The sequence below is a fragment of the Fistularia commersonii genome, chromosome 32 (assembly GCF_037954325.1).
Source record: "Fistularia commersonii isolate RoL2024-O1a breed Wild chromosome 32, RoL_Fcom_v1.0, whole genome shotgun sequence".
NCBI lineage: Eukaryota > Metazoa > Chordata > Actinopteri > Syngnathiformes > Fistulariidae > Fistularia > Fistularia commersonii.
The window spans coordinates 9,125,852-9,268,063 of NC_141315.1; the positions used below are offsets into that span (position 1 = coordinate 9,125,852).

The following is a 142,212-nucleotide window of genomic DNA, read 5'->3' on the forward strand; positions in this document are numbered from 1 at the left end:
TGTTTTTCACGGGGGTTACGTTCCAAAAAGAACCCGCCATAGGCAAAATCTGTGAAGTAGAAACCTTTATTTTTTTTTATAATTATTATACAATTAAATACTCTATTATACATCGCTGCTGTCGTCCTTATGTTTTTTTTCTTCCTTCTTTACGGAACGAACGGAAGATTCATTAATTCCGTAATGCCGACCTGCAGCCGCATAGCTTTTACCTTCCCTTAGCATGTCCAGAAGTTTAACTAGCATCTTCCGCGTTTTGTCAACATTATGGGTTTTAGAGAAACTCGAAATTGCAAGAGAATTTGCACGTACGTCATGTAAATTCGTCAAGCTGTTTCACGTACGTGTACATATTAAACTGCAACGTTATTGACGCACAGGTAGAGAAGAAGCGGAGTGCCTTTTTAGCCAATCAGCATGCAGAACACAACGCACGATGCAAATCCGTGAAGTAGCGAAACCGTGAAAAGTAAACCGCGTTATAGCGAGGGATCACTGTATATATTCAACTTAAAGTAAAAAAAAAATGTTTCTGCATAAATATCTCATGTTGCAATGTGGACACATGTAGTTTATACACAAGTGCGGCCTGTTTTTTTACACACTTATTTATAAAGTTGTGTTTAGCCAGTGCAGCTTACATTTAGGTGTGCTCAAGTACTGAAAAAGCCCCCCAAGAAAACACAACAATGAATAATGTGAACAACACGGAGTAGCACGCACGACTGCCGCTACGCTACAACGCCACCACGTGAAAAGCGTTGCGTTTGTCTGTTTGTGTGTCCGTGCAGCGCGGCTTGTTCGCTTAACTCCGCTCGTATGCCGGTTTGTTAAAAAGCTGTTAGTTTAGTCCTCGTTTGAGGACGTTCATTCATTCATCGGTGATCTTCACTGCGGTTGCAGTGGACCGAGAAACCTCCTCGTCGTCCTCTTATGAGGACATTTTTACATTTTTTGTCATTACCGTCACCCGGTAATTAAAAGATCGGTAATAAAGCGGAGGTCAGATCCAGGACGGGCGCGAAGAATATCCAAATTTCCGAATGAAAAGAGCGGCCTCTGCTCGTTTGTTGCGATTTTTAATGATGGCGGGGAAAGTTTTTCGCCGAGAGCCGACTCAGCGTTCGCGCCGACGCCACGCATTCATCACCCCGCCGTTCTCCTCCCCTCGCGCATTCATCTGCCGCCAAATAAGCATCCCGCGGTACGACCGGCGTCTCCGGGGCGACACTTCCTGCCGGCGGCGGCGGCCCCCGGGAGTCGACATATTGCGTTTTTGCTGAGGCAGCTTGGCTCGCCGCGCCACGCTTTCTCAGGAACAGGATGAGGCTCCGGAGTCCCAGCGGAGCCCGAGGGGCCAAGGCTCCGGCGGCGGCGGCGGCGCTCGGACGCCGGTGAATGCGACTCCACCGTATCCATGGCAACAACGGCATGCAATGGGTGATGTCATGGTTGAGGGCGTGAGGGCGTGAGGGGGGGGGGGGTTAAACACCCAAAAACATCCATCTGTGTAAACCTCCTCCATGTTTACCTTCTCTCCACTTCGGCCTCTTATGTTTATTATATTCCTGTTTTCTTCTCTTTATCTCCTCATCTCCTTCCTGTGCGTCTGCTCTTGGTGATTTATTCACTTATGTAAGCCGACGTCACGAATCGCTCGACATTTTCCCCTCGGAAGAGGAAGGCCGTCATCCCCCGCGGCGGCGGCGAATCGGAGAACGCCATCGGCCCCCCCGAACCAGGAAGTGAGAAGATAGTGAAACGCATTCGGAGGAAGAGAGAGGAGGCGTAGATGTTGTATTGATGTGAGGCAGATCCTGGATCAGGATGCTGAGGGACTGGCTGCATGCCTGCTGGAAACACCCAGACGCTTCCTCCTCACACTGAGAGGCACGTCATTGTACGTGCGTGAGAGCGTGCATGTGTGTGTGTGTGTGTGTGTGTGTGTGTGTGTGAGTGCATGCATGTGTGCAACTATTGAACTGCATCATCACAGTTAATCACCCCATCGTCAATCATGTTGGACCACAACGGTTAACACACTAGCTTTCTCTCTCTCTCTCTCTCTCTCGCACACACACACACACACACACACACACACACACACACACACACACACTGGTCCTTCTGTGTTTTTTGCATCCCCTCAGCAAACGCATTAATTAACTGAAAATCTCCAAAGAAACTGCATCATTGCACTCCATTCTATAGGCCTTTTTAAGACACACACACACACACACACACTTGAATATTCATTTTTGCAAACCAGTGCACTTATACAATATCATAACACTTGTACACTCAGTGTTTCAGTACAAAGAAGTGCAAAGGCCACAGTTTACCTCTGACTAACTCTATAGTTTGTATATGTTTATATTGTAGTATGTATAATATAATGTATTATATATATATATATATATATATATATATATATACACAGTTTACATTGTATTTCTATCAGTTGCTAGGACAAGACATGTAAATATTCGTGGGAAAGAAGGGAAAAAAACATTGCATCATCTGCATAGAATTCCATTTTCTTTTTTTCTTTTCCTTTTTTTGGAGGAAAAAAAGAATTTATAATGCGGATACATTTTTGCGTCCCACCTGTGACATCCTGGACGCGCTCAACCGTCACACACTACGATGCGACCGGCAGGCGTTTTTGATTTTCAAAACCGCTGAGAAAAAAAACACCCATTTTCTGCTCACATGAGCAGAACTCCATTCAGAAAACCGGCGTTTTAAACGCGCCGGCTTGCCGACCCGCCGAAACCGCCTTCAAGCCATGGACGCTTTCCTTCATAGGAATCCGCTCGACCGCGTCGTCCACTCAGCATCATTTCGACCCGTTTATGGAACTCTGAAATGGCTGATATGTACTAAGAAAACACAGTATTTTCCTTGAAATTATTTCTTAACATGTTAGTAGCAGGAGTTGTATCATGTACAGAATGGGCTAACAGCGAGAGGCTAACTCTTACCATAGGCTTCTGCTAGCGGCATGCTAGCCGGAGTTTCTAGCTCCTCAAACCATCGGAGAAGCGAAGGGGATTCATCTTCTCCTATTTTTTTGAGAACTATTTTCCTCTGCGTTTTCTCAAGAGCAGGAACGCAAACAATCTCGGGCAGCGACACGGTCGCCTCTTGACCTGTTGCCATGGCAGCATGCCGAGGTATCATTGCCGAGGTCGTTTGCATGGGCTCTGCAGAGTAAGGTCAGGATACCCGTCCTCAAGTGGCGCTACCCTGTTGAGGGTGTGTGTGTGTGTGTGTGTGTGTGTGTTTGTGTGTTTGTCTGCATGGAAAACACATGCTGAGTGCGTAGAGGCTTGGATTAGGATGAGCTATCAACGTCTAATGGAGAGTTCACTTCCAATTAACCTTTATAATGTGGCGGCGGGTTATCATTGCGCATGGATTAGCTTAAACACACACACACACACACACACACACACGCAGAGGCGATGCAGAGCGACAGATAGATCAGGGTTGGTTCTCCGGAGGCGGCCCAGATGAAAGTGTAATGCGGGAGTGTAATTTCAGATCGCCGTCGCGGTTGAGTCATCATGGCCGCCGTCGGCGCTAAGCTAACGAATCTGGGAAGACGACTTGGGATCACGCCAACTCTTACTTCCTGGAAGAAACCACTTTATTCATCAGATGAAAATTCTGGAGTGGAATCGGGTGAAGAAAATTAATGTAGAATATCCTTAAACGATCGGCTAACGTGTGAAAACAAGCTAACTTAGCAACCGTAGCAGGGTAGGACTGGATACCCTGCAGATGAAGAAATTAGAAATAATTCTAAATACTTCATGTTAACAGTCAACCCCGGTTTCTCCGTCTGATTCGAATTCCGCCCATCCCGAATATCTCGGAGGAAACGAAGCCGACGTCCCAGAAGGGTCGAGGGTTTTCGCAGATTCCCTCGGAGGCGTCTTTTTTCGCTGGGATTTATTCGCCGCCGCCGCCGCGGAGGGATGTGAAGCGCGCGACGGCGTGTGATGTGGTTTGATACGCGAAGGGACACTCGGCTCGCGGTGCTATTTGTGGCTCGTGTATCCGGTTGCCTAGGAGACAGCCGGCAGAGCGCCAGCGGGAGGCCAGAGTTGACCTCCGACGGGCAGACGGGAAAATACAGGAACCCAAACAGGCAGACGACGGAGACGGAGAGCGAGCAGAGGAATCTCTGCTCTTTCTCCTCACCTTCGTTCAAACCAGGATGCAAAGCGCTGCTTTTATAATATAATTTTGATCAGTTGATGTCAATGCTTAGGGTCGTTAAGGTTTTTTTTTCCAGCCTCTGGAGAAATTCTGGCTTAGCTTTAGACACATGTTACTTTCTGGTGATTTACTGGTGATTTTTGGTTTTTGGGGGATTTTTATTTTTTTTTGTTTTTTTTTCGGAGATGTTGATTTATTTTATTTACTGCTGATTTATTCTGGATTTTTTTTGGATTGGTGAATTTGTTTGGAATTGATTGATGGTTTCTTTTGGATAATTTGATACTTTTAGGATTTATTTATGCTTTTTTTTAATTTTTTTAAAATTTATTTATTGCTCATTTTTTCGATTCATTCATGAATTTTCAGCTTTGAGTCCCTAATTTACCTTGTTTATTATATCTTGATTATTTAAAGCTTATATCAAGTTAAACAAGAAAAATTGAGATTTTTCTTATAATCTGTCTGATTTGTGGCCGTTTTTTTTTTCTTTTTACCTAAATTGATGCAGTATGAAAACATAGAAACAAAAATGAGCAAATCACTCCCTAAATTAAAAAAAAAAAAAAACAGACCATGATCCGTCTGTCCAACAAGACGTACTTATTTTACTATATTATGTTTGCTATATTTGGGCGGGCCTGACCAGGCTCATCCGTCTCCATGGCGACCAGACACTGACATCCAACTTAGAGACGATAAAGGCGGATTCACCGTCCGCATACAAGTGTCCGAGCCCCGCAAACGTCCCGGTCACGTGACGTCCACGCCGTTCTTTGAAATCCTTTGGACTTGATGATTTTGACTAAAAAAACAAACAAAAAAATCCCTAACAAGCGCCTTTCTTTTTAGCCTGTTAGCGGTTAGCGGGCAACAGAAATGGCGGTTTGTCCTCGAAGCGACTCGCAGTAGCGGCACCCCTTCGGTGTTGTTAGCTTATTGCGAGGAAACCGGGGCTTTTTCGGGACAAACGCTCGCCGTCACGACCCCCCCCCCCGACACACACACACACACACACACACACACTCCCCCTTGGGGTCGGAGCAGGGTTCGCCTCCCGACAGCTCGGAGGGAAAGTCGGAGAGACAGCGGAGGAAACCAGAGGCGGCGTCACGTCCCAAATAATCAGAGGCCCGCTCCTTCACGTCTATATTTGTCTCCGAGGAGCCGGGGCCGGCTGATGGAAAAGTCCTTTTTCTACCGCACAGTGTCAACATCCCCCCCCCCGTTCTTGTCACATGGTACCTCCCAGGAAAAGCCAGTAATCAATGGAGAACACTTTGTCGTCACGTGTATCCGCGGAAAACAACACTAAGTCTCCAAATGGGACGATACAGGCAGCAGCACTTTCTAAATTTGGACGACAGATTATTATTTTATGTTTAATTTTTTTTTTAATTAATCAATTTAAATGTGTACATGTCCTCCTTTCAGTAAAGGTGGGTTGCTCAAGGCTAGCTGTCGCTAAGATGCTAATCTTGACTTTTCCATCCCTTAAATTGAACGGTCACGTGCGTGTGTGTGTGTGTGTGTGTGTGTGTGTGTGTGTGTGTGTGTGTGTGTGTGTGTGTGTGTTTGTGTGTGTGTGTTTTCAGTGATAAGACGGCATGTCTGCTGCCTCTATTTGAATAAGAAACAAATAGCAGCTTGTTGTTAATCATCCCTCGCCTCATCCCTCGGTTTGTTTGTTTGTTTTTATTGACACTTTTATCTGCGGGTTTTTGTTTACACACCTTGGGTTGTTAAAAGCACGCTATTTTTTAAATGTGTTGTCATTAAATAGGAAGTTGTGGTGAAATTCAAACTGAAAGATAAGCTCCTCATTGCAGCCGAAATATACATACAGTATAAGTAAATGACCATTGAAGTTCATTACATTGAATAAACAGATAATCTATTTAATGAAGAAACTGCACTAATTATTATTTTTTTAATTAAAACAAACCCCTGGGTGGGAAACATGTTAAATATTAAACAATTACATTTGTTATAACAGACATGAATAGACAAATACTGAAGTGAATTAATCTTTTAAATCAGTGCTCTGAAACACTGATTTCAAAGTAAACACATCATTGTCAATACAAACAACCTCAGGGAGAAATATGTAAATATACAGGTAGAAATGTATGTATGGATATGTATTTATATGTTTAAAGAATATTAGATCACTAAACAAATTGAATAAATTTGAAAACACATAATAGGGATCATTCAAACATGGTAAACACCATAAATAGAAAATGAATAGATAAAAATGGAAACTTGATTTGTTATCCGTTGAAGCGACAGATGAAATATTTCGAAACAAAGAAATAATGAAAGACATTCAGTAATTGTGATTAAACGGTGTCGTCGTGATAAGAAACTGAGGAAGAGGAAAAAAAAGGAGAAAACGCTTGTGCTTTTTCTACGTTCTGCTGCCCTCTAGTGGCCAGAAATGGAACTGCAGCACCGTCCTAAAACCCCGGTTAATTAATAAAAAAATTGAAATAAAAATGTAATTTTATACCATTTCATTTTATTTTTTTCATTTCATCATGAGGTGGAATTTGATAATATGGCTGTAACCATGGAAACCTTAAAAAAACAACCGGTTCTTTTCAGACATGAATATTGTGCCACATTTTAGTTCAGCATAAATTTAGGAACGATCTTGTTGTATTTCGTCTTATTTCTTTATTATATTATCAATAGAGGATTGAAAATTAGGTAAAAATTCCTTGAGGAAATTCTAAATGAGGTACCTCTCAAAGTTCACAGGGGGGTTAAATTGTTAAGAACACACACACACACACTCACTCACACGGACATACACACACACACACACACACACACACACACACATACATATGTTGACGCCATATGACCACTAGAGGGCGCCAAACACCACAGTAACAGAGCCAGCTTCGAAACACTTCTGGAAGGAGCATGAATGAAATGACCTGTTCTTTTCAATGTGCACAGCTGTGTGTGTGTGTGTGTATGCGTGTGTGTGTGTGTGTGTATTCAACACACGCTTGAGTAACAAATAACTTCAATCTGTTGATCGGTTCCAGTACAAAGACAAATATGTCATTCATTTAATACAGTTAGCACACTTGAAATATAAATTGAGTTTTTTTTTTAATAAACAAAAATATGTTTCTAGTAAATAAAAAATAAAATAAAATAAAACAACAAATCACTTCAATCCGTAGATAGTTGGTTCATGTGACAGGATAAATTTGTAATAATTAAAAAGATTTAGCACAATTGAAATTCAAATGTAGAATACTTTTAAAATAAATAAAAGTAAATTTCCAATAAATTGAAAAAAAATTAAAAGAACAAATCACTTCGATCTGTAGATCAGTTTATGTGCAAGGATACATTTTTAATAATTTAATACATTTAGAACAATTGAAAATTTAAATGTAGAATTTTTTTAAGTAAATGAAAAGACATTTCTAGTAAATTTTAAAAAATGACAACAAATCACTTGAATCTGTAGATGGTTGGTTCTTGTGCAAGGATAAATTTGTAATTTATTGAATACTTTTAGCACAATAAAAAAAAATGTAGAAAAAAAGTTGAAAAATAAATAAAACTAAATTATTAGTAAATTAAAAAAAATGATTACAACAAATTACATCAATCTGTAGATGGTCGGTTCAAGTACAAAGATAAATGTGTAATAAATGTATTTAATACATTAGTGCAATTAAACTATAAATCTAGAAAAAAAATTAAAAATAAATTGAAGTAATTTCTAGTAAATTAAAAAAAAATGATTACAGCAAATCACTTCTGTGTGTAGATGGTTGGTTCGAGTCCAAGGATAAATTTGTAATTTTTTTTAATCCATTTAGCAAAATTGTAATTTAAATTTAGAAAAAAAATAGATAAATAAAATCAGATTTTGAATAAATTTAAAAAAGTGATTGTTTCCCAGAAGTTTGAAGATGTTAACAAGATGTTCAAAAGCACTTAGAAGAGACATAAAGACATTAAGAAGAGAATTGGAGACATTTTCTGAAAAAAGATACAAAAAAAAACATAAAAAATGAAAGAATAAATACATCTATGAACAACAACATCAACAACAGCAAAATAATAATAAAATGAAATATATATAATAAATTATGAGCCAATAAAAAGCTCAAAATATTTACAATAAATTCTGCCAAGCAATTCCTGAATATTTGAAATGTGTTACAGAAACAAGAGCTTCCATTACCAGAAAATGACGACAATGAGAAAACAGTAAGAAAGATATTAAACACACACACACACACACTCTCTCGCCAGTCTTCCGGAGGAGGAGGAGGGTCAGGAGCGAGTCAGCGCCTCCGACCCGGACATCTTTCCTTTTGTCCGTCCGGCTGCTGATCCGGTCGGACTCGGCCCGAGATAATGGAGGTTTAATCCGCTCCTTCCCGTCGGGACTCCTTTCAGAGGAAGGAGCCGTCGTGTCGTTCTAGAATTTAAAGTTATACTTTTCTTTTGTGCAAACTCAAGTTACAAATAAGTCAAAGAAATTTCTTTTTTTTTTTTTTAAAACTCGACTAATATGGAAAAGCTATGAGAAGGACGTTATTCGATACTTCCTGAAAAGAATAAATAAAAAAAAAAGGAAATCTAAAAATGATATGAAAATTGGCAAAAAGTTGATGATTTGATAGATAAATAAATACATTTAATAATAAATGAACTTTAATTTAGAAAAAAATAATCAAATACTTTTAACTCTAATTGTACTGAAAAAAGTTGTCAGCAAGATATTCACCCGATAACCAAATAAACAAACAAAACAACAAATTATAAAATAAAATAAATTGAAATAAATTAGAACTAAATTTAAATACTAAAAATACTATAATAAAAAAATACTATAATAATAAAAATACTAAAATTCTAAATAATAAAATGACTAAAAAATACTATAATAATATTTTGAAAATACTTTTCAAAATACTAACAAAAAATTAAAGTAAAAGAAAGAAATGCACGGGAAATAGGCGAGAAATTAGTTCGAAAAATTTTGTCTGTTTTTTTAGGTGACATTTCGATTATCAATCCAAAAGAAAAAACAACATTTATATGAAAATAGCAGATTATGACGCTGCAACTCCCACGAGACCTACAAACAAAACAAACTCTGACGTCGCGGCTGTTTATTACTTGATTAAAACCGTTTTATAATCAATCGTTTCCATCAAACACTGGCCCGTAACTAAAGGTAAAAGCTGTGTCAGTAACAAGCCCTCTGATTGGCCCGCTTTGTTATCTCACTTCCTGGTTCAAAACTGGGATCGACCAATGGCGCTGCTCCGAAGCCGTCAGGTGAATTTTTAATTATTTTTTTTATTATTTTTAATATTCAAAGGCTGCAGAGCCTCGGTGTGAGCGCGCACACACACACACACACTCACACACACACACACACACACACACACACACACACACACACACTAACTGTTTTCTAGTGGTCCAATAGCTTTTTGATTTTCTGTTTGATGCTTGAGGCGATTCAAAAAGACCCCCCTTTTTTCTTATTAAATTTAAGCCTGTAGGCATTTCTTCCTTGAAAGTAATTAATTACTTCTAACTCCTCCTCCTTTTCTACCCCAAGGTTACGTTGGGTTTAATCAGTATGTTAATAATTGATTGGATTTCCTCGGCTCACCTTTAAAGGTGCCCTCTGTAAGATTTGGTCAGCTGATAAATTCCCAGAAGGAAGCGTCTATTTTCCAGTTTTCTGGGGAAAAAAAGGAAAAAAATGTACTTCCTGTCTGAACAGGAAGTACAAATAACACTAATGCTGGCTGTGTAATGCAATAGTTGTTTTTGGCCATTTTTATGCAGTTTTTTTTTTTTAAGTTCCAATTTTTTTAATGGTCTGCTTGTTTTATTAGTTAATTTCTACATTTGACAAATTTTAAAATCCAGCTTGTTTGTTATTTTCCTGTTATTTATGGCGGCCGGGTGTAATTACATTAGCAAACAAAGCTGAATTTCTTGGAGTTATTGCATTTTTTCTCATTAACCGCCTCCCCCTCAACTGGTACCACACTTTTTTTAAACTTGTTAGCAGTTTTACCCGATAATTTCAACATTTTGCTGATTTTTGAGTCCAGTTTCCATGCTAATCTCCTGGTGGCTGATGGGGGTGTAATTACATGTTTATCACACGCTGATTACATGTCAATAACATGTTTATTACACACTTATTAGCAAGCAAATCAGGATTTCTTGGTTTTATTGCTATTTTTTCCTTGTCAGTTCCTACATTAACTGCCTCTTCCTTAGCTGTTACCAATTTCTTTTTTTTTTAGCAGTTTTACCCGATAATTTTCTACATTTTGCAGATTTTTGTGTCCAGTGTGTATGCGAATCTGCAAATCTCATGGTGGCTGATGGGAGGTGTAATTACATGATAATCACGTGCTTATAACATGATTATAGCATGTTTATCACACACTTTGTTCGCAAACAAATCAGAATTTCTTGGTTTTATCACTATTTTTTTCCCTGTCACTTCCTTTTCTTTTCATGACCAGGAACTGTCATGGCCGGTCACGTCCTACATTAACCGCCTCCTCCTTAACTGTCACCATTTTTGTTTTTTTTACTCATTAGAAGTCAGATTGATAATTTCAACATTTTTTTGGTGGGGTGTAATTACATCTTTATGACATGTTCGTTACACATTTATAACATGCTTATTACACATTTATCAGCAAACAAAGCTTAATTTCTTGGCTTTGTCACCATTTTTTTTTTCACTCAATACCCTTTTTTCATGATCACGAACCGTCCCGGTCTTTCACTTCCTGCATGAACCGCCTCCCCCTTAACTGGTACCAATTTTTTTATTTGTTACCAGACAATTTCTACATTTTGCTGATTTTTAAGTACGGTGTGTATGCTAATCTGCTTATCTACTAATTGCTATGTGACTGATGGAGGTGGGGCTGTAATTACATCTTTGACATGTTTAGTACACATTTATAACATGCCTATTACACATTTATAAAGCGCTTATTACACATTTGTAGCATGATTATTACACATTTATTAGTAAACAAAGCCTAATTTCTTGACTTTATCACCATTTTTTTTCCCAGACAATCCCTTTTTTTGCTCTCATGAACCGTCACGGTCTTTCACTTCCTGTATTTACCCGCCTCCTCCACCCTTCCCCCCCCCCGGCGTCCCAGCTGCTCCTCCACCCCCTCCACCTCCTCACCCTCCTTTCTTTTTTTTTTTTCCCCCCACCCTCTTATGTGTCCCGGCGAGACGTCACGGCCGGTGCGCGTACGCGTGCACGTAGAGGGACGGCTCGGGGCTCCGGGAAAGCAGTCGGGGGAGGGCGGCTGCACCGGCGTCCTCACCCCGCACAAGGAGCGCTCTGAGCGGGCTGGAAGCTGCAGCCTGACCCCCCCTGAGCCTGGAGCTCAGACACAACCAGCGGCTCACCTGACCGCGTCGCTTTTTTCCGTGCGTGTGTGTGAGAAGTGTGTGTGTGTGTGTGTGTGTGTTTTGCCATTACTTAATTGGCTTTTTTTTTTTTTTTTTTTGTGGAGGGGGGTTGTGGGTGGCTCTGCATCTCGGGTGTGTTCACCGAGAACAAAAGGTCTTCAGAAACACGGAGAGGAAACTCCTCCACGCACCTGCGAGGACTCCCTCCCTCCTTCCTTCCTTCCTTCCTTCCATCCTTCCTTCCATCCTTCCTTCCTTCCTTCCTTCCTTCCCTTCCTCCACTCCGTCCTCTCCTCGCACCAAAAGCGAGAAGAAGAAGTCGACCTGGAGGAGAAGAAGAAGAAGAGGAGGTGACTTTGAGGGACATCCATCTTCAGGGGTCCACCTGTGAGGATTTAACAAGAGCGGAGGAGGCGGAGGGGTGAGGAAGCATGGCGCACGCCGCCTCGCAGCTGAAGAAGAAGGCGGACGAGAACCTCAACGCCGAGGAGGACAAGGAGAAGGAGAAGAAGAAGGGGAGGAAGCGGTCGCGGGAAGTCAAGAAGAAGGTAGAGGCAGCTGAGATGATAGAGGAGGAGGGGGTTCATGTCCTCTTTTGTCGTGATGCAGCTCCACACACACACACACACACACACACACACACACACACACACACATATATGCATGCATGGGGGGGTCCCACTGGGAGTACTGGTGGTGATGGAGAGGGAGGAGAGAAAGACACTGGCAGGGAAGAAAAGAGAATTAGCTTTGGAGGACAGAGGGGTATTTTGGGTAGCAGTGTTGCTATTAATATGGAGAGTGTGTGTGTGTGTGTGTGTGTGTGTGTGTGTGTGTGTGTGTGTGTGTGTACCCGATGATAAGCAAGAAATTATGTAAAGCTTGGGTTAAAAGAAAAGAGAAAATGTATTCCCCAAATTCATTTGTTATTAGTGTGTGTGTGTGTGTGTGTGTGTGTGTGTGCGTGTGTGTGTGTGTGTGTCCATCCTCTCAACTTTCCATGCTTGAAAACATTCTCTCATGGCATAATTTCATCCCATTGGTGACGTGTGTGTGTGTGTGTGTGTGTGCGCGCGCGCATGCTTTTTTTGCACAGTGTGCAAAAGGTGTGTGGGTGTGTATGTCTGTCTGTCTGTCTATGCGTGTGTGCAGGTGTGTGTGTGTGTGCGCATCCACTCCTTTTCTGCACAGTGTGCAATAGGTGTGTGTCTGTCTCTCTGTCTGCGTGTGTGTGTTTGTGTGTGTGTGTGTGGAGGCTGCTTGCCGGAACCGCGTCACACAGTCACACCCTGCGGTTGGGTGTGTGTTGCGTTGACGTGAGTTGAGTGTTACTGGTATGTGTGTGTGTGTGTGTTTGTGTTGACACAGCACAAGGACATAGTTATGTCTTGATCACTGAAACACACGCACACACACACACACACACACACACACACACACACACACCCTTGCGCTGATCAATAGACCTGTCATGTGATCAATTATCGGGACGCGCTAAAATGCCGACGTGCAACTTTTCCGAAGCATCAGTTTGTCGAAGTGAGATTGTGCTGCTTTCACGTGCACGTCAGGGATGCTGGGCGTGTGTGTGTGTGCACGTGTGTGCACATGCATGTACGTGCACGTGTGTCTCCAGCCCGAGGCCATCATTAGCGCGAGGTTAGCCACCTGTCACTGGGAGTCAATGCAGGCGACCCCATTAGCTTCAAGGTCAAACTTGTAGTTTTTTTACTAAGTAACTTGTAGTTCTTGGTGGGAAAAAAAATAAATGAGAAATAAAATTCAATAAAGATGCAACAGTTGGAAATTTTTACCAAAAATGTAAACATTTTTTTCCCAAAAAAATCAATTTCTTAAAAGTCGCCGATAAACTCATCTTGAATCTCAGCAAAGAAGTTACACAAACTAATTATTAATATTGATTAAAAACATTATTTTATTGCCTCAGAAGTCAGCGAAGGCTCATGAATCCTGGCAAAACACAACTCAAAGAAAAACAACCACCATAAAACCCGGAGTTAAGAAAACATTCTCCTGCAAGCATGTAATAAGATGTTAGTGAGCGTGTAATAACACATTTCTCAGCCGTAATAACATGTTTATAAGCGCGTAACATGCTTGTAAGCGTGTAATAACATGTTTACAAGCAGAGAATGACAACGCGCCTCCTGCAAGAAGGAAAAACTGTTGCATCATAGAGAACGGAGGTGCGACCTTGGGAGACAAGATTTATCGGAGTTTTATTGATTAATGGCGTTATGGTGGTTAAGTGTGTGTGTGTGTGTGTGTGTGTGAGTGCATGTAGTGTACAGGAAGTGACCAAAACTGTGAAATAAACTAAAATAAAAAATAATGCTGAAATAAAAAGCAGTTTATTATGCACACAAAAAATAGAAATTGCATAAAAATAAGAATAATTAATAATATTGAGACATTACTTTGAAATGACTTTAAATTCTAATGAAAAAACAGTAAAATAAAAATTTAAAAATTAGAATAATTATTATATTATTACATTATATTTTAATATTAAACAATATTATTACAATTATAAATGAAAAATAATATAAAATTAATAAATTAAAGATGTTAACATTTACGGGGGAAAGCAGTGAGAAAGTAAAAGAATTTAAGGAAAAAAATCTGAAAAATTCCACAAGATCATTTTGCAAGATGCTTTTCTAGGTTTTTAAAAAAAAAATTTCAGCTGACGGAGAAGTCAGAACGTCATTTTCTTCAGGTCACATGACCCCACGCTTGCTTTTAATTTTGTTTATTTATTCTATTTTATTTTTGTATTTTTTTTTTTCAAAATCCAGATTTAAAACACAAAAAAAACATCAAACACGTTTAATTATGACTCTTAAATTCCGATAACTTTATTTTTTCGGCTTGATCTCCTTTCAGTTGTACGATCAGAAGCATATTGATTCAGTCGCATGTGTGTGTGTGTGTGTGTGTGTGTGTGTGTGTGTGTGTGTTGTGTGTCGGTCGTTTCGGGAAGCTGGAAAACAGAAACTGTGTATTAGATGCTCCGGTGAAAGCCAAGCTTCCAGAAGCTTCTGTGAAAAAGCCATTAGGGCTCCAAATAAACAAACACTATCAGGTTACTGAACACGCATATGTGTGTGTGTGTGTGTGTGTGTGTGTGTGTATGTGTGTGTGTGTGTGCTTCTCCCATTGCTGTCTCCATTTAAAGACGAAACACTTTATTTTTCCTTTCCGTTTGTCTTCCTGCAGATTTTCAGTGCATTTGATTGAGATTTGAGATTAAGTCCGGATTATTGCGGTGTTTTTCAGTTTTCCATAAACTCGGTGCGTCTCGGACAAATCTCGTGCAATTTTTTAAAAATGTTGTGGAAAAAATGTACCAAAGCAAAAGAAAAACAAAAAAACAACTTTTTTTTCAAATGATTTATTCAATAATTAATTTATTCGGTTAATAATTATCATTATTTTTCTTAGCTGTCATTCCATTTATTTTTGTTCATTTTTTTCTTCATTTCTTGTTCTATTTATTTATTGCTACTTAGTTTGTTTTATTTATATGTGCTACTTTATTTTAATTTTATTTTTTAATTATTAATTTAGTTTTTTAAATTGGTCTTATTCATTTATTCATCTATTCAGACAGTTATTTTATATTTTTTAATCATCATTACTGTTTTTTATTATTATTATTACCTCACTTGGCTGTCCTATTTATTTTTATTTATTCATTTTATCCATTTATTGTTACTTCTTTTTTTATTTCCCTTATATCATTTTATTTCATTCACTTATTTGTTTGTTTATTAATTTAATATCATTAATAGTAATGCAAATTGGGATGTTTTTATTCACAAATGTAATTTTAACAATAAAAATCAATATATTTTGAAATTCATTTTCATAACCTTCCTGCTTTTAATTCTGTTTAATTTATTCTATTTTTAAGGAATTTAAAGGAAATTCCCCTGTTTTTTGTGTCAAAAATAATGTTAAAAATCCTGATTTAAATCACAAAAAGACTCTTAAATGTTACATTTTTTTTTTTTTTTTAAATAAAATGAAAATAAAAGCAGGCAGAGCGCAGAGGAAGACAGTTAGGAGCAGGGAGGGGAGGCCGCCATGAATTATAGAAAGAATTCATCCCAGCGGGAGCAGAGGGATGGAGGGAAGCGAGGACGCAAGAAGTGCTGAGTTTGATGCAGTGAGGAGGTAAAAATACGCTATAAAGAAAATAAATGTATATTACACACACACACACACACACACACACACGTGCGTCTCGTGCATTTCCTCCTTTTAGCTGTTTGTTAGTCGTCTTTTTCGTCTGTAAACTTTAACAAGGCGGAGTCACCATTTTTTTATTTTTTTATTCAATTTTTAAACTTCTTGATTATTTAAACCAGCTTATTTTTTTAGAGCAGGAACCAGTTTTATGCATGAAAATTTTTCCCGGGTTTCAAATGATAAATACATTTGTCAGTTCATGGTATTTAATAATTGAAGAATTTTATAATTAATATCAAATTATGCATATTTTCTTTTCGTTTGCCTCCTGAAAAAACTTTTGTTTACAGTTGTTTTTTTTTTTGTTTTTTTTTTAAGGTAGCGGATGTGTGAAATGGCATAAAAAAAACCCAACTAATTTAAGAATATAATATTATATTATCATTTTTGATACTGTACTTGTTGCGCTGCTGTGACAAAAAGAATCGGGGATCAATAAAGCATAAAGTAAGTAATTTGTAGATTTTCTTTGCGGACGATCAGGCGTTGATTTAAACTATGATTTGTTATATTTAAAAAAAATAAAATAAAATACTGGGGATGGAAATTTTCTGCTGACCGAAGCGTCCGTCCGTCTGCTGGCGGCGGGCGGGGGGTGGAACCTCCAGCCGGGAGTCACGACAACAACTCTGTGTGTGTGTGTGTGTGTGCACGCGTGTGTGTGTGTGTGTGTGTGTGTGTGTTGCCTTCACTGCCTTGTAATCACAGCGTGCAGGAGACGTTTGAAGGTGAATAGACGGGTGGGGTCCCGTCCGTCCCGCTGAGGGCGCACGTCGCCGTGCACTTTTACTACACAGCCTCCACTCAGCCCGCTGTTTACTACTCAGTACTCGGGTTACTGCGCTCGCCGTGTACTTCAGTGCCAAGCGTACTGTGTATTTTCAGTACCAATCACCTGAAGTTACACCGCAGAGGTCGGTAGTTGTGTACAAATCTCACGACGTGCACTATCTGTGTTCACTCCACTTTACTAATATCATTAGCACTTCCTGATTCCACGCATTTACTGCATTTTATTCAAATAGAATAGAACAGAATAGAACTTAATTCATCCCGAAGGAAATTCAGTCAGGCCTCCCTCTTGCAGAAATTATTTATTATTTTAATTTTATTTTTTTCACTATTTTATTATTTAAATTTTTATTGTTTTATTTTTATTTTTTTTTAATTTTATTATTATTTTATCATTATTATTATTATTATTATACCATTACTGTGCATGGTACTATGCTCACCACAGCTAACTACCGTAATTTCCAGACTATATATTAGCCGCAGCGGCTAACCGCTATCTTGGGCTTCTCCTGCGCTCTAAAACCGTCAAAGTCGTTTTCTTCGGTGTCGGAGTTGAACGGAGTCAGAACTCCCCGGTCATTTCATCGGTCCGATGTGACGAGGATAAATGTTTTAGCGGCGTTAAGCTTGTTAGCACCCCCCCCAAAATAATCCATATATTAGCCGCATTGTTGTTTACACAAAAAAAGTCACGGCTTATCGACCAGAAATTACGGTACGAAATGTAATTTCTATGACTACTCCGTTTACCAGTTTACTACCGTTCACATCTGTCTACTCTGCTCATTATGGTTGACTGCATTTCCCTGCACTTTACCATATTCATCGCTCTATCAGGCGCAATTAAAATCCTTCAATTTTCTAAAAAAAAAATCCCATGTATGAATTCTTGTTGCGTTTACTGACCTCCGCCCGTCTTTATGATGTACACTGCGCTCAAACCTGTCAAAAACAGTACTCAGTCCGCTTACCTCCACCTCTTTTTGTAACACCAACATAATATTACTATATATTTGTGTGTATGCAGCTTATATGGCAGATTTTCTAGTGCTTTGTTTACGGCTATTAATTGCATCTCACTACTGCTCTCTATTATGTTCACTACTGCAGTTTAGTTCTGTATTTTGCGGACCGTAAGGTATATATTACGGTATATAACGTAAGGTATATAAAGCCAAACTTGCCATCATCTACTGTGTGACAGATGCCATTTTTGGGGGTCCTCATACACACAAATGTACATTAATATTCTGTTGGTATCACAAAAAGAGGCGCAGGTTAGCGTACTACGCGCTGTTCTCTGATTGGTTGTCGACGATAGCGGACACTTGAAGTTAGTGTGAGGCTTGAACAACATTTTTTTTAGCTGATTTTTGAAAAAATATAAGGATTTTAATCGCACCTTATAAAGCGAAAAACACTGTAATGTGTTTGCTACTGTTACAACAGTTTAATGTAGTTCAACTTGCTTTTCACCAGAGTTTACGCCAAGCTACTTTCCTGCAAGTCGCCATTCCACCGCTCTTTTCCACACTTGTAGTGAGGTCAGGTGTGAGATAAGGGACACCCAGGTGTGTGTGTGTGTGTGTGTGTGTCGAGATGGTGACGACGGAGGATGGGACGGTGTGTGTGTGCTCAGGGATCTGAGCGCGAGGTTAGCGCCGGCAGGAAATAAGATGCTGACGATGTTTGGCGAATCTTTAGAGCGCCATTGATTTACGGGGAAGCTCCGTAATTGCTTTCGGACCGGCGGCGCCCCACGCAGACGTTCCTGCTGATCCCAGAACCCACAGCGGCCAACAAACGCCTCTGGCAGGCTAGCAGTATCAGCCTGAGCTGTCAAAATGTCAGACAAGCAGTTTTCCCGGTTGTTTATAACCATGTTATTACACTGTAATAGGCCTCGTAGATACTGTCAATGTGTTTCTGCATGTAGTGTGTGTGTGTGTGTGTGTGTGTGTGTGTTGACGCGGAGCAGTGCCTCGCTGCAGTGATAGCGTTGTGGTCTTTCGGAGCGGATGTTAATTTATTCATAGCGGCTGCTGTTCCTTCTGTCAAGAGGAGATTAACCAATCGGAGGAGGCGCAGCCCCCTCCATCTTTGTTTGTTTGTTTTGGATGTTAGCGATGTGTGTTTTGTTTTTTTAAAAGATGTGGTTCGCTGTCGTGCTGCACTCACACACACACACACACACACACACACACACACACACATACAGTAACGTCATCTGCTGACATCCCGCTTGAGGGGAAAGCTGCAGCCAATCACGAGGAGCCGTTAACAACCATCTAAAATGACTTATGGAAAGAAAAAACATTATTATTATTAGAATTTAGAAAAAAAAAAAAACACTTCCTGGAAGAGTCTGATGGTGCTTTAAAAAAAATTTAAAAATTGACCAAATGGCTGTCAGGATAAAGGGTGGATTATAATATGCTGTCAATTTGAAAAAAATAAAGATAAAAATGAAGGAAAGAGCGGAGAAGAGCTGCAGTGTTTTTATCCGCCTCCATCTTTACCTCATGTGCTGTGAGGGTACTAGGACTGCAGTAGCCAGGCGACCAATCAGATCGCAGCACTCAGCAGCCAGTCAGAGGCAGGACAACACACACACACACACACACACACACACATATGCAGCTTTTTTTATTTCATTCTCTCCCCATTCTTTCCCTTTTGCTTAGATCATGCATAATCAATTAATTTCCCCGCTGCCGACGAACTACAAATTACCTGTGAAAGAACTACAAATGGCCAAAAACTTAATGAGGTAAAGAAAAAAACAATGTAATCGTCAGATTTTAAAGTTTAGAAAGCCTGTCCTGAAGTGACTCTGCAGAAAATCCGAACACTAAGTCTAAAATACTTAAAAAAAAATATATACATGATATATAATATATTTAGTATATTATATATATTTAATAATTATAATAATAATTTATGTTTAGAATATTCTAGTACTATACGATATAAAATATGGGTGAGTATGCGGGTAACGCTCAATGTTTGGTGCACCGGCGCGTCATTGTGAATTATGGAGCTTCGGTTGCCATAGCAACCCCCCGCTGCCACCCCATAAAAACCCCTCCCGTTACAGATGTCATAGAACACTTGAAGGCGCATCGTTGAGCCGCCGTGTCAGTTTGAGACGGGGGGATGTTTTTGCAATCTGACGCGAGACGTATTGTCACACAAGCACATATATACAGAATACATAGGATGATGTGCAAATATTTTCAATACTTTTTTATTTAGTAATATTTGAAAGCAGACATATCTACGCTATGATGTGTTCTGTGATTTATTTGTATCTAAAAAAAACAACAACAAAAAAAAACGCTAAATGTCAGTGCTTTTTTTAATTAAAAAATTATTATCGTTTAAAAAATATTCTATTTATTTATTTGTTATTTATTATTTAAAAAATGACAATAAAGAAAAATCATCATTAATAGCAGGAAATGTCAAAAATAAAATCTGAAATAAATAAATAAAAGTTAGAGAGTAATATTCAGCTGAATATAATTTAAAATAATATGACTATAATTCAGTATAATATAATGATAATAATTGTAAGCAATATAATATAATATGATATAATATTCAATATAAATTGAATATAATTGAATATAATAGAATTCAGCTGAAAATTTACAATGAAGAAAAATCATCATTAATAGCAGGAAATGTCAAAAATAAAATCTGAAATAAATAATTAAAAGTTAGAGTAAAATGTTAATGCAGCTGAACCAGCTGAATCAACCACATTAGTTAGAGAAAATGAAATTAATCTACACACTGAGTCTTGATAATCACAGATAAAACAATAATTATACGTCTGATAATATTGATAAGTGAGTAGAGCTTCAATTCAGTTAAAAACAGCAATGTATTGGCAAGTAAGTCCCTTTTGAATTACGGATAAATTACATAAAATTGGCAAATTAAAAAAAAAAAAAAAAAAAAAGTTTACAGGGTAAACAAACATGGCAGACAAACGTCTGGTTATCGCTGTTGCTAGCGCTGTCAGCTAACTAGCCACCAACATCCAGGAAGGAGAAACCCTGTGGTGCCTTCAATTGCAATTCTGAGATGGAGAGGAAGGAAAACATGGTATTGTAGTATATCACACAGTACCATGTTGTACTGCACCTCAAAGTACAACATCATTTCATACCAGGTAGTATCTGAATCGTAGCATGCATGTACTGTCTTTCCCTAGTGTACTATGCTGCACCATATCATATTGTACCATACAGTGTATTATCGTACCTTATTGTACCTTTTCATACTATGTTGTTCCATACCATGTACTGCCTTACATTAGCACCCTCTACTAGACTATCTGGCCTTGTAGTACCAAAGTCTACTTCACCATGTATTGTATTGAACCTTATTGCCTTGCTGTACTGCCCCTTAAAGTACCATATCATTCCATACCACAAAGCATACATGTACTGTCTCACCTTTATGTAGTATATTGTACCATACCATGCACCATCTTACCTTATCATACAATAGTGTACCATACAGTGTACTACCTTTCCTTAGCACCCTCTACTAGACCAAATACTATTTTGCCTTGTAGTACCAAATCCTACTTTGCCATATATTGTACTGAACCTTATTGCCTTGCTGTACTGCCCCTTAAAGTACCATATCGTTCCATACCACGAACCATACATGTACTGTCTCACCTTTATGTAGTATATTGTACCATACCATGCACTATCTTACCTTATCATACAATAGTGTACCATACCGTGTACTACCTTTCCTTTGCACCCTCTACTAGACCAAATACTATTTTGCCTTGTAGTACCAAATTCTTCTTTACCATATATTGTATTGAACCTTATTGCCTTATTGTACCGCACCTTAAAGTAACATATTTTACCGTTCCATGAAGTATCTTACCTTGTAGTGCTACATGCCATATTATCTTGCCTTCCCATTATATCAAAACTTACTACCTTATTGTACTCCACCTTATCATTATACATGTGGTACCTGATCATATTGTATTGTACTGTAACTTATAGTACCGCAGCTCACCCTGCATTCATTATCTACCAAATAGTACTGCAGTATATCGTATCGTATCATACCGTACTACACCACATCTTATCATACCATGTCTAATCTTACTGTGGGTTGTGATAGTGTACTGTACCTCGCAGTTCATTTTGCAGTACAGCAACATCATGATACCATGTCAATCGAAATAATAATATGGTATTGTTGTATATTCGATCCTGTCATAGCACCTGGTCCCCCACCCAAGGGAGTACCAACACCTGAGCAGGTACTTCTGTTATTGAGTAACAACAGGTTTAATACATGATCCCAATGCAGTCCTGCACAAGATGTTGACTCAAGAATTAAAAGTAATGGGAAACATCAGCTTTAGGTGATACTCAGAAGGAGTCCTTCTAATCCGTCTGCATCATGGTAACAGCTAATCAGATTACCGCCGTTACCTTGTTGTCCCAAGGAGAAGTACTCGTGTACAAGTGCTCTAAATATGGACGTGATGCGTAGATTAAATGCTAGGCGCTAGCACGGGAGTCCGAGCCCTTTAACTTGATTACCGACCATTCAATGACATCACCCGTTCCAGACCAGGCGCCGACCCAACCGTTAAGTTTTTATCAGCTAATCGGCTAATCCCCCTGCGAGGGTCCGGCCTCCCCTGCCAGCAGGTCGCCGTGACGCGAGCTATCCCACCGACCGACCGACCGTAGAACGTTTCCAGAAGCCGCGCGGCCCCTGAAATACCCAGCGACTTTATTTTTGTTTTGTTTTAAATCCGGCTAATCTGCCCGCTGGGCTCTAGGCCACGGCGCCGCGTTTACGCGCTTGACTTAGCTAGCGGCTTTCGCAGAGGTGGCGCCGGCGCAGGGCCTCCTCCCGCGCACCATGGCTCGGCGTTGGCGCGCCCACGGACGTGTTTTCGCGCGTGGAGGTCAGTCTGAAATCCCCGTTGAGCAACTTCTGGCGCCGGAGGCTCCCTTGTTTAGCGTCACGCCAGTAGCCCGTGCCTCCGGGGGCAAGAGATGGTGGATGAAGATATGGTGAGTCAAAGAAAACAACTAAAACAAGCAGATTATTTTGCCAGACGGATGATTTTTATCGCCGCATGCGGGTGCTCGCAGAGATCAATCACCTGATCGGTATCAGGATGCTGATTTTGATCAATTTCATTTATCATTCCGTTTGACAGGTGGGAGATATATTGAACTTTGCTTATATAAATTCAATACTTTATTTTATTTTATTTTATTCAATTTAGTTGTATTTTATTCAATTTTAGTCTTTTTTTTTTTCTAATTTTGTTTTATTTCTAGTTTGACTTCCTGTCCAAATGGCGTCTACATCCTCCTTCTGCTAATTTATTAAATCTTCATCCTCTCTGTAGCAAACTGAGTAACTTTTAATCAGTTAGCTCTAGACACACACACACACACACACACACACACACATATACACTCCAAGCAGTGCGTTGGCCTCCGATCCCGTATTGCTCCAGTGAGAGTTTGTTCGAGATTAACACCGGAACTCTTATGCACCTCCTCCCCGCACACACACACACACACACACACACACACACACACACACACACACACACACACACACACACACACCCTCTCTGCACTGGACTTTCTCACTGCAAGCCAGGTATTTTTAGCTGTGACATAATGCCCCTATCTACCTCTCTCTCTCTCTCCCTCACACACACACACACACACACACACACACACACACACACTGAGGCTCCCACCCTCCCTCTATCTCCCTTGCCCCCCCGCCCCCTCCCCTAGCGACCAGTGCTACAGTGCTAGCCGCTGCCACAGTAATTGAGTGCTCAGGTTTCACACTTTGCAGGCTGAGCAACATGGCCGTGGAGGAGGCAGCAGACTCTCTGGCTGTAAGTGTCTTACTCTCCCCGCTGATCCTGAACACAGTGTGTGTGTTTCTGTGTGTGTGTGTGTGTGTGTGTGTGGCGGGGGGTGATAGTTTGTTGAATGTCATGTTCGAGTGCTGCCTGGGTTTTCGGAGATGTTGCTGGATGAGTCCGGCTGGGGGGTCGTTGATGGGACACATCTGCTGTCGTTTCCAGTCCTGACTCTGTGTGTGTGTGTGTGTGTGTGTGTGTGTGTGTGTGTGTGTGTGTGTGTGTGTGTGAACATGTTTTACCCCGGGTAAACATGCGGTGGGTTCGGTGGCGTGTCGCGGAGGGATGTGAAGGAAACACCTGACCTTGGAGGTTGACGCGAGCCCCGTCCTCCTCGAGGACGACGGCATCAGGAAAACAATCAACAAATACGAGCGATCAGAAATGATGCAGGCGTTCACCAAAAAACACGCCAGGACGTTGACGTTATATTCCTGAGCTCAAATCCGGACGTCACCAGGTCACACACACCGACCTCAAAGTCGCAGTGCCGGTGATCAATATCCGTATCGTCAGCCGATACCCGATCGGCCCGTGTTTTGGTTTTGGCACGACGCTGGAGACCATCATTTAGCCTGTTCTGTATCCTTAGCCACGCTAGTCGTGCGTCAAGGTGCGGCCAATCAGATTGGATATTGGTATCGGGATTAGTCCGATATCGCCGTCATTGGTTGACAAGATGTGACACGGATCTATATTCCAGATAGTTTTTTTTTTCTCTCTTTTTTTTTTTTAGCGTTAGCAGGTAGCACGAATTCTAGGGTGAATGCTACCAGGAGGTCAGGATTTGTGAAGTCCGAACATTTAACCACAACGCCGATTTGCGTTATTTTCCTGAAGACCTCCCGATTGGTCAAATCCCCGGCGAAACAATTTTCACCACAACGCTTTAACGCCAAAACCAAGATGGCGGCGCACCATTAAACCTAGCGCCATGTCGGATGAGTCGCAGGTACTCTTGGCCGTTTTCCGGGAGCGAAGCCCCGATGTTGTCATGCGGGACCCGAACCGGGAAGCCGGTTCGAGTTCGGGTCCCGCATGTTTACACAGCCTTTAGCTTTTAGCAGTTAGCGGTTAGCACTTAGCACCTCCTCCAATTGCTGTTGACCTGCTGCCTGGATACTACACATTAGCTTATATCAGGATGTATTTGTTGTAATTTGGTCATGACGACCAGCAGGGGGCACGTCTCTTGTGTGTGTGTGTGTGTGTGTGTGTGTGTGTGTGTGTGTGTGTGCACGTGTACGCGTGTACGCAAGGGGGCGGCGTTGAAAGAGTGTGGCTGCAGCATTCTTTGCATATCTCCGGTGGATAAATAAAGATGCTGTAAGTTAGCAGTGTGACCCTCACGTGCACACACACACACACACACACACAGTGACACGAATGCACACACACACACACACACACACACGCAGTCTCTCCTTACGGAGACATCAGTTGGTGCGCACTTCGCCTGGTCACGTGGCAACAAGTGCATTGTAAATCTCAAGGTCCAAAAAAAAAGTCACAAACAGACACACAAACAAAGTAAGAAAACACACAAACAAAGTAAGAAAACACACAAACAAACAGAAACTTGGTGAAAATACCTTAGCTTGTGTTCACCGCAGGCCCGTCAGCATCCAGCGCCTTGATTTTTCATTTGTACCGTCATAGAAGAGTTTTTTTCAGTATAAGGCATGGTGATACTTTCACTTTATTTTCAAAGTTTTAATTCAACACGCAACCATTCAGCCTCTCATTCACACGCCTGCAATTCTGGGTTTCCAACGAAGTTCCTGCATGTTTTTGTTCTGTGGGAGAAACCTGAAGGAACCCCGCGTATCATGCCACCCTTTATTTACATTAATAACCGTTATATTTTGCATTCCCTCCGATGATATGAAGCGATTTTCCAACTGGGACAGCAATAAAATAAATAATAATTATAAATAAATTTAAAAAAAGCAAACAAGCAAGGTTTTGTTTGTTTTTCCAACCGTGTCAGGATGTATGAAGTTATACACCATAATCTTATACATATAACAAAAAACAAACATGGCTTTTTGGTCATCTAATTATATTTTGTCAAAATAAATAAATGTTTTCTGATTTTTAATTTCATTTTCTGTTAGCTCTCAGCATATACATATGTATATAAAATAAGTGCATAATTCTTCTTCTTCTTTCGGCTTTTCCCGTCAGGTGTCGCCACAGCGAGTCAACTTTCTCCATCTAACCCTATTCTCTGTATCTTCCTCTCTCACTCCAGCTACCTTCATATCCTCTCTCACTACGTCCATAAATCTTCTCTTTGGTCTTCCTCGAGACCTCCTGCCTGGCAGCTCCAATTCCAGCATCCGTCTACCAATATATTCTCTATCTCTTCTCTGTACATGACCGAACCATCTCAGTCTGGCTTCTCTGACCTTCTCTCCAAAACATCTAACATGTGCTGTTCCTCTGATAGACTCATTCCTGATCCTATCCATCCTGGTCACTCCCAAAGAGAACCTCAACATCTTCATCTCTGCAACCTCTAGTTCTGCCTGCTGTCTTTTGGTCATTGGAACAGTTTCTAATCCAAACATCATCGCTGGTCTCACCACTGTCTTGTACACCTTTCCTTTTATTCTGGCCGATAGTCTTCTATCTCTTGGTACCCCTGACACTTTTCTCCACCCATTCCAACCTGCTTGGACCCGTCTCTTCACCTCTTTTCCGCACTCTCCATTGCTCTGGACTGTTGACCCTAAGTACCTGAAATCCTCCAGCTTCTTGATCTCCACTCCCTGTAGCCTCACCGTTCCACCCGAGTTCCTCTCATTCACACACATATATTCTGTCTTGCTGCGACTAACTTTCATTCCTCTCCTTTCCAGAGCATACCTCCACCTCTCTAGATTTTCCTCTACCTGTTGTCTGCTCTCACTACAGATCACAATGTCATCCGCAAACATCATGGTCCATGGGGATTCCTGTCTAACCTCATCTGTCAGCCTATCCATCACCATTGCGAACAAGAAGGGGCTCAGAGCTGATCCCTGATGGAGTCCCACCTCCACCTTGAACTTCTCTGTTACCCCTACAGCACACCGTACCAGTGTCTCACAGCTAGCATACATGTCCTGCACCAGTCTAACATACTTCTCTGCCACTCCAGACTTCCTCATACAATACCAGAGCTCCTCTCTTGGCACCCTGTCATATGCTTTTTCTAGGTCTACAAAAACGCAATGTAACTCCCTCTGGCCTTCTCTGTACTTTTCTATTAGCATTCTCAACGCAAATACTGCATCTGTAGTACTCTTCCTAGGCATGAAGCCATACTGCTGTTCACAGATGCTGACCTCTGCTCTCAGTCTAGTTTCCACTACTCTTTCCCATAACTTCATTGTAGGGCTCATCAACTTTATCCCTCTGTAGTTGCCACAATTCTGCACATCCCCTTTATTCTTAAAAATAGGCACCATCACACTTTGTCTCCATTCTTCAGGCATCTTCTCACTCTCTAAGATCCTGTTGAATAATCTAGTCAGGAAATCTACCGCTGCCTCTCCTAGGCACTTCCACACCGCCACAGGTATATCATCAGGACCAACTGCTTTTCCACTCTTCATCCTCTTCAATGCCTTCCTCACTTCACTTTTACTAATTTTTGCTACTTTGTGGTCTACAATAATCACCTCTTCTACCCTTGCCTCTCTTTCATTTTCCACATTCATCAGCTCTTCAAAGTACTCTTTCCACCTTCCCATCACTCTTCTAGCATCTGTCAATACATTTCCCTCTCTGTCCTTTATCACCCGGACCTGTTGTACATCCTTTCCATCTTTATCTCTCTGTTTCGCCAACCTGTATAGATCATTCTCACCCTCCTTACTATCCAACCGAGCATACAAGTCATCATAAGCCCTTTGTTTTGTCTTTGCTACCTCTATCTTTACCTTTCGCCGCACCTCCCTGAACTCCTGTCTGTTCTCTTCAGTCCTCTCAGTATCCCACTTCTTTTTCGCTAAGCGCTTTCTCTGTATACACTCCTGCACTTCCTCATTCCACCACCAAGTCTCCTTATCTACTTTCCTTCCAGATGACACACCAAGTACTCTCCTACCTGTCTCCCTGATAACACTAGCTGTAGTTGTCCAGTCATCTGGGAGCTCACCCTGACCACCCTGACCCTTTCTCAACTCCTCCCTGAAAACCATACAACACTCCTCCCTTTTCAGCTTCCACCATTTTGTCCTCTGCTCTGCCTTTGTCCTCTTCATCTTCCTTGTCACCAGAGTCATCCTACAAACCACCATCCTATGCTGTCTGGCTACACTCTCACCTACAACTACTTTGCAGTCACTGATCTCTTTCAAGTTACCTCGTCTATACAAGATGTAGTCTACCTGCGTGCTCCTACCTCCGCTCTTATAAGTTACCCTATGTTCCTGTTTTTTCTGGAAAAAGGTGTTCACTACAGCCATTTCCATCCTTTTTGCAAAATCTACCACCATCTGTCCCTCGGCATTCCTATCCTGGATACCAAATCTGCCCATCACTTCTTCATCCCCTCTATTGCCTTCACCGACATGTCCATTGAAGTCTGCACCAATGACCACTCTCTCATTTCTGGGAATATTCTGCATCACTTCATCTAACTCATTCCAGAACTTCTCCTTCTCTTCAGATTCACATCCCACCTGCGGGGCTTAGCCACTAACAACATTGAGCATCACACCTTCGATTTCCAGTTTCAGACTCATAAGTCTATCTGACATTCTTTTCACCTCTAGGACGTTCCTAACAAACTCCTCCTTCAAGATAACTCCAACTCCATTTCTCTTCTTGTCAGTACCATAATAGTACAACTTAAAGCTGCTCCTAAGCTTCTAGCCTTACTACCTTTCCACCTGGTCTCCTGGACACACAGTATATCCACCTTCCTTCTCTGCATCATGTCCACCAACTCTCTACCTTTTCCTGTCATAGTCCCAACATTCAAAGTTCCTACTCTCAGTCCCAGACTCTTTCCTTTCCTCCTCTCTCTCTGCTTCCGAACACGCACTCCTCCTCTTCTTCTTGTTCTTGTTCTTCCACCCACAGTAGCCCAATTTCCATTAGTACCCTGTAGGTCATCAGTACCAATGGCGGTCGTTGTTAACCCGGTCCGCGACCGATCCGGTATGGTATAGTTTTGGTTGACTCGCATATTTGGTTTTGGCAAAAGTTTTACGCCGGATGCCCTTCCTGACGCAACCCTCTGCATTTATCCGGGCTTGGGACCGGCACAGGGAGGCACTGCTCCGTGTCCACCCAAGGCAGGCCTGGAGAGACATGGGCCAGTGCCGCCCTGAGGCATAAAATAAGTGCATAATAATGAAATATATAAGGGCATAAAAAATCAAGAAAACCCATTCCAATTAGCTAGGAAGCTAGGAAAATTTTAACACATAGCTATTTCTATTACTAGTCATTTTTAATTATTAATTGAAAAAGTAAACAAAATATTCAAATCGCGACCAAAGTCTTTGCCCATTTATTAATATCAAATATTGTTCCACTCGTCTTTTGACGTGTGTGTGTGTGTGTGTGTGTGTGTGTGTGTGTGCATCAGCGAGTGTATGCTGACGCTGACATCTGGCTGTGTTTGTGTATGTGCGATGCTGAACCGAGATAAGGTCCATTCACCGAGAGGGAAATGAGCTCAGCGTTCAGCGTGAGCCAATAATCTTTCCACAATAACACACGCCGCGGTGCGCTGAGCACACACACACACACACACACACACATAGATACACACTAAAAAACAAGCCCTCAAACTGCAAAACATCTAAAAAGCCAGTCACTGTCTAAATGTGTGGGCTTTTTAGGGCGGTCATGGACGAATGTTCACTTCGGCGGACGATTCACAGCAGACGGATTTGAGCTAATTGAAAAAAACCTCTGGCGTGATTGTCGGCGTTCTCGTGACAGCCATGTTTACGTGGCACCAATGTTGGTGGGGGGTTTCAGCAGGCGTCAAAATATCAACAAAGAATGGCATTGCGGTCTGAGTCTGATCCGAGAGTTAAGAGGCCGAATCCTCGACCCTACGACTCATCCCATGTTTATGACGTGTGATTTTAACGCTTTTCAAATGACTGGCTGCCAAACAGGAAGTTGGGGCGGAGCAGAGTACAAACCTATCAACTTCATTATGAGCAGTGTCCTAACTGATTCGTTCAAGTATGCTGATTCGTTGTATTTGAACTATTCGGTCATGAAGTTTACTTTTACATTTTATGTGTGATTTTTTTTCAAACCTAAGTGAAAAGGGTCAGTGAGTAAGTTACTTCGTTAACCTTTGAGCCATCTCATGAAAAATGGCTTGAAAATAGCAGAGGTATCACCTCCCTTTCAGGAAACCCTGGCAGTATCTCTGACTACTTTGCAAAGTTTTCCGAGGATCAGGTCTGAATGAATGAATGGATGGATGAACAAACAAACGAATCAGCAACTGTCAACAAGTCCAATTCCAGCAATCAGAACGGCCAACGGACAAACCGCTATCCAACTATTGCAATGTATGAAAACATACGTGCTGCGTTGAGGGGATAAAAGCGGTCCTTGAACGCATCATTGAATCGCATTGTGTCGACTCACGGTGGAGTGGTTTAGCATGACGAAGCTTGAGTTTATTACATGTGATTTAAGGTGAACTAGCACACACACACACACACACTATAAATCTCGTCTTTACTCCCAACGCTGGCTTGTCACAACCAAGTTTCACCCAAATATCAGCATCAACTGTCATTGGTGGTCCCTTAGGTTTTTTTTAGGGGGGAAGCTGGAACCCACCCACACACACACACACACACACACACACACACACACACAGAGGGGATTCTTCTGTGTGTGTCCCAGTTCTCTCCCGAACCGGCCTGCGGCCCATTCAGCGGGAAGCGAAAGTACTTTCCAGTGTGTTCTGTGAGAAACAGCCCTCGGCAGCGTCAGATACAGTAAATCCTGCGTTTGTGGGCGTGGGCCTGCCGCCTCTCCGCCATGTTTACTCTCTCGCTCGCGGGATGTGGATTTGAAGGCGGTCCGCTGCCCTCACACTGCGTTCGTTCCAAACGTTATTGCGGCGCCCTTGCAGAATGTCGGTTCTTAAAACGAAAACTCCTCCCCCCCCTAAAAAAAAAAATGTTTTCTGTGATACCTACAGGTCCCCGGGGATCTTCTCCACATATCTTTCTTTGCAGGGGTGCTTCAACAGGCCGGCTCAAGGCCTCTGGGGTATTTTGATAAGAATTAGGCTCTGGCATGTGTAAACAAAGGGGTTTTGAAGGTTTAGCTGTTAGCATGATAGCGCAGACGCACTTAGAACTTACGGAAGGGCATTGTCAGGGTAGTTAGCGTAGCGAGACGAGAAACTCACCGCATTGACGTCTTGTCCTGTGTCAAGACGAAGCACTTAGAGGGTTTAGCTATTAGCATAATAGGGACGTCCACTTAGAACTTACTGCAGGACGTCATCAGCGAGTTAGTGAAGCAAGACAACAAACTCACCACGTTGAGAAGCTTCAGCTGTTAGCATGATAGCATACAGGTTTCGCAAACTCACTGCCGGCTGTCATCAGGCTAGTTAATTTAGTAAGACAACAAAGTCATCGTGTTAACCTCTTGCTGTGTCATACGAAAGATTTAGAAAGTTAAGCAATTAACATGATAGCATATAGGTTCTGCAAGCTTAATGTGGGATGTCATCAGGCTAGTTAGCTTAGCGAGATGACAAACTCATTCTGTTGTTGTCTTGTCCTGTGTCAAGACGAAGCATTTAGAGGGTTTAGCTATTAGCATAATAGCGCACATCCACTTAGAACTTACTGCAGGACGTCATCAGCTAGTTAGTGAAGCGAGACAACAAACTCACCATGTTGATGTCTGGTTGTGTGCCAAGATGAAGCATCGAGAAGGTTCAGCTGTTAGCATGATAGCATACAGGTTCTGCAAACTTACTGCCGGCTGTCATCGGGCTAGTTAATTTAGTAAGACGTCAAAGTCACTGTGTTAACCTCTTGCTGTGTCATTATGAAGCATTTAGAGAGTTAAGCAATGAGCATGATAGCATATAGGTTCCGCAAACTTAGTGTGTGATGTCATCGGGCTAGTTAGCTTAGCGAGATGACAAACTCATCCCATTGATGTCTTGTACTGTGTCAAGACGTTGCATTTTGAAGGTTTAGCCGTTAGCACGATACTGCAAAGGTACCGCAAACTTACTGCAGGATGTCATCAAGCTACTTAGCGTAGCATCACGCAAAGATGTCAAGATGAAGCACTCATAAGGTTTTGCTGTTAGCATGATAGCACAAAGGCACCTAAAATTTAGTGTACAACGTCATCGGGCTAGCAAGACAACAAACTCACCGCACTCCCATCTTACATCCGCAGACGGATGTAAACGCCTGTTACCTGCGAGCAGCTCGGGCCGGGAACTTGGAGAAGGCCTTGGACTACCTGAAGAACGGGGTGGACATCAACATCTGCAACCAGGTGCGTCTTTCAGACCCAAAAGAAGGGGACATTTGTGTTGCCATGGTGACCCCGAATTTAACCCTTTGACATGTTGTCTTTACTGCCCCGTGCACAGAATGGCCTGAACGCGCTCCATCTTGCTTCCAAGGAGGGCCACGTGGAGGTGGTGGCTGAGCTCGTCAAGCAGGGCGCCAATGTGGACGCGGCCACCAAGGTGAGCATCACATGCACGTACTCGTGAATGCACGAGTTTTGTCGCGTCAGCCCCTTCCCCCATGTGGCGCTTCTCAGGCGGCACGGAAAACAGAGATAAATAGTGGTGCGTTCGCTGACACGACTGATAAACTGAAACTTTGCCCCTCATGCTTGCCCTGCGCCACATAAATGTGTCATGGGCGTGTCATTGGCGCCCTGCCGCCGCCGCCCTCTGCTGAACCCTAATCTCCTGGTGGTCATAAATATGTCCATCAAAATGCCCTTGTCTCGAATGGCTCAGAGCAAGGCCTCCCTGAGACGGCTGCAAGGTTCACGTCTGCCTGTAGGGGGCGCCGACGAGACGTCGACGTCATAACTGGTGGTGTTGTGATCATTGAATCACAACAACTTGTGGTTTTATCTGCTGTAGTTTTAAGATCTGAGTTTAGGTTCAGGGTAATGGTCGCCATCTAAAGCTAAAGCCAATGCTAAAGCCAGAGTTAAACTCAAAGCCAAAGCTCAGGCTATAGCTAAGGCTAAAGTTAAAGCAACAGCTAAAGCCAAAGTTCAAAATAAAGCCAAAGCCAAAGCTCAAGCTAAAGCTATCGCTGAAGCTAAAGCTAAAGCCAAAGCTCAAGCTATGGCTGAAGTCAAAGCTAACGCCAAAGTTCAATCTTAAGGCAAAGCCCAAGCTAAAGCAGAACCTAGAGCTAAAGGCACAGCTAAAGCTAAAGGCAGAGCTAAAGCCAAAGGTAAAGCTAAAGGTACAGCTAAAGCGCCAATCTAAGGTGAAAGCTAAAGCTAAACCTTCTTGTTTGGAATGAGGGTCGTTGTGTATACAAAGGGGTAGTCTGTGTGTGCGCGCATGTGTGTGTGTGTGTGTGTGTGAGAGTGTGTAATGGTCGGGGGAGGGCTGCGTATGACAACCTAGCAACAGGTGCTGGCGGTGATGGCCGACAAGCACGCGACAGGTGCGCATAGTACTTAGTTCCCTTGAATTTTTATTTCGGTCCGTCACGTCTTGGGAGACGAAACCAGAAGATGAGTTCCAGCCTATAAATACCACGACAACATCCAGGAGCGGAAAAAAAGATAAACACCGCGTGCTAACATTAACCGTTAGCGTGGCTCGATTTAATTGGGATTCAATTGTGTACGTTTTTTCGATCGGCCGCTTCCTCCTGCTTCTTAGCCTAGCCTAGCATAACACATCCCCATCTTCCTGTCACAGAAAGGAAACACGGCGCTGCACATCGCCTCCCTGGCCGGGCAGACGGAGGTGGTGAAGGAGCTCGTCACCCACGGCGCCAACGTCAACGCACAATCGCAGGTACGCCACTCCTAAAATCCCACCTTGCATCCCCAAAGTACTAAAGCCACCACGCACGTGTGTGTGTGTGTGTGTGTGTGTGTGTGTGCTGCGTCAGCATCTCCGCATCGCCGCCTGACCCATATTCAACGGCGAGTGCACCCTCTACTCCGGTTGCCACGGCAACTGCGATGATGTCAACGCCTCAGCCTTGGCAGCATCTGCAGGGGAAAGGAGAGAGTGTGAGATGCTCGACGCCGGCATGGAACACACACCGTCTCGAGCCTGGTCTAGATCCTTCCGGACTAGTCCAAATATATTTTTTAGTATTTGTTTGTACTATAAAAATATATAAAGTACATGTAAACATACTGTATGTATGTACAGTATACATAGTGTGTGTTCATTCTCAGGTGTTGACATGCTAATGTGAGGACTTTGTGTTTGCTAAAAGGTTTGGAAGTTACACTTGAACACCTCATGAACGCAGGATTGTCTTTTGCTATTATGGGATGGACGCCGCCGGCACTTTAGCGTCATTTTAGCGCGGGTGGGTCAATCCGGGTGAATCGATCGGATACAAAACAGGTTTATTTTTCGATATATTCAGGGGGATTGAAGGTCGCAATGAGTAAGAGAAGAGGACGAAAGGCTAACACGCACACACACACACACACACACACACACACACTATCTCGGGTGTTATCGGGTGTGTGGTATGCGCCGAGGCGACGGGACGTCCTTGCGTGGATAACAACGTCCCCGCCGACTTTGAGTGCACGACGTATCCCATAATGCACACCTTTCGACGCCAAGGCCGTGTTTTGTTTTTGTTGCGAAAGTCGCTCAATAATCCCGGTTTCTAATCTGGATTACCTCCCCCTTCCTTCCAGAATGGCTTCACGCCGCTGTACATGGCGGCGCAGGAGAACCACCTGGACGTGGTGCAGTTCCTGCTGGACAACGGCTCCAGCCAGAGCATCGCTACCGAGGTAAACGCTCGCTTGCAAATCGTCAAAAAGAGATTCCTCTTCCTCGCCTTCGCCCCCTTCATCCCCTTCATCCCCCCGCCAGTCGGCTCTCCACCGCCCCCGCCGAACCCCCCCCCCCCCCTCGCCGCTCCTGCAGCGGGAGACGGGAGTGAATTATTCATGGCGGTGGAAATATATATGTGTATTTGAAGGATCCCTGCTCGCTCAATAATTCATATTTAGCCATTTTGTTGTGGAACAGGGTCGAAACGCTATATGATGATCTATCGTCGCTCTTTCATTGTATTTGTAATTTGTAGTATCTCGGATATGGTTGCGTCGTTTTCACGCGGAACGAGAGCTACAGAGGCCATGACGGTTAGCCGCCATCGCCGCCGCCGCCGCCGCCATCGCCCTATCTTAAGGGCGTCGGAGTGTGTTTTCCTGAATCTGTAATGAGGCGGACGAAGCGGCAGGGTGGAGCTGCGGGAATTTATTCCGGAGTGTGTCTGCGGGTGTGTCTTGCAGACAGATCTGATAATGTGTGTGTTTTTGTGTGTGTGTGTGGAGGGGGCTGCTTTGAAGTGCGGAATTTAGTATTTATCTGGGCGGTTGCCATGGAAACACACGCGCGTTTGCGTTGTTTTTCGGAGAACGTAGTTTCCTCGCTTATTAGCACATAGCACTTCCTGTTAGCATCGCTGAGTAGCTTCATCAGTTAGCGCTGCGGCCCCACAGTGTGTGTGTGTGTGTGTGTGTGTGTGTGTGTGTGTGGAGGGGGCTGCATTAAAGTGCTCCATACAGTTTTTAAATGGGTGGTCGCCATGGAAACACACCCACGTGTGCGTCTTTTTCGGAGAATGTAGTTTTACTTTTCGTCCCAACCGAAGGAGTGTGTGTCTACGCGCTCCTCGCTCATTAACCCATAGCACTTCCTGTTAGCATCGCCAAATAGCTTAATCAGTTAGCGCTGTCCCCTCACAGTGTGCGTCTGTGTGTGTGTGTGTGTGTGTGTGTGTGTGTGGAGATGACTGCGCCTATGTTTGGGTTTTTTTTGGAAAATGCGGTTCTACAGCACTTCTTGTTAGCATCACTGAGTAGCTTCATCAGTTAGCGCTGTCGCCTCACAGTGTGTATGTGTGTGTGTGTGTGTGTGTGTGTGTGTGTGTGTGGAGGGGGCTGCGTTAAAGTGCGCCATACAGTTTTTAAATGGGCGGTCACCGTGGAAACGCACTGGCGTTTGGGTTGTTTTCTGAGAACCCGGCTCTACTTTTCGTCCCGACCGGAGGAGTGTGTATTCACGCGTTCCTCCCTCATTAACCCATTGCACTTCCTGTTAGCATTGCCGAGTAGCTTGATCAGTTAGCACTGCTGACACACACAGTGTGTGTGTGTGTCTGTGTGTGGAGGGGGCTGCGTTAACCTGCACTATTCAGTTTTTAACTGGCCAGTCGTCGTGGAAATATACCCATGTTTGCGTTGTTTTTGGAAAATGCGGTTCTACAGCACATCCTGTTAGCATTGCCGGGTAGCTTCATCAGTTAGCGTGATTGGCAGCCGGTTTGTCCGGGTTTAGCCCCGCCCCTCACCTGGGATTGGCTCCAGATCCGGTGTGCAGGAGAATAAACGACAAATAAATCGGGTTCTCCAGCTCCCAGCGGTCCCGGAACCGCGTTCCCGAAACTGCTCCCGAGGGCTAAACCGAGCCCTCTGATTGGTCCCGGCGGTACGGACCGCCTCGGATGGCGACGGCTTAATCGACGTAGCGGCGGGTGGGTGACGGCGCCTCTCTGTGGCCCCCACAGGACGGCTTCACCCCGCTGGCGGTGGCGCTGCAGCAGGGCCACGAGCAGGTGGTGTCGCTCCTCCTGGAGAACGACACCAAGGGGAAGGTCCGCCTCCCGGCGCTGCACATCGCCGCCCGGAAGGACGACACCAAGGCCGCCGCCCTCCTGCTCCAGAGCGACCACAACGCCGACGTGGAGTCCAAGGTACGCCGCCCCGCCGCTGTCGGACAGGAAGTGACCCGGACGTCATTTCAACCCGCCTTTTTTCCAAAAAAAAAAAAAAGAACAAAAAACTTCTGTCACGTTTTATTCATTTTGTTTTTAATTCATTTATTCTTAATTGTTTACGAAAGGAGATGCAACAGGTAAAATGAGTAAAAATAAAGATCGACCGGTTCAAAGAGGAATGAGAGCCGCTCAAAAGCACCAAAAATTAGGTTTTAAAAAAAAAAAAAGAAAAAAATAACAAAAAAAATCCTCCAAATGCGCAGAAAATGTGATCAGAAAATTGCAAAATAAATTCGATCGACGTATAAAACCAAGACAGTCATGTTTATATAATTCACTATTAAAATCAAGCTAAGTTTAGTCATTACGGCTCCTTAATTTGCCTAAACGAAGGCAAAAAAATACGAATATGATTATTTCTGGTTCCAGCCTAGTGCAGCAGAGTAACACTCCTTCTTTATCCTATGACGAAGATGATGAGGAGGAGCCGGGAGGAACCTCGCTGAGCTCCGTTGGGCTGCTTTTATTTATTTTTGTCATTTCTTGTGGCCACATCGTCCCGTGCACGTCGTGCAGCTTGGAGCCGCCATGGTCTGTTGTTTACCTGTGGTGCACTAACCACCCCATTCTCTTCCTCCTCCTCCTCCTCTTCCTCCCTCTGTTTGTTCCTTTTTCTTACCCTCCCCCCCTTTTCTTTTTCTAGATGATGGTGAATAGAACAACAGAGGTATAGCTTCTTCTTTTTCTTCTTCTTCTTCTACTGCTTCCTCTCCTCCTTATTTTCCTTCTCCTTCTTCCTCCTCCTCTTCTTCGTCCTCTTTTCCTCATCGCCACCCCTGCAAAGCCTTCTGTTTGCTAGCATGAACGCCAATATGCTGGCATGAATGCTTTTGCTCCCTCACCTGTTATTCTATTTTATTTCTTCATTTTTTTGTGTATTTTATTTTTGATTTGTATTTAGCCTTAATTCATTTTCACTTTCTATTTATTTTTCTTCATCTCATTTCATTTTTTACTTTATATCTTGTATTTCTTATATATTTTAATTTAACCTTAATTCACTTTTTTTTTCTTTTTATTTTCATCTTTTTTCATTTTTGTTTTTATACTAATTTCACTTTATTTTATTTCATCATATCTTATTTTATTTTATTTTACTTTGCTTTATTTAATTTTACTTTATTTTTATTTTATTTCATACATTTTTTTGTATTTTGTTCTATGTTTATTTTATTTATTTTGTTATCAGGCCTGCTTCATATTCCAGCATCGCTTTGTGTCTTTGTGTGTGCGTCTGCTATTCTTTTTATTTAAAGAGGAATAAAACAAGAAAGAAAGTAAATTAGAGATTATTTCAAGTTTTGAAAATCATTTGAGGAATTAGCTGGAAAGAAAAAAGAAATGAAAGAAAACGAAGACAGGGAAGAAATTACAATAAGCAGATGTTAGCCTTGCGATAGCTAGCATCGGCTAGCGGCGATCAATAGTCGGATGTTTTGATCATTTCCAGCGTCCGAGTTGAAACTGTTGCATCTGTCTTTGTCGATCACTTCTCATTCCTGGATTTATTTTTGATTTCCATGCATTTGCAGCTTCACGCACCGATCCGACGTGACCATGTTAGCTGCGTCTTGTGTCCCAATTCGACAACCCACGAACGACCGTTTTCCCTAAAAGTTAGCAGAATTAGCTCAGCGGCTAACGCGATGCTAGTTTCGTTCCTCTTCCCTCACCCTGTTCCGCCCCCGGCTCCCGTGCACTTCCTCCCTCCTTCAAAACAAAAGCGCGAGGGTGACGTCTGGCTTGGAACGAGCATGTTTTTGCATTCCCACAAGCTACTTTTGCATCGAGCTACGGCGGCTAAACCCGCTTCTCCTTCTAACCGCCTCGTCTTTCCTCTTCCTCCCAACCGCCTCCCCGTCCACCAGAGCGGCTTCACCCCCCTCCACATCGCCGCTCACTACGGCAACATCAACGTGGCCACGCTGCTGCTGAACAGAGGGGCGGCCGTCGACTTCAAGGCCAGGGTAGGGCCGTCTCACACACACACACACACACACACACACACATATTGACGTGAGTGGGTGGGGCGACTGTATCTAAAAAGATCCAGTAAGTCGGTAAAAATAAAGAGGCGGCGCTGCGTGCTGGAGCTGCGTCTCGCCACTAGGGGGCGATATTTAGTCGCCAGAAGCGCGAGTCGACCAATCACAGAGGAGCGTTTTGTGGTTTTTTTTTTGTTTTTTGTTTTGTCTATGTGCAGAATGACATCACGCCGCTGCACGTGGCGTCCAAACGCGGGAACAGCAACATGGTGCGGCTGCTGGTGGAGCGCGGCGCCAAGATCGATGCCCGGACCAAGGTACATGCACACACACACACACACACACACACACACACACACACACACCATTGCAGAAAGTGTTTGTCCACAATTCCAGCCATGTGGCGTTCAGGTGCAATGGGAAAACAGGATATTCCTTTTTTTGTAGTTTATTTGTTAAAAAAAAAATGTCTGTATGAACGGATCAAACAAATGGATATTTTTTATCCATTTTTTTTAAATAAAATGCTCATAACTGTTTTGCTGTTAAAGTACAGGAAGTATTTTCCTGCTGTCAATCATTATATTTTTATTTACAGATATACATAACTCAAACTCCTGGAGAAAATTCTAGTGTAATGTAACTATTAGGTTTTTTTAGAACACCAGAAATAATAGTGAAGACACTTTGTCGTTCTTGATGGAGCAATTGTGGTAAAGATATTGCAAACCATACACATTTATTTTGACTTTGCTCCAAACCAAGTTTATTTTGGAAGGAGGTTTTTGACGCCCTCAAAGCACACAAAGCCGTACGACTGCATTATTTGGAGTAACCCTTATAAAAAGCGTTTAGTCCACGTCAGGGGTCCTTGCCGATGGAGGCAGCTCTCCTGTGGACTCTACGGTGGTGGATGCTCTGCAGAGATGGCAGTGGGGTTCTGGTGAGCTTCTCTTGTACCATATCGCGATGTAGCTTGTTAAAGGCAGCTGGGACCAGAGAAGTTGCTGAGGATCTTAGGCTACATGCCAAACCTCCTCAGCCTCCTCAGGAAGGCCGGTCGCCTTTGAGCCCTCCTGACCGTCTGCGTGGTGTTGAGGGACCAGGTGAGGTGCTTGCTTCGACCTTGGAGGAACAGTGGCTGATAACATCTCCTCTCCTTCCTCATGTCCACTACCATCTCCTTGGTCTTGTCCTTGTTGAGGGCAAAGTTGTTGTCCTCACATCACCTCTCCAGACCGGCCACCTCCGCCGGGGATGCGTCCAATCACTGCGATGTTGTCTGCAAACTTCAGGATGACGTTGTCCTCACGGGAGGCAACACAGTCTTGGGTGAAGAAGGAGAGGTCACATCCCTTAGGACTCGTCCCTTAGGACTCATCCCTGAGGAGTGCCCGGGTTCATCATGATGCTGGCTGAGATCCTGCAACCTGTCCTGACAGACTGGGGTCTACCAGGCAAGAAGTCCAGAGGGTGTGGTCCAGGCCATGGGTGGACATTTTGGTTTTGAGTTATTGGGTTACAACCGTGTTGAATGCGGAGTTGTAGTCCACAAAGAGCATCCAGATGTAGGAGTCTTCCTGTCCTAGGTGGGAGAGGGAGACTACTTCCTGTCCTAGGTGGGTGAGGGAGTAGTGGAGGGTGGCAGCTATGGTGTACTGAGGTGCAGGCCAAGGGTGGACAACTTGTGTGTGAGTTTTTGGGGTATGACTATGTTGAATGTAGAGTTGTAGTCCACAAAAGGCATCCAGATGTAGGAGTCTTCATGTCCTAGGTGGGTGAGGGAGACTACTTCCTGTCCTCGGTGGGTGAGGGAGTAGAGGAGGGTGGTACCAATGGTGGGCTGAGTTGGACCCGGCAAATTCAGTATGCGAATTTCAGGGGTTCCAGGCTTTCCGGGATGTTGTTCTGAATGCGGGCCAGAACCGCTCTCTGGAAGCGCTTTATGATGATCAGATGAATGCGACTGGCCTGCAGCCATTCTGGCAGGTGGTTGGGCTCCTCTTGGGGAGCCGGACGATGATTGTGACGAAAACAGAAAGGACGAAAGATACGTCCTAAACACTCTGCTCACATTAAAAGCTGGAACGATCAGGTGGATAAAACCGGACCTCCTTATATAAAACACAAAAAATATGGGTCATTTACCAGATGGAACCTAATACAATAAGGTCAAAGAGTTCTGGACTGGCATCCTTTTTGATGACCTATGTGTTTTTTTTTTTTTGTTTTAATAATGATATGTTCCTGTCTATTAGAAAAACTGAATAAAAATAGAGTTTTGAAAAAAAAAATCATCTGGTTGATGTTGACAGGACGGCCTGACGCCGCTGCACTGCGGAGCCCGGAGCGGACACGAGCAGGTGGTGGAGATGCTCCTGAACCGAGGGGCCCCCATCCTGTCTAAGACCAAGGTGGCACACACACACACACACACACACACACACTAGCATCCAACCGGCATGAAACCACCAGATTCATAGGCGCTTTTTTTTCACTGGTCCAGAAAACGAACACAAAACCGGCGACACATGATTTTCACACAAAAAAAACCCAACATAATAATAAACAAATAATAAAATAAATAAAATAAAAAAAATAGATAAAAATAATAAGCAAATATTTTCCGCTTTTGCTTTTAAGAGACATTTTTCCCAGATTCATAGGCGCTTTTTTTTTTACCGGTGCAGAAATTGAACCGGGCATCAACGTCAGAAAACCGGCGACACATGATTTTCACCCAAAAAAAACCAAAACATAATAATAAACAAATAATAAAATAAGAATGATAAAAAATAGATAAAAATAATAAGCAAATATTTTCCGCTTTTGCTGTTTAGAGACATTTTTCCCAGATTCATAGGCGCTTTTTTTTTTACCGGTGCAGAAAACGAACCGCGCATCAACGTCACAAAACCGGCGAAACATGATTTTCACACAAAAAAAAAAAACAACATAATAATAAACAAATAATAAAATAAATACAATAAAAAAAAATAGATAAAAATAATAAGCAAATATTTTCCGCTTTTGCTTTTTTAGAGACATTTTTCCCAGATTCATAGGCGCTTTTTTTTTACCGGTGCAGAAAACGAACCGCGCATCAACGTCACAAAACCGGCAACACATGATTTTCACCCCAAAAAAAAAAAAAACATAATAATAAACAAATAATAAAATAAATAAAATAAATAAAATAAAAAAAAATAGATAAAAATAATAAGCAAATATTTTCTGCTTTTGCTTTTTAGAGACATTTTTCCCAGATTCATAGGCGCTTTTTTTTTTACCGGTGCAGAAAATGAACCGGGCATCAACGTCAGAAAACCGGCGACACATGATTTTCACACAAAAAAAACATAATAATAAACAAATAATAAAATAAGAACAATAAAAAATAGATAAAAATAATAAGCAAATATTTTCCGCTTTTACTGTTAAGAGACATTTTTCCCAGATTCATAGGCGCTTTTTTTTTACCGGTGCAGAAAACGAACGTCACAAAACCGGCGAAACATGATTTTCACCCAAAAAACAAAACAAAACATAATAATAAACAAATACTAAAATAAAGAAATAAAATAAAAAAAAAAAATAGATAATATAGCAAATATTTTCCGCTTTTGCTCTTTAGAGACATTTCTCCCAATTTTTCATATTTTTCAGAAGAAAAACCCATCAAATTCTGATTTTTCCCACTTTTCCCCTCGAACTTTTCGTCGCTTTTTGGTTCGAAACGATCGAACTCGCCCGATCCCGTCCGACGGGCTTCTTCACCGAAAGCGACGTTTCCATAGTAACCGCCTCCCCCCCCTCTCACGGCGGCGCAGAACGGCCTGTCGCCGCTGCACATGGCGACGCAGGGCGACCACCTGAACTGCGTGCAGCTGCTGCTGCATCACGACGTGCCGGTGGACGACGTCACCAACGACTACCTGACGGCGCTGCACGTGGCGGCGCACTGCGGACACTATAAGGTCGCCAAGGTCATCGTGGACAAGAAGGCGAACCCCAACGCCAAGGCGCTGGTGAGGATGTAACACACACACACACACACACACACACACACACACACACACACACACACAGGGAACAGGAAGTAACCAGGAGTTCAGCGGCTGCTCTGAAACCTGTTGGCTGTCACTCTTTTTTATCCCTCTTTCTTTCTTTCCTTTCCTCCATCGTTCTCTCTTTCTCCTCTCACTCTTTCACTCTTTCACTCTCATTTTCTCATCCCACCTTTTCTCTCTTTCCTCTATCTCTCTTTTTCCATCATTCTCTCTCTCTTGCACATCCCTCTCTCCGTCTCTGTATTTCCTCCATCTCTCCATCATCACTTCCTCTCTTTTCCCTCTTTCTCTCTCTCTCTCTCTCTTTCCTTCATCTCTCCTCCCCCCTTCTTTTCCTCTCATCCATCACTTCATCTCTCTTCTCATTCTTTCTCCTCTCTTCCTCTCACACTCCGCTCTCTCTTCCCTTTCTCTCTCCATCTTTCTCTCTCTCTCTCTCTTTCCTCCATCTCTCCACCATCACTTCCTCTTTTCTCTCTCTCTCTTTTTTTTCTCATCCTTTTCTCATCTCACCCTCTCTCTCTCTCTTTCCTCCATCTCTCCATCATCACTCTCCTCTCTCTTTTCCCTCTTTCTCTCTCTCTTTTTTCTCATCCTTTCTCATCTAACCCTCTCTCTCTCCTCCATCTCTTCCTCTCTTTTCCTTTTCCCTTCCTCCCTCTCTCTCTCTCCACCTTTCTCTCTCTCTTCCCTCTCTTTTTTCTCACTCTTTCTCCTCTCTCTCCCCTCCACCTCTCCATTTCTCTCTCTCTCTTTCCTTCATCTCTCCTCCCCTCTCTCTTTTCCTCTCATCCATCACTTCATCTCTCTCTCTTTTCATTCTTTCTCATCTCTCCCTCTCTCTCTTTCCTCCATCTCTCCCCTTCTCTCTCTCTCTTTTCCTCTCATCCATCTCTCCCTCTCCTCCTCTCACTCCTCTCTCTTTTCCCTCTTTCTCTCTCTCTCTTTTTTTCTCATCCTTTCTCATCTCACCCTCTCTCTCTCTCCCCTTCTCTTTCTCCTTCTCTTTACTTCATCTCTCCACCATCACTTCCTCTCTTTTCCTCTCATCCATCTCTCCATCTCTCTCCTCCATCTCTCCCTCTTTCTTCCTCCCAAAGAAACAATCTCTTTCCTCCTCCTTTCTTTTTATTCTTTTCTTCATAATGACGCAGACCGGAAGTAGCGTGAAGCAGCGTGGCTGCCGGAGGGGGAAGAACGGAGGGATGAGGAGGGAAGGGAAGGATGAAGGGATGAAGGGATGAAGGGATGAAGGGATGAAGGAGGGGCGGCGAAAGAGAAGAGGAAAGAGAAGTTTCCTTTTTGACTCCCGGCCAGTCTTTCCATGCAGCCTGGCGGAAAACGCCGTCCCTTTCCGAACGCCGCTCCAAACGGGTCTCCGCTTTCTCCTCCTCCTCTTTGTTACAACCGTGTGTGTGTGTGTGTGTGTGTGTGTGTGTGTGTGTGTGTGTGTGTGTGTGTGTGTGTGTGTGTTCTCGCTCCAGAACGGCTTCACGCCGCTGCACATCGCCTGCAAGAAGAACCGGGTGAAGGTGATGGAGCTGCTTCTGAAGCACGGAGCCTCCATACAGGCCGTCACCGAGGTGTGTGTGTGTGTGTGTGTGTGTGTGTGTGTGTGTGTGTGTGTGTGTGTGTGTGTGTGTGTGTGTGCGCCCTCACGTTAATCTGCATAAAATGACATAAATCGTCCAAAATAAAATGCTACGTTTGAAACAAGGTCACATTCGAAACATTCAAAAAATGAAGCTTAAAACTTTATTGATAATGAATAAATTTATACATAAATAATCAAATAAAATCTGAATGAAAGGATTTGAAGGGGGAAAGCTGCTTATTTAAAAACAAACACAGAAACAAATGCACAAATATTAAATACAGAAGTGTATAGATGGGGAAAAAAAAATTGACAGTAAAAATAAATAAATACATAGAAATAATAAGTAGATGAATGAATATATTCTGAATTAAATGGCCAATGGGGAAAATTTACAAAAAAAATGAAATGCTAAGTTTAAAAAGAATGTCACGTTCAAAACAGAAAAGTCGAGGCTCAAAACTATTGATAATAAATCAATGGATAAAAAAAATGAATAATGAAATAAAATCTGAATAAAATAACAAATGCACAAATGTTTAATAAAGAAGTGTATTAATAGAAAAAATAAATGATTAAATGGAAATGATGCAAAAAATAAAAAAACCTGACATAAAGTTAGGAAATCCCCCCCCCCTAAAAAAATTGAAAGTGCATAGAAGAAAGGTGATAAAATTAAAAAACAGAAAAATGTAAATTTAATTTAAAAAAAAAAGTAAAACATTGATATAGAAAGTTACATTTAACACTTTTTTTTTACATTTCACAGACATTGTGCAAAATCTGCCCCCAAACAGTGACAAGAGAAGACGCACATAAATACATTTTCAAAAATAGAATTAATTGTTCATTTAGTTTGTCTCATCATGTGTGTGTTTTTGTACCCCCACATTAATCTGCGTAAAATTACATCAATTTGCCAAAATAACATGAGTTAAAAGGTCATATCTAAATAATTTGAAAAATACGTAAAAATTAATAAATGCATGCGTAATAAGTAAAAAAATATATATTCTGAATGAAATGACCGAGGCGGAAAGCTACTTATTTAAAAACAAGCAGATAAATAAAGAAATGCCCAAAAAAGTAATAAATGTAGACAAAAAACTGATGAAAGTTAAAAAATGTAGATAATAAATAAGATAAGTCATTCTTAGAAATGCCACAGAAATTGTGTAAAATACAGAAACCAGAAAACCAATATGAATACAAAATTTCAAAATAAAAGTCATCTGTGTGTCGCTTTCTCGGACGTCTAATAGCCTGTGTGTGTGTGTGTGTGTGTGTGTGTGTGTTTATACCCCCACATTACTCTGTGTAAAATGACATCAATGTAACAAAATAAAATGCTGAGCTACAATGTCATATTTAAATAATAATAAAAAATGTTCAATAATCAACAATTATTGACAGTAAAATAAATAAATACATAAATATGTAAATGAATAAATATATTCTGAATGAAATGACTTGAGGGGAAAAGCTACTGATTTAAAATCAAAGCAAGTAAAGAAATGCTCAAAAAAGTAATAAATACATAATTAAATAAAAAGATAAATAAGAACACCCACAGCCAAAAGATAAATCCTTCTTAAAAATGCCAAAAAAAAAAAATGCGGAAAAATCCAGAAACTAGAAAAGACCACCAGAAATCCCAGAAGTAAAAAAAAAAAATCAAAATAAAAGTGGCGTTTCCTCCGACGTCTAACAGCCCGTATGTGTGTGTGTGTGTGTGTGTGTGTTTATACCCCCACATTACTCTGTGTAAAATGACATCAATGTACCAAAATAAAATGCTGAGCCGCAATGTCATATTTGAATAATAATAAAAAAAATGTTCAATAATCAACAATTATTGACAGCAAAATAACTGAAATCAAAGCAAATAAAGAAATGCTCAAAAAAGATCAAAAATGCTCATAATTAAAATAGATAAAAGAAAAAGTTACAGATAATAAATAAGATAAATAGGAACACCCACAGCCCAAAGATAAATCTTTATAAAAATGCCCCAAAAAAAATGGTGTAAAATTCAGAAACTAGAAAAGACCACCAGAAATACAAAAAAAATTCAAAATAAAAGTGGCGTTTCCTCCGACGTCTAACAGCCCGTATGTATGTGTGTGTGTGTGTGTGTGTGTGTGTGTATGTTTTTACCCCTACATTACTCTGTGTAAAATGACATCAATGTACCAAAATAAAATGCTGAGCCGCAACGTCATATTTGAATAATAATAAAAAAAATGTTCAATAATCAGCCCGTGTGTGTGTGTGTGTGTGTGTGTGTGTGTCTCCCTGCAGTCCGGTCTGACTCCCATCCACGTCGCCGCCTTCATGGGACACGAGAACATCGTCCATCAGCTCATCAACCACGGAGCTTCGCCCAACACCAGCAACGTGGTGCGTCCTCTCGCCTTTTTCTCTCTTTCAAACTCCGTCACCCGGCGTGGACGAGCGGCGGCGGCGGCGGCGGCGGCGGCGGCGGAAAAAAGCGGCGGACTCGACCCGGAGAAGCGAGGGAACGCCGACATATTGCTTCCATATGGAGGAGTGGAAGGAAGGAGGTGAAGAAGAAGGAGGAGGAGGAGGAGGAGGAGCGGAGGCTTCCACCCCGGAGTAATGGGTCGCCCACGTCTGTGGGCAGGTTTCCGTAGAAACGGAAAATTATGGGACGTCATTATGGTGAGCTGGGTGTGGAAGACAAGGGGGTCCCCCCGCCCCCCCTCTTTTTCTCCCTCTCTCTTTTTCCCTCCCTCTTTTTCCCCTTCTCCTTTTTCACTCCTCATCCTTGGCTTGAATCGAAGGGCGCGACGTCGGCGAGCTTCGTCGTCTCCGTAAGAGGAACCTTTTATTTGGGTGATATCTCATCGTGTGTGTGTGTGTGTGTGTGTGTGTGTGTGTGTGTGTGTGTGTCGCAGAGAGGGGAGACGGCGCTCCACATGGCGGCGAGGGCAGGTCAGTCCGGCGTGGTCCGCTACCTGGTCCAGAACGGGGCGCGGGTGGACGCCAAGGCCAAGGTACGACAAAACACACACACACACTCACACACATGCACACACACACATGTGCGGGCGGGAAAAAAAAAAATCACATAATTGAAACCAGACTGACTGGACCCTGTATGTGTGTGTGTGTGTGTGTGTGTCTCTGTTGTTGTCGTTACGGAGATAAAGACACATTCCTGCTGCTTTCAATTTGAGGCTTTTCCTTTTTTTTTTTTTTTTTTTTTTTTTTTTTCCGTCTCTGTCGGCCCCGGGAAAGGAAAAACTCAGGTCTGAAATTATGGTCTGGAGATGAACGACTGCCGGAAAAAAAAAAAAAAAAAAATAGAAAAGCTTAAAGAATCAGGAAAAACAAATCCCGACTTTTCCATCTGACGCGTTATAAATACACTTGGAATAAATCTGAATCTTAAAAAATGAGGACGTAAAAAAAAAAAAAAAATGACGGTTGCCATGGAAACGCACCGCTCTGAAAACAGTTTTAAAACCGAATCCCCCTCCTCCCCCCGGCTGCACCGATTGGACGAAAAGTTTCCGTTCGTGGAAAAGCGGCTTAAACGTGGTCGCGCCTCGATGGCGTCCCCTAGAGGCGCGGGGCGGTACTGCAGCGCACCGACTGACGCTTCCTCCCGCAGGACGACCAGACGCCGCTGCACATCTCCAGCCGCCTCGGCAAGCAGGACATCGTCCACGAGCTGCTCGCCAACGGCGCCTGTCCGGACGCCACCACCAGCTCCGGCTACACGCCGCTGCACCTGGCGGCCAGGGAGGGGCACCGGGACGTGGCGGCGGCGCTGCTGGACCAAGGAGCCAACCTGGACGTCACCACCAAGGTAGGCGTACGATTATTATTTCACGCTTATTGTTATGGTCGTGACAGGGGTGTGTTTGCGTCGGATGGTCTTTTCCAGAAGGGCTTCACGCCGCTGCACGTGGCGGCAAAGTACGGCAAGCTGGAGGTGGCTAACCTGCTGCTGCAGAGGAACGCGCCGCCGGACGCCGCCGGGAAGGTACCGCAATCGGCGGCGGTTTTTCCATGCATGAGCAAAACTTTTCTGGATACCGTTGTATCACTCGCTAACACCCTGTGTGTGTGTGTGTGTGTGTGTAGAGTGGACTAACTCCACTGCATGTAGCGGCGCACTACGATAACCAGAAGGTGGCGCTGCTGCTGCTCAAGCAGGGCGCCTCTCCGCACGCCGCCGCCAAGGTGAGAAGGCGTTAGGGGCGGAGTCGGCAGCACGGTAGCTTAGCTTAGCATAAGAAATGGCTAGTCGGGAGGGGAAATACTCCAATATTTGATTGAAATACCTGAATCCATAATGATCTGTGGCACCCAGATCAGAATACTTCTTTAGTACTTTCGTACTTCTTGGTCAGTATTTGTACTTGTAGTATTTATTAGTATTTGTATTTGTACTAAAAGTACCCGCAGGTACACGGCTGGTCAGCCGGTCGTGTCGACGTTTTCCTCTTCTCAACTATTTTCTTTGCTTACGAAGTGTAATAACTTAACTGAACTCCATATTAATCATTAATCGTGTATGAAATTAATCCTGCCCAGTTAATCCATACACGATTAATGAACTAATTCATGAACGATCAATTGTGACTCCCAGAATGGTTACACGCCGCTGCACATCGCCGCCAAGAAGAACCAGATGGAGATAACCACCACGCTGCTGGAGTACGGCGCCGCCACGGGCGCCGTGACGCGGCAGGGCATCACGCCGCTGCACCTCGCCGCCCAGGAGGGCAACGTGGACATCGTGACGCTGCTGCTGGCGAGGGACGCTCCCGTCAACATGGGCAACAAGGTGTGTCGTGTTAGCGTGTTAGCGTGTTAGCGTGTTAGCGTGTTAGCTGCCACGTCCAATCAAATCGGCCGGTCCGATCCAATATGGCTGCCGGCGAGGATCAAATTAATCTGATTAATCGCTATTAATCTGTTCATTCCCCCTGGTTTAAATAAGAAAAAATGTACTTTAAAAATAAACAATAATGTATTAAATGTGAGTAACTGAAGCGATTTGATTAGATGTATTTCTCTCCGCCGCAACTAAAAACAGTATAATTCGTCTATAGAATTATTCTGTGCGCGTCTCTGCCAACATCGTATCCTTAAAAAGAAAGAAATATAGATCAACTTGCAACAAAGAATAACTTTGCTAACACAAAACCGGAGACGCCAACATTCGGTACGTTTGAAGCCGAGCGTTACATTCGCTTCGTCGTATTTCCTCGTCTTAAATTGTATTTCCTCGTTCCTCTTTCGGGTGACATTCGTTTGTCTCATTATCTCCGTCTCTCGCCGCCTTTCTTATCATTCTTGATAAATATTTTTCTATGGCGTGTCTTGAAGGTTTGCTCTCCGCACTTTATATTTCCTGCTCTTTGCTTTGTGTGCGAACGCTCGGTGCAAAACACCATGTAGCATTAGCGCTACACATTAGCTCTAATGTAGCTAATCCTACATTAGAGTTAATGTGTAGCATTAGCACTACACATTAGCTCTAATGTAGCTAATGGTACACCGTTAGCATGTTCCCGCTGGCATCACAACCACGATTTGACAATCATTGGCTGAACTTAACTTACTGGCCGCACACTTAATGCTACATTGTGTTGCTAAATGACACACTTTGCTACCCTTTACGGCTAAATTTACTTTAGCGCCGGAGTTTTTAAAACCATCAAACCATCAACACTGCGGCTTAAAAAAACGATGCGGCTAATTTAGGGATTTTTTTCCAATTCCGACACCGAAGACGACGACTTTTACGTTTTTTTTTAGCGTGCAGGAGGAAGAAAAAGATAGCGATCAGCTGGAATAGGACAACTTTTCATGGTGTTGACAGGCACTGTTCAGAAATTAAACCATTTCCCGGACGTATTTGTGGATGTTACCGGTGTGTTTAATTTAATTAAAAGTTTAAAATATGTTGAAATGACGGTATCACCATTCACGGTTGCACTAAAAAAAAAAATAATTATCAGGAGCCACAGTTTGGGTTCGAACCGTTGCTCAGGTTAGATAATGGAAATTAGCAGTTAGTCCATATCTTCATATGTAAACATATATTATATGGTATTTAAATCAGGCGATGTAAGATCTTTCAGAGGCTCCCAGTTTCGAGGGCTCGTTTGCATTAAAAAACCTACATATTTAAATGTTTATGCAATTTTCCAAAAACATTTTAATGTCATTCCTGGATGAGTGACCTCCATTTTTTTTTGTTTTTCCTCTTCCTCAGTCCAACCTGACGCCGCTCCATCTGGCCGCCCAGGAGGATCGAGTCAACGTGGCCGAGGTTCTGGTCAATCACGGCGCCGACATCGACCCCGAGACCAAGGTTAGTAGATTAAAAAATATATATGTAAAAACAAAAATGGTAGAAAAGAGGGGGCGTTTATTTTTGTGAATGGGTTTGTGTGCCGCCAGCTGGGTTACACCCCCATCCACGTGGCCTGTCACTATGGCAACGTGAAGATGGTGAACTTCCTGCTGAAGAACCAGGCGAAGGTCAACGCGAAGACCAGGGTAATAATTCTACACACCAGTCATATGTGTGTGTGTGTGTGTGTGTGTGTGTGTGCCTCCTGCTGACTCTGCAGGATGTTTCTAATGTGTGTGTGTGTGTGTGTGTGTGTGTGTGTTGCAGAACGGCTACACCCCCCTCCACCAGGCCGCCCAGCAGGGACACACACACATCATAAACTTGCTGTTGCACCAAGGAGCGTCGCCCAATGAACTCACCGCTGTCAGTGTACACACACACACACACACACACACACACACACACACACACACACATGACCGCGACCTTTGTGTCTTGTAATCTGCTTTCAGTTACATGAGGGAATACATGTCAGCGTAGCATTTAGCACTGGGAGGTTTGGAATTAAAAGCACATGCTAGCAGGCTCTCTCTCTCTCACACACACACACACACACACACACACACACACACACACTAACTGCTTGACATGAATGAAGCTGTGAAGAGCAGCGTTTCTTTTTATTTTGTTCACGTGCAGACGTCTGGTGCCGTTAAGCTATTCCATTTGCCTATTCTACCTTGCAGCCATTAGCCGTTAGCCATTAGCATCTTTTTTTAACTTTCACTTTTCATTTGCGCACTTAGCATATACATTTTTGAAACTCCGATCTAGTTTTCTGTCTTCTACTCATCTGACTTTTGGGGGAAAACAACTCATTCCATACCCTGCTGTGTATCACCACTTTTTTTTTTTGTTTTTTTCCCGGCTCCAGAACGGGAACAGCGCTCTCTCCATTGCCAGGAGGCTAGGCTACATCTCCGTGGTCGACACGCTAAAGGTGGTCACCGAGGAGACGGCTGTGGCTCAGGTGGGTACAGGTTTAGGTTACCAATGGAAAGAACGCATTAACCAGAACCCGACCAGTGTCGAGTTTGAGCTCTTCAAAATCGGCGCCAATCCAAAGCCTGCCGGACTTCCGGTTGGTCAGTTAGGTTTAGGGTTAGCGCGGGAGTTGGGGTGAGGGTTAGCATTAGGGTTCTGATCGATGTGGTCCATGTTCCATTGGTACCAAAACCAAGTTTCTGCTCCATTGTTTAGAAGATTAACAAATAGTTTGGAAAGATTGATCATTAGGGTTTCGGTTCGGTAAGTCGGTTATAACCATCGTCACCAATGTAGCAACCCTCAAGTTGTTCATCTCACCGTTTGAGATAGAGATGTGGAAATTAGGCCTACCCACATTGTCTTGGGTGGGCTTTCCAACGGTACCACTCCCAAGCTTGCTCGACTTAACATCGGCGAGTTAGGTTTAGTGTTAGGGTTAAGGTTGGGGTTGGGGTTAGGGCTCCGGTAAATGTGGGGAACCCGGGGAACCTGGAGTGAACCCACCAACACATGGAGAACATAGAGACTCCACACCGAAAGCCCCCCAGTGGGACTCCAACAAGGGATCTTCTTGCTGCGAGGCAGAAATGCTAACCGCTAACTGGTCATTTTTGCATCATCCGGAATCATCTGATGAAAATGTTGAAATTATGGATATAAATGGACGCAGAAGGCGCAAGTTCAAAGGTCTCCACAAAACAGGGAAACACCTGGAGATCTTGGTTAAGCTTAAAATCCGTCCAGAAATGGCCAGAAGATGCACCCTTTGCCCTTTAGCTGCGTCTACCAACGCCGATGCAACACTTTTAGATCGTCTTCAGTTTTCATATTCATTGGTGGTCCTCTGGTCCAGGTCATTGTCAAACGTTGTTCCTGGTGACACCTGCTAAGATAAGATAAACGTTATCGATCCTCATTGGGGAATTCCTTTGCTAACAGCAGCGTCTTAAAGAAGAAATGCTATTCAGTCGCTTTCCCCCCCAAAAAAATCAACAAAACTCAAAGTATAGGTTTTTGACGAAGCTACATGGACGTCCTCACACCTGCTGGACTCTCAGAAGATCCACAAGCTCAGCTTTGTTTGCTTCCAGGAACAGCGGGACTTCAACTGTAGTGACTCTGCTGTTTGAAAGTGTTAGCTGCTTAGCCCAGGCTAAAGCTAACGTGAGTGGCTATTAGTGACAGTAGCAAGCTAGTCAGCTAAGCTAAAGTCACCAGGGTCTGGATGGGCGGCTTTCGATGGCAAAGTTGGAAATGTTAGATATGCTAACGCTAACGATAGAGATATGCTAATGTTTAATGAAATCTAGCTGGTGTAAGCTAAGTTAAGCACGCATCTTCTCTCTGTCCTCCTGCTTCCAGCAGCCGCTGACGGAGAAGCACAAGATGAACGTCCCGGAGACCATGAACGAGGTGCTGGACATGTCCGACGACGAAGGTAAGGATCCCGGCGCCGGCGGCGTCTTCAGCCTGTGAGCGGGGAGCGACTTCCACGCGTTTCTTTCTTTTCTTCAACCACGGCTGTTGTCACGGAGACGTGGTGGCGCCATTTTTCAAATGTCATCCGCCGCCTCCGTCCCCATCATGATTTCAACGTTTGATCGGGATTGTAGAGTCAAACGTGGCGCGAGCGGACGGTGAAAGAGGGGACGAAGAACTACGACCCCACCGACCCCCGGCGAACCCGGGGTTCCATCCCAGACGGATTCTTTTGAAAACTTTGCAAAGTATTGTCGTGGACGGGTGGGATTTTTAAGAGACGCTAGCAGGGGGAGATGCTAGCTGATGGTTGCGGGGTAACTGGGTGTTGCTAGCGGAGCTGAGGATTGTGGGTAATGTAGTTCTTCTCAACTGGAACCTCTTGTTCTAGCTCAAAGTCGGGAGTTTAATATCCGGGAATTATTTAATTCCTTCTCGTTTTTATTATTTTTATTATCATCATCGTATTATTATTATTTTTATCATTATTATTATTTTATAATAATAATATTTTTTAATTTAATTTATTTGTTAATTTTATTCCCCCCCCCCCCGCTAACCCTCTCCTCCGTCCTGATCACAGTCTGTAAAGCCAATGTTCCCGAATTGATCACAGAAGACTATTTGTCTGATGTTGACGAAGGTATTTTCTCTCTTTTTTTTTTTTCCCTTTTCTTTGACTCATTCCTTCTCTTCCTCCGTCCATCCGTCCGTCGCTCACAGCTTCCGTCCCCGTCCGCTAACCCCTTCGCATTAGCGTGGATTTGAAAGCCTTTCCTGTTTCCTCACCTCACCGATAATTACACGGAGTCCCGAAAAGGCGATCGGCTGCCCGAGCGGCGGTTATTGTCTCGTCACGACAACATATCATCCCGTTCCCGGCAGGGGAGTATCTTGTGCGCACGAGATAATAACTTCACCCGGCATTTGAGCCCTTACGACCGTGTTACCGATACGAAAGATGATCATCTCGGGTTGTTAAATTGTGGGAACGAGATAAAAACAAAGCGGGATTAAGACGATCCAGGACCGAAAGGGACTCCCTGTAATTCTGCTATTGCATGTGCGAACCTAATTTTCAATTCTTTTATTACTATATTGTTTTTTTTTTTTTTTTAAAAAAACATCTCCCGGCGATAGATTAGCCGCCTCGCGCTCTGCTAGCGTCCTACCGCGGGAATTTTATATCTCTTTCTCGGTTGCCACGGCAACCGTTCGAGTAAGGCGACGCGGGCTGCTTGCTATTCAGCACGCACGCACACACACACAAGCACAAACGCGCGCACACACTCGACGCTTTGTCTTCGGTGGCTGGTCGGTGACGCTTCCATTGTGTTTGCACACACAGCCGGGGGCAAAGCTAGCATAGGGGTGCCATCGGGGGGGAGGAGGGGGTCGTCTGCTCGTCTTCAACCAAGCCGAGAGACGAGAAAGAAAGAAAAAAGACGCGCCAGGTTTGTTTTGTTTTCCGCTCGCCGCCATTTTTTTTCCACGGTGACGTCCCGTGGGGGGTATCTTTTCGCTTCCGTGACGTCAAACCCCCCCTTCGCAAAACTCGGTTTATTCAATACCAACCAGCTGCGCTCTATGTGTGTGTGTGTGTGTGCGCGCAAGTGTGTGTGTGTGTGTGCAACAGGAAGTTGAAGTGTGTGATGGTGCCCGTTAGGCTCCGCCCATTTTTTTCCTGACAATATATATATTTTTTTTTCATGGCTTTTCCTTCTGGGATGAGCCTACAAAGCTTAAAATAAACTGAAATTATTTTCAATTAAATTTAATTAATGGTTAAATCTTTTTCATTTCTGTCAGCCCTGTTTTCTGATGTAATAATCTACTTCTTATCACTTCCTGTAATCAGTAAAAATAATGTAACACGGAAAGTACCGTGAGCGAGGAAGTGGGTTCAATGACCTGTGGAAAATATAATTACACATAATAATTATTAAAAAAAAAACGTGCAGTTTTGCACCATATTAATAGTAGCAGTAACAAGACAGTGACGGGGAAAGTTTCGGATTCATTTGTTCTTATTTAGATATTAAAAGCAAGCAGTTCGAACGAAGGCGGGTGACCGTGCGTCCGATTTACGATTTTTTTTAAAGGACACTGAATGTAACACTCAAAGAAAAGCAGGAGCTCCTCCGCGCCGTCGCGTTCAATGTTTGCGCTTCGGTGTGTGTGTGTGTGTTTGTGCGTTTGCGTGTTTGTCACGGGCTCTTCCAAACCCGATCGGCGCGACGTGAAAGACAATTAGAAAAAAAAAAAATTTAAATGAGTGAATTTCTGCTTTGTCCAAACAGAGATGGATTGTGGGAATATCTGCGTCAACTATTCCTGTAAGTCCCAAACGCCTCACTTCGACTAACTCGAATAACCAGCTTGAGGTGGCGCCGCTAAACCGACTGAACTAAACCCGACATGCGTGCGTGTGTGTGTGTGTGTGTGTGTGTGTGTCGCCATTGTACAAAAAATGCATATTTATCGGTGTGTATGTGCATGTTTGATGTGACCTGTGCCGCGACGGGTGGCGTTGCCATGGAGCTTCGGCCGCCTCTGACTCCCCGGTCTAAAATTGTATGGTGTGTAACCCTAGGCATCCGAAAACACACACACATACCAGCAATGATTAACATCTCCGATAACACACACCCACAACGCGCCGCGGAACACACACGCTCGCTCGGCGGGTTCCTCCGCTCCGGTAAACAGCTACCGGAAGGAGCAGTTTAATCCCAACCAATCAGATTACTGATAGATTACGCTCGGCCAATCAGGAAAGACGTAACTGCAGAATATATAAACAGAACTTTAAACTGCATAAAGTATCATGTATCATGTAATCTCATATAATCTAATGTCGTGTAATCTCATATAATCTCATATTATTATCGCTGTGGAAAATAATACGCTTGAGAAAGCAAGAATTCTGTCTTAAAAAAAGCTAATATTGCACTTTATTTATAGTTTTAATGAACTCTTAGGAGTTTCTCGCTCAGCCTGCACCCCGAATTCCACCCCGAGGGGTTCGCTAATCCCGCCGTTATCGGTGGAACGCCGTTTTTCCTTCGAATGTGTGACCTGGATCGGTCTGCTGTTCTTTTTTTTTTTTTTTTTTTTTTTGTGTACACGGTTGTCATGGAAATGTACTGCATGATCAATAATCCAATCAGGGCTTTGGGTGTGTGTGTGTGTGGGGGGGGGATTAATCCCACGTATCTAATCCCGACCCCTGATGGACCTGTCTATCTCCTGGTTCCCTGTGAAACGTCCTGTTTGTAAAGACGAGGGGCGGCACATTCCCCGCGGTTCGGGTCGGCGTTCTGCTTTCCGGACACTAGGGGGCGCTCTTCCGGAGGGAAGGGGGGTCGGGGACGCCGTTTAACCGCTAAAGACAGGGGTGTCAAACTCATTTTAGTCCGGGGGCCAAATACGGCCAGTAAAATTATAGCGTAATTACCTAAAAGTAACACTCAGTCCAAATGTTGTATCTCATAGTGGCGCCGAAACTTGCTGCCTCCACACCGAGCATACAAGTCCCTTATTAACCTCAACCAAGAAATTATGAAGTGGTCCGTTTTTCTTGGAAAACCAGGACACTCCAGGTCCACTTTTCTCTTTTTTTGACAACCACATCTTGCCGATGAGGGTGTCGGGGCCAACGGAAAAGCTAATACATCGCTAACAATAAGTAATAGTAGTAATAAGTATATTAAATGCTATTTCCAGACCCGGAAGCTATGGGTCACATAATGTGCCGTGTTGCTAACGCTAAAATAAACTAAACTAATAGCATGCGCCGCTAGCAGGCAATATAGGAACTGCATTTTTATTCAAAAAAAAAAAAAAAGTAGTTCATGACTTTTTTTTAGATTTTTTTTGACGGACCGGATCGGACCCCCCGGCGGGCCGGTACTGGCCCGCGGGCCGTACGTTTGACACCCCGAAACCTAACCGACGAATGAACCCTAAAACTAACCAAAGCCTGGTTTCTGCTAACCCTAACCAACCGCTGGGAATGTGGTACATATACTGTGCATACACATGCAGTATATTTATATATATTTATGTAGTACTATGTGTACTTTGTGTCCGTGTCTGTTCTCTGTACTGGATCAATGGAAAAAACAATGGTGTGTGTCTGTGTGAGTGTGTGTGTGTGTGTGTGTTTGCATACCTGCCCAATAAAGCTGATTGTGATTCCAAAACGGTGGAGTTATTTTTGTAACCCCACACACACACATACACACACACACACACACATACACACACACACACGTAAACTTTCGGGGGCACCAAGAGGGAGCTGTGTGGACTCCCACACTCAGTATGGGCTGGTTTATAGGTGTGTGTGTGTGTGTGTGTGTGTGTGTGTGTGTTTGTGTGCTGAAAGAGAAGTCAAAGTTTGCGCTCCCTAGCGCTCCTGTTGACTCTGCATAGGTAGGGAGAACACACACACTCTTACTATTTCTGTCCTGCAGTGGGATCTAGGTGTCCGTTCCGGAACACACACACACACACACACACACACATGCGCACACACACACACACACACATGCAAACAGTGGATAATCCCGGAGCTGGGTGGGGAGGCGGGAGAAAGGCGATCTGTTTGTGTGAGCTCAGACGGAGGAGTGTGAGCACAGGGGCAACTTTTCAGGGGGGGAAAGAGTGAGAGGGAGTGAGAGAAGGAGTGCAGCGAACGGACGGATGAAGTGTTTTAAAGCGGGAGGTGAGCACACACACACACACACACACACACACACACACATACGTACATACATACACTCGCGACCTCAGACAGAATGAGAAGAAACCCCTGTGAACACGCCATGGAATGCTGCCAGACGGGGGTCTGTGGTGTGTGTGTGTGTGTGTGTGTGTGTGTGTGTGTGTGTGTGTGTGTGTGTGTGTGTGTGTGTGTGTGTGTGTGCGTGCGTGTGTGTGTGTAAGGGAGGGAGGCAATTTCAGGGGGGGAGGGGTGCTGTAGCAGCATGGGATGAGGTGACACTGTGCATTGGGTGTGTGTGTGTGTGTGTGTGTGTGTGTGTGTGTGCAGGAATGCTCTCCCTCTCTTTCCCCTCTTTCATTTCTCCGCCTGCATGCACTTGCTCCGGCCTCCCCCTCTTTTTTTTTTTTCTCCCCCCTTCCACCACGCCGCTAACTGTTCCTGCTCCGCTCCCTCGCCCTTCTCCACTTCCTGTCGTCCTCGCCGCCGCCGCCGCCGCTCATCTTTTCTTTCATCCCCCTCTCTCTCTCTCTGCACTTGTTGCCCCCGGCGACACCCCCCCCTCCCCCCCCCGAGCTTTTCTTTGTGATTGGTTTTGTTTTTGAAGGCCGGGACCGGAGAGAGCTGAACTGGAAAACATCCCATTGGTGCGACGGGTGAATCGACCGGCTAGCGCCCCGACAACACGAAGGGGGGGGGGGCGAGGGAGGAAGGGGGGGTCGTCCCACCCCCCCCCCCTTTCCGAAAGGGGAAGCAGAGCAGCTCCTGAACGCGGGTGTCGAAAAAAAAAAAGTTCCCCGTCACCGTGGACAGTGGCGGCGGAGCCCTCGCTCGCCGGTTCTCTGCTAACTGTTGTTGGCGCTGTGTGTTGCTAGGTGATGACGCAATGACGGGGGATACAGACAAATATCTGGCCCCCCAGGACCTGCGGGAACTGGGCGACGACTCGCTCCCCCAGGAGGGCTACATGGGCTTCAGTGTGGGGGCTCGGTCGCAGAGGTAAGACGCATCACACCGGAATCCGCTCGCTCGATAGCGGCGGCGGCGGCGGCGCAAAGGGGGCTAGCACCGTTAGCGTTAGCGTTGCCCTGTCGAGCAAAACTTTTTTTTTTTTTTTTTTTTTTTTTTGGCAGAAAGAATTCTTAAAGTGTCAGTTTGCACGACCCGATGCAATGAGGGTTGCCGTGGAAACCCTTCTCGCGCCTCGAATTACGGGAACGCGTGCGAGGGAGTTCCTCCAAAGGGATATTTGATACCCGAGCGTTATTACAATGCAGTTTGTTTATCGCACGGTAATCGCCAGGTGTGTGTCGTCTTCGCCGCCGCGGGTTTGATTCCATGTCCGTGATGCGGTTCGTCAGATTCGCGTGATATTTTGGGTTTAACCCCGGAGATGCAGAAGCGGCGTCCGAGCCGAGGCGCTAGTTTTGCGGTGGAAGCGGCGTGCGCGGCGGAGCGGTGCGTCGAGGGGGGCGTGATGCCGTGATAATAATCGGGGGGGAAAAAAAGTGGTGGTCAGAGACAGGGAGCGCGCACGTGGAACCCGGTCGTGTGATGTCATCGCGGCGGCCGGTGTCTCCACCAATGGCGGCCTTCGATGGCGGACAGGATGTGGCCTTCGAGGTCACGCCCCGGCTCCGTACACGCCGGCGTCGTCGGCTACTTACATGTCAAACGCAGGATTATTTTCTTTAATCCCCACAAAACGACTCGTCATGACATACACACACACACACACAGACACACACACACACACACACATACACACACACTGGAGGTCACAGGAGGCTCCTGGGGGCTGTTGAACTTTTCGCTTCGTGTCGAGGCTGAGGGAAAATATTGACACTTGTGCAACACACTCTCCAGGGAACACACACACACACACACACACACACACACACTCACAGGCAAACACACTGCGACAGGAAATTAGAAATGTTCGATTGCGCCCCCCCCCGCTCCTTCCCCCTCGGGCAACGTTTGAGTGTGATGTTGTATTCGTGTGTGTGTGTGTGTGTGTGTGTGTGTGTGTGTGTGTGTGTGTGTGTGTGTGTGTGCGGAGCAACTCTACTTTAGAATCCTTTTAACGGGTAACTGGGTCAGAATCCAAAGCGCGTTCCGGTCAGTTGGTTTAAACATCAGACTTTTAATCGAAATCGGGGAATCGAACCCACAAACTCGGGTTTTATTTATGTCGTTTATATTTTCATGGTCGTAGTCGAACAGAAACGGTATCCTAGCAACCAAATATCACTAAAACAAATTGATTTTGACGTTCCATCGCGCCGCTGCCCAACGCTAACATTAATAACACAGGACTAGTAGTTATTACACAGTAATAGCAGTGATATAATGTAATAGCCGTTATTACATGATAATAGCATTTATTATATGGTAAGAACATTAATTGCATGGTAATAGAAGTAATTGCACATTGAAGTAGTTATATGGTAATAGTTACTACACAGTTATTATACAGAAATAGCAGTTATTACATGGTAATAGCAGTTATTATGTGTCATAGCAGTTATTAATCAGTAGCAGTCGATATACGTTAATAACAGATATTACATGGTAATAGCAGTAATAACATGTGACAGCAGTTATTACACATTAATAGCAGTTATTATGTGTAATAGTAGTAAATACACATTAGAGTAGTTATATGGTATTAGTTATTACTAGTTATTACACATAAATACCAGTTATGTGTAATAGTAGTAAATACACATTAGTGGCGTTATAGGGTAATAGTTATTACACAGTAAAAGCTGTAATTACATGGTAATAGAATTTACTACATGGTAATAGAAGTAAATACAACTTCGAGGAATGTACGGTAATAGTTATTACATAGTAATAGTAGTTATTACACAGTAATAGTAGTTATTACATAGTAATAGCAGTCATTACATGGTAATAGATGTTTTTACACGGGAAATAGCAGTTATTACACAGTAATAGCGACGGGGGGAAGGCCGCCACCGCCACCGCCACCGCTGTGTGCGCTCATCATCTCTTATTCTCTCCTCATGTGCGTTCTTAATGTTAGTCCCAAAGTCAGGTAAGGCTGAAGGCATGACGAGCCCCTCACCTCCCGACCCCCCCGCACCCCCTTCCGCCATCCACCTCCCGCTGCCTTCGCTAACACGTTTTTTTGTGACCGGGCGCCGTCTTGCCCCCCCCCCACTCCGACCCCCGCCGCCGCCGGTGCAAAAAGGCGCAGCTTGGCATCATGTCCGCCCCTCCATCACCCCCACGCCATCCAGCTTCCAGGGACCTGAACTGATACTTGCGGGCAATAGGGGGCGCTATTGCCTTCCATCAGTTTCGTCTCACGCCGCTAACTCCCGAGTGCTCGTAAAGTACTCCACCGCCCCCCCCCCCACACACACACACACACACACACACACCCGCACATGCAGTACTCGCATACTCCCAATGGGAATACTTGAATTGGTATTGTGTAATAGCGTCTTATAAATGTGTAATAACCGCTAGTTGGTGCTTTTTAAATTCAGATTATGGGTCCTTATTGCAGGATGTTTGGAGTGTCAACGCAGCGCTGGGATTTCCCAGCGTCCTTGAACGCGGCGGTCCGACGCGATTGATGGAATTGTCCGAGCGGGCGACCAGGACATTTTGTTTTTGAAATGCCGACAAGGACTTTTGTTATGAGAGGAAAAAATGGCGGATGCGACAGGCCGACGTCTCGCCGCCGCCGCCGTCGTCGTCACGTGTCGTCGCCTCGTGTTTTAACGTCCTCTTAAAATCCCACGCTTGAATTTCCCGCACTTGGGAGGCCCCAGAAGTGAATCTTGAAAAATCCAAATCAATTTCGCGGGTGATCGAAAGCTGCTAGCCGATAGCCGCTAACGCTGATGTCACCTCCGACGCGGTTGTCATGGCAACCACCCCCCTCCCCTCCACACGCCTTCATTAGCTGCTCTGCTTCACACACACACGCCTTCAAATTTCACCCTCCGGCCTCCGGGAAGCCTTCCTCCGCATCACACGTTTGGTTCTTCTTCATTTGGGCTTTTGTAGTTTTACTCTTAGAAACCAGAAATTTTGATTTATTTATTTTTGAATTTCTTTGTTTGTGTCACTGGTGTCACATTCAGGTTCCTGGAAGCTGCATGCGTTTTAATGTGATTGTGCTTGTTTTTTGCTTTTTCCCCACCCCGACCCCGACCTCTCTTCCCCGTCCTTCCCGCCTCCCATCATTGTGACGTGTGTGTCGTGGTAAACCCGTGACTTCCGCCGCGGCAACCGCACCCAGCCTGCGTTCCTTCAGTTCTGATAGGTCCAACACTCTGAACAGGAGCTCGTTCACGCGGGACAGCATGATGATCGAGGAGATCCTGGCACCCAGCAAAGAGATGGTGCGTACGCCCGCCACGCCGCCCTCGCTTTACACCTCGTTTGACGGCCGACGCACTGAACGCGATGGTGTAATACGTGTGTAATAACACGGTAATAGCATTGTAATAAGCGTGTAATAAGTGCCGGGGGGGCAACCGAGGCAAACGTTGTGAACGTAAACACCTTTAAATGTGATTACAAGCTAATTAACTTTTAATCACAGCGGTTTTTACTCCCAAGAGGTTTACCGCGCGTAGACGACTGGCATACAAGTCTGGGGTAATCTCTGGAGGGGTCCACCGCCCCCAAACGTGCTAGGCTAAACAGCGGCCAATCCTCTTACGGCCGAGCGACGCGCTTAGCTTGGACGGGAAACACACCAGCGGCCGGAGGACGGCCCGCGGATACACTTCTGCTACGATTCTGCAACTATTCACCACAACTTTGTGTGCTTTTGCAAAGCTAACGTTAGCATCCGAGCTAAATCTATGAGCACCAGGAGGTCACGGGCTTCGAAACGAATTCTGCGTACAGTTGTTTTCAAATCACCTTTACATACGCCCTGAACTCTATATATGACCAAAAAAAAAAAAAATATCCAAAAATCAAAAGTGCCGTCGAAAGCCGCTTTTTATAAAAAAAAGATAAATACACGGGTTAGATGTTGTAACGATGACGGGCTTGTCTGCTCCCCCTGCCGCTCCAGATGCTCTGCAAGGAGAAGTCTTTCATTTTAGAGCATCACAACAAGGTACTCGCGCCACCGAGTTTACTTTCACTTTCACTTTCACTTTCACTTTCGCCCCTTCAGTTTGGTCATTAGCATGCCGTTGGTCATTTTCATTTTGGCACCACAGAAGAAACTAGAAAACAAACAAAACGCCATTTTCATGTATCTTTGTTATCAATGAGTGTGATTTTAGTGTAATTACATCGTAATTACAGTGTAATTACTGTGTAATTACATACGCAACGAGTCATGTTTTGTTTTGTTAATACATATTATTTATGTGTTTATATTTTTAAATATCAACCTTCATCGGGTCATTTGGGGGTCAAACGGAGCCCCGGCCGACGCATCAACCGGGCGATTCTATTGGTCGAAATCGGCCTCGTTTTTTTAGAAATATATTGATTGATAGATTGATTGATTTTAGCGCACGCCGAAGGGCCTCCATCATCCCGTCTCTTCATTGTTTTCGGTGCACGTGCACGTGCTCGTGCTCGTCCTCTCAGTGACCCCCCTCTTCCCCCCCCAGCACTTGGCCGCCGCCAAAGAGCGAGACAGCGACTCCCTGAGGAGATACAGCTGGACGCCGGACGCCATGGACAACGTGCACCTCGTCTCCTCGCCCGTGCACTCCGGGTAAGAGCTGGGAGTGTGTGTGTGAGTGTGTGTGTGTGTGTGTGTGTGTGTGTGTGTGTGTGTGTGTGTGTGTGTGTGTGTGTGAGGAAGGGTTGCAAAGCAAAGTGGATTCAGTGTCCTTAGAGGGCTCTCGCTCTCTCCCTCTTTTTTTTACTTTCTCTCTCTTTTTTCTCTTTTTTTCTCTCATTTTCTCTCTTTTTCTCTATCTCTCCCTCTCTCTATCCCCCCTTTCTCTTCCTTTTTCTCTCCGTTTCTCAGTTTCCTCCCTCTCCTCTTTTCTCATCCCCCTCTTTCTTCATCTCCCCTCTTTTTATCCTCCATTCTCATCCTCTCTTTCTTTTTCTCTCCCTCCCTCTCTCTTTCTATTCCTTCACCTCCCCTTCTCTCTATCCTCCATTCTCACCCTCTCTCCCTTCTTTTCTCACCCCCTCTTTTTATTTTTCTTTCTCCTTCCCTCTTTCCATTTCTCTCCCTTTTTTTCACCTCTCTCCCTCTCTCTTTTTCTCTTTCCTCCCTTTTTCTTCCTCTTTCTCTCCCTTTCTCAGTTTCCTCCCTCTCTTCTTTTCTCATCCCCCTCTTTCTTCATCTCCCCTCTTTCTATCCTCCATTCTCATCCTCTTTTTCTTTTTCTCTCCCCTCTTCCACCCTTCTCTTTCTCTCTCTCCTCCTCTTTTTCTTTATCTCTCCCTCTCTCTATCCTCCATTCTCATCCTCTCTCTCTTTCTTTTTCTCTCCCTTTTTCCACCCTTCTCTTTCTCTCTCTCTCCTCCTCCTCTCATTTCTTCTCTCTTCAATCATCCTGAATGGGTTTCCCCTCCTCTTCTCTCCTCCCTCCTTTATCTCCATCCTTCTCTCCCCTCCGTCTTCCGCCTGAGTCGCGGCGTCGTCATCCCTCGCTCCGGAAGATCCACCAAAAACGTCCCGCCGGCTCTCGATCCGCGGCGCCGCTAAATGCTAGCTGGCTAGCCCGACGTCTCTTTCCTCTCCTGTCGTTTCCGAACGAACGAATGAACCAACGCATCCGCGAATACGTCCGTGTGTCGGTGATGTTTTTGGGGTTCGGGGTTTTGTCGGTTGGAGGTCTGACCCGTGATTCCTGCGCTGCTTTGTCGCCCCGTCCTGCAGCGTTTCCTCGCCGCTCCCGCAGTACGACAGCAGGTGACTCGGCCGTGATTGGTTGTCGTCTTTGTGACGTCACGCCTCCCTCACCTCTAACAGCCATGTTTGTCGTGCCCTCACATGTGAAACCGTGACCCGACGTGTGTGTGTGTGTGTGTGTGTGTGTGTGTTCCGTTAGCCTCCCAATTGATCTGAGCGACGTCCAGCATTTCGTCCGGACCGGCGCCGCATCAGTTGGGCGGGCGCCGTCCGATGGGGGGGGGGGGGGGTCGGGGTGGGGGGGGGTCCCAACTCAGTGGGGTCGCGACCTGTCGACACACACATCCGAATTTGAAAGTTGGAATTTAATTCAAAAAGTGAAGAAGAACGTTTCTAATTTTGTACTGTGCATTTTATTTCATTTTATTTTACAGCTTTTTTTTTTTTTTCGTAATTTTCAATGGATATTTCGCACAACAAATCTAACTTAAAAAGCAGTGAAAATGAACTTTTTATTATATTTTATTTTATTTTTCAACTTTTTGTTATTGTTTTACAATATGTTCTGCACAACAGATCACATTTATTAACAAGCTACGAAAAAGGAAATTTATATTTTCATGTATTTTACTGTTTAACTTTTTTTATTTTTTTATTTTATGCCTAAACTTTTTTCATTTTATTTTCATTTATTCATTTTCGTTAATTTTCTAACTTTTTTTCATTTTCCGATGAATTTTTAATGGCCATTTGGACAACAGATTCAGTAAAACAAACATGGAAAAATGACATTTTTATTTTATTTTATTTTATTTTATTCCTAAAATATTTTATTTTATTTCATTTTTATTTTATCTCATTCCTAACCTTTTTCTGTTTTTCTTTTTTTCTCAATAGACATTTGGCAAACCAATTAGAAAAATCAGTGAAAAATTGCAGCTTTATTTTATTTTATACATAAACATTTTTCTAATTTCTGATTCATTTTAATGGACATTTAGACAACAGATAAGATTTAACAAACAGTGAAAAAATGACTTTTTTATTTTGTTTTATTTTATTCCTAAAATGTTTTCCTATTTTTTTGATTCATTGTCAGAGTACATTTTTTGTCATTAATCAGTTTTTTTCATGTTTATATTTCAACATCTGGTTTTATTTTTTTATGATAATGATATACAATAACAATTATAATGAGCTCAGACACACATTAAAAACAGAAATAAACATTGTTAAGATTTCAGACATTTTGCATTTGTTTTGAAAAGCTGAAGATGAGAATATGATCTATAGGATCTAATTAAAAATAAACAAAATAACAAAATAACCCCCTCCCCGACCCCATGTTTGGACCCCCTAAGTTCACACGTGTGACGAGACTCTCCGTTCGACTAACACGACTCAGTTCAACCGTGCGCGCGTGTGTGTGTGTGTGTGTGTGTGTGTGTGTGTGTCCTGTAGAAGTTAAAACACCTCCCTCCGCTCCGGTGTCTGCAGGTTCCTGGTGAGCTTCATGGTGGACGCCCGCGGCGGCTCCATGAGGGGGAGCCGCCACAACGGCATGCGCATCATCATCCCGCCGCGGAAGTGCACGGCGCCCACGCGGATCACGTGCCGGCTGGTCAAGAGGCACAAGCTGGCGTCGCCGCCGCCCATGGTGGAGGGGGAGGGCCTGGCCAGCAGGCTGGTGGAGGTGGGACCGGCCGGGGCTCAGTTCCTCGGGTGAGTCGTCTTTTTTTGGGCTAAATAGCGCGTTTATAGTGCACGTTTTGTTCCCAGAGTGTGAGCGCGCTTGTGTGTGTGTGTGTGTGTGTGTTGTCGTGAAAAAAACGGCGTCCTCCTGCGGAGGTCACATGGGCGAGGGGCGGGGCCTGACGCCCACCTGACCCCCACCTGCCAATCACAGCTCAGCAGCTGATCAGACTCTTTTATTCCTGCAGCAAAACTTGGCAACGACACTTTTGATTAAATCAAATCACAGTGATAACACACTTAGTAACAATAACTTTAACACTTAGTAACAGTTATGAGTAAGTAATAACAATTATGACTAAAAACAGTTATAACTAGTAAACACAGTTATGACTTAGTGAAAGCGGTTATGACTTAGTAAAAACACAGTTATGACTAAGTCATAGTTATGACATCATTAGAAACAGTTATGATGAAGTGATAACATAGTTATGACTTTGTAGTAAAGTTAAGAGTAAGTAATCAGTTATGATTCATGATTTAGTAAACACAGTTATGGGCAAGTAATAACACAGTCATGACTATGTAAAAGCAGTAATGACTTAGTAATAACAGTTAGGACTAAGTACAAGTGGTTCTAAGTCATAACACAGTTATGACTTGGTAAAAAAAAGTTGTGACTTAGGACTAAATGTGAAGAGCACAAAAACCTATTTATGACTAAGTCATAACATAGTCAGGACTTAGTAAAAGCGGTTATGACTTAGTAATTACAGTTATGAATAAGTCATCAGTTATGACTAAGTAAAAACAGTTAGGACTTAGTAAACATAGTTACCTGTAAGAATTACGCAGTTATGAGCTGGTAAAACACAGTTATGACTAAGTAAAAGCAGTTATGACTTTGTAATAAAAGTTATGAAGAAGTAATCGGATAGGACTAATGATTTAGTAAACAGTTACGGGCAAGTAATAACACAGTTATGACTAAGTAAAAGCAGTAATGACTTAGTAAAGACCGTTATTAATAAGTAATAACAGTTATGACTAAGTACAAGTGGTTCTGACCAAGTCATAACACCGTTTTGACTTGGTTAAAAAAAAGTTATGACTTAGTAATAAAAGTGAAGAGTAGGTAAAAACACAGTTATGACTAAGCCATAACTGTGTTTCAACATGTAACACATAACTAACTATGTTATGACACATAACTGTGTCATAACATATTTATGACCTAGTAATAACAGTTAACAGTCATTGGAATTGACCAGTGAGTTTGTCCAAAAACGTCCGAAACCCGAAGATCCTCAATATATTTTCATAAAAATAAACCGGCTGCGATGAGCCGGGATTTAACAACTCCGACTTTTGCGTCTTAGAAGCGTAAACAGAACCGATCGATTACGGCCGATCAACAATCGGCGTCTGGAATGGGTGAAAATGATATTTGAGAATGATTTGCTCATGCTTTACAGGAGACTTTTTATTTTTTATTTCACATCAAAACATCCTGTTTATACCCGTCCCTTTATAATTATCATTATTATTGATTCCTGCACTGTTTCTTCATACATTCATTTTCCCGCCTGAAACTCCACCCTTCTGCAATCCACTTCCTGGATTCTGCACCGAAACATCCGACAATCGCCGCCATCTTGGCCCCGATTGGTCCGTTTTTCCCGCCCTTCCGGGTTCCAAATCTCTCGGTGGCCGTCGCCGCCGGCAACCGCCGGCCAATCAAGGAAGAGTCTTCCTCTGGCGGCTGCAAAACAGAGCTCTCTGAGTGTTTTCACTGACTCTGCAACTTTGGGTGCTTGCGCGTGTGTGTTGTTTGCGTCCATCTGTGTGTGTGTGTGTGTGTGTGTGTGTGTGTGTGTGTGTGTGTGTCTCTCTGTCTTGTGGACACAGTAAACTCCATCTTCCCAGAAAGCTGCCAGCCCTTAATGAAGGCGAGAGCCTGGTTAGTCCAGTGCTCCAGCTCGGACCCAGAGGGACTAGATTTGTTGGGTAGGAACCAAAACATCTGCTCCGTCCTGTTCCCCCTCTGACCACCACCGCCACCGCCACCGCCACCGCCACCTCGCCCAAACACACCCACCGCCACCGCTATCCCCGCCCCCTCACGGGTACGACATGAGGCTGAGTCATGCTGATGGACACGATTACTTTTCCCATCTTCGTCTGTTTGATTTTTGGGCTTTTTCGTTTGCGCCGCGAGGTGTTTTCGGGAAGCTAGATGCTTTCCGAGCGTCGGAAATGAGGCGAAAATCCCGGAGAAAATCCCTTCTGGGATGATCTGAGAATTCGCGGTGTTTTTGTATTGTTTTTGTTTTCTCTTAGTTCTTCCTAAGACTGCAAAAGTTAGCGTTTGATTCCACGGTATGTTCCTTCCGGGACCTTCCTTCCGAGATCACTGGCCTCCTGGCTAAAATCTCAGGCAGAGAATGCTACGCTCATGTTACTCTGATTATGCTAATCAGAACACAAGGTGTTTGCTAACAGTTGGCGACCTGATTTTGCACCAGGATGCTAATTATTAGCGCCGCCATGTTTCCACTCCATCAGACCCATTACATAAGGTAGCGCGGGACAGCGCTAACGTCCGCGCAACTCATGCGGAGAATGAAGTAGAACTCAAACATACGACGCTAGCACTAGCGCCAAACACCAGCTAGTTCTCTGAATGTTAGCAAGCAGTTAGACGCTACAGTTTGGCCTCTGCACTTATATCTTATTATTGATGTAAGTTTGATTGACGTGGATGCGTTTTTCACGCCGCTCTGGGTGTTTTAACGTTTTCCTGGTTAGCGTGCTAGCCTCGAGTTAGCCCGCGCCCGAGTGGGAAGTTGCTGCTTTGGACTTTGAAAGCTAAAACGCCTCGCAAACAAGGCAAGTGCGACGCCGGCTGCTGCCTCCGCCGAAAATACACCAACTGGACGTTTGACTTCCCGCCTCGCGGCGCCGCTTCCATCGTGCCTGGATGGGAAATCGCGATAGAGTAACGCGTGCTCGGTGTGATCCGGAACATGGGACCCAATCGATAATCAATAAAGGGTTTAAGAAGAACCATGTCATGTTTTCTTTTTGTTTTAAAAGGGCTGCGCAGCTTTCTTCACCCCCCCTACCCCGCCCACATCCATCCCATGGCTTCCGTCATCGCAGAACGGCGCCATCTTTCACGCCTCCGTCTCTGAGACCATCGAGCATACGTGTCTTGCATACTTTCTGTTGTGGGCGGGGCTTAAAGGAGATCATCGGAGATGTTCTCACCGCCATCGTAAACAGCCGCCCTCACCTCGCGACTCCAACCCGGATGTATTCGCGGAGGTGTAAATTTGGATATCGAGTGTCGCCCCTTGCCTTCGCAGGCCCGTCATCGTGGAGATCCCGCACTTCGGCTCCATGCGTGGGCAGGAGCGCGAGCTGATCCTGCTGCGCAGCGAGAACGGAGAAGCCTGGAAGGAGCACCTGTACGACTGCAAGACGGACGACCTCAACCAGCTGCTCAACGGGATGGACGAAGGTGCGGCGGGCGGACACGTGACCGTCCATAATTAGATAGATCAGGCGAAGGCGGATGCTTATTCGTCAAGTGAAGCTAAGCTATGCCAGAGTGCGGTAGCTGAAAGCGGCGTCGTGCTCGTTGCAGAGCTGGACAGCCCCGAGGAGCTGCAGAGGAAGAGGATCTGCCGTATCATCACCAAGGACTTCCCGCAGTACTTCGCCGTGGTGTCTCGGATCCGACAGGAGACCAACCAGATGGGACCCGAGGGCGGGACTCTGTGCAGCCGAAGCGTCCCATTGGTTCAGGCGTCGTTCCCCGAAGGGGCGCTGACCAAGAAGATCAAGGTTGGACTGCAGGTGAGTGGACCGGAGCCCCGCCTCCTTTTGGGGGGTAGCGGGAAGGAAGGGACACTAGGTCACATCTCCTCCCCCATAGGCCCAACCCGTTCCCGATGAGGCGGTGAAGAAAATCCTGGGCAACAGAGCAACCTTCAGCCCCATCGTTACCGTGGAGCCCAGGAGGAGGAAGTTCCATAAGCCCATCACCATGACGATCCCAGTCCCGCCCCTGTCCGGGGAGGGTCTGACCAACGGCTACAAAGGAGACTGTACCCCCTGCCTGCGCCTCCTCTGCAGCATCACAGGTGGGCGCGAGGAAGGTGGACATACGGCCGCAATCTTTTCACTGCCGTTTGTACAACTTGTACTTGTATGCTTGCAAGTACCCTTCACTGTTTCTTGCTCTTACCGTCCGCTAGGCGGCACCTCGCCTGCCCAGTGGGAGGACATCACGGGAACGACTCCCCTCACCTTCATCAACGACTGCGTCTCCTTCACCACCAATGTTTCTGCCAGGTGGGGACGCCGCCTCGAACCGCTCGCTCAGCGATGACCCCCGCTCGACCCCGTCGCTAATTCCGCCGCCGCCGCCCCGCACAGGTTCTGGCTGGCCGACTGTCACCAGATCCCGGAGACGGTGGGTCTGGCTACGCAGCTGTACCGCGAGCTGATCTGCGTGCCCTACATGGCCAAGTTTGTGGTGTTCGCCAAGATGAACGACCCCGTGGAGTCCAGGCTGAGGTGCTTCTGCATGACAGACGACAAGGTGGACAAGACCCTGGAGCAGCAGGAGAACTTTGAGGAAGTGGCCAGGAGCAAAGACATAGAGGTGCACCTTCTGAAGTAGCTTTATCTCCAACGTTGTGAGTCCAGACTCCTCAAATGGGTACTCGATTGGAGTAAAATGAACAATGTGGTTACCTCAGGATGGACAAAATGAGGTGGTGAGAGCGGCAAGCCTTTGCTAGGACCTTGGCTCTGACCTTGTCATGTTCCCTCAGGTCCTGGAGGGCAGGCCCATTTACGTGGACTGCTACGGCAACCTGGTACCGCTGACCAAGGCTGGTCAGCAGTTGCTTCTTAACTTCTACGCCTTCAAGGAGAACCGGTTGCCTTTCTGCGTCAAGGTAGGGGTCAGCGTCCTCCCGCCGTCCTTGCCATGACCAGGGATTCCCTCATGCCGGGGGAGGTCACCTCGGCCGCCGCCACTCCTCTGTCAGACCACAACCCCGGGGTTTAACCTACTTCCCTTTGCCAAATGATGTCACGCCATCGATATATCGAGCAATCCATTGACCTCATGATCTCTGTGATCAATCCCTCTGGATGGCCCGGAGGTCACGTTTTTGGCGCTTTTCCAATGTATTTGATGGGATGACGTAAGAGCTCGTACGTTTGAGTTGCTCAATTTGAGAAAAGAATGCCCGATGTGTCCTCGGCCTTCCACCGGTTCCTAACTCTGGAGATGTGCAGAAGAAGGGAAATAGTCCTTTGAGGGATCGTCTTCTTAACGGAAACTCTTCATTCTAAGATAGGCTACCTTCTGTCCCATGCAGTTCTAACGTCACCTCACTTTTTGTTACCCTTCCACCTTCTTCGGACACCGAAAAAAAGTCAAGTATTTTGAAGTTTCCCTCTGCGGTACGAGCGTCGGCCCCCTGAAGACTCGCGGACGTACGGACGGGACGCTAGCGCGTAAAGTAGCACGATGTTCTCTCCGCAGGTAAGAGATCCCAGCCAGGAGCCTTGTGGTCGCCTCACTTTCCTCAAGGAGTGCAAGACCGCAAAAGGCCTCCCGCAGACGGCCGTTTGCAACCTGAACATCACGCTCCCCGCGGTGAAGAAGGTAAGGCCGCTCTCTGTCGTCACTTCCATGAACCCACGCCCCCCCCAACCTCCAGGGTAGTGTCCGTGACCCGTAGCTTTGACAAAGACAGAGTTAGACTTTGGCCAAAAAACGCCGCCACTGTGTCTTTTATCTGTTTAAGGCTTCCCTCTACGTACGCCGGTTACCCACGCGGCGGTTTCTCCTCATTGGCTGTGTCATTTTACTCCGATCGACCTCCTCATTTGGATGGACATGCTTTTTTTTTTTTTGGCTTTTTGGCTTTGTGCTTGTTTTGCTCCGAGGCTGGCTTCTACTGGCTTGACTTCCTTTGCTGTGTTTTCGCTACCGGCGCGTCTTCTTCCATTTGGTGTTTGTTCTTTGTGTTTTTTTTTTTTTTTTCTTTCTTTTTTCGTTTGCTACCGCGGCCTCTCCTCCGAGCGGCAGCTCCTGTCGATCACTCCTTTTTCACACCCTGATGTTTCTCCCTCCCTTCCCCTCCTGCTTTCCATTATGTTACCACCCACTCCTGTTTCTGCAATGCATCTTGGGAACCAGGAAATGGATTCAGATGCCGAGGACGAGGTAAACCGCACCTTCCCCACCATGTGCTACCCTGTGCTAGATCTGTAGCGGCCCTGCTCTGCTTACCCTAGCCTTATTCTCTCCGCTCCTTCAAGGGAAACTCCAGGTTTCCCTTGTCCAAGGCGACCTTAAGCTGCTCAGTTTTGCATGATAAGCCGTAGATCCGATAAACTTTATGCCGTATCTTTATCCCCCTGCGTGGCGATTTAGGGATCCCTGCACCGTCCGCTAGCAAAGATTATCGACTAACTGAAACCTCGCAGTAGGAGCGTCACGTCAGAATATCAGACACGAGTGCGGGGGAAGCTCTTAAAGGAGAATCCCCGGCTTCTCTTGTTCCCCTAGCGACCGGCTAACCTACCCATCACTGTGTCTGTTTGGATTCGACGTCACTTAAGGCGCCGAACGAACCCCGGCGGCTCCCAGGTGTTCGCTAGGACTGATAGCTTTCTTGTGTTGTTTGCTATTGTTGCAGACTGAAAAGCCAGAGCGACGTCATACCTTTGCATCTCTGGCCTTACGTAAGCGCTACAGCTATCTGGCCGAGCCCGCACTGAGTGAGTTTGCCGTTTTCACTAACAAAACCAATGAGTATGATAATGCCGACTGTCGCGGGTTAGCTAGCTCACTAACAACCGAGCCAAACAGTAGTGGAATCAATGCCTTTCTCTTTCCATACACGACATGCACCGTCCACATGCTTGTTTTCCGACATGGTACATACTTTTGCATGGGTTCATGAGTGGTTCCTCAATTCTGTGTGCTGTGCCTGCCTGTGCTGTGAGTCCCGCTTTTGTTTTGGTTTTTTTTTTTCCGGGGTTTTCCTTTGTGTCATCGATTTTTGGTTGTTTTTTTTTTTTTTTCCTCCCCCCCCATTTCCACCGCTGAGTTTGAGGAGCCAGACAGTCTTTCTTTGACTTTCCGGAACGAGGACGTCAGGCATTCGGGAAGGTGGTCAAAGAAATACCCGGTTGTTGTTGTTGTTGTTGTTGTTGGGGTTTTTTTTGTTTTTGGTTGATTTTCTTTCGGCTTTGTGACGATGCAGCGTCAGGAAACGCATCTTGAGTTTGGCTGCGTTTGATTTTTTTTGTTTTTTATTTGTCCTCCCTTCACCATCTCCGCTTGGCACCGATGATTCCAATCGTTGGCATGACAAAATGGAGGCCGGACATCTTGGAAGTCACATTTTGTCATCGTTCATTGGTAATGCAATCACGGGGAAATGGATCGTCCCGCGGCCCTTGGCTCTGTTTGTACCACAGTGTCTAAACGGTCTTTCGGGGGGGAATTTGTCATTTTTGGTCGTTTTGGACCAAACAGATAAAAGGCACTTTGAAAAAAAAAAAAAAAAAAAAAAAAAAAAAATGAAATTTTGAGCCAGAATCCATTTGCTGGTTTGTAGATCACCTGAACTCCAAAGAGAGAAGTTGTTTTTGTGTTTTTTTCCGTGTCGACCCCGTTGCATTTGTCCCGCCATCGTTCTGCCACCGGCCGTGACTCGGCCCCCATTATCTTTGGAATTTTGTTTTTTCGCTGCTACGTGTGCCTCCCCTTCAGTTCATACATTTAGCGTCTAACTGCTGTCGGCGGCTCAGTCGTCCTCCGGTCCCTCATTTCATTTCACGGCACTCAAACGTGTTACCCGAGCGCTTCACGAAACTGCTGTTTTTCCTTCCCCGGGGCTCGTTTATGCTCACGTTAAGGTACGTAAACTGCCCGCGTACCTCCCGCGGTAGCTTTAGCGCTAGCTCTACCCGTTTTTGCTCGCGTCCGAGCAAAAACGAAGACGGCGGCGGTGGAGGAGCCGCTGATAAAAGAAAGACGTGCAGCCGTTGAGAACAAAACGGCAAGTGGACGAAGAATTCTTGTCCCTTTTACTGGTCACACTCGGTTATACCGCCTAACGTTGCACTTCCGTGGGCTACGTGTACGCTAGCTAGCTCCCTCGGAACGTACGGAATCGCGCCGAAATGAACGTCGAGCATAAATGAGCCCCGAATGACCAGATCTGCTTCACTGACCAGCTCTTCCCCCCCATCTGATCTCTCTTCTTCTGTCACGTTTTCTTCCTCCTTCCTTCCCCCCGACATGATTTACGTTATCTTTGCCATTCCCTATTATTTCGACCCCCTCCCTCCCTCCTCCATCCCCTTTACGCCATAACTCCCGCAAATTCGTCCGAAGAAACAACAGTCGAGCGAAGCGCAGCAGCAGCAACAAGAGCACTGCCTGCTGGTTACCCTCACAAACCTGTCTTTCCAACCAGACCTTACCCACCGTGGTCGACTGGTGCTGTTACCGTCTCTGGCCAAACAAGGCCCGTCGGAGTGGGGGGTCCCCTCGGCTCTGCCGCTTCACCGGCAGGCTCACCAGCTGCTTCTCCACTGAAATCCGCCTGGCACTTCTCCCCGTCACCCGCATGCCCCGCACCCATTAGCGCCACCCTGGGAGCCGCGCCGCCGGCGCCCAGCATGTCCTCCCCCGCAAAATCCGCTAGCGACGTCGCGTCCTCATCCCCCGTGAGGTCTTACAGGACTACGCCTTCGCCTTTGAAAACAGCCGCCCGGCAGGATCCGTATCCCGCCCAGGGCCCGGCAAGCTACGCGCCCCCCGATCCAGCGGCTATCAAAACCCTCGCTTCGGCGTACCCGTCGAGGACTTCCCCGATTCGCGCCGTCCCGAACGGTTCGGCGCCGGAGAGGTCGTCGCCTCTGACTACGCCCCCGGCGTCGCCCAAGACGCCTTACATGTACGCCTCCGGCCGTCTGGACGTCGGGGCCTCCTCTGTGAAGAGCATCTCCGGCCTGTCGTCGCTAAAAACCCCGGCGGACTCCACGCTGTCGCCCCGGGGCGGGAGGTCCGGCCTCTCGTCGCTGTCTTCGTCGGGCCAGACGACGATGCCCTCGGCGGAGCTGTCCGCCGTCAAATACCCGTCCTCCTCCTCCTCCTCCTCCACGCCTTCCTCCCCGTCGTCTCGTCTTCTCTCCGAGAGGAGCTGCAGCCTTCAGGAGAGGATCCAAGCCACCACCCAGGCCGCCACGTCCAGCGCGAGAGCCGCCATAAACGAAGCGATGGACTCCTGCTCCGTCTCCGGCTACGGCACGCTGAAATCTTTGTCCTCCTCGCACAGATCCGCTTCGGCGAGTTCCGCTTATCCTTCTCTGAGATCGCCGGCGCCCTCCTCGGGCTCGGGGGTCTCCGCCAACTCGGTGACGGTCCCCGTTTATTCGCTGGTGAACGTCATCCCGGAGACCCCCGTCAAACCGGGACCGGGTTCCCTGAAAATGTCCCTTCCCGATTCGCCCTCGTCCTCCTGCGTCACCTCGTCGAAGATAAAGTCCCAGTTGAAGTCGCCGCCGTTTATCACGCCGCGCGTCGTCCACGCGGCCGCCGCCGCCGCCGCCGCCTCCAACCGGGAGATCCTGAAAGACGTCGCGGACATGAAACAGGATCTGATGAGGGTGACGGCGATCCTGCAGACCGACACGCCGACGGCGGTCAAAACCGTCCAGACGTCGCGCAACGGCACCCCCGGAGAGTCCAAGCTAGAAGACGAAGAGCCCTACGCCCTGGTGGAGAAGGTGAAAGAAGATTTGGCGAAGGTCAGCGAGATCCTGCAGAAAGACGCGAGCGAAGGTAAGGCCGCCTCGGTTCGAGAGAAGCCCTCGGAGGACGAGTGGGAGGAGTTCTCCAAAGAGGAGATCGAGGAGGCCGAACGGGGCGCCCTCTCTGAAGGCCACCCCCGTTTTGAGGACAGCGCCCTGCCGCTCAGGCGCCAGACCGCCAAGGACCTGGACCTGGCGAAAGTCATCGACTTTCTCACCAACGACGCGGGCGCCGGCTCCCTGTCCAAGATGGCGGAGCTGAAGTCCAGGCAGGAGGACGAGGCCCGGGGCGAAGGGGAGGAGAAGCAGAAACGGGTTCTCAAGCCGTCCATGTCCATACAGGAGCACAAACTCAAAATGCCTCCGCCCGCATCGGGCATGCTGAGATCTCCGTCGGAGAAGGACCTGAGCAAACTCGCCGAGTCGTACCAGGGGGGCGACACTATTCTGGAATCGCCCGAGGATCTGTCTCACGAGCAGGACAAAAGCCCGCTGTCGGACAGCGGCTTCGAGACCAGGAGCGAAAAGACTCCCTCCGCTCCCCAGAGCGCCGAAAGCACGGAACCCAAACCCCTCTTCGCGGATACGCCCATCCCGCCCAGCGTCACCGAGACCAGGACCGAAGTGGTCCGCATCCGGAGCTACGAGCAGCCCGAGGATCCTCGCGAGGCCTCGCCGGCGGCCGAGGAGGTCGGGTCCGCGCTCCCGTCCGTAGAGCCGGGCGCCGACGAGTCCGCCGCGACGAACACCAGCATGTGTCTGAAAGAGGAAACCCACATCACCACGACCACCAGGATGGTCTACCACAAGCCTCAGTTGACGGACGGCGCGGAGATGATTGAAGAGGGCATGTCGGTGAGAGACATCATGAAGGCCTTCCAGTCCGGGAGGGACCCGTCCAAAGAGCTGGCGGGACTCTTCGAGCACAAAACCGGCCAAGACGCCATCAAAGGGGACGAGCTGACGCCCAGGTTTCTGGACAGAGACGTCAAGACGAAGCCCAAGGTGGAAAGGATCATCGAGGTCCACATCGAGAAGGGTCACGGCGCCGCCGAGCCCACCGAGGTTTTCATCCGGGAAACCAAGAAGCGCCCCGAGCTTTACGTCTACAAGGGCGACCGCGGGATCCGGGAACTGGCGGAGTACGACGAGGCTCAGCAGGAAGAGGAGGAGCTCGCCGCCGAAGAGTCCCTGCCCTCCTTCCTGGAAACGTCCGGCGTCAACACGCCGGTGCCGCCGGAGGAGGAGAGCCGGCCGAGTTCCGCCCAGCTGGTGGCGGACGATTCGTACAAAGCCCTCAAACTTCTCAGCCAGCAGTCGGTGGAATACTGCGACGACGAGCTGTCCGAGATCCGGGGCGAGTCCTACAGGTTCGCGGAGAAAATGCTCCTGTCCGAGAAGCTCGACGGGTCCTCGGCGCCGCAATCCGACGCCGAGGACGCGCCGACGGCGTCCGACAGAAATCGTCGCTTAACTTCCGAAGAGATCGGCGGCGGCGGCGGCGGCGGCTTCGGTCAGCAGCAGGGAAGCCCCAAAAGGGACTTCGGGTCCAAGCCGTCTAAAGAGGGTTCCCCGAAATCGGGTAAATACTTTAGCAGGGACGAGGCGTCTCAGTTCGATAAAGTCACGGTGCTCCATTATTCCACCGAGCCGGGGAGCCCCAAACACGCCGTCTGGATGCGATTTACGGAGGATAAACACGACAGGAGCCGGGACAAGCTCCTCTACGAGGACAGGGTGGACCAGACGGTGAAGGAAGCCGAGGAGAAGCTGAGCGAGGTGTCGCAGTTCTTCCGCGACAAAACGGAGAAGCTCAACGACGAGCTGCAGTCGCCCGAGAAAAAGCCCCTAAGGCGAGGCCTGAAGGAGCCCCGGTCCTGGCCCAGCTCGGCGTGCAGCAGCCCAGAGAAAACCCAGCAGAAGCCGGCGGCGGCAAAAGACGCGTTCGGTCAGACCAAACTTCGGGAGCCTTCCGTGGTCGGGCCATTCGGTAGCGCGGCGACGGCGGCGGACAAGAAGAGCGTTAGCTTACCGGGCAGTCCTCAGAAAGGCACGCTTCCGCGTTTCGGCGAGGCTAAAACTAAAAGCGCCGAGTCCGAGCCGACGTCGCCCTCTCGCGCGAAGTCCACGTCGAAAGTCAGCGCCGTTAGGATGAAGTTTGAAAGTTTAGACCAGAAACCGATCCAGTCCAGTCCCGCCAAAGTGCCCCCTCCTGTGCAGCCCAAGCCCTCGGTGAAGAAATTACAGGAGAGCAAACTCCCGGTTTACCAGTTCCTTGCAGGGGGGAAAACACCGAAAGCGTCGGAAACGTCGGAGGAGATCCCCGTAAGGGACGACGCGAAGGCGCCTTCGGTACCCCCAAAGCCCGCGGCAGACAAGTCGGCCAACAAAAACCTGCAGGAGGCGCCCGCGACGAGAAAAATGGCCGAAACCGGGGCCGATGGAGCGGCTCCCGGGGCGGGCGACGCCCGCGGGACTCTAGGTCAGAAAGTCCAGACGCCCGGTAGCCTTCAAACCGCTAGGTCGCTAGAGAAAGACAGAGATGCTAAAGCTAGTCGACCGGCCGCAAAAGCCGAGTCCGAGGAATCGAAAGACGAGGTGTTGAGAAAAGACGGCGAGGAGTTGCTCAACAAAAACATCCGAAAAAAAACGGAATCTCAGATTCCCGTCAGGACGACCGCCTGCTTGGACAACGACCCCGCAAAGAAACCAACCGCGGCCAAACCGTCGCAGATCCCGACTCTGTGCAAAAGCAGAAGCCCCGCCACGACCCCGACGAAAACGGACGACGATCTGTCGTTCGAAATTCTCGATAACGCGCCCAAAGACTCCAACTCCAACAACCTCCTCAGCCCAGGGGAGATCCTGGAGAAGGTGTTGACCCCCCCGGCTGCCGTCGCGACCAAAGAAAATTTCAAAGGCATCAAAACGTTGCCGGTTTACGTCAGCGTCCAGGTGGGCCGGCAGGCCGAGCGCGAGGCCAAGTCGGCCCTTTACGCGGTCAAGCAGAAGTCCACTTTGGCGCTCAGTCCCGTAAGCCCGGACGACGACACCTTAGAGCAGGTCTCTTTCATGGATAGCTCAGGGAAAAGCCCCATCACGCCGGAGACCCCCAGCTCCGAGGAGGTCAGCTACGAGCTCACCTCGCGGACGCCCGACGGCTTCATGGGATTCGTGCCGGGGCAGCCGAGCCCGATCATGGAGGTGTCCGAAGAATCGGAGGAAGACGATCAAGGGAGGTTCTCCTTCAAGGAGGCCCCTCCGGAGGTCAAAGCTAGTCTTCAGGCCGCCCGGGCAGATCTCGCTAACGCTAACAATCAAGAAGCGACGCTCGCCGACAACCGGCGGGAGTTTACCGATAATTTAATCCAGAAAGAATTCGTAGGTAACGGCGTGTACGATGAAATAGCGGAGCGCGGAAGGCAAGAAGTATTAAAAGATAAGGGCGTCGCGTACATCGAGTTCCCTCCCCCTCCGCCTTTGGACTCGGCCTCGGAAAAGTCGGACACGGAACGGAAAGGTTCTTGCGCCTCCTCGGAAACCGAGACGGAAATGATGGAGGTGAATCTGCAGGAGGAGCACGACCGGCACCTGCGGACCGAGCCGGTGATCCACATCCAGCCGCCGTCCCCCGTGGCCCAGGACGGGGACGGCAGCCAGTCGAACGACGAAGACGAGGGCTCCGTCTTCCACCCGATCCCTTGTAAGAAATTCTCCAAGAAAGGCCCCAAGGAGGAGGCGGGGGAGGAGAAGGCGGACAAGGACAGGGGAAGCCAGTCGAAAAAACAGGACAAAAACGGCAACGGCAAAGAACCCGGGACCAACGGGACCAACGGGACCAACGGGACCAACGGGACCAACGGCTCCAACGGCTCCAACGGCTCCAACAAAGGAGACGACTACGAATACGAGCAGAACGGAAACGACCAGTCCATAACGGACTGTTCCATAGCCACGACGGCGGAGTTCTCGCATGACACCGACGCCACCGAGATCGACTCGTTGGACGGGTACGAGCTCCAGGACGAGGACGACGGCCTGTGCGAGCAGACGGACTTGAGGCTGCTGGGGCCCCCCGAGAGCCGGAGGGACGTCTGGGCCGCCGACGCCTTCAGGCCCTCGGACCGCTCTTTCCCGCAGACTAAACTGGAAGTGATCGAAGAAGAGAAGACCCCGGAGGAGTGCCCGAAGGACCGGGCGGACGTCCTCGCCAACGGGGGTAAACCCGACGGTCTCGGGAACGACTGGGGTAAGAGTCAGGAGGGTAAAGACAAGGAGGGTTTCTCAGACACGTACTTCAGTTACAAGTTAGACGAGGAGTTCCACTCGCCTTTTAAGACCGTGGCGACCAAAGGGCTGGACTTCGACCCTTGGCCCAGCAAAGGCGCGGAGGACGAAGTCGTCGACGTGGGAGGGACGCGGGGCGGCAACGGCGAGCCCAAGCCTTTCGGACTGGCGGTCGACGACCAGTCCCAGGCCACCACGCCGGACACGACCCCCGCTCGAACGCCGACGGACGATAGCACCCCCACCAGCGAGCCGAACCCGTTTCCCTTCCATGAAGGGAAGATGTTTGAGATGACGCGCAGCGGTGCGATTGACATGAGCAAGAGGGACATGGTGGAGGAGAGGCTCCAGTTTTTTCAGATCGGTGAGCATCTCCGCTCGGCGGGAAGGTACCGGGTCAGTCACGGGGATCGGGTTCAGACTAGGGATCCCACGTACGTCATCGCGGTTCCCCGGGTCCCCGTTCAGACCACGACCGTCCAATTAGAGATAGCGAACGCGGCGGGCCGGTACAGCGCTCGCGGAACCACGGAGTTGAATTTCTCCACTTTCAAGTCCGGTAAAACGGCAGAGGCGCAATGCACCTTCCGTTGTTCTGATGGCGTCACCTCAGGTAAAGATGTAGGTAGTCCTTGCGCTCCTTTTGACGCGTTAGGCGACGCCGATTCTCACTCGGTACATTTCGGCAGAGATTATTTTGATACGTCGGAAAATAATTCCTTATGTGCACCTTCCCGACAGAAAGCTAACAGCAGTAGCAATAGCCTTGACCGCCAGTGCGTCCGCTTGGACGTAATCCAGGTCGGCGGCGTTACCTTCGACCTCCTTCCGTCTTCGCCCCCAACCCGGCGGGAGGCTTCCGGGTTCGAATCGTCCCGTTCAGAGAGCCATTTCGATAGCGTAGCAATAACAAGCGTGGGAACCAAAGAGTCCGCGCGTCAGATATGCAAGTCTCGGCTACCGGTGAGGGTGGCCGGCACGGGAGCGGCGCGAGAGCGACACATGTTCCTAAACCCAGGGAAAGGAAGGTGTACAATCAGGGAGAGGTTAGACTCCAGAATCCCGGTGCTGAAAACCGGGAGGAGCTCAGAGCAGAAGGTCAGAACCAGTTCCGGGTTCGGTACGGGAAGCCTTTCGGGTTCCGCGGGCGGTAAGCGGCCAACCAAAGACAGACTCAAAGCTCTGCCCAAAACCCCAGGGATAGCTAGCAGAAACGGAAAGGCCGGGAGAAACGTGGATAAACCGGCGGCGTCCGGCGGTAGCAAAGTAGCCGGGACGCCGGGGAGACCCAAGGTGGCCCAATCAGAGTTCGGACCTGTGGACCAGGGGAACCGCAGACCCTCCAGGAACGGTACCCCGTCAGAGCCGCCTTCTAGACGTCCCTGCCCTCCACGCACCTCTACCTGCACCTCTACCTCCACCTCCACCTCCACCACCACATCAACACCTAGAGACGCGAAGGCCGAGGTCGGGCATGCCGGCAGTGAGGGGCTGAGGAGGAGCGAGAGGAAGAGTAGGCGGACTCAAGGAGGGAGTAAGGTTGATCAGCCAATCCCGGTTCCTGTCACGGAGACTAGTTTGTAACCTCTTTCTAAACCCTTGTTCTGCCTTATGTAGCTCTCTTTCTGGTGCATGTCGCTGTTGTGGGTGTTTCGTGATGTGATGCAAGTGGAGCCGTCGGATTCTTCTTCCTTTCTGTGTCGTTCTCCGTCCACCCGAGCGCCGTCGCTCCCGGACAAGAGGCCCGAGGTTCGCTGGAATCGCCCGAATCCGATATCGGAAGACGATTCGGTTTCGTTTACGTCGAGCGTTCCCCACGAATACCCGCCTTTCGAGAGCCGACCGATAACGTCGGGCTACCCGGGCAACTCGAGGTACTTCCTGAAAATGCCGCGTCTCCTACGGTTCTACCGGCGGCGATCGTTTCCGGGTACGTCCTTCCTCCGGCCAATCGGACGGCGGTCGGTATGCCTGTCGTGTGGGAAGCTAAAAAGAAGCGAAATCTGTTAAACGTGGAGTTTTACACCCGTGTACTGCAGTTTTATGTATCTCGCCTCGACGCCGGAGGGGATAGGATACCGCAGGTCGGCGTTCCGCCCGTCACATGACCCCGACGCCGCCGGACGACGCGTGGAAGTGGGGAGGGGTTAGCTGTGCTTCCGTTCTCTGCTTGCCTGGTTGGTGGAGATGGACTCGTGGTGCTCTTGCTGTGTGGAAACCCTGCGAAAACAATTGACGGGCCAAACTTGGCGGGCATGCGAGCGCAGGAGGCGGGGCTACGCCGACGCCGACCCGACTCGAGCCTTCAAGCTGCGGCCGTGAATTGTCCTTTCGCAGCGGGAGGGAATGTTGCCTGACTAGATGCTTGTTTTTCCAGTGACTTGTACCGAGCACTGATGTCGTACATGAGATTTTTTTTTTTTCTTCTTAAAATGTTATTATTATATATGAAACATATTATTACATATTCATATTTTCCTTTTCTGGCCTCTCACATCCCCTCACTTTAATTCATTTCATTTATACATTTATGTAATTTGTCTATGAATCACATCGATCAATGTTGAACAATTATAAGCAATGACGGAGCAATAAATATATATTTTCTTTTTCTTCTTTTTCAAAACGTCATCATGACATTACGAGATCTCGGCCGTGCGTTTCATGACCCCTAATAATCAAAATCCCGTAAACCCAACCGGACAAGTTTGTAACTCCCAGGGATATTTGGGCCAGAAAAGACTTTCTTTCTTTTTTATTATTTTTTTTTATTTATTTTTTTTTATATTTGTTTATTTGTGTTTACGTCTGAGATCAGACCTGGGACGGTGAGCTGAATTTTGTCGAAACACACACACACACACACACACACACACACGCTATTTCGAAGCCTTTACGGCAGAAAAATTCGGAAATGAACAAACCTTCAGTTCACGGTCCCGTTATTAGTAGTAGTCGTGTGTTATGAATTTAGTACTATTTTACAACCTTATTTTTTTGTGTGTTTTTTTTACGGAGTCTCATTCCAAGAACAACATCTAGGTGTTTTTATTATTATTATTTATTATTAATAATAATATATTATATTATTTATTATAATATAATATATTATTTATTATTTTTTGTTTTGTTTTTTTTCTTAAAATTTATTTTTGACGTATGACTGTTTGTCCCTGCCTCGGTGTTCAGGCCCTCAGAGCCCCTGCGAGAGAACAGACCTCCGCATGGCGATAGTCGCCGACCACCTTGGACTCAGCTGGACTGGTGAGCCTCCACACACACACACACACACACACACACACACACACACATGCACATGCATGCACGCCTCATTTATCACCCACCAGACGAACACCCGCGAGCAGACATGACATCGTGCTAAGGCGCTTTCCGCCAAGTCAGGATCCTGCCAGTGTTTTCCAGATCCATCCACGGACACACCCACAGTAACAGTGTGTGTGTGTGTGTGTGTGTGTGTGTGTGTGTGTGGGATGGGGGGGGGTTAGCATTTGCTGCCACCTTGTGGATGTGTGTTTTATTCCCGCTGGTGATTTATAAGGACTGCAGTGGCCGTATTTTTATCAATGACAACATTCACTCTATCAGGAGTCCCGACAAAAACACATAAATGAAAATAATCTGTGAAAGCAACACAGCTCGTGTAAACGCCTCCAACGGTGTGTGTGTATGTGTGTGTGTGTGTGTGTGTGTGTGTTCTGGAGACAACGGCGAGGCGGTTGTTGCACGCCAAGCGGGAGGGAGGGAGGGGGAAAGGGCGTGGCATCTGCAGCCGAGTTCAAGTCCGACCACCTGCACTGCAGCATCGCCCCCACCCCTGTCTGTGTGTGTGTGTGTGTGTGTGTATGTGTGTGTGTGTGTGTGTGTGTGTGAGAGAGAGAGAGAGAAAAGCATGCCGTCTGCATGGATCTGTTTAGGGTGTGTATGAGTGTGATCAGTGGCCGTATGCTCACTGCAGTGCATTTGTATGTGTGTGTGTGTGTGTGTGTGTGTGTGTGTGTGTGTGTGTGTGCGCGCACACACACATGCACACTCGGCAGTGGAAAGGGATCTAATCCATTTTTAATGTTTTGCAGAGCTGCAGTCAACAAGTGCTGAATGCTCTGTCAGATTCTTTTAGAAGAGGGCTTTTATTATGATTATTATTATTGTTGTTACTGTTGTTATTGTTGTTGTTGTTGTTGTTTTTATTTTTGTTATTGTTACACGTCCATCCATCCATCTTCTGACACTTATCCCGCACAATTGTAATAATAATAATAATTATTGTTATTATAATTATTGTTGTTATTATCCTGATTTATTCTTGTTATTATTATATTTCTCATCCATTTTCTGCTGCTTATACTGCACAATTATCATTATTTTTGTTATTATTATCATGATTTATTATTATTATTATTATCATTATTATCACTCATCCATCCATCCATCTTCTGCTGCTTATTCTGCCCAAATATTATTATTATTATTATAATCATCATCATTTATTTTTGTTATTATTATTAATTCTCATCCATCCATCTTCTGCTGTTTATCCTTCATTTTTTTCAATATTATTATGCTATTTGAAATGAGATCCATAGACCTTCTATAGACAGGGATGTTGTTCTTTCACTTTGCAGTCTGATGTTACTTTTTCACGGTGTGTGTAAACGTGTGTGTGTGTGTGTGTGTGTGTGTGTGTGTGTGTGCAGAGCTGGCCAGGGAGCTGGATTTCTCAGTGGAGGAGATCAACTTCATCCGTGTGGAGAACCCCAACTCCCTGACAGCCCAGAGCTTCATGCTGCTAAAGAAATGGGTGCACAGGGACGGTAAAAACGCCACAAGTAAGTTTCCCGGCGTGGAGCTACGGTGGCCCGGCAGGGTCAAACCGCAAAGGGGGGGAAGAAAATCCCAGAAGCGGTGAGTTCACTGGCTTTTCTAGGCGTTTCCTGTTATTTTGAGGGGATTCAATTCACTATTTTCCCTTTTTTTTATTTTTCAACTTTATTGTCAATAAATGCTACCAAACGTTCACACGCACAGAGCATTGAAACGGCGTTACTCTAAGACAGGGGTGTCAAACTCGGCCTAATTTGATGTCTGATAAAAATTACCTAGAAGTAAGAATACTTTAGTATTTAGTGTAAATCAGAGCAGGTGAAAATATCGATATTTAAAGAACTTTTACTTTAAATAATACATGACGAAACAACTTGAGATTCGAGCATACAAGTTTTTTATTAACCTCAACCAACAAATAAGAAGCGCTCCATTTTTCTTGGAAAACCCGACACTCCATGTCCATGTTTCTTACATTTCTAACAGGAAGTAAAAATGCTATTGAAAATGCTATTTCCGCTGCTGTAAGTTCTGAGTCACATAATGTGCCGTGTTGCTAACACTGACAGGAACTCCTTTTTTATTTTAAAAAAGTAGTGATTTTTATATATTTTTTCAAATTGTAGATTTATTCCGGGGGCCGGAGTGGACCCCCTGGCGGGCTGGTATTGGCCCGCGGGCCGTACGTTTGACACCCCTGCTCTAAGACCTACAAAAATACAAAAAATGCTAAATGCTAATTTGTCACAGAGAATTATGCTGGGGTAAATATGACTATGTTTTTTAATTTTTAAGGTGCAGTTGCAAAAAAAAAAAAATTAAGAAAAATCATAGCACTATTCTACTCAATTTGTTTTTTTTTTTTTTGCTATCTTTACTTTTTTTTTTAATACCTTTTCAAATTTCCCGCTTTGCGTCACGTTTTGACCCTCTGGGGGCCACCGTACCCGAACCCCACATATCGGAATTACCGCTAACCGTCTCTCCTTCCTTTCCACAGCGGATGTTTTAACGGCGGTGCTGACTAAGATCAATCGCTTGGATATTGTGACTTTGCTGGAAGGGCCCATATTTGACTACGGTAACATTTCAGGCACACGCTGCTTTGCCGATGATAACGCAGTATTCCCGGATCAGTCCGATGGTAAAGTGTAGCCCACCCTAAGCTGTCTAGACTCTCAGTCTATCTCTCAGTCTGTCCCCTTCCTGCTTCCCCTCCCCTCCACCCCCTCCACCCCCTATCGCGTGCCGCCAAAACCAGGGTGCTAACGTGCTAACGTGCTAACGGACCCGCGGCGGAGCTTCGCCTTTCAGCGAATCGTTTCCCCCCCCCCCCGCCCCGTCCCCCCCCTCCCCATCGGCATCCCCCGACCTTACAATTCTATCTATTGTTTTATTGGAGAATTAATATCCCAAGAAAGTGAAATACCGCCCCGCGATTGGCCGATCGGGCAGCTCGCTTCACCAAAATAGCCGGCGTTTTTTTTTTTTTTTTTGTTGTTGTTTTTTTGTTGTTTTTTTTTCTCTTTCTCCCCACCGCTCACTCTCTCTTCCTCTCTCTCTTCTTCTCTGGTGACAATCAAATGTGGCAGCTGCAACTCTTCTTCTTCTTTTCACATGAGAGCCATTTCAGACTTTCAAAATAAAATGCAAAGTTTCGTTTCTCCTCCAAGGAATTCCATTTGTTTTGTTTTTTAACTATTTATATATTGAAACACACCTCTCACACACACACACACATAAAATGTGTGCGGTTTGATCGCTTTATTTTTTTAGAAATAAGTTTCAATCACTTAAATTAGCATAAATTCAACATTTCCGGCCAGGTGATATTTATTTCACCGCCATTGATAAGAAATTGTTAATTATCATGTGATTGATATTTTGTGATCGGCTGTTGATTAAATCATGGATATCTGAGATATAAATACGATTCTGATTTTAATTCATATCCACAATAAGTTGTGCACATATTTTTTTTTCGCTCTGTCAAGTCATTTTCAGTGATAATATGAATGTTAAAAATTATAGTTATTTTTACAGTTCATGATTTTCATCAAACCCTTTTTTTTGTTAATATAAATCATGCACCAGTAAAAAAACAACAACGTATATACAGAATATCTATATACATGCCATGAATAATTTGTTTTTGAATCGACAAAACTGTTATGCATGTTTTTTTTATTATTATAATTATTATATTGAAAATTATCATATTATTATGAGAAAATGTTATGATATTATTTCAACAATCCAAACATCTTCTGGATGTGAAGCAAATAACCAGAATATCTCTGACAGCAATTACATTTATTTATTGATGTACACACACACACCCATATATAATTTTTTTTTCTGTTTTTTTTTCTTTTTTATTTTTTTTTCCCAATTTTATTTATTTATTTTTTTTAATTTTTTTTTTTATTTTTATTTTTTTTCTAGTTTGAGTTCTCGGTCGTCTGAAATGGGCCTCATCCCAACATGGAGGCCGAAACAGCACCCTCCGCTGCACGCTCTCCCGACACGGCATGCCCCCCCCCCTTCTCGGCGCGTTAATGACGAGACAAAACAAAGTTCGATTCTTCATCAACAAGGTTCCCTCGAGAGACCGTTTCACTTCAAATCCTTCAAAAGCTGTGAAATGCAGTTTTCTAACAGTGTAAACAACCGTCTTTGCACGAACACAGACGAGCCTGTTGATGAAGGATTGACGCCGCGTGCCTACGACATGCTTATGTAATAAAGTAGCAATAACGCTTTATAAATGCTTAGTTACCTATTAACTAGCGTGTAACGGTGGGGTCGTTACACCAGTTTTGACAGCGGAGCAAAATGCACGGCTGCCCCCCCCCCCACACACACACACACACACACACACACACACACACCTCCCCTCCTCAGGCGGGTGTTTTGTTTTCAACGCATCCGCGGCTAAGGTGTCGTCCCCAAAGATGGGCTGAAAACAAAACACCGGAAATTTATCTTTGTTTTCCCCAAATAATCAAGTGTATAATAATGCTTTTGTGTATGTGTGTGTGTGTGTGTGTGTGTGTGTGTGTGTGTGTGTGTCACCGCCGTCAGCTGCACTGTAGCCGTCATCTCCCCGGTTCCTCCAAGCCTCCATCCGCTTTGAGACCGGCAGACTCCCCCGCCTCGCTCCTCCTCCTCGCTTCAGGGCGGCTAACCGACGCTAACCAGCTAACCAGCTAACCGCTAGCTACCTCTCCCCTCTGTAGCGCTTCTCTTGAACGACTGCCTCCGGATCAACTCCATTTCCATCTCCTCCACCTTTTTTTTCCCCTATCATCTCCGACGGGTGCGTCACGTGACCGCGTCGCCCTCGACCGAAACTAATGCGCTAGCGGTACTTTAGCTAGCGCCGAAAGAATTGTTTACGTCCAGGGAAAGCTCGGAGACGGTTCCCCTCCGGCGGCTCCGACGTTCTGGACCGTCATCTTCACCGGCGTCCACTAACACCTTCCTCTCTTCTCTCCTCTTCTGTGGTTTCTCCCCGTCCCTCCGGTAGCCCCGAAGCTTCGTAGATCCTCCACGTTACCCAGATGTCCTCCAACCGTTCCCCCCGTTCTCGCCGGCTCTCCTTCCTCCCCGCTCCCTCTTTCCGCCCGAGCCGGACGTGTTTTCTTCCCCTCTTCTCCCCCCTCCGTCTTCGTCTTCCCTTCCCCTCCGTCCACGCCCCCGGTGTACCTCCTCCCGGTCGCCCCTGTCCTCCCCCACATGGACGACCTTCCCTACTCCCCTCCCCTGACCTCCTCGCCGTCGTCCTTCTTCCTCCCTCTTCCTCCCCGCCGCTTCCCCTCGCTGGCCTCCCCCCTTCCGCTCGTCCTCCGCCTCCCCCCCGCCGCCTCCAAGAAGCCTCCTCCGCCCTCGCTTCCCCCTCTTCCCCCTCCGCCCCCGGCTTCCCCCGCCCCGGCCTCCTCCCCCTTGTCGCTTTCCCCGCCTCCCGACACCCCTCCCCCGCCCCCTCCGACTACACCCCCCTCTTCGCCGCTCCCCCACGGCGTCCCCCGCTACCTCAAGCAGGATCCTTCCGTCCCCGAGGTCTACATTTAGCGTCACGGATGCTAAATGCTAACGTCGAAAAACGGATCCTCGCGCGATACCCCACCCTCCCCCCGCCCACGTTGCGGACGTCTACCGTTACGCTCGTCTCCATCTGGTCCTCTTGCGCCGCCGGTGTCAGAGGTGCTGGAAAAGCTAGCGGCTAAATGGTCAGCTAAACGTGAAGAAGCTCATCGCTCAAAGTCGCTCAAACATCAAGACACCTCTGACCGCTAGAGGGGGCGATGAGCGACCGGTCCCAAGTGAGGGGACCGAAGGGTCATCGATGCCCCAAGGTGTCCCTCGCTACTCCCCAGGTCCACATTTAGCGTCACGGATGCTAAATGCTAACGCTTCATGTCGAAAAACCGATCCCCGCGCGACACCCACCAGCCCCTCTACCCCAACCCTACCCTCCCACCCCCTCTCTACGATTTCTGGCCGTCTTCCGATACTCTCCATCTGGTTGCGTGTCCTCTTAGCGCCGCCGGTGTCAGGAGCCACACAGGGGTACGCCGGAGAAGCTAGCAGCTAAATGGTCAGCTAAACGTGAGGAAGTTCACCCCCCAAAGTCGCTCAAACATCCAGACACCTCGGACCGCTAGAAGGGGGAATGAGCGAGAGGTCCCAAGTTAGGGGACCGAAGGGTCACAGATGGCTAATCTCATCGGTATGACCGGTATGGCTTAGGTTCGCCCAATCAGCAGAAACAGTCCGCCCAAGCTTCGGATGCTAACCGGTCCAAGCCGGTTTGGGGGGTCGTGCACAGTGACGGCCGTCACCGTTCCGTTAGCGTGAAAGAAAACAGCTGAGGAACCAATCAGGAATCGGAAAAGCAAAGTGTACAATCTGACCGGTTCCCGCAAAGTGAAAGCTTACGCAGCTATTTAAGTTCGACATCTTAGCCCAATATGCTAATCTGAGAGCAGCACATTCGATCTGTAGCGAGCTGCTTCCTCCATCTTGGATTTCTTCTTCTGCTCGTCGCACCTCTGCGTGGCTCCCGAGCCGCCCGGACCCCTTTCTTTGGTCGTGTTACGATAAATGTATTTTTAGTTTGTCGCAGACATTTCGCCTGTCACATCATCGCCTCCACCACTTTGCCTCTGTTTCCACCCCATCCCACCCCCCACCCCCACCCCCCCTCCGCTCCCCACATCCCCCCCCCCCCTGCCGTCCACCCAGGTTACGACAATGTAGACCTGGAACTGCAAACCCCCACAGACCTCCTCTACCAGCCCCCAACGCCGCTGCACTCAGACGACTTCTTTAGCGAGGGCGACCGTAGAGTAGACTCCGCTAGCAGCCCTGTCCTCACTAGGCCTAGCGACCTGTCGCTCACTCACACCACCTGCCAACCCCGAGACGCCGGCCCCGCGGCGCCCCCTATTGTCAAGGAAGAAGAACCCTTCGCCGGTAAGACGAGCGAGACGTCTGCCGGAGAGCAGATGGCGTCGTTTCCCTGCGAGTGGCCTGATAACGATAGGAGGGCGGTGGAGCAGCGTGGAAAGGAGGCGGAGCCGCAGAGCCGAGGTGATGTTTTTGAGTTTCGGGAGGAGAGCGTGGAGGATACCGCCCGTGGAGAGGAGGAAGAGGAAGAGGAGATGACCCAAGAGAGGCTACAGAGTCTGCTGGAGGATATAAAGCTGGAGGGAGGCCTGGAGGACGAGGAGATGACGGAGGAGAGGGTGAAGGCCATCCTCGAGCAAGTGCAGCAGGCCGAAAAAGACTTGTCTTCAGTTCCAGGTTGGAGGGGCGAGTTGGCGTCCGGCGCCGCGGCCGCAGGAGCCGCCGCTGTCATCGCCGGCGGCGAGGAGGGCAGGTAGGTGCTTCGTCTTTCTACGCGTACTTCCTCCTTCGGCGCAAGCGGAGGTTCACCTCCTCACGGCCTGTTTCGCCCCTACAAGCCCCGACAGCCTCGCCGAGTCGCCGGAGCAGCCGCCGACGCCCGCCGACAAACGGAAGGAAGAAGAGGCGCAGCAAGAGTCCAGGAAGAAGGTGCAACAGGAAGTCAGCGGCTCCAGCAGAGGCACCGAGAAAGAAGAGGGAGGCGACCCGGCCCGCCAGCGAGTCCAGGTGAGGCTCGAACTGGCGGAAACTGACATTCGGGTGTCAAGAATCCCCCTTCGTTCCCGGGAAGAGTCGGTTCAACCCGTGACGTGACGCCGTCACACGCTAACGCCGGGCTGCTCCCGTCAGGAGAGCCTCCCGACCGAGGAGTCCAGCTCCGGCGAGGAGACCACCGTCACCAGGGTGTACCGCAGACGGGTCATTCTGAAGGTCTGTGCCTTCCAGCCGCCTCCGCCCGCCGGAGGTGCGCGGGCGGCTCGTGGCAGTGTGCTGTGCAAAAGCGTACGCATTAGCATTACCGTTAGCATTAGCTTTGTGACTGTGGACTGTGGTCGCCGTCGGTTACCCGCTCTTCTCTCTTACCGCCCGCCGTGTTCGCTTCCTGGTTTTTTGCCGCCTGGTTCTGGTGTGTCGTTTCTGTTTTGTGTTTGGCTTCCCAAAAGCTGGCGAGGCCGGCGTCTTCCTGCAGGCGTCTCATCGCTAATCGCACCCACATTTTTCAGAGGCCCGATTCCCGACGTCTCTTGTTATTATAAGAAACGTCATGAATAGAAGCTGCGTTGGCTTGATTTGATTGGCCGCCGTACTGCCCGAGTGGAAATACCGCCGTGTTTTGGTTTCATTTTTTTTTTTCTAACAAAGACTACAAATGTCTGTGCGTCCGTCTCCCCTCCCCACCTCCACCCACTCCCACGTCTAAACTCGAATCTTCACCTCAGGGCGAGGAGGCCAGAAACGTCCCCGGCGAGTCCGTGACGGAGGAGCAGTTCACGGACGAAGACGGGAATCTGGTCACCAGAAAAGTAACCATAAACCCTCCATCACTCACCCCATCTTTACACACTCAGATAATGTAGCCTAAAAGCGACTCGTAGCAGGCACTTCCCGCAAGCTTGTCGTCATGGCAACAAACGTGCCAACCGAAACGACCTTCCCCCCCCTTCCTTGACCGCAGGTGATCAGAAAGGTGGTGCGTCGCGTGATCGGCTCAGACGAGAGAAGGGAAACCGTAGGCGAAGAGGAAGAAGAAGAAGAAGAAGAAGAAGAAGGAGGAGGAGGTGGCGGCACTCGCCACGCTGCTCCCGCCGCCGCCGCCGCCTCTGGGCCGGCAGGGGGGAAGAGCAAGAAGAGGGGGAAGCGCTCCCGACACAAGGGGGAGAAGCCCGGAGAGGGGAAAGCAGAGGTTGGGGTCCTAGCATGAGTTCTGCATGAGCTGAGGTTGTTTGCCGTCCAGGGAGGCGCGACTCCTCTGGAGCTACAGGTGCAGGACGGCGGAACATCACGCCGTTTTCTATGACGTTACATTGGTTTTTGCGTCTCGGCGGGACAGATTTTCGTCGCGGAGTCCGAAAAGTTTCCGTACGCTCGTCTTAAAGAGGTGCAGGGCCGCTTGCGTTAGCCTAAAGAGCGATAGGCTACGTGTTAGCAAGTGAAGGCACTATGGAACCTGCAAGACAACAATAGAGGTTCTCTTTTATTTATTGCTTCTAATAAATGGAAGCCCTGCCTCCCTTTCTATTTGCACATACTCTTGGCCAGTTAGCCTGATGAGAGTTCAAGCCCAGGATGACGTCTCTGTAGGAGAAATTTTTGGGAGCAATGGCCGGCGCAGAATACTAGAGGTACCTAGCGAAGGAGCTACCGGAACCCCAGGAATGGACCTCAGCAGGCCCAGACTTCCTGGGGTCAGTCCTTAGCAACCAAATTGTCTGGTACCAAGTTAGCCCAGATAAAGAAAGGAAACATCCTGGCGCGCTAAAATATCCCTCCAGGGAAACGAAGCATCAGCCCGACTTGCGGTTCTGTGGTTCCTTCTGGAACGTCCCTTGTCTTTTGGGACCAGAAGGGAACATCAGCATCTCGTGGCTATGCTAGACAAGCTAAGGGTTCAGTGTAGTCGGTACTTTACGGGCGACTGTGGCGGCTGTGTTTTCCTCTGTCCTGCACTGAGCTAGCAGGTAGAATATTAGCTTAGCATTGCGCCAATGCGGTGAACTCGGCAACTAACACGGTGTTCTCACTAACATAGTTCCTCTCTTTTAACTCTTTTGACTCCAGCAAACTAACCCCCTTCCTCCCCCTTGCCTCCGGCCCATCTTCCAGCAGTGACTTTAGCGGAATCCGAGCCTGCTTCTCTGAAACGCATCCTGGCAAATCACGTTTCTAATTTCTCGCTCCCTTTCTTTCATGTATTTTTTACCGTGGATCCCGTGGCCTCCACAAAGAAGGCCGACGGCACCAACAGGAAACAGGGAAGGAAGGGTCAATCGTAACAGCGGAGCTCTGGACTAACACCTGGTGAGTCGGAGTCGCGCTCCGAAATGTTCGCCGTAACATCAGCGCATGGAAACGAGTGCTGAGTACCGTATTTTGCAGACCGTGAGAAAATGTACGAATTTTAAGTGCGCCTTATAGTGCGAAAAATACGGTAGTTTGTTGTGTTTAGTTCTATTTGTTTGTTTCATTCATTACATTTTTTTAACCAAAAAAAAATCACAAACTGAAATAGTGAGTTTGTGGAAGAATAAAAAAATGTTACTATAAATATAATAAAATAGTTGTGAGGTTCGTGGCCAAAACATTCACTTTTGTGGATTCATTTGATGCTATTTAATGGTGTAGTTCCTCCCCGTGCCACTAGGGGGCGCTAGTGCACAAACCGGTTGTTTTTCTGGGATCTTTTCTCTGCAATGTGGATCCTGTTCTGTTCCTCCTGCAGGTCCACCAAGCGTCCACCGGCGTCATCTCACACACACACACTCACACACACACACACACACACACACACACTCTCCCGGGAGGAGGGGAAATGGAAGCGGAGCGGCGGGAGCCTTGTCCATCGGCGGGGGAAAAAAAAAGGAAGATGGAAGCAGAAAATAGAGAAAAAAATCAAATAAAAGAGGCCCTGGAGAGTGCATGGTTTACAGCAAGACCGGAAAATCAAATAACATTTTTCTTTTTTTTTTTTTCAGAAAGCAATTTGATTTCGCATGAGCATGTCACCAAACTCAAAAAAGAAAAATATATATATATATATGTATATATATTGGCATCGACGGACGCGGCGGCCATGTTTTTCGGAACCGGACGAAGCCGAACCAGAGGAAACCGCCGACAGAAGAATCGCGCTTCCTCCTTTGCTTTCCCCCTCACCGGGCGTGGGTTGTTTTCTTTTTTTTTGTTTTTATTTTTTGAAAAAAAAGAAATATAACACAAAATGGGTGATTTTTTTTTTTTTTTTTTTTTTTTTTTGTATATAAATGACACTGTACAAAAAACAAACCGTAGCTTCACACGACGTGGTTTATGCACTGACTCGAAGCTGAAGGTCGGCGGCGCCCGGCCTGACAGGGATCTTCCCCCCCCCTTGGAGAGAGAGTGAGAATGTAAAACGAGAAGCGAGTAAGTGCTTGAGTTTCACGAAAAACAAAAAAGAAATCCTTCTTCCTCGAGGAAAAACCTCCGGAGCGTCTTCGCCTCCGACTCTCGCTGCATGTTACGTCACCTTTGATTTTTTTTTTTTTTTTTTTTTTTTCTACAGCGCCGAAAACACTCGGTACAAAGCTTTGTTTTTGAACGCCCCGGCACGGTAATTAAAAAAAAAAAAAAAAAACAATAATAATAAAATAAATAGATAAACACACGTTAGCCGCCGCTGCGTGTTCCACATCAAGTGTGAAAAAAAAAAATGGGTTTAGGTTTTTAATCCACTGTTTTTAACTGCTTTCATTTTGACCGGTCGATCTTATATTTAACTGGTTGTCCGTTACTAACGGCTGAATCGCACCAGTAACAATATTGATAGCTGATTAAAAAAAAAAAAAAAGAATAATTAAAAATTCTAAATACGATCTTTTTTTTTTTTTTCGTACGAAACCACGTAACCATCTGGTACCGACATGTATGACCAACATAGCCTACACTGGATGATCCGAGTAATTATTTAAGCAAATAAATTGTGTTTAAACTCGACCTCTCTGCTTTTCATTGTGATTTTGTGTGATTTTTGTTTGCCGCTGAGCGTGTTTATACCAACGGGTTGTTAGTTACAGCGTAATAACCAAAGATTAACATTGACTGAGCCACTCTTCTTCTTGTTTTTACCGGCCAGTTGAAGGTGTGGAGGTTTGCATGAACGTATGTCGGGATCTGGCCGAATTAAATTCATTGTTAGAATCTGGAAAAAAGGCTGGCTGAAAAAACAACAAATGAAATGTCTCTTTCTTTGTGTTTGCACAAGAATGCAACGACCTTCACACCAAAAACAATGAAATTGAAATATTTTATTTAACGGCGTCCATTTTCTCCAGGATTCTGAAAATCTGCAAGCTGACGTCTGACAAACCTCTTTTAAAAATCCAACTTTTGGAAGAGTGTTATGTCCAAAACCTAGGCGAAAACTATCATAACATTATAAACTGAAATGTTCAAGTCGGCACCAAAACTCAATCACACTATTTTTTTAAATTCAATTTTGTAAATTTTCATAGGATTTTCATTCTTTGCTGATCTTCTAATATACTCATTTGCTAAGAAAATTAATAAAAACAAAAAAAAACACCTCTATAATAATAATTTGGCTATGCTAGCTATGGAAGCTATTATCATGTTAGCTAGCGCTAATATTATTAGTTTACAAATCGGATGTTTGCGGCGCCTTTGTCTCAAAAATGTGACTCAAAATAAATGTTCTTTCCCACTTAATTTTTTGGGGGTGGAATTACGATAAGTTTTCAGTTTTTATTAAGCTTGCCATGAAAAGCCCAAAGTGGATTTACATTATTTTTTCCAACATAGATTAAATATTAATTATTCATTAAACATTAATGACAAAATAGCAAGGGAATTAATAACATTAATATTTTAAAGCTGACAATGCAATGTTATTTTTTATTATAAAATACACTGAAACAATTTCTAGTTTTTTTATAGTTTTATTTGATAGTTCTATTTTGTGTGTGTGACACACAAAATTATTATGTATTATCTTATTATTATTATTTTTAAATTTCATATAATCAGATTGGCGAATTTTCTGTCACCCTAACTAAAAATAGAGAAATTTTATTTAAAGTATTTTTGTGCATCACGGGCAGACGAGCCATTGAATGCGTTTTTAATTTTGTCCACTGGAGGGTCTCGGGAGTCCGTCGGAATAAAAATGCAAGTGTTTAAAGGCCTCTGGATTTGAATCCACACACACTTTTAGCTTCTGGAAGAGCCGCTGGGACACAATAATAATAATAATCTGGATTCGGACAAGAAAAGAACGCGTTAATGACGGAAATAATTATTTTTTGTCGTCTTTGTCTTATTTATTTTTTCAGATTTTTGCCGTTTAGGTGTTTATCGGGGTAAATGAATTGATCGGTATTTTAAAATAAAGTTTATTTAATTTGACGAATTCACCGAAGTGAGGTAAGTACATATATTTCAATATTCTGATTTCGCTGTCATATCTTACAATGACTTATTCTCGTGACGTAAGCGTTGTGTCGGCGCGTCAAACATTTCTCCGGTGGAGATGAGGCTGTTGACATGGCAACGCCAACGTGCACAGCGACTCACGTGTCGTGCGCTCCGGTCCGTGCACGCCACCGGCGGCACGGCGACCGACGGAGCGCGGCGTGAGCTTCTGTTTTTGACAGACGGTACCAAGTAAGAGGACATTACTTACAAACAAGCTACCATGCTAATTAGCTCGTACCCGTATGATGAGTCAGAAGAGCCTGTCGTCCTTGTTTGAGGACAAATGCTACAAAATGCTATAAAATGCTATCGGTTTGTCGACTCAGGAGGAACAGAAACCAACAGAGGTAAATCCGCAACCGACCGCGAATCATTAACTCCGCCGGCCTTTAGCCCGATTCCGCCGCGCCGCCGTTTGAGGCTAAACATTCAATATTTGCCTGTTTATGTTTCTGCGAGGAAAAATGCTCGCGGCGTTTCCGAACTTTCCCCTGACGGTTTCGCCAAAAACCGGGTTAATATTCAAACGGGAGGGAGATGAACAAGAAAAGAAGGTCAGATCATTCTTTTATTGGATCTTGTTTGGGTGTCGTTGCACGAATTCACAAACTGGATAAAATGTAAACAGAGACGAGGTGAAGCTCGATAAACGTAATAATAAAGTCTTGTTTTCAAACGCAATGTAGGTCACGTCCTCGTACGAGGACAATGGGCGTATAACGTTTATAAACTCATCGTTTTGGCGTACGCATTGTAAACAGGCCAACATGAGACCACTTGTGTTTCTCTACTCATGGTAGAAATCAATTATTTTATATTTTTGTGTATATATATTGAGAATTTAATAACCAAGGCATCAAAACAAACAAAGCAAATAACGCTTAAAATGACGGCGATATTAGAACGCTCCAAAAACGTGCATCGTTGGAACAAAAGAGCAACTTAGTGGGGTTTCCAGGACCGGAATGTGAAAAAGTGAGTCCGTCTTCTCCGGCCTCATTCACGCTACCGCCGCGCCCAACTCCGTCCTGCTATCGCAAGCTAGCGCTGGAAAAAACATAATGAGCTAAAAATATAAAGTGGCCGGAAAACGAACGACCGACGAGACGGCAAAAGCGTGGGCGGCTAGCTAAGGAAGCTAATGGAACCCTCCAAACTCTAATATTTATTAGCATTTATTTATTATCATGCAAAATAATTGTAATTGCTGAATATAAAGTGTAATTGTTGTATTCCGATTAAATACTGTTGCATATGTTATCTGCAGCTCTGCTAGCCCGGATTTTGCAATTTCTGCCAGGATGAATGACAGTTCTCTTTTTTTTTTTTTTAGTACTTATAAGAAAATGTAACTTTTGATTAAAATAAAGAAACTCTTAATACAATAATTTTTTTCATTCGACCTTCTGGATCTTATTTTGAAAAAAAATAAGAATTTGAAAAAACTCCTGCACTTAATATTGTAATTGCCTAATACAGAGTGTAATGGTTGTATTCAGATTAAATAATGTGAACTGACAAAAGCTTTTATTATTTGAACTGCCTGTTTTTTGTTTTTTTTAACACCCCCCCCCCCCCGCCCCCCGAGTGGCGCTGCACCCTGATTGGACGACGGGATTTTAAATATTTCCTCCTTTTCCACGTTTTGTTGGCGCCCAAAACGCCCTGAAGAACTCTCGGCTCCTGGAAAGGATAAAGGTGTTTTTACCAAAACTGATTCACGTTGAGCAGCTCCTTATTTTCATCCAGTGAAAAAATTAAAAAAAAACAAAAGACAAAAAAAAAAAATTTTTTGCATTTGAAAGATTTTTTTTTATTAAAAAATATTCAGACAATTTGAAAAATATCCTTTAACAAATGCATGACTACAGATAATATTTCAATAAAGAAAATAAAGAAAAAAATTGCATTTTTTTCGGCCCAGGATTTCAATGTTTTTCGTGGAGCGGTTGATCCTCAGCTCCCGCCCCCCAAGAAAAGAAAAAAAATTTTTCTAAAAATATTTGGACACTTTGAAAAATATCCTTTAACAAATCAACGACTATATCAATATGTCAAAAAAAAGACAAAAATAATAAAATTTGGGTTTTAATGTTTGTGTGTATTTCAGCCCTGGATTTCAGCCTTTTTCGTGATGCGGTTGATTATCGGCTCCCGCCAAAAAAAATAAAAAAATGTCACATTTTGAAGATTTTTATTAAAAATATTCGGACAATTTGAAAAATATCCTTTGACAGATAACTACAGATAATTTGTCAATAAAAAAAAAAAATTAAAAAAAATGCTTTTTTATCAGCCCTTGATTTCAGTGTTTTTTGTGGAGCAGTCGATCCTCAGCTCCCGGCCCCCTCCAAAAAAACAAAATTTTTATGCTTTTGAAAGATTTTTATTAAAAATATTCGGACACTTTGAAAAAATATCTTGTAACAAATACAAGACTACATCAATATGTCAATAAAAAAAATTTTAAAAAAAAAGAACAAAATTTGCGTTTTAATGTTTGTGTGTGTTTCGGCCCTGGATTTTAGCGTTTCTTTGCAGAGCAGTTGATCCTCAGCTCCTGCCAAAAAAAAAAACCAAGATTTTTTGCATTTAAAAGATTTTTATTAAAAATATTAGGACACTTTGAAAAAGTCCTTTAACAAATACATGACTAGAGATAATATGTCAATAAAAAAAAAAAAAAGAATAAAATGTGCGTTTAATGTTTGTGTGTGTTTCGGCCCTGGATTTTGGCATTTTTCGCGGAGCAGTCGATCCTCAGCTCCCGCCAAAAAAAAAAACAAAAACATTTTTCACATTTCAAAGATTTTTATCAAAAATATTTAGACAATTTGAAAAATATCCTTTAACAAAGACATGACTATGTCAATATGTCAATAAAAAAAAAAAAGAATAAAATGTGCGTTTAATGTTTGTGTGTGTTTCGGCCTGGATTTCTGCATTTTTCGCTGAGCAGTTGATTCTCAGCTCCCGCCAAAAAAAAAAAAACAAAACAATTTTTCACATTTGAAAGACTTTTATTAAAAATATTCGGACACTTTGAAAAATATCCTTTAACAAATACATGACTAGAGATAATATGTTGATAAAAAATAAAGAAAAAAAATTGCATTTTAATGTTTGTGTGTGTTTCGGCCCTGGATTTTAGCGTTTTTTTTGCAGAGCAGTTGATCCTCTGCTCCCGCCAAAAAAAGAAAAAAAAACATTTTTTGCATTTAAAAGATTTTTATTAAAAATATTAGGACACTTTGAAAAAGTCCTTTAACAACTACATGACTAGAGATAATATGTCAATAAAAAAAAAAGAAAAAGAAGAAGAAAATGTGCATTTTAATATTTGTGTGTGTTTCGGGCCTGGAGCAGTTGCTCCTCAGCTCCCGCCAAAATAAAAACAATTTTTCACATTTGAAAGACTTTTATTAAAAATATTTGGACACTATGAAAAATATCCTTTAACAAAGACATGACTATGTCAATATGTCAATAAGAAAAAAAAAAAAACAGAATAAAATGTGGGTTTAATGTTTGTGTGTGTTTCAGCCCTGGATTTTAGCATTTTTTTTGCAGAGCAGTCGATCCTCAGCTCCCGCCAAAAAAAAAAAAAAAACAATTTTTCACATTTGAAAGACTTTTATTAAAAATATTCGGACACTTTGAAAAATATCCTTTAACAAATACATGACTAGAGATAATATGTTGATAAAAAAAATAAAGAAAAAAAATTGCATTTTAATGTTTGTGTGTGTTTCGGCCCTGGATTTTAACGTTTTTTTTGCAGAGCAGTTGATCCTCTGCTCCCGCCAAAAAAAAAACAACATTTTTTGCATTTAAAAGATTTTTATTAAAAATATTAGGACACTTTGAAAAAGTCCTTTAACAACTACATGACTAGAGATAATATGTCAATAAAAAAAATAAAAAAAAAAAAGAATAAAATGTGCGTTTAATGTTTGTGTGTGTTTCAGCCCTGGATTTTGGCGTTTTTCACTGAGCAGTCGATCCTCAGCTCCCGCCAAAAAAAAAAAAAAAAAAAAAAAAAAAAAAGCACCACTTTGTTAAATTCGCAGTCTTTTCCCCGCCTAGAGTGCTTTCTTGCCACGGCGGCTCATGGCGGCGTTCACGCAGTACGGGATGATGCTGACGGTGACCAGCGGCACGGTGGCGCTCTTGCAGAAGGAGAGCAGGTAGAAGAGGGCGGCCGTGTGCGTCGGCGGCCTGAAGGAGTCGAACAAGTGCAGCAGGAGGAGGGAGCTGACCACGCACGCCGCCTTCGCCGCCGCGCCGCCGCTCCTCTTGGTCTCGGCGTAGAGCGGCGAGTGCAGCCCCAGGCCGAGGCCGAACAGGCTGCCCATGTTCCTCAGCAGGCTGGCGAACGGCGTGGTGTCCAGGTGCACCCACTCGGCCCGCTCGCACCAGCGCTGGGCTTTCTCCAGCGTCCACAGCAGGTCCACGCCCACGGCGCGCAGCAGCAGGTAGAAGCCCACGGCGAAGGAGGTGAGGAAGAGCGTGGTGTAGAAGTAGCTCCTCATGCTGGCGCCGTAGATCCACCGGGTTCTGTTGAAGGCCTCGGCCACGACCATCCCTGCGGCGGCGAGAACCTGAGGTCACTCTCTTTGCCATCATTTCCACAAATTAGAAGCTTTAATCTCTTATTTTTAGTCAAATAATTTGTATTTTTTATTTTCATTTTTTTCATTTTTTTTTCATATTTCAATAATTGTATTTTTTTTCTATTTATTTATTTATTCTATTTATTTTTTATTTTTATTTCTATTTATTTTCTATTTATTTCTATTTATTTATTTTCTATTTATAGGTCACTCCCTTTGTCATCATTTCCACAAATTAGAAGCTTTAATCTCTTATTTTTAGTCAAATAATTTGTATTTTTTATTTACATTTTTTTCAGTTTTTTTTCATATTTCAATAATTGTATTTTTTTTCTATTTATTTATTTATTCTATTTATTTTTTATTTTTATTCTATTTATTTTTATTTTTATTTCTATTTATTTTCTATTTATTTCTATTTATTTATTTTCTATTTATAGGTCACTCCCTTTGTCATCATTTCCACAAATTAGAAGCTTTAATCTCGTATTTTTAGTCAAATAATTTGTACTTTTTATTTACATTTTTTTCAGTTTTTTTTCATATTTCAATAATTGTATTTTTTTTCTATTTATTTATTTATTCTATTTATTTTTTATTTTTATTCTATTTATTTTTATTTTTATTTCTATTTATTTTCTATTTATTTCTATTTATTTATTTTCTATTTATAGGTCACTCCCTTTGTCATCATTTCCACAAATTAGAAGCTTTAATCTCTTATTTTTAGTCAAATAATTTGTATTTTTTATTTTCATTTTTTTCAGTTTTTTTTTCATATTTCAATAATTGTATTTTTTTTCTATTTATTTATTTATTCTATTTATTTTTATTTTTATTCTATTTTTTTTTTTTCTATTTATTTTCTATTTATTTCTCTTTATTTATTTTCTATTTATAGGTCACTCCCTTTGTCATCATTTCCACAAATTAGAAGCTTTAATCTCTTATTTTTAGTCAAATAATTTGTATTTTTTATTTTCATTTTTTTCAATTTTTTTTTCATATTTCAATAATTGTATTTATGTTTTTTTCTATTTATTTAAAATAATCTATATTTATTTATTATAATTAAACACAATTTTAATCATGTTATTTATTCCATTTCTTTTAATTGGCTCCAAGCCACGCCCGCGAGAACGTCTTAAAACGGGTAAGTAACATTTTTGACTCGGAGAGCCATAAAAGCTAAATATTTCAAAATATATTTCATTGAGAGCCATATAGTGTTTTTAATGTATAATAAATTAAATATGTCTTACTTTTAACGCGACCTCTGGTGCCGCATGGATTTGTTTGAAGTTTCATTAATGCAATTTTATCATTGCTTATTAGACAAACTGCAGATAAAAATGCAAATTCCTCTTTCCACGCAGCCTGGAATGTACGGTAATTATCCTCTTTTTTTCTTTTCGCCATCTTTTCCGTTGAAGCGGATAAACTAGTTGGTGACCCGTGACATGTATCTTCATAACTAATTTCTCTTTACTTTAAAATGACACGATATTATGAAGAAACATCACAAGTATTTTAAAATCACCTCCAAACTGATTTTTTTTTTTTCAACTTAAAATTGTCTGGGAGCCATACGCCGTCCGATTGTCTTAAAATAAATAAGTCAAACGTATGCATTGACCATAAACTACATTTCCCATGCGGATCATGTCAGCCGGCAATTTAAAAAATCTGTACATTCTGTGTGGAAAAAAAGCCTTAACATTGATCAAACACATTTTAAATTTTTATACAAAAAAATCAACAATTGATGAAAAATCCTAAAAAACTTTATAAATGAATTGAATATTTTTAAGTCTAAAAATGTTCCCCAAAAAATTAATTATGTGTCGCAAGAATCTTAGAATTATGTTTCAAAAAAATCATAAACTCAAACTTTGTTTGAAAAATGCATTTTACAAAAAAATATTTTAAAATACTTAATATAAATTTTCAGCAACTAATTTGAAAACCAATTAAATTTGTAACATTTGTATTTATTTATTTATTTATTTATTTATTTTATTTATTTAAAAAAGTCAGTTAGTTTTATTTGAAAAAAAAAAGAAAGGAAATTGATTAAAAAAACACTTTTTGGCAAAAAAAAAATACATTTAATGACAAAAAAATAGACCGCCTATTAAAAATGTTATTCTTTTTTAGTCTGTTTTGTTAAAAAAAGAGTGCATTTATTTATAAAACAGAATAGAAATGTATTAAAAATAACACATCTTGAAGAAAAAAAACTACATTTTAGGAAAAATCCAAAAATGTAATGAAAAGTAAAAAAAAAAAAACTGATTGTTGATTGTTTAAGTCCTATAACGGTTTCAAAAAATGCACTAAAATTGGAAACGACGATCGTCTTAAAATGAATAAGTCAAACGCGTGCATTGACCAAAAACTACATTTACCATGCGGATCATGTTAGCCGCCAAGTGACGGCATCCTGCCATCGGATGGCAATGATCCACCTTAACATCATTTTCAAAGTGGAATTGAGAAAAATAAATGATCCCTAAAGAAAAGTTTCTGCAGAAACTGGAAGGATGTTTAAAGAATAATGTGCAAATCGAACGAACTACGTCAGCGTTTTGATACCAAACGCGTAGCTAAGTATGCTACAGTTAGCCTTGCGAAAAAACAAACTGATATTAATATAAAACAATCATTTACTTTTTCACTTGGATAGTTTGATCTTATGTGTGTTTCTTAACCCGACAGTATAAAAGGATTTATGCCGCAACGGAGCAACGAGTAAACATATTTTTTTTACATTCATGCAAATGCAAATATAACATTTTGGATTTCAATGAGTCATAAATTCAGTTATTTAAGAATAAGAATAACTTTATTTATCCTGAAGGAAATCGTTGTGCCAAAGTTTCAAGTAAAACATAACGATAATAAATAATAGTAGGAAATTGTATAAACAGTAAAAAAAAAAAAAAAAAGATGTTTTACAGTATTTTATAAATAATTGTATAAATATTTCACATTAAGGAGTAATTGCATTTAATTTACATTACATGTATTTACATTTATACTGTTACGGTTCCATATGGCCCTTTCAAGGCAACCGTTATTTTGATTCGGCGGAAATGAGTTTGACACCAAATGGAAAAAATAAATAAAGAGCCGACCTGTTACGACGCCCGCGATGACCTGGTGAGGGAAGTGGGCGGCGATGAAGACCCTGGACAGACACACACACACCTGGACGCCCCAGAAGAGGCTCCAGAGGACCACCTTCAGGTACCTGAGAACACACACACTCTGCATTATCTGGCGAGCGGCGGTTCACACAAGCTCGCCTGCAAACGTCCCAACCATTATTCGATTTCGGGTGAAGCTCCTGCATCGAAACAAGCGTTGAAGCCCCGCCCCCTTTTCCCCGCCGGAGGTCAATGATCGACCGCGGCGTGATAAGCGCGAGCGTCGGCCTGCGACTCACCGCTCCCGGTCCGACGATTTCTTGCTTCCGTGTTTCCGCCCGCCGGCGCTGATGGCCAGGATGGAGGTGACCAGGGTGTAGTAGACGCCGGCGGCTCCCATGGCGTGGCCCGACGGGCTGCCTGGCGGCGCAAACGCAAGGAAGGCACATCAACAATGTGTGTGTGTGTGTGTGTGTGTGTGTGAGCAGGCATTTAATCAGGTTTGCACGGCGCCGCTTGATGATTAACTTCTCGCCAAGAGATGCTGCCTTTTTCTTTGGCTTTGTTTACATGCGTGCTGCCCAAAACCTCCATGTAGCTAATTTTGTAGTAATTTTGAAGTCATTCTGAAGAAAAACTTGTTTATTTGGTGTAGTACTCTTATAGAAATACCTATGAGGGTACTCTGGACATATTTCAAATATAACAAGTCGTATTTAAATTCTTTGCGTGCAGGAAACACAAACAAACCACCAAATATTTACATTTGGGTTAGCCAAAAAAGATGCTACCGATTAGCTAGCACGTGCTAGCTAGCTTGAGTTCCGCGGTGATTAGCACGTTCGGGTTCCCCCCCGTCGGACGCTAGATGGCGAGCTATCGGGATCGGAGGTCAGAGGTCAACCGGGGAAGTTGTTGCTCATGGCTAAATGCTAATTGCTAAATGTTTGTAGCGGACGGCGTCCCTCACCTGGCCCCGTCTCGCAGGTCATGGGGTACTGCTCGATGTGGGGTCGTGCGCCGTCGGCGTAATGGGCCGTCTCGTGCACCCACCAGTACGGCCGCTCCCCGAACAGAACCCTGAGGACGACAACGGCGGTCGGACGGGCGGCGCCGACCCGCGCGCCGCCCGTCCGACCGCTAGCGGGACTCACCACTTGAACACCAGGTTGAGCCAGTCGCCGATGACCGCCACCCAGATCAGCTTGATGCCGACCGACGCCCGCAGGTGGAACCACAGCGGGAAGAAGATAAAGAAGGTGTTCCTCAGGTCGGCCGCCCACGACACCCACAGGAAGACGCCTCGCGCGTCCTGGTAGTTGGTCTGCAGGTAGTGGGTGGCGCTCACGCCGAACCCCTGCACGCCGTCCATCACCGCGTCCATCTGGATGATCCGAGCGTCCAACGCCGCCGCCGTCGCGCGTTTGTGGAGAACGCCAGCGTGTCTGCGGGCGACGACAGCCGTCGGCTTTTATAACCGGGGAGCCCACCAGCCCGACGCATGCTCGCGCTGATCTTTGGACCTTGCACACGAGCAGTAAAGCGCCGCCGGTCGGGAGAGTTTGGCGGCGTTTTAGCACACAAACAAGGCCAGGAGATAACGGGCGCACCGCCCTCTGCAGTCCCAACCAGGAAATCAGCTGATCAATAAGCTTTGTGTGTGTGTGTGTGTGTGTGTGTGTGTCCTGTCAGTTTAATCCTGACCTGAAGGTTTTAATTTAACCATTAACCCCATGGTAATACACTATGTGTGTGTGATGAAGTATTGTTTTAGCGAAATATTAGCGCTTAGGGCTAATGATTGATGGCCTTTAAAAAATGGCCGCCGCCGCAAGAACGCGAATTATCGGAAACGCGACGCGACGAATGAGGCGACGCCGCAAGAGAGCGCGCTCTGGACTCGTTTCTATGGTAACGGCATCGGTCTCGCGCCACCTACCGCTTATCTTGCTGAACTGGCTCCTCTTTGAAATGAAAAAAAAAATTCAAAAAAAAAATTTGCATGTTTTGTTTACCTCTTTTTTTGGTAAAAAATATGCAAATTTAAAAAAAATGAAATTGTTTTGTTATCAGGCATTAAAATTTTGTTTAGAAAAATCTGAAAATCATGTTTCAAAATATGCTAAATATTCAAAAAAAAGTTCAAAATAATCTTCATATTGGTTTTTAAAATTGGCTTGAGATTTGTGGAAAAATTAAAAATTTTGTAAAAAAAATAAAAAAAAAAATAGAACATTTTGTAAAAAAATAAATAAATAAAGAACAATGTAAAATATTCTTGAGAACCAAAGGATGAAGTTCTGTTCAAAGATGTGACACTAAACATGGGGAACGGAAAAGGTGAGGCTACGAAGGGGAAACGCTATCTGTCGTCCTGTGATGTCATTTACAGCCGACCCCATCTGAACGTGTGTGTGTGTGTGTGTGTGTGTGTGTGTGTGTGTGTGTGTAAGCGGTGGGATCATAAGGAAGGGGAAGCAGTGATGTCACAAAGGGGAAGCACTCACCATCTCTGACGCCAGTTTCCTGTTTATGTTATTTTTAATTAATTTATTTTTGCATTTCAGTGTAATATTGATCATTTCATTGATTCAATATTTTCCTGATTTCTACAATTTAATTCATTTTTTTTAACCTTTTTTTTTAATTTGTCAGATAATTGATCTGTCGGCAGTTTCTTATCAAAATGTTTAAATCTATAAACCATGAACACCAGGTTGACATTGCTGCCATTTCGTAATCCTGTACGATCAATTATCCATAGATTATGTAATTTGCCTTCATTCATTCCCTGGATGATGATTGGTCGAAAGGACCTGGGTTGCATAAGGTGATCAATGATTAAGTGATCGGCGCTGTGGAGCTCAGATAGGCGGCCATTGATAAGGAAAGTGTGACGAATAGATCAGGCGGAGGACCCCCCCCCCCCCCCCCCACACACACACACACACACACACACACACACACACACACTGGGGGTTTCGCATTGGGGATATGAGCGAGATACGAGGCGATGGAAGGACGTAAAATCTTTAAATTTTGTTAAAATATAACTTTTAATGGTTTGTAACAAAAAAAAAAATCAAAAGTTTTCTGAAAACACTTGTTGAAAACAGGTTACATTTTGGAGAAAAATACTTTCTATTTCAAGAGAGGTCTTGAAATAGCATAATAAAAATGTTATATAGAAAGTTGTATGTAGTACTCTTTTGATGTTAAAAAAAATAAAAAAAAACGGTTTCAAAAATAGCTTGAATTATGGTAAGAAAATCTGGAATTCCGTTTTTTTTATATTTTTTTCAAATTTTATGAAAAATCTTTCAATTCTGTGATTGTTTTTAAGTACAATTCAGAATTCTTTAAAGTGTGTTAATTTTCTCAAAAAAGGCTTAAAATTTGGTTCAATTTTGAAAAATCGTCAATTTTGTTTAAAAAACCTCTGTGCATTTTGTGTTAAATGGGGGTGTACATTTTGAAAAAATAATGAAAAAAATGTGCTTTAAAAACACTTATTTTGAATCAATAAATTTTTCATTGAAAAAAATTCAAAATTAATCAATTTGAGATTTTATTTAAGTCTTTAACTCTTACATTTTGTTTAAAAAAAGTACATATCTTTAAAACAGAATTCTGCATAATTAAATCATGTAAAAATATCATCATTTTTAATGAAAGGATTTCAATTTTTTTATTCAATACAATTTTGATTTTTTTTTTAATTTTTTCTGGACTTTTCTCAAGAACATCTCAAAGTTATGTATTTGAAAAATGTTTAAAATATGATAAAGAAAAGTTATTATGTAAAATAAATCCACAATTGATGAAAAAAAACAGTAAAAAATACATTTAATTTTTAGATTTGATGTATTTTAATCTCAAACTTTTGTCATGAAAATCTTTAAATTATGTTTCAAAATATTCATCAAGTCTCAAATTGAGTTTCAAAAAATCTGTACATTTTGTGTGAAAAAAAGCTTAAAATTGATCAAACACATCGCACTTTTTATACAAATACTGAACAGTTAATGAAAAATCCAAAACAGCTTTATGAATATATTATATTTTTTTAAGCTGTAAATTTTTTCCGAAAAAATTAAGTATGTGTAACAAGGATCTTAAAATTATGTTTCAAAAAAATCGTAAACTCAAACTTTGTTTAAAAAATGCATTTTACAAAAAAATCTTTTAAACCACATAATATAAATTTTCATCAAATAATTTATAAAGTACTAAAACTTGTAGCATTTGTAAAAAAAAACCGCTATTGTCTTTTCAAAAAATGTTAAAATATTTATCTTAAGAATCTGTTGATTTTATTTCAAAAAACAGGAATGAAATTGATTTAAAAACACTTTTTGGAGAAAAAAAAACTACATTTAATGAAAAAACAGTTAGTAGACTTTCTATTAGAAATGTTATTCTATCTTAATCTGTTTTGTTAAGAAAAATCAGTAAATTTTATTTAAAAAAAACAGGATGGAAATTTATGGAAAATAGCAAACCTTGGTAAAAAAAAACCTACATTTTAAGAAAAATCTAAAAAATTTTAAAAAATGTAATAGATTGTTGATTAAGTTTTATTACTGTCTCAAAAAATGCATAAAAATTTGTAAGCACCTATGAAAAGATTAATAAGTTATAAATTTGTCATTGTGTAAAATGAATCCAAATGTTTTGAAAAAAAATCGTAATTTATAAAATAAATACATTTCAAATGTTTGATTTTCTTCTATCTTGAACGTTGTCAAGAAAATCTTAAAAGTATATTCTAAAAAAAACTTGAACTATTTTTAAAAATGTCTCAGATTAAGTTCAAAATAATCCAGAAATTTTATGTGAAAAAGGGCTTAAATTTGATCAAAAACATCTTACATTTACTACAAAAAAACTCTTATTAAATTTCATATTTTTTTCCAGTATCAATTTTTTGTCCACAAGGGATTAATGAAGTATAAATTTCGAAAAAAAAATTCTTAATGTAAGATTTATACACATTTTTTGGAAAAACTCATCATTCAAAAAGCAAATATATTTGATGTAAATCTTATAATTATGTTATTAAAACTATCAATATTTTAAAAATGTCTCAGATTTAGTTTAACAAAATCTACATGTTTGTGTGAAAATTGCCTAAAATTAATCAAACACATCTTATATTTTATAGCAAAAAACTTTTTACCATTTTTTTATAAGTCTTGAAGTTTTGTCTACAAGGGATTTAAGAAGTATAAATTTATGAAAAAAAAATCATTATGTAAGATATATCCATGTCTTCAAAAAAACTCATAATTAAAAAAAGTTAATATATTTGACATAAAGATTTGATATTTTTTCAATCTTGAAATTTGTCAAGAAAATCTTAAATTTATAATATAAAAATTATTTTTCATTATTTTTCAAAAATGTCTCAGACTTAGTTAAAAAACTTTTTAAGAAATGTTATATTTTTTAAAGTCATAATTTTTTCTCCACAAGAGATTAATGAATTTGTGAAAAAAAAAATCAAGATGTAAGATATGTCTGCATTTAAAAAAAAAAAAAAAAACTCAAAATTCAAAAAATAGATACATTTGCCATTAAGATTCGATTTCTTTTTAAATCTTGAACTTTTGTCAAGAAAATCTTAAAATTATGTTTTAAAAATGTTTTGAATTATTTTTCTAAAAATGCCTGGGATTTAGTTTAAATATATTTATACATTTTGTGAGAAAATGGCCTAAAGTTGATCACAACCATCTTACATTGTACCACAAAAAACTTTTTAAGAAATTTTATATTTTTTTAAGTCTTAAAGTTTTGTCCGCAAGGGATAAATTAATATGTGAAAAAAAATCATTATGTAAAATATGTCCACATTTTTGGAAAAAAAACTCAAAATTAGAAAAATAAATACATTTGACATTAAGATTAATTTTTTTTTAACCGTGAACTTTTGTCCAGATATTTTTAAAGTTATGTTATTTTTGAAATTATTTTTCAAAAAGGTCTCAGATTCAGTTTAAAAACACCCATACATTTTTTTGTGAAAATGGCCCAAAGTTGATTGAAAACATCATCATTTTATTCCAAAAAATGTTTCATAAATTTGTTTTTTTAAGGTCTTGAAGCATGAATTTCTTAAAAATGTTCATTATGTAAGATATATCCATATTTTTTTAAAAACTCATAATTCAAAATGATAAATGCATTTGACATTAAGATTTGATTTTTTTTAGTATGTTGAACTTTTGTCAAGAAAATCTTAAGATTATTTTATAAAAAAATTATTTTGAAATATTTTTCAAAAATGTCTCGGATTTTGTTTAAAAACATCTATACATTTCGTGTGAAAATGGCCTAAAATTGATCAAAAACATCTAAGATTTCACTACAAACATTGTTTTAAGAAATGTTTTTTTTTTTTAAGTCTTAAAGTTTTCTCCACAAACGAATAATTAATTTGTGGAAAAAAAAAATATTATGTAAGATTCATCCACATTTTTAGAAAAAAAACTCAAAATTAAAGAAATAAATACATTTGACATCAAGATTTGATTTTTTTTTAATCTTGCACTTTTGTCAAGATAACAAAAATATCTCATAAAAAAATCTTTAATATTTTTTTTTAAAAATGTCTCACATTCAGTTTCAAAACTTTTTAATAAATGTGTATCTTTTTAAGTCTCAAAGTTTTGTCAATGAGGGATTAATGAAGTATGAATTTGTGAAAAGAAAAAAGTTCATCATATGAGGTATAACCACACTTTTTGGAAAAAAAATCATTACTCAAAAAATTCCAAACAGATTTACAATTTGGAAAGAAAATCTGTAAATCTGTTTTAAAAAGTCCGAAATTTAGTTCAATAAATCTGCACACATTTTGTTAAAAATGTCTTAAAAGTATAAAAAGAATTGATACAAAAAAAACACTTCATGAAAAAAAAAATTTAAATAGAATTTTAGATATTTTGAAGTCTTAAAATGTCTCAAACTTATGTGTAAAAAATTGTGAAAAATTACATTTTGTTTGATAAATGTTCATTTGTAAAAAAAAAAAATGATTTAAAAAAAATTATTAAAAAAAGTTGTATATGAAAAAAAATCAGCATATATTCCTGGATGCACAGTTGCTTTCTAAATGCAAAATTAAACGTCAAAAGTCTGGAAAGGAAAAGGGGAAGCTGGGATTGACTTGATATGTAACCACAGAGTCTGTCCAGATGTTGCTAAACGCTGGATTTGTTGTGAAACTGGAACATGGACAATTTTTCTGCCCGGGCATTGGATCCGCCTGAGCCGTCAAGTCGCCGCGTCTTTTACGACCATCGTATTGATTTGGTACAGTGAACTTTTGACCCGGTTTATACCGAGGACTGGATCATCACAAGATAATCCGTGAAAGGAGAGCGAAAAAGAAGGAGGGGCTGTTTTTCTTTCGCTAATCCGGGGGGCTGCAAAGTCCAGCGAGGTTTGGTTTGTTTCCTGCAGGTTTTTGCTTGTTTGGACTGTTTTACCCACCCAACACCTCGCTGTTAGATGCTAGCGTTATTGTTAGCGTTAGCGCCGGGGGGGGGGGGGGGGTGTCTTATGCTAACTTCTCGGGCGGACTTTATCTAAGCACATCTTATATAAGGGCCCAACTTATCAAAGGGTCAAAAGCAATTCATGCACTGACCCATGGTGACCCCAAGAGTCATAAATACTTAATTTTATTAATCAATCCACTCGTATTATTATTTATTCATCATATTAATAATGTCAAGGAACTGGTGTATGTGTGTACCAGTACACACATCCTGTAAGAGTGTACTGGGTGAAAGGATTAACGCGGCAGGAAAAGTGACTTGTAACAGGGGTGCGGCTAAATAGCTTAGCCTAGCTTAGCTTAGATGTAGAAGAAGCTGGTTCTAGTCCCGCAAATGTGAACACGACAACACTGAGATGTTTGGCAAATGTGTGATTTGTGAAAGGAAACTCTGTCAAGAGTATTTTTAGGAAGTAAAGTCGTGTACTACTGCGTCTCGGCTGTACAAGTACACACTCCTGTTCTTTATCTCCATCACATCTGAGTTGCTTCAAGGAAAACACAACATCGGAGCGGAAGCTAAACGTTTGCCATGTTTCTCAGCCCACATGAGGTTAAGCTAAGCTAGGCTAAGCTATGCTAAGCTAGGCTAACCACTCTCCAGCTCACGATTGACACTCCCCACAGCAAAATCAAGTGCATTTCCTTTGTAAATAAAAACAAACATGAGCAAATTTCTGTTAATTTTTTTATTTTTAAATATATGTATAAATTTATATTTTTATATTTAAAACTAATTAAATAAAAATATCTAATTATTTTCCTCCTCAAACCTCCGTCGCCCCCTTTTGTTTTGCTCCTCGCACCGACTCGCTCCAGGCCAGGAACAGCCGTCAAACATTAACCCGAACATGCTCCTTCCACTCGCCGGCCCTGCGACACCGACAGCGGCTGCCAGGAAGGACGTGACGGTTCAAGGGCCACCGCGTGTCTCCGGGAGAACACGTTGGTCCTGAACGCCTCTCGTGGGGGGAGTGAACTGCTGGGCGGATCCTCAGGCTTGCAGCTCTTCTCTAAAGGGGTGATGACCTATATTTGGGGTGGAGGGTAACCGGAAATAACCGGAAATGCTATCAAATTGAAAAGGGGGATCCGACGGGGTGGCAGCAGCTCCGATGCACCGTTTCGCTAAAAGCTGTAAAGTTCTTGTTTGGGAGACATTTCATAATATCATGTTAGCATGCTAATGTGTTGTTGACTCAATAAATGAAACAGGAAACGAACCCAGTTCCTTCCTTTCTGTTCCACACCATGTAGAAGTACCATTAGAATGCTAACGCTACCACACAGAGCGATTTCAACTGAATTAAAACATATCATGTGATGATTAAAACAAAACATGATATGTATAAATAATATAGAATAAATATCTGCAAGGGTTTAGCTTGGGTTACTGTAAGGTTTAGTGTTTCTACTAGGGTTAGTTTCGGCTTGGGTTTAGCTAGCGTTACTGCTAGGATTAGCGTCTCTGCTGGGGTTTACCTAGTTTCTGCTTTGGTTTCACGAGGGTTTCTGCTTGGGATTAGCTAGCGTTACTGCTAGGACTAGCATCTCTGCTAGGGTTTAGCTAGCGTTACTGCTAGATTAGCGTCTCTGCTGGGGTTTCTGCTTGGGTTTCGCTAGGGTTTATGCTAGGATTAGCATCTCTGCTAAGGTTTCTGCTTGGGTTTCGCTAGTTTCTGCTTGAGTTTAGCTAGCGTTACTGCTAGGATTAGCATCTCTGCTAAGGTTTCTGCTTGGGTTTAGCCAGGGTGCCCGCTAGGACTAGTGTTTAGCTCGGGTTAAGGTCTCTGCAAGGGTTTAGCTCAGGTTAGTGCTTCTGCTCAGGTCACGGCCTCTGCTAGGGTCTGTTAGGGTTCGGCTCTCTTCTAGTGTTCATGTTTACATTAGGGTTTTCTGAGGTTACTGCCAGTTAGGGTATCTGCTGGGGTTTTGCTTCTGGGTTCACTTGGGTAACTTCTTGTAGGGTTAAGGTTACTTGTGCGGCTTCATAAGGCTACTGTTGTTAAACCTGCATTCAAAAGCTTTCTGCACTCCTAGCCCAACACTTCATCTAACGTCCTCCGAGCCCATTGGCGACGAAATACGACACCATAACTGTGACATAACATCCGCGGCCTTGTGACATCAGCAAATCCCGCGTCTCCATCTTATCTCGCGGGTCCTTTCCGCCTGTCATCGATAAACCCATTATCTGTGGCTGTTTGTGTGAGTTAGCGGACCGAAGCATTCAGCCGCCGCCGCCTGCTGACAACGGTTTACAGGATATTTACGACCGCAAGGTCAAGTGGGCACTCCTTCGACCAAGATGCCGTCTCTTCCTATTGATTTTATCCTATTTTGTTTAATTAAATTCACCGTCTCTTTAAGTAACGGCGTTCGTATTTAATCAACCAATGGAATTAGGGTAGGGCCGGTGTCGAGTCGCTTCCAATCGGAGGATTTTCTCAGAAATACTTGAACGGTCCGAGGTGTAATCTGAAGGCAGGTCCCTCGGCGCCCCCTGCAGGAGCCTCTGCGCCTCCGGAGGGTCACAAACAAAGCAGAAAAATCAAAATCTTAAAAAAAAAAAAATTGTTTATTTAACAGAATCAATGCCTCGACAGAAGGATGTTCTAGAGACTTTTTTTTTCTTTTTTTTTTTTTTCAAACCAACAAGCATGAGGAAGTAAAATCTGCATAAAATCCTTTCCTTTTTTTTTTTTTTTTTTTTTTTTTTTTTTAATGTTTGACAACTATAATCGTGTGATTTAAACATTCAGAGGGCGGGGAGGGAGGCGGACCTGTGGCGGGGCGGACGATAGATGACCGGCCTCCGGGAGGGCGCGCCCGAGATTGGTCGGCATGGAAACCACCCAGCGAAAGGTCCCGGGACAAAACGCTTAAATAAAATAGAAAATAAAAAATAGATATTCCTTTGCGGTGCGTCGGAGGGCGGCTCCGTCTGCAGAGGGCTTAAAACAGAGGTATTTAACAGCTAAAAGAAAACCGGGTGGAGTCCGTCTGCGGCGGGTGGAGATGAGTGTGTGTGTGTGTGTGTGTGTGTGTGTGTGTGTGTGATTGTGTTGAAGGTGGTGAATGTCTAGTTGTTGTGGTCCGGAGGACGAGGGGCTGCTGCAGGCGTGGCGAGGAGGACGAGGAGGCGGGCGGAGGCTCTGATGGCAGGATGAAGATCAGTACAACGCGTCGGTGTTACTGCTCCGAGGCCTCTTGATCTTCTCGATGTTCTTCAGGATCATGTCGTGTAACGTGACCTGCCAGGGTGAACGCAGACAAACACAACGGTGGATTTTAGGGCGGATGGAGCGACGGCGTCCGCCATCGACGCTCGGAAGGAGGGACGGACATACGTATTGATTTCTGAGCTCTGACACGATGATCTTCAGGCTGATGTATTCCTTCTCGTCGATCTCCGTTACCGTGCGGCGATAGTCCTCCTGGTGGGCGGAGAAACACCGGAAACAAATTAAAATTATAATCCTCCTCGGCCTTTGCTATTAGGTTTTCTTAAAGTAGAATCATCGATTAAAATCCAGCAATCTGGTGATTTCAAACAATTTTTTCTTTCTAGATTCTTAGAAAAGTAGTTTGTTTGGTTGTCGTTTTCTTTTTAATCAAGTACAATTAAATAAAGTAGCACTGTTGAAAATAACGAGTTTTAAATAAGTAGTGTTGTTGTTTAGCCTACAGCTCACAATACGTTAATCCTACAAATTGTGTAACAAAAATAACAATAATAATAATAGGTTGACGACATGTCTTCTGCACATGGTTCGTCCATGATGGATTAAATCGCAGAGAACACGAATTTCCCCAAAGGAATTAAAGAGGATAGATTACTATTATTATTATTATTATAACTATTATTATTACTACATGCTGCTGTGGGGTCACACAAAGACGCCCTCTGCTGGTGAAACCTTGGTATTGCGGGTGTAGTTTATATTATGTGAGCAATAACAATAAAACAATAATACTACAAATTATAAGAACACGGCTCATAAATGTCTAAGGCTCAAAATTTGATTTAAATAAAGACTTCTAACTCCATCACTGATACCAATGAGAAGATGAAGTTGCTGTGGCGCCACCGTGAGGCCACTTCTACAACCACAACTGATGCTCAGTCACTCTAAAATGACTTTATTTCTGAATGTATAGAATATATATGTTTATATGCACGCAAACTTACTCACCACATGGGGATATTTAGCTATTTTTGACACCAGCTTCGCCCTTGTGATGTAGTATCTAGGAGGGACGGAGAAGAACATGGGCGATTGGTCATCTGAGGAGGCCTCTCGGGTGTTTGCCCGGTTGGACGTGACAGACAAATATAAAACACACACACCTGGATATCTGGTCGAGGTAAGATGCTGCTTCCCCCTCCACTGTCCGCAGCTCGGCTACGGTCTCCTCCTGGATGGAAACCCCGAAGTTGTTGCCGTCCTCTATCCTGGGGATGAGCAGCTGGACCCACATCTTCACCTGTGACACCATGAGGAGGGTTAAGGTGAGCGTCTCCTGACACTTTCACATGGTTTCCATGGTTTCTGGGATGGCGGAGATCCGACGACCCACGAGAGGATCGCTTTCATTTCTTGCAAATATCAATTTTTTTTTCCCACAGATAGAAATAAACCTGTTTTGATGATCACACACAACTTTTAAGGATTAAGAAATATGGCATGATACGCCCGGTAATGAGGTGTGTGTGTGTGTATATTGCTAGCCTGAGTTCGATGCGGTCGCCCCGCGGGAAGTTTTTTTGGCCACAAATCCCCGAAGTTTAATCAAAATCCGAAGCGGCTCATCGGCCGATCAACGCTTGTCACAGATCGTCACCGATTGGCCGGTCGAGGTCACGTGACTCCGACTCGGTTGAACACTCACCGTGTTACATTTCTCTATTAGCGTCCTGATTTCTGGTTTGACCTTTTCGATGAGGTCGACAAGGTTGGTGTTGCTCTTCATCATCCCGCCGGGCATGACGAAGACCTTGGTGCCGGTCACTGGCCGACGGAGACACAAAGAGGAGTTGAAACTCAGCCCCGTGAAATGGCGGCAGGCGATTATCCGGCGAGGCTCCCACTCACCCATGTCCTCGCCGCCGCCGTCCTCCAGCTTTCGCTTTTTGGCGTTTTGCTGCGGACAAACAGAAACAACCAGATCTCGGCGTCACTTCCCGCCGTTTGCTCTGCGATGAGAGCGTCCGTGCGGCGGAGCCTCACCCCTTCGAGTCCATCGTGGAGGTTGGAGAGCAGGATGGGGTCTGGCACGGTCAGGTTGATCTCCGAGTGGATCTCCTTCAGCTCGGTGATGTTTATGATTGGATCCTAAACGACAGCGACAGTTACTCCAGAGAGATCTACCCCTCCGCTGGGTCGGGCCTTTCCTTGTAGAATGCCGGACGAGTCACTGACCTTGAGAAAATGGTCAAGTTCCAGTAACTTCTTTGGGAAAAAATTTGCAACTAGGTCCTCCGCCTGGAAGAGATAGCGACGGTTCAATACCGGAGGGCGGATAACAAACGGGTTCCTGCTTTGCAAGACAAACAAGGCTCACCTCTGCCGTGATACGTTCTCTGAAAGCATCAACCTGTGGACGAGCAGGAGTCAAAGCGTTAGGACGGAAAATGCTAAATATGCTGGATTTCGTTATTTTGCGAGCCGGCTGGAGGAGTACGGGTAGGTTAACTGCCCGCGATGCCTTTCTGGACCTTGACATGTTTCCTTAAACAGTAAAATCCCCACCTCGTCTTAAAAATCCGACAGCCAGAATACGCTTAACGCGTGCGTGAGGGGGCGACGCAAAAGGGCCATCGAGGAAGGCCACGAGCTGTATCGTCCGTCCGGATGGACAGAACTGTGCGTTGCTTTGCGATTAACAAGAAGCCCTGGACCGCCGTAACATCAAGGACCTTCTAAACATGAAGGAGGAGGCTATGAAGGCATCCAGACATCCATCATGGAGACTGGACACCACGTTGTGTCTGCTACCACCTGAAACTTGTGAGGAAAAATAAAGAAAATACGATGTGGTAATATTCTATAATTAACGGTGGAGGTTCCCAGTCATCCAGGTCATGGTTATTTCTTCTCACATTCTTCTCCTGACAACCGGACTTGATTTTCTCCTTTGCATTATTGATTCTTAGAGCAGAAAATATGCCACTAATAGATTTCTCTGTGGAAAATCTTGCGTGTCACAAAGATTTTGTCTATTATGATATTTTAAAGCACCAACAGAGGGGGGGCGCTCAGGCAGATTTAGCTAGTTAGGTAACTTTACATTGACATTAATCTGATATATGAGACGTGTCAGTAGTTGAAATGAATTTAAAGGGCTCAAGTAACTATGTTTGTGGCCCTTGGCGCAGAGAATAAACATTTAACGCCGTCACAGACGATAAAAGATTGACGACGATGTCATTTATCCACTTGACGCCTGTCTAGATAGCGATAGCATCTTTGCTAACTCGTTAGCCGAGGCCCTCTTTCTGGCGCATGTGGCGGACAGCGGGGGTCGAAGGGGGGGTTGGGGGTTGAATCCCGCCGCGTAGTACCGTGAGCCGGGCTCGTCGGGTCACGGCATGCCGGCCCCACGACGGGGATCCGGCCGGCAGCCCCGGGAGAGAGCGCGGCAACAGGCGGGAAGCGAGCCGGTAAGCCGCCGCTAGCCCGGCCTTATCTGAGCCACCATGCTACACGGGGATGCTAACACGCTAGCAAACAAATAGCGGCTACTGCGTCGCGGCGTACCTTGGTTTTAATCTCATTGTCCACCTTGAGGAGTGAAGACATCTTATGCTGTCAGGGAGGCGAAGAGCGCTCGTCGCAACAGCATGAAAGAAAAAAAAAAATTCTCCTGTAAACGTGTGGCTTAGTGTTGACCGGCCACACACACTCATACACACACTGCTGAGCTTAAAGATGACGACGTCACTTCGCGACGAAAGCGTAGGCTTCCGGTATCCAACGCGCATGCGCCTGACGTCACTTTTCCCTCCCCCCTTCTTCTCCTTCGACGCAGCTGACGATGTAAACAAGAGAAGACAGTCGAGCAGGGCGACGAGGGATCGGGACGCAAACGGCGACAATCGCGAAAAATCGCCGATATATGCCCGTGAACGCGCGATATGGGCCCCCCCGTCACGATCAAGGTGAACTTCCGCGGAAACGTGAAGAGATTCCTGGCCCAGGAGCTGGACAAGCTGGAGTGGGAGTCGGTGGAAGCCTGGGTGAGCTGCTAGCTTAAACGCGACTCGGCTAAACGTTGGCGCAGTTTGGCGGAGAGAGAGAGAGAGAGAGAGAAGGAGAAAGAAAGAAATAGAGAGAGAGAGAGAGAGAGAGAAGGCCACAGACGAGGCCTCGACGGCGACACTCGACGCTAGCCCCGCATCCGGGGTGGCTCGTACCCCCGAGGGAGGAGGGGGCGTCGGTACACCTGGCGACGGTGGTTATTCGACGGTTCCGGTCGGGTGCTAATGTTGCGCAGCCCCCTCCCCCCCTCCTCCTGGGTTTGACATAAATAATCCAAAACTAATGAATTGTTAATCTCTCCTCCAAAAATATATCGGTTGGAGGGATGCGGGATACAGCAGACATAATGGACAGTTGGCCCCGGAGGCTTTAAAGTGCGTAGGAGTGACGTGCGGCCGGTGTTTTAAACGCCACGCAAACGGTGGAAATCCATCCCAAAATAGTGCAACACATCAACAAACAAACGTGCACTCGACTTGTCCCAGTATTTGCAATGTTTCTTTCAAATGAACGTGTTTTAAATGTGTACTTTTCTAGAACACATCCTCAAAATCCCACCAAGCAGGGTCAGGAAAGCTAAAAACAACACCCCGTGCAAATGGGAATAAGGGTGTAACGCTGCTAATGATGTGGGATTTGTAACTTTCAGCTGCAATTTTAAACAAAATAGCATCGCTATTCCTGTGTTTGCGGAAGGGATTAAAAGGTTGCTGCACAGTCTGGTTGTTTGTTTTATATCCGCTTTATTGCTCTTTCAGATTAAAGCGTCCTTTGGAATCAACCACTTTCAAGTGAAGTACTTTGACGAGGACAATGAGGAGGTGAGCGCCAACTCGATCCATCATAACAACTCCTTGAATGCATTTATTTACTCTGAACCTTGTCTGTCTGTTGCAGATCTGCATAAACAGCCAAGGTGAGTTTTTATCCCCTGTCGTTTTACCAACTTAACTTTTTTCGTCGGCCCTAACAACAGGCGCTTTTTGTGATCATACCGTGAAATAAGAGCTGCTGATAGCGGACACTCACGGTTTGTTTCTCGATTTTTTTTTTTTTTTTTTTTGCAGATGAGTACGAAGAAGCCATCAAGGTACGGAAGCGCCGCCGGATTTTCTTTTCAAAACCGGCGTGAAGGGAAAACGCAGGCAGAATCACAAACTCTCACATCCACACCTTTAAGCGCACAAAGAGCGCCGGGTTCTCTTTCTCCCAGCGCTGATTCACAGCTCTATAAATAAGACGGGCAAACACAATGACGCCGCCGCCATAAATCAACACCTCCGCTGGCCCTTTTGTCAGCGCAGCGCACGCACATTGTCTCGCCTGCCGGCGTCTCATTGTCCCGCGAAATGCCACAGGCTGTTTGTCGTCCGCACAGAGCGCAGAGAAGCAGGGGAACCAGTTGCACATGAACGTGTACAAGATGAAGGGCCAGGCGTGCGGCGGCGGCCCGCTGAAGACGGAGGTGAAGGAGCTGAAGGGGGACCTTCGCCCGGCGCCCCCTTACCCCTCCAGGGTCAAGACGGTGGATAAGGGCACGCAGGTCACGCCAGAGCGAGAAGCTGTGAGCCGCCGCCGCGTTTCGAGGAAACAATTTGGGATCCACGCGGCGGTAACCCCGGTCTTTGTGCTCAGGTGGCGGTGAAGGACAACCGGGGCAGCAAACCCGAGGACGAACCCCCTCCCATGTGGTTCCGGTCCTACATGGAGAAGGTAAAAGCCAGCGCCGGTGTAACGCCGCCGCCGCCGCGTTCCCTACTAAGCGCCGCTTTTCTGGACCCAGTTTAAGGACGAGGTGGTGAAGGAGGTGGTGGAGAGGATGTGCACCGACTTCTCCGGCCAGTGCTGCACCCACAAGTCGCCCGACGAGCCCCCCGAGGCCAGCGGGGGCGCCTTCGGCCCCCTGCCGGGCCCTTCCGCCCCAAACGGCTCCCTGGGCTACACCCCCAGCTGCAGCAGCTGCAACAAGCTCACCTCGGAAGGGGCCTACAAGTGCAGGTGGGCGCGGACGGCGAGCGCAGCGCAGCCGTTTAAGCCTCTAGAGGAAGAGGAGAAAAGGTTTTAAACACACAGTTTGATGAAGGTCAAAGACTGACGGCGTCAACAGGTCACACACTCACACACACACACACGTGCTTTATTTGTTTTCCAGACCTTTGGCCCGCGTTAGTCACATCCATGACTCACTTTCCATTTCACACAATAAAAGCCCTTGAAGAGACAGCTCCCCCGCTCGCCGCTCTAGAACCGTCTCCAAATAAAATGTCATTTCAGAAATGAATCCTCTGACTTTGTGATTTTATAACACACATGCCGATTTCTTTCTTTTCCGCAAACTCCGTCGTCCCTTTTTTACTTTCCGAGACAGCCGGAATACCAGAGGACTTTTTTTTTTTTTTTTTTTAATTTCTTTCCCCGAATTCAACTTGAATAATCCACGCTTTCTCCGCCAGCGTTTGCCCGTCCTGCATCCTGTGCGAGACGTGCAGGCACAGCCACGACCCCAGCCACAGCCTGGTGAGAACCAAGACGCCGCTCTCCATCCCCGAGCACGGCACGTCAGGAGAATTAAGGTAAAGCCGCCCGGGCGCGGCGCCGCTCTCCGCCGTCGCGTCGCCGATTGTCACAATTCTGACCTGTTTCTGCTGACCTGAACGGAGGAAAAAAAAAAAAAAAAAAAAAAAGTAGATACACGGCAGGAATGCTAATTACTCTAGAAGCTAGCTTAGCGTACTTGATGATGTTTTTTTTTTTTTTTTTTTTTTTTTTTTTTGTTTTTTTTTTTTTGAATTTCAAACTCTTGATAGTCAACAAATAGGTCTTCCTGATAACATCCCAAACCAGGTTCCCGAGGCGAGGAGACAGGACTGTGCGCAAGGCCGAGCGACAGCGCCTCAAAGCAGAAAGGAGGCAGCTCAGAGCCGAAGTGAAGGAAATCAAGAAGAAACTGAAACTGGAGAAGAGGGGGCTGCAGTGGAGCGGGCCCTCTACCTCTGGCAGAGCCAACCTGACTAACATGGCTTCCGCCTCCACCCAGGCCCCCGCCCCGCCCCCGCCCGCTGCCTCAGACACTGCCTCGGGTCCGGCCCCAGCCCAAGGCCCCGTCCCCGCCCCGGCCCCCGAACCCCAGGCCTCCAGTCCAGAGTAAGCGCCACCTCGGAAGGGCGTCCGCCAAGTGCTGGGTAACTCGGACCCAGCATGGATGCGAACCTTTTTTTTTTTTTTTTTTTTTTTTTTTTTCTCTCTCTCCAAGAAAAGAAAATGCCATCTTTGTTATCTAGTCTGTTTGCGTGTGTCGCCGGCCGCTCCGGGGTGGTGGAAAATGTCGGAACTACCTCGATGTGAAAACTGCCGCCGCCGCCGCCGCCGCTGCTGCTGCTGCTTCGTAGATTTTCTAAGAGAAATGCTTTTGAGCTGCAAAACAAACAAAACGAAACAACCAAAAAAAAAAAAAAAAAAAAAAATCCGGGGGTCCTGCTTTTTTTGATTCGTAGAGAACGAAAGAGATGGGTGTTATACGAAACCAGGGCCGTTTTCAACAATGCTCTGTACACTTGAAACCAGGGGTCCCGGGGTCTCGCACACGTCCTTGGTGCCCACTATGGCCGCCTTGTTTCTGGATGAAAATCTGCCTGACGGCACGCGTCTGGAGCCCGGCACCAAGTTCATCAAATACTGGAAGATGAGGAACTCGGGCACAATCAGCTGGACGTCAGAGACCAAGGTACCCCCTCCCGCCCGTCCAGAGGACGCTCTTCGCCCCCCCTCTTCCACTCAACCCATTGCCTAGCTTTTCTCCTCTTAACGCCCGCTTAGACGCCCGGCCTGACAGGAAGCCATTGCCCTCCGAGCCCCTTCTGTCACTCACTCTGTGTGTGTGTGTGTGTGTGTGTGACGACATCTGAACGCTGTCTGCGCTTTTCTTCGCATGTGTTTTCCTATTTCAGGGATCAGCAACCTTTACCACTCAGGAGAACCATTTGGACCCGTTCACACCCCTTTGGAATTTAAAATTCATTAACACGGCATCTATTTTTTTTTTTTTTTTTTTTTTAAATCAATGAACACCTGCAAAGAAAATTAAATTACATGTGTAATTATACACATGTTTGTTTGAATTATGAACAAAAGACATTGGCTCGAAGGTTACTTTTAAGCAAAATACTCCAATGTCTATTTGAGTCCATGTATTTATGAAAAAAAAAAAAAAAAAAAAAGCAGAACTTAAATTATCCACCGACAGCCGTGTGCTGCCATCCTTTTACTGACACGTGCACTCATTTAAGAGTGGAAAAAAAACAATTTAACACGTTTCAATGAGATGTTACACGATCGCCATGATCTTTAAATTTAAAAAATAATTAACTTAAATGCTCAGTTATTTTCCAAAGCCACAGGGAGTCACATCGCGGGTTGCCAACCCCTGTACTATTTATTTTTATGTATGTGTGTGTGTGTGTGACAACATCCAAACGCTGTCTGTGCTTTCTTTGGATGTGTACTCCTATTTTTGTGTGTGTGTGTGTGTGTGTGCGTGCACCCAGCTAGTGTTCATGTGGGGAAACCTGGGCCTGGCGTCGGAGGAGAGGCGGGAGGTTCCGGTGCCCCTGCTGCTCCCGGGGCAGGTGGGCGTGGTCAGCGTGGCCTTCGTGGCCCCCGTGATGGAGGGGACGTACACCTCCCACTGGCGGCTGGCGCACTGCGGCTGCCAGTTCGGCCCGCGCGTCTGGTGCAGCATCGTGGTCGACCCCGGCAACGGCCGCAGCGCCCTGGAACAGCAGAGCAAACGACCGGCAAGTCCGCCGAGATAGAATTTTTAAGGAGCCGCGGCAGTAACCGGTTCCAAGAGACGAAAACCTCGGTGGATCCGGAGGCGCGACGTCGGCGTGAGCCGGAGCTCCGCCCCCTCCTCCCCGCCACTGACGGCGTTGTGGTTGTGCTCCTCAGAAGGAGCAGCCGAGGCCGGCGGAGAAGGAGCTGAGGTCGCGGGACAGCGGCTTCTCTGCGGACCTGAGCCACGACGACCTCTACTTCCCCTCCGTCGACCTGCTGACCGCACAGGTGCTCCGGCCGGCCGCCGTCCGGACGAGTCCGGCAAACGCACGCTTCTCCGTTGGTGACCGTCGCCCCGCGTCTGGTGTCTTTTCCTTCCCAGGACCTTCTGTCCTTCGAGCTGCTGGATATAAACATCGTGCAGGAGTTGGAGAAAGTGCCCAACAACACGCCCGTGGGTGAGAGCCTCTCCCGCCGCCGCCGCCGCCCGCCTCGTGTCCGATCGCCAGCCGCAATTCAGATTCCGCGTCCCGTCCCGTCCGCAGATCTGACCCCCTGCATGTCCCCGCTGCCCCACGACGCGCCGCTCTTGGAGAAGCCGGACGACGGCGAGGTGACGGGCGTACGCAAGCTTTTCGGTAAGAGGACGGCGCCGTCGCTTGTCTCGCGCCGCGAGACGAGAAGACGACCCCCCGGCGGCGTTTCCTCCACAGGCGTGAGGCTGCGGCCCCAGCGGGAGCCTCGGGAACCCCTGATGACCACGACCACGGAGGAGGAGAAGGAGGAGGAGATCAGCGGAGCCCAGTTCCTCTGCGAGACGGTCATCCGTTCGCTGACCCTGGAGGAGGCTCCGGACCACCGGCCCCCGCGCAGGGCGCCGCCGCCGCCCGGCAGGACCCAGCGTGAGGCGCCGCCGCTCCCAACGCCGCTCCGCTCTCAGAGTCTTTGACTCTAAACCCAAACACGTTTGCAGTGCTGGCCAGAGGCGGCGGCGGCGAGAAGGAGACGACGCAGGGGGAGAAGGAGGTCAGGGGTCGGGCCCTCGGACCCTCCGCCCAGGAGCAGGAGGAGACCCGGCCAGGTTGGATCCGGATCCTCCGGGACCGCAGGGAGGCCTTTCACAGATACTTACCGTCTTATTTTATTTTAAAAGCCCGTCCACTGGAACCAGAGGAGGAAAACCCGCCTCTCGACACCGACGAGGAGGAGGAGGACGCCGAAGACCTGGACGGAGCTCTGAACCTGAAGGAGCTGCGGCAGGAGGCCAAAGGGGACGACTGGGACGAGGTGGGCGCGGACAGAATCGCCACGCCCGTTCCTGGCGCCGTTCCTGACGCCGTTCCTGACGCCGTTCCTGACGCCGTTCCTGACGCCGTGTCCTCCTCAGGTCAGCAGCCAGGCGTCCTCGGCGTCGTCCTGCGACGATTACATCATCGTCCTCCCGGACTGCTTCGACACCAGCCGGCCCCTGGGCGAGTCCATCTACAGCTCCGCCGTGCTGCAGCCCGACGGCGAGGGCGAGGCGGAGCCGCCGGACGCCGGGAAACCCTCGGCGAACACCTGGCCGTCCCCGGTGTCGCACGCCCACGGCGTCGGGCAGATGCCGTGCGCCTCGCAAACCTTCGACGCCTCGACGCTCGCGCCCAAAGTGGTGACGCCGCCCGCCACGACCGACCCCCTCCCGCCCCCGCCGCCCCTCTACTCACCCAGGTGATCATCAGCAACATTCAGGCGCCGCCTTCTGGAGGAGAAACAAGGAACGAAGATGAATGTGTGTGTGTGTGTGTGTGTGTGTGTGTGGGTTCCAGGTCCGAGGCGCTGTACCTGGCAGAGGAGCAGAACCCAGAGGGCCGTGAACCACGGCAGCCGAGGGGGCACGCTAACGGTTAGCCTCCTGGACGCAGTGACACAACACACTCTACAAACAATACACACTGTACATATGGTACAAGCTGTTCTCGCTGTGCACGCCACTTCCTGTTCCACACGATAGGAATTCATTAAAAAAAAAAAAAAAAGCAGTAATGGTAAAAGTTGTAGTATAAGAGTGTACTTGTACCACAGGGTGGTCGGACGCAGTATCTCTGACTGAACGCGGCGGGAAAAAAGTACAAGTGATCATATGAATACGCAGTAATGTGTTTGTGGAAACTTCAACACACACACACACACACACACACACACACACGAGTCCTCTCTGGAGTCATGTGATCCTCCCAAAAAACAAGTCAGGGGCGATTATTTATCACGCCAGCTGGATATAGAAGTTGGAAAAGGAAGTGGCTTCTGCAGAAGGAGAGGAAGCCAGGGAGGGAGGAGGGCGTTTGTAGCCTCAGCGGCCGTTATTTCCTTTTTCTTTTTTTTTTTATTATTCTTCCTGTTTGCGTCCGCAGTATCGTCGGGTCTGTCCAGATCTGCCGGCTCAGCATCCAGTGCCTTCGAGACGTACAACCCCAGGCCCTGCCAGGCGCTGCAGCCCAGGTAGGGCCTCGCAGAGAGGAGACGCCTCGCGCTATCCGCTTGACATGTTTCCGTGACGACGGCGTTGCGTGCCTCACCTCCAGGGCCCAGGGAGGCATCACCGAGGGGCTGGTCAAGGGCGCCCTCTCCGTGGCGGCGTCCGCCTACAAGGCCCTCTTCACCGGACCCAACTGCTCCATACAGGTGGGCTCCAGGGGGTTCCCCTCCCGCCGGAAAGTTCCTCTCGCCGTGACCTCGCCGTTTAACCTCTCCCTCCCCCGCCCGGCTGCAGCGCGGCATCGACCCGACCGGCCGGCAGGACCCCTCCATGATGGCCATGCTGCTGGAGATGGGCTTCAGAGACCAGCGGCTCAACCAGCAGCTGCTGAGGAAGCACGGCTACAGCCTGCTGCACACCGTCAACGAGCTGGTGCAGATGGCGGAGGACGGCCAGAGCGCCGCCGCCGCCGCCGCCGCCCCCGTCTGAGGACACAGCGGGAAGCGATTTCCCTCATTGTACGTGTGTGTGTGTGTGTGTGTTGACTGAACTGAATATGTCTTTCTATATTTTATCTCCCGAGGAGCAACTGGTAATTCGGACCAACGTGTGGAAATCATTCAGCGGGTTGGAAAAACAAAAAACAAACAAAAAAAAAGGAACGGGGGTCACTTTTGCTTCAAGATGGACTGAATTATTTGGCTTTTCCCTCCGCTTTCCCACGACCCTGAACGCACCGCGGACACGGCGGCGAAAGGATCCTTACCCGTGCTTGTCCGACCCACGCCAAGCCCGCTTTACCGGGACGCGGCGTCTCGGCTCTGGGGGACCTCGAGTAGAGCAGCCACCTTTAGAGCGTGGGATGTGGTAGAAAACTATATATATTGAAAAAAAAAAAAAAAAAGCAGATGTTAGCCGTGTGTGTGTGTGTGATGAGGCGCCGCTCGCCATGTACAGGTAGTGTGCACACTTTACGGCCGAGCGGCGCCGTAGCGCCACCAGATTATCACAGATTACCCGCCTGAACAATGCAATTCTCCTGTATCAGCAGTACTGTTATTTTAGATGTTGACATGTGGAATGTATACCCGACTCCTGAGCGGATCGCCGTTCACGCGCATCGCATCTCTCACACACACACACACACACACACACGACGGTTTTTCCAAGCAAACACCTGCATGACAGGTTGCGGCGTAGAGATAAGTGGCATGTCTCGTGTTGCTAGCACGGTCGCAGCGGAATATAATCTACGTTATTGTTCCACACACACACACACACTGCCCATCCTACACCTGCCTTTCCAGAAACCTACTCCATCTCCTGGCATCATCAGCTTCACTGGTGTGTGTGTGTGTGTGTGTGTGTGTGTGTGCGCACGCGATCCGTTGTCGTTGTTCCTCCCCCCTGTTCCCCCGGATAGATTCTCAATCTGCCCTCCAACGGCCGGAGGGATGTAAACACCTCCAACCTTCTGCTGTCGAATCCACCAATAAACTTAATTGCACATCACCTGGTTCTCACCTGCCTGCAGGTCTGGCTTGGACAGAGGGTTCAGAGGGTTCAGAGGGTTCAGAGGGTTCAGAGGGTCCAGAGGGTCCAGAGGGTTCAGAGGTCACGCAGAAGGGGATTACCGTCCCATCTCATGGGAAATGACAACTGGAAATGACAGAAACAAACATGAAATTAACATCGTGCTGCCCAGTGTTGAGCAAAATTGAAATCACTCGCAAGTCAGCGTTTATGACGATGTGATAAAACGCGGCGAATGAAGAAACACCAGCGATTATGTAAAAAAAGGGGGAAGTGATCATAATCGGGAACATTTAGTTTTTCCTGACGCTGAGACGATGCTAATGTAGGTTTTATCGGCTCGTACCTTAATACACTCGGCTGTCTCGTTTCTGTCTTTGGGAGAAAAGGCGGGTTAAATATTGACGTTTATGAAGAGATAACAGGTCCTCCACGCCGGTGCCCATTTTAAGGGCATGAGCAAATAAAGTTCAGTATTTAAAATGGTTGATTCTGACTCTCCCATCAATAAAATATTTATAACATTCCTCTTTTGTGCCACAATAAAATATCCTTGTGACTAAATTGAGGGTTTCCAGTATGAGGTGATCATTTCTGTTATCTATCGACTCAACATTTAAAAAATCCACATGTATGAAAATATATGTAATAATAAGAATAACTATTTATCCCGAAGGAAATTGTTGTGCCAGAGTTTTAAGTAAAACAACAATAATAAATAAAAGTAGGAAATTGTATGAACAGTATAAAAAAGGGGGGAGAATAAGAAATACAAAAACTATAAAGTGTCTAAGTAACAAGTCAAGGCTAGAAAAGTGTCTTAAGGTTTTAAGTACAAATATTTTGAGATTTCAGCCAAAGGGAGAGGAATTAAAAAGTGATAGTCTAATACAAAGGAAAATAAGTTGAACTTCGATTTCTGAGTTTAAGTTACAAAACATTTAAATAAATTTAATTATAATATTAAAACTAGATTATTTAAAGGGTTTACCCTGTGTCAGGCGTTTGAAATTAAAAATAAAAATAAAAACAAACGGGTCAACACTTCCGCCCTGGCTTTGCACAAACACGTTGTGCGCATGTGTGGAGCGCGCGGGGCAGGAGCCTCGCATTTGTAGTTTTTGAGGGGTTTTTTTTTGGGGGGGGGGGGGGTACTTTCCGTGAACGAATACTGCAGTAGTGTAGTACTGCAGCCGCCGAACGTGTAAATGTGCACGTAGTACTCCCCCCCCCCCCCAAAAAAAAATAAAAATAAAAAAATAAAATAAAATTGCGCGTACGTTGACGTCACCTGCGCGCCCCCGACTTCCTGCCTCGCCTTCTCAAGAAAGCGCGTACACTTTCCAAAAGCGGGAAGTGACAGTGGTCCACACACACACACACACACACACACACACACACACACACACACACACACACACACACAGACATACACACACACACAGACACACACACACACACACACACCTCCCAAAAGCCAGCGGAGGCTTCAGAAGTCCCTCTCGCACATCCGGGCTCCTGCGGCCGGTCAGGTGAGTTCCGAGCATTCAGTGCGCAGTTTGTTTTTTAAAATAATCCATTTTTATCCCTTTTTGTGTTAAATAACAATAAGAGGTTGGTGGAGAGTTTGCTGAGTCAACAAAAGAAAACGAAACGTGTAACCAGATGTCCTCCGTAATGCAACCAGCATGAGTAATCCTTTTTTGATTGTTTTTTTTTTTATATTTTTTTATACAAAATTTGATTTCCTGCTACCGGGAGGGTCGTGGTTGAAATAATGCAAATTTGTCGATTATTACAAAAAAAACAAAAAACAAAAACATGGACAACAACGAGAGCTTGTTGGTAATGTTTTACCTGCCCTGGATCAGGGTCTCCAAAAGTGGCTTATGACTGTGTTATTAAACGTTAAATCCTCCGCCATCTTTGCTGATATGGGAAACTGGGGTTCGTCAAACGTACGGCTCGCGGGCCGGTACGGGTCCGCCAGGTGGTCCGATCCGGCCTGTGGGAGAAATCTACAATTTGAACAATTATATATTAACATTACTCCTTTTTTTTTTTAAATAAAAAAGCCTGCTAGGGAAGTGCTGGTTAAGTCAGTGTTAGCGACACGGCACTTTATGGGACTCAGAACTTACAGCAGTGGCTGCAATGTAGCTTCCGGGTCCAGAAATAGCATTTTTACGTCTTGTTAGAAACGTATCTGCTTTTCCGTCGGATCCGACATCCCCATCGTGCTCGTAGAAAAAGAGAAACATGGAGTGTCGGGTGTTCCAAGAAAAATGGACCACTTCTTATTTGTTGGTTGGGGTTAATAAGGAACTTGTATGCTCGGTGTGGATGCAGCAAGTGAAAAATATAACAAATATAACAGAACTGAGAAGGCAGAAGTGAGGCATAGGGCGGTTGAAATTGCACCTTTCTTCACCAATCTCGAGTTGTTCGTCACGCATTATTTAAAGGAACTGTTCATTATATATGAATATTTTTATCATTTCCCTGTTCTCCTTTACACTAAAACAAAGGAAACATTTGGACTTGAAGTTACTTCTTGGTAATTACGCTTTGATTTTAGTGGTCACCAAATTGGGCCGTGTGCCCTAAACTGTCCGGACAATTTAGCCCCTCGTCCGATGTACTGATCCTAAAAATATTGCGTAGACATTTTTATAGATGAGGAATGAAGGTTAGTCGCAGCAAGACTGAGTGTTTGTGTGTGAAGGAAAGGAACTCGGGGGGAAGGTGAGGCTACAGGGAGTGGAGATCAAGAAGTTGGACATCTTGGGGTACTTGGGGTCAACAAGGGCAATGGAGAGCGTGGAAAAGAGGTGAAGAGACGGGTCCAAGCAGGTTGGAATGGGTGGAGAAAAGTGTCAGGGGTACGAAGAGAGAGAAGACTATTGGTCAGAAGGAAAGGAAAGGTGGACAAGACAGTGGTGAGATGGTCTACAAATAGTGACAATGACCAAAAGGCAGGAGGCAGAGCTGGAGGTTGCAGGGATGAAGATGCTGAGGTTCTCTTTGGGAGCGACCAGGATGGAGAGGATCAGGAAGGAGTCCATCATGTTAGATGTTTTGGAGAGAAGGTCACGGTCGGGTCATGGACAGAGGAGGGAGAGTGAATATATTGGTAGATGGATGCAGGAATTGGAGGTCTAGAGGAAGACCAAAGAGAAGACTTTTGGATGTAGTGAGAGAGGATATGAAGTTAGTTGGTGTGAGAGATGAGGCTCCAGAGAACAGGGTTAGATGGAGAGGGTTGATTCCCCTGAAGGGAAAAGCCCAAAGGAGAAGACTTTCTGCAGAGTCAGTGGCTACAGACCTCCAAACTTCATGTGTCCTTCAGATGAGCTGAAGAACAGTGATCAGAGAGCTTCATAGGATGGGTTTCCACGGCCGAGCAGCTGCATCCGAGCCACACGTCAACAAGTGCAAGTGCAAGTGGTCGGGACCACTGGACTCCAAGGCAGTGGAGACGCTTTCTGGAGTGAAGGATCGCGCTGGCAACCCGATGGACGAGTCTGGGTTTGGTGGTCGCCAGGAGAACGCTACTTGTCTGACTGCATTGTGAAGTCTGGTGGAGAGGGGATTATGGTATGGGCTTGTTTTTGGCCCCTTAGTTCCAGTGAAAGGAACTCTGAAAGCTTCAGCATACCGAGACACTTTGGACAATTCCATGCTCCCAACTTGGTGGGAACAGTTTGGAGCTGGACCCTTCTTTTCCCAACATGATGGTGCACCAGTGCACAAAGCAAACTCCAGAAAGACATGGCTGACAGAGTCTGACTGGCCTGCAAGAGTCCTGACCTCAACCCGATAGACCACCTTTGGGACAAATTAGAGAGCCGGGCCTTCTCGTCCGACATCAGCGTGCGATTTCACAAATGTACTTCTGGAGGAACGGCCAAACATTCCCATAAACACACTCCTGAGCCTCGTGGACAGCCTTCCCAGAAGAGCAGAAGCTGTTCTAGCTGCAAAGGGTGGACCAACATCATATTGAACCCTATGGATTGGGAATGGGACGTCACTTCTGCAAGTCAAGGCAAGTGGGCCAATACTTTTGGCACTCCTGAACCTCGTGGACAGCCTTCCCAGAAGAGCAGAAGCTGTTCTAGCTGCAAAAGGTGGACTTGAACCCTATGGATGAGGAATGGGATGTCACTTCTGCAAGTCAAGGCAGGTAAGCCAATACTTTTGGCCATAAAGTGTAGATACATAAGAAAAAAACTGAGAAACTGAGCGATGATATCAAGAGTTTCCGTCAAACAGGAACCCCAGCTGAGTTCACTTCCTGTTCTTTTTTCCGGTCACAAAAATGGTCTTTGTGCTCTGAGGCTCCGCTTTCCGGACAGTAAAACTCATTCGCCGCGTCACTCCCACAGATATCACAGAATGACAATAAAAACAGGCTTTTAAATGATGGCAGTTGGGGACGGAAGTCCCAAACTCACCTGCCGCCCTTTTACGATCCTCCAGTCGGAACTGGGAAGACGCTCAGAAGCCACCTGGACACCGGCAAGAACAGGAATACATGCGGCGAACGAGCCGATAAGGTAAACAGGAAGTAGCCGGCGAGCTCAGGGAGATTTTCTCTCATCGTCTTCGGCGGCAAAGTGGCGAGAAAATCCAGAAAATGAGCTGCGATTTCAGGTGCCGCTCCGGGAAAGTCCGCTTCGTAGCGCCGGTTTCGCTTCCGACGAGGTGTCTTGAGGGTCTCCTGTTGCCGTGGTTACTTGAAAGCGGTCCCCCACTTTTAGCTGGCATGTCCTGGGAGCTGACAGGTTCCAAACTTCATCTCGTTGCTAGCGCAAAATGTTATCCGGCCGCTGGAAGTCGGGGATCCCTCGGGAAAAGGGTTAAAGATGGCGGCAGTTGCTGAGCGGCGTTCGTCTCCCCCCCGCAGGCGTCGCAGCCGCACCGAGACCAGCGGGAAAAACATGGAAACGGAGAAACTGTTCAAATCCTTCCCGCCGTACAGCGGCACATGCGCGAGTTCGCCGGACATCTGCCCCACTTGTCGCGGCACGGGACGGATCCCCAGAGGTGGGTTTAACCGAAATAAGACAAGTTTCGAAGAGCGAATCCTCGGTTGCGGCGTGTTTTCGGCGGTGACTTTGGCGTTGGAGACGAGGGCGCCTCACTTCTGCTTTGCTTCGACAGGCCAGGCGAACCAGTTGGTGGCGGTGATTCCCTGCAACGACAACAGGCTGAAGCCCCCGCGCACGTGAGGAATATGGATATACGGGGGTGTACTTTTAATTATTAATAATACTTTCAATATGTTCAGTACATAAATACATGGAGGGGGGAGGCAGATGATTTTCTGTTCCTGTGGAAAATAGCCAAATTGAGAAGAAATACATATATATTTAACTCTGTATAGAACACAAAATTTACCCGAAAAAGTAAATGTGAGCAGGAAACGAACTTAAAATGAGCCAAATTGTATTTATTATAAAGAAAAAGAGTATATAAATATGCAATATATCTGTGTGTGTGTGTGTGTGTGTGTGTGTGTGTATAGACGTGACTGTCTCAGAAAATTAGAATATTGTGATAAAGATCTTTATCTTCTGTAATGCAATTGCAAAAACAAAAATGTCATACGTTCTGGATTCATTACAAATCAACTGAAATAAGAAGAATAAGGATAAGACAACTTTATTTATCCCGAAGAACATTGTTGTGCCAGTTTCAAGTAAAAAATAACAATGATAAATAATAGTAGGAAATTGTATAAACAGTAAAAAAAAAAGGGTGTGAGAATAACAAATACAAATAAAACTATAAAGTCTCAAAGTCAAGGCTGTAAAGTGTTTTAAGGTTTTAAGTACAAAATTTTGAGATTCCTTGCGGCAGAAGGAAGAGGAATAAAAAAATATTAAAATTAAAGAAATTAAAATACTGCAAGCCTTTTCTTATTTTATATTGCTGATTATGGCTTACATCTTAACAACACTCAAAAATCCTATCTCAAAATATTAGAATGTCATGAAAAAGTAATTTTTGTTTTTTTGAATTGCATTACAGAAGATAAAGAACTTTATAACAATATTCTCATTGTCTGAAACAGTCCTGTGTGTATATATATATGTGTGTGTGTGTACAAAACGAAACACATTGTGCCATATATGTGGTTTGTTTTGTCGAAAGTGCGCCCTCTAGTGGACACTATCGGCAATGCAGGCAAAATCATTTCAACTGTGAGATTTAAGCCAGCATTTCAGTACAATTTGGTTAAAAAAAAATAAAATAAAATCAAACAAATTATAATGACGGCTATGAAGGATGCAAATCCGCAAAAGACAAAAATCCTTTTCATTCAATAAACAAATATATTATTGCCAAAACACAAGGAGATGCTGTTATTACTACTAATTGTACTTTTTTATGTTTTTTTTTTTTTTTGTCCAGGAAGCTGTATGTCTCGGTGTCCGTGATGACGTGCTTCTTCCTGTGCTTCCTCATCCTCTTCTTCCTCTTCCCGAGGAGCGTCTCCCTGACGCCCGTCTCCGTGCTGTCCGTCATGGTCTTCCCTGAGGAAAACTACACCAACATCCAGGTCACGGTGAGCGGCGCCCGCCGTCCACCCGGGAATTCGTCGTGGACTAAAGCTGCACCGCAACGTACTGGTCAAAGTACTTTGCACACTACTTTAGAGATAATATTACTCATTACTCAGTGCCGGGGGCTGCTAATGCATTGGACGGCTTTTAGTTTTAAAATCTATCAATTTGTTTATGAATTTTAAACACATTTTACAGTTATTTACACATAGTCCATTGCTCATTTCCAAACAGATTCTTACCATTTTTTTTAAACAGTTTCTTTCTGATTTTCATTTTATGGATATTTTTGATGTGAATTTTTTTTTTTTTTTTTTTCAAATTTTCCAAATAATTTCCTCGTAATTTTCATAGTTTCTTGGTCATTTCCACACTATTTGACGCTGATTTTCATTTTGTAGATATTTATCAACATGGGTTTGTGTGTTTTCAAATGTTCACAATTTCATGCAAATTTTTATTTTGTAGATATTTTTAGCGAGAATTTGTGTATGTAAGTGTGTGTGTTTTCAAAATTTAAGATTTTTGCTCATTCCCAAGCAGATTCTTGCTCATTTTCAATTTCTTACATTTCAAACAGATTCTTGCTCATTTCCAAACAGATTCAAACAATTTTTCCAAACAATTTCTTTAAAAACTATCAATCTGTTTATGAATTTTTACACATTTTACAGTTATTGACACATAGTCCATTGCTCATTTCCAAACAGATTCTTAACATTTTTTAAACAGTTTCTTTCTGATTTTCAAAATATAGATATTTTTAATGTGGATTTTTTTCCATATTTTTTTAATAATTTCCTTGTAATTTTCAGTTTCTAGTTCATTTCTACACAGTTTCATGATGGTTTTCATTTTGTTGATATTTTCAACATGGATTTGTGTTTTCAAATGCTCACAGTTTTATGCAAATTTTTATTTTGTAGATTTTATAACGAGAATTTGTGTATGTAAGTGTGTGTTTTCAAATTTTCAAACAATTTCTTGCTAATTTTCACTTTGAAGATAATATTAATGGGGATTTGTTTTTTTTCTCCAAATTTTCTAAATAATTTCCATGACTTTCGTTTCGTAGATAGTTTCAACATGGATTTGTGTGTTTTCAAATTTTCACAGTTTCATGCTAATTTTCATTTTTTGTAGGTTTTTTAAACGAGAATTTGTGTGTATGCATCCGTGTGTTTTTTCAATTTTTCAAAAAGGTTCTTGCACATTTTTTAGTTCAAACACTTTTTTGCTCAGTTTTAATGTTTATTGCTAATTTTCAAATGATATAAAGTTTATTTCCAGTGTCTAGCGCATTTCAAACAAGTTCTTGCCGATTTCCAAACAGACTCCTGCTAATTTTCAAACAATTTCTTGCAAATTTTCACAGCACCTCTGGCAAATTTTCTTTTTATAGATGTTTTTAACTTGGATTTATGTTTGTGCATGCATGCATGCGTGTGTGTGTGTGTGTGTGTGTGTGTGTCTTTCCACACACCAGAGTTTGATCAAGGTCAACAACCAGAACTTTGTCCCCGTCCACATCGACACCTTCTCCGCTCACGGTCTGGTGTTGGACGAGGTCCTGGGTAAAATCACCATATCCAACACGTCGGTCATCCAGCCCCGAACTTTGAGATCTGTAAGCGTCTCACACACTCTCACACACACACACACACACACACACACTCGTAAGTCTGACATCCTCCTTCTCTAACCTCTCGCAGTACAAGTTCACCCTCGATCTGACGTTAACCAACCATGGCCTCCAGTAAGTTTGAGGTTGTTTTCTGCTCCTTCTTTGCTCTCCGAGACGTGGCCTCATCCCTTCTTCTTCTCCTTCTTCTCCTGTCCGTCAGCCAGTACTGCAAGAAGAGCTCCATCAAGATCCGCGTGCTGTTCCTGAAGCTACAGTGAGTGTCGCTCTTCAAGCTCCTCGGAAAAGAGGCTCCGATTTTTAATGTTCCTGCTCGTTTTTCATTTTTTTTGGCTCATTTTCAAACAGATTCTTGCTCATTTTCAATTTCTTGCAAATTTTCAAACACATTCTTGCTTCATTTCCAAACAGATTCTTGCTCATTTTCAATTTTTCACAAAATTTCAAACAGATTCTTACTTATTTCCAAAAACATTCTTGCTCGTTTCCAATTCTTATAACATTTCAAATAGATTCTTGCTCATTTTCAATTTCTTACAACATTTCAAACTGATTCTTGTTCAGTTTCAAACTGGTTTATGCAAATTTCTAATTTCTTGCAAAATTTTAAAAAGATTCTTGCTCATTTTTAATTTCTTACAAAATTTGAAAGCGATTCTTGCTCATTTCCAAACAGATTCTTGCTCATTTTCGATGTATTACAAAATTTCAAACACATTCTTGCTTCATTTCCAAAAAGATTCTAGCTCATTTTCAATTTTTCACAAAATTTCAAACAGATTCTTGCTGATTTCCAAAAACATTCTCGCTAGTTTCCAATTCTTACAACATTTCAAATAGATTCTTGCAAATTTTCAATTTCTTACAAAATTTCAAACAGATTTTTGCCCATTTTCAATTTCTTAAAACATTTCAAACAGATTCTTGCTCAGTTTCAAACAGGTTTTTGCAAATTTCCAATATCTTGCAAAATTTTAAACAGATTCTTGCTGATTTTTAATTTCTTACAAAATTTTAAACTGATTCTTGCTCATTTCCAAACAGACTCTTGCTCATTTACAATTTCTTACAAAATTCCAAACAGATTAATGCTTTATTTCAAACACATTCTTGCACATTTTCACAGCTTCTTGCTATATTTCACAGTTTCTTGCTAATTTTCTTGGATTCTTGCTCATTTTCAAACTGTTTTGCTAATTATCAGTTTTTTGTTAATTTTAAAACACTTCTGCTCATTTTAATACACTTTCCTGCTAACTTTAAACATTGTCTGGCTAATTTCAAACACTTTCTTGCTACATTTCAAACAATTTCCTGATGATTCTCATCTATGGTCTTCCTAAATTCTAAAAAAAATCTTTTTCAAATGTTAAGATTTTCTTTTTTGGTTTTAGGAGATTTTCCACATTCATATCTGTGAATTTTTTTTTTTAGCCAATTCTGTTTGCTCACTGCCTGTCTTATTAATTTTCACATTATATTCATAGCAATAATAGCAATAGCAACAAAAACATCTAGAAGATATATAAAATAGTAATGATACTAAGTGGATATGGAAAAAAAACAATAGCATTCCACAATCCAGTGGTGTACAGACGGCATATTCTTCACCCATTCCCACGTCACGCCCAAACTGCTGTCTTTTTTATCCTTGTTGGTCCCGGCCCGCAAACATCCTGCTGCCTATTTCTGTTTATTTCTTTTATTCTTGTCATTGCGATCGTCACTCTATTCATACTGTCGTTTAGTTGTGTTTTTGTCACCCTTAACGCTCGTTTATGGCGTCCATTATTGTCCGTGATGTTGTTGTTGTTGTTGCTGGTCTATTTATTTATTTGTGGATCTTCTGCTTCTTTATTCATATTTATATTCATATTTATTTTACTTTTTGACATTATAACTGTTACGCTGCTGTGACAAAGAAATTTCCCCGATGGGGATCGATAAAGTTTATCTTATCTTTTACATTAGTTTCGAAATAGGTCCATCTTTGTCGTTCCTTTTGATTTGAACACTTAACGGAAAGGGAATAGCGCTAACATAGCCGTGCTAACGCGTCAATAAGAACCGCCAAATAATCAGAAACGGAGTAACATTTAAGTTAAGTCATGTGACCTTTGAAACACGCCGATCCGCAATCCACCGGCTAACCCGTTGCTCCTCGTCCCGCAGGATAATGATGAACATTTCGTACCTGTCGCACTTGGAGCAGCTGACGCTGGAAACCAACGAGTTCATCGACTGCGGCAACAACTCCACCGTCCGCTACCCCGTCACCTAGCCGGCGGCTAGCCGACACTACAGCGCCGTAACACTGGCGTGAGATGGTAAATGTGATTGTTTATGTTTTGCTGAATTATTACGTGATGATTTAATTGTGGGGGAAAAAAAATAATCTGTCTTTTGCACTTCATTCAACCACCTGGTTGGCCGTGTGGTGGCACTTATAATTCTGAATGTATGTCAGCGCCGGCCTTCTGGAGGGACGTCTTTCTCGAGGCAGGCGTCTAAATTGTAGCGCCGCATCTGAAATAAACCTCTATACTCAGACGTGGTGGTGTATTTACTCCAGGCCAGGATGCACTACGAGGTTTTGGGCATCATTTTAACCACCTGGTGGGGCTGATAGTCGCAGGGGAAAAGACCCGAACACTTTTTTGTTTAATTTCACAGTTTCTTGCTAATTTTCACACAGATTCTTGCTGGTTTTTACCCTTTTTTTTTTTTTTTTTTTTTGCTAATTTTCACAATTTCTTGTTAAGTTTGAAACCCTTTTTTTTTTGCACACTTTTTGCACACTTTCCTGCTAATTTCAAACACTTTTTTCAAACAATTTCCTGTTGGTTTTCAGGCAAGTTCATGCTGATTTTTTTCATGTCTTTAAATTTAATTTTTTTTTTTTTTTTTTGGCTAACTTGTGATCTTGCTAAATTCTAGGGAAATTATTTTTCAATGTTTGCATTTAATTTTGTAGGTTTAAGGGGATTTGACACATTCATATCTGTGAATTATTTTGTTTATTTAGGCAATTCTTACTTCACTACCTGTCTTATTAATTTTCATATTCTATTATATTATATAAGGTTAGATAATTGCCATTGATTGGCCCATCAACAGGGAAATTTGTTGTTTTTAAGTTGTACAGCAGCAAAAGACCATTGGTTTGCTCACATATTATATTATAGTACATTATATTATATCAGATTAGATACTCGCCATTGATTGGGTGTGGTCAACAGGCCCTGGAGAAAAGATCCGATCTCCGTCGCTGTCAATCAAAGACATTGAATTTTCTGAGCTGACTGAAAAAAAGGAGGCGGAACACAGGAAGCAGCATCAGAAGATGACCGGAATTAGCTTTGCAGGAACAGCAAGGAGGGTGAGGGGTGGGGAAGATTAACTGGACTACAGTAATGGAGCAGAGAGAAGTATGGAGAAGGCCAGAGGGAGCTGCATTGTGTTTTTGTAGACATAGAAAAAGCATATGAATGGGGGCCAAAAAGGGAACTCTGGTGTTGTATGAAGATATCTGGAGTGGCAGGGAAGTATGTTAGACTGGTGCAGGACATGTATGCTCGCTGTGAGACGGTGGTACGGTGTGCTGTAGGGGTAACAGAGAAGATCAAGGTGGATTGGGACTCCATCAGGGATCAGCTCTGAGCCCCTTTTTATTTGTAGTGGTGATGGAAAGGCCAAATGAAGATGTAAAAGTATTAACATTTTTTGCACAAGGATTTTTACATTTTTATTTTCTATATTTTCCTATCCAGTGGAACCTTGAGTTATGAGTTAAATCAAATTTCCCTATTGAAATGAATTGAAACGCCATTAATCTCCTGAAAAAGTACTTTCTAAAGACAAATAATGTATAAAAGAATAATAATACATTATAAAAGAGAATGTATTTTTCAACGTTGTCCCATCACTTAATGCACTGCTACAGACTTAACGCTACAATGTGTTGCTATATGCAATGTTGCGAGACTTTATGTCCAAACTTCATTTATGGAGGGAGTGAAGCCGTTCCCCTAAAAAAATACCTGACAAATCAATATTAAAAATGAATATTAAAAAAGAATTGATGAAATTACACCCTAAAAATAATATGGTAAAAGAGAAAATCTTGTGACTGTGGGAAAATTTGCCACTAGAATTTGTTAGAAAATTGATTTGTAGCATGATTAAGAAGAGGTATACTGTTTACAAGGCTAATGGTGGCTATTCTGGTTATTAAATCTTTTAAATCTTGTCAGTTTTTTGTGTTTATTTTGTTTTTGCTATCGTTTTTCGTGGTTTTTACAGGCATAAGAAAGGGAAAGATCGTTTTAACAATGTCCCTAGATGTTTTATCATCAAAAAAAAAAAAAAAAATCATTTTGTTTTCAAATTTTGAATCAAAAAATGCATTGCAAAGTTACTTTTTCTTTTCGTTTCGTTTTTTTTTTTTTTTTTTTTTTGAAACCCACTTTATAAAACCTCCAGATGCATGTGAGAAAAAACGCTTGGGGCAAACACACTAACAAAAAAATTGGATTTCAAGCAGGGGGCCACAAAATATTGTTCCGAGGGCCGCGATCGGCCTACGGGTCTGAAACCCCTGATCCTACCTGTCTGCATAATTCGGCTCGTATAACAAAAAAAATAAAAAATAAAAATAAAACAAAAAGAAATTGTTGGCGCGATAGCTCGTATCTCGGTACTCGTAAGTCAAGGTTCGCCTATGAGCGTATAATTAAAAAGTGGCCATTGTATCCTATGAAAAGTCGCCGCTAGGGGGCGCTGTCGCACCGGGCGGACGGCTCGGGTGTCCTGTGACGTCAGCGGCGGGGCGTTCGGGGTTTTACAGCCGAGCGGCGGTTTCTCGGCGGAGTCGCCGCTGGACGGGAACCGGAGCGGACGTGAGACACCGGGACGGGACGGGACGGCGGCTGCGGACATGGACGCGGTCGCCTGCCGCGGATGAACGCCTCGGCTGCGGGTGTAGAAGGTACGGACGCGGTCTGTTGATGTGTTAACAAAAAAAAAAGAATGTATAAAAAAAAAATAATAATAATAACGAATGAATGAATGATTGAATATGTATAAACTACTAATCGCCGGGTTTGAACCGCTTTCCTTCCCCCTTTTTTTTTATTTTTAATTTTCACACACCGGTGTGTTTTGTTATTTAGATTTTCATCACGTTTCACTCGTTACCCGGAAACCCGACTTGTATTTCCGGTTTTTAACAAAATAAAAGCCAATTTACGTCTGCAAATATACATGGAAAACTAAGTTTCCACGGGTGCATCTGATTCCAAGCATTTATATGACGATAAAGAAAAAAAAAAAAAAAAAAATATATATATATATATATATATATATATATTTTTTTTTTTCTTCTTTTAAAGATAAAATAAGATAAAACAATGCTGGTTAGTTGTGCTGCTCCATGGCGGTCCGGAGGAGGCCGTTTGACCGAAAAACAACAACAACAACCGGATTAGTCCGACAGAGGCTTCCTTGCAGGCAGCTGTCGGGGTCTCACACACACACAC

At 44.6% G+C, this 142,212-nt stretch overlaps 6 protein-coding genes across 11 annotated transcripts in view; 4 read left to right on the forward strand and 2 right to left on the reverse strand.

The window, feature by feature from the left end:
* The first annotated feature begins 11,758 nt into the window (after positions 1 to 11,758).
* LOC147215404 (ankyrin-3-like) lies at positions 11,759 to 94,539 on the forward strand. The gene is made up of 51 exons (XM_086140128.1): positions 11,759 to 12,239; positions 32,126 to 32,227; positions 32,325 to 32,423; positions 33,636 to 33,734; positions 34,607 to 34,705; positions 36,490 to 36,675; positions 37,403 to 37,426; positions 38,628 to 38,726; positions 38,963 to 39,061; positions 41,060 to 41,158; positions 42,575 to 42,772; positions 44,299 to 44,397; positions 46,710 to 46,808; positions 47,327 to 47,425; positions 48,046 to 48,243; positions 48,322 to 48,420; positions 48,522 to 48,620; positions 49,030 to 49,227; positions 50,665 to 50,763; positions 50,853 to 50,951; positions 51,073 to 51,171; positions 51,683 to 51,778; positions 53,161 to 53,233; positions 53,858 to 53,917; positions 55,575 to 55,610; positions 58,876 to 58,999; positions 62,283 to 62,385; positions 63,072 to 63,116; positions 63,625 to 63,731; positions 64,857 to 64,889; positions 66,327 to 66,551; positions 69,890 to 70,044; positions 70,171 to 70,382; positions 70,462 to 70,669; positions 70,784 to 70,880; positions 70,965 to 71,193; positions 71,366 to 71,491; positions 72,088 to 72,210; positions 72,748 to 72,774; positions 73,250 to 73,331; positions 74,959 to 81,030; positions 83,856 to 83,930; positions 85,382 to 85,513; positions 86,509 to 86,652; positions 90,756 to 91,392; positions 91,478 to 91,646; positions 91,770 to 91,850; positions 92,360 to 92,443; positions 92,596 to 92,823; positions 93,866 to 93,938; positions 94,360 to 94,539. The coding sequence occupies exons 1-50, from the start codon at positions 12,123 to 12,125 to the stop codon at positions 93,911 to 93,913; spliced, it is 12,240 nt and encodes a 4,079-aa protein (XP_085996254.1). The 5' UTR covers positions 11,759 to 12,122; the 3' UTR covers positions 93,914 to 93,938; positions 94,360 to 94,539.
* Positions 94,540 to 100,722: 6,183 nt separating this feature from the next.
* g6pc1a.2 (glucose-6-phosphatase catalytic subunit 1a, tandem duplicate 2) lies at positions 100,723 to 106,314 on the reverse strand. The gene is made up of 5 exons (XM_086140130.1): positions 106,026 to 106,314; positions 105,842 to 105,951; positions 105,171 to 105,291; positions 104,860 to 104,975; positions 100,723 to 101,694 (listed from the first exon to the last, which is right to left on the reverse strand). Exons 1-5 carry the CDS (start codon positions 106,253 to 106,255, stop codon positions 101,192 to 101,194), a joined length of 1,080 nt encoding a protein of 359 aa, XP_085996256.1. The 5' UTR covers positions 106,256 to 106,314; the 3' UTR covers positions 100,723 to 101,191.
* An 8,680-nt stretch (positions 106,315 to 114,994) lies between these two features.
* Positions 114,995 to 119,366, reverse strand: psme3 (proteasome activator subunit 3). The gene is made up of 10 exons (XM_086140133.1): positions 119,197 to 119,366; positions 118,001 to 118,033; positions 117,859 to 117,921; positions 117,667 to 117,771; positions 117,532 to 117,580; positions 117,329 to 117,447; positions 116,787 to 116,923; positions 116,632 to 116,686; positions 115,786 to 115,872; positions 114,995 to 115,689 (listed from the first exon to the last, which is right to left on the reverse strand). The coding sequence occupies exons 1-10, from the start codon at positions 119,236 to 119,238 to the stop codon at positions 115,609 to 115,611; spliced, it is 771 nt and encodes a 256-aa protein (XP_085996259.1). The 5' UTR covers positions 119,239 to 119,366; the 3' UTR covers positions 114,995 to 115,608.
* A 77-nt stretch (positions 119,367 to 119,443) lies between these two features.
* Positions 119,444 to 129,029, forward strand: nbr1a (NBR1 autophagy cargo receptor a). Of its 2 annotated transcripts, XM_086140131.1 has the most exons (22): positions 119,444 to 119,675; positions 120,456 to 120,518; positions 120,595 to 120,613; positions 120,765 to 120,787; positions 121,076 to 121,261; positions 121,333 to 121,410; positions 121,481 to 121,695; positions 122,151 to 122,270; positions 122,542 to 122,841; positions 123,262 to 123,421; positions 124,242 to 124,490; positions 124,645 to 124,758; positions 124,853 to 124,928; positions 125,016 to 125,108; positions 125,184 to 125,372; positions 125,444 to 125,551; positions 125,624 to 125,757; positions 125,858 to 126,180; positions 126,279 to 126,355; positions 126,864 to 126,951; positions 127,035 to 127,134; positions 127,223 to 129,029. In XM_086140131.1, exons 1-22 carry the CDS (start codon positions 119,574 to 119,576, stop codon positions 127,415 to 127,417), a joined length of 3,012 nt encoding a protein of 1,003 aa, XP_085996257.1. In that variant the 5' UTR covers positions 119,444 to 119,573; the 3' UTR covers positions 127,418 to 129,029. The 2 variants fall into 2 exon arrangements, with proteins under 2 accessions (XP_085996257.1, XP_085996258.1); XM_086140132.1 differs by lacking the exon at positions 122,542 to 122,841.
* Positions 129,030 to 129,790: 761 nt separating this feature from the next.
* On the forward strand, positions 129,791 to 140,925 carry tmem106a (transmembrane protein 106A). 5 transcript variants are annotated; one of them, XM_086140137.1, is made up of 9 exons: positions 129,791 to 129,993; positions 131,811 to 132,647; positions 133,371 to 133,510; positions 133,628 to 133,691; positions 134,882 to 135,035; positions 136,520 to 136,660; positions 136,746 to 136,789; positions 136,882 to 136,931; positions 138,848 to 140,925. In XM_086140137.1, the coding sequence occupies exons 2-8, from the start codon at positions 132,607 to 132,609 to the stop codon at positions 136,922 to 136,924; spliced, it is 627 nt and encodes a 208-aa protein (XP_085996263.1). In that variant the 5' UTR covers positions 129,791 to 129,993; positions 131,811 to 132,606; the 3' UTR covers positions 136,925 to 136,931; positions 138,848 to 140,925. The 5 variants fall into 5 exon arrangements, with proteins under 5 accessions (XP_085996263.1, XP_085996264.1, XP_085996260.1 ...); XM_086140138.1 differs by having other exon boundaries at positions 131,811 to 132,643; XM_086140134.1 differs by having other exon boundaries at positions 129,799 to 129,993; positions 136,878 to 136,931.
* A 529-nt stretch (positions 140,926 to 141,454) lies between these two features.
* The window catches only part of arl4d (ADP-ribosylation factor-like 4D), a 2,882-nt gene continuing 2,124 nt past the window's right edge, over positions 141,455 to 142,212 (forward strand). Inside the window, exon 1 of the mRNA XM_086140139.1 lies at positions 141,455 to 141,662. The gene's annotated coding sequence lies outside the window, so the exon portion shown is untranslated. The remainder of the gene's footprint in view (positions 141,663 to 142,212) is intronic.

Coding starts and splice junctions, on each gene's coding strand:
- psme3 (XM_086140133.1), bottom strand. CDS start 119,238: ATGTCTTCACTCCTCAAGGTGGACAATGAGATTAAAACCAAG. Junction 118,034..119,196: donor ACAATGAGATTAAAACCAAG/GTACGCCGCGAC, acceptor GCTCGTCCACAG/GTTGATGCTTTCAGAGAACG. Junction 116,924..117,328: donor TAATAGAGAAATGTAACACG/GTGAGTGTTCAA, acceptor ATGGTGTCACAG/GTGAAGATGTGGGTCCAGCT.
- LOC147215404 (XM_086140128.1), top strand. CDS start 12,123: ATGGCGCACGCCGCCTCGCAGCTGAAGAAGAAGGCGGACGAGAACCTC. Junction 44,398..46,709: donor CCATACAGGCCGTCACCGAG/GTGTGTGTGTGT, acceptor GTCTCCCTGCAG/TCCGGTCTGACTCCCATCCA. Junction 70,045..70,170: donor GCTCAACGGGATGGACGAAG/GTGCGGCGGGCG, acceptor TGCTCGTTGCAG/AGCTGGACAGCCCCGAGGAG.
- nbr1a (XM_086140131.1), top strand. CDS start 119,574: ATGGGCCCCCCCGTCACGATCAAGGTGAACTTCCGCGGAAACGTGAAG. Junction 120,788..121,075: donor AGTACGAAGAAGCCATCAAG/GTACGGAAGCGC, acceptor TCGTCCGCACAG/AGCGCAGAGAAGCAGGGGAA. Junction 121,411..121,480: donor TCCGGTCCTACATGGAGAAG/GTAAAAGCCAGC, acceptor TTCTGGACCCAG/TTTAAGGACGAGGTGGTGAA.
- tmem106a (XM_086140134.1), top strand. CDS start 132,607: ATGGATGAGGAATGGGATGTCACTTCTGCAAGTCAAGGCAG. Junction 132,648..133,370: donor ACTTCTGCAAGTCAAGGCAG/GTAAGCCAATAC, acceptor TCCCCCCCGCAG/GCGTCGCAGCCGCACCGAGA. Junction 135,036..136,519: donor ACACCAACATCCAGGTCACG/GTGAGCGGCGCC, acceptor TCCACACACCAG/AGTTTGATCAAGGTCAACAA.
- g6pc1a.2 (XM_086140130.1), bottom strand. CDS start 106,255: ATGGACGCGGTGATGGACGGCGTGCAGGGGTTCGGCGTGAGCGCCACC. Junction 105,292..105,841: donor GACCTGCGAGACGGGGCCAG/GTGAGGGACGCC, acceptor TTGCGCCGCCAG/GCAGCCCGTCGGGCCACGCC. Junction 104,976..105,170: donor AAATCGTCGGACCGGGAGCG/GTGAGTCGCAGG, acceptor GTGTGTTCTCAG/GTACCTGAAGGTGGTCCTCT.